This window comes from Carcharodon carcharias, chromosome 31 (genome assembly GCF_017639515.1).
Source record: "Carcharodon carcharias isolate sCarCar2 chromosome 31, sCarCar2.pri, whole genome shotgun sequence".
NCBI classification, from domain to species: domain Eukaryota; kingdom Metazoa; phylum Chordata; class Chondrichthyes; order Lamniformes; family Lamnidae; genus Carcharodon; species Carcharodon carcharias.
In genome coordinates, this window is record NC_054497.1 from 24,549,780 (window position 1) to 24,684,027 (window position 134,248).

At 42.0% G+C, this 134,248-nt stretch overlaps 1 protein-coding gene across 4 annotated transcripts; it reads left to right on the top strand.

Annotated features, from left to right (window-relative positions):
* Nucleotides 1-1,019: 1,019 nt before the first annotated feature.
* Nucleotides 1,020-120,764, top strand: tom1 (target of myb1 membrane trafficking protein). 4 transcript variants are annotated; one of them, XM_041177779.1, is made up of 16 exons: nucleotides 1,020-1,137; nucleotides 32,886-32,970; nucleotides 50,272-50,350; nucleotides 56,027-56,176; nucleotides 59,456-59,590; nucleotides 63,160-63,288; nucleotides 64,423-64,539; nucleotides 65,637-65,770; nucleotides 69,068-69,107; nucleotides 69,868-69,979; nucleotides 73,415-73,544; nucleotides 97,992-98,067; nucleotides 103,463-103,528; nucleotides 108,278-108,337; nucleotides 116,404-116,446; nucleotides 119,393-120,764. In XM_041177779.1, the coding sequence occupies exons 1-16, from the start codon at nucleotides 1,086-1,088 to the stop codon at nucleotides 119,536-119,538; spliced, it is 1,554 nt and encodes a 517-aa protein (XP_041033713.1). In that variant the 5' UTR covers nucleotides 1,020-1,085; the 3' UTR covers nucleotides 119,539-120,764. The 4 variants fall into 4 exon arrangements, with proteins under 4 accessions (XP_041033713.1, XP_041033715.1, XP_041033716.1 ...); XM_041177780.1 differs by lacking the exon at nucleotides 1,020-1,137 and adding an exon at nucleotides 32,687-32,714; XM_041177781.1 differs by lacking the exon at nucleotides 103,463-103,528 and having other exon boundaries at nucleotides 1,021-1,137.
* The last annotated feature ends 13,484 nt before the right edge of the window (nucleotides 120,765-134,248 follow it).

Sequence of the window (134,248 nt, forward strand, 5' to 3'; positions counted from 1 at the left end):
ACTCCAATTACAGCTGCCAACTCTGAACGTATTCCCTGGAGCTTTCATCAAATGGTCCGCCATGTCAAATCGGCCCATATCTCCATCCTCTTCTCCCATCAGACGGACTCTCCAGTTACCCAATTTGATGATGTCTTGCCTGTCAGTTCAACAACCTTTCTTCCCCCATCTTTTTTTATTACTCATAAAGGTGTTCAAAGAAAACAAAATAAAAGGTAATTTGTTGTAATGTTCCCTATACTTTGTCGCTTTCATTGCAGCAGCGTACCTGAAGATTTACCTTCAATTCCTGGACGACCCTTAACTTCAATGTATAAAAATCATGAGAACAACTTTCTTTTTGGTAAAAACAGTAAACCCTGGAAAAACTCAGCAGGTTTGGCAGCATCTGTGAACAGAGAAACAGAGTTAACGTTTTGCATTCAATATGACTTCTTTGGAAGGGCCATGGGACCTGTGTTCCAAAGAGGAGCCACATTAAGCTCTTTATTCAAAAAGGGAGGGAGACAGAAAGCAGGTAACTATAGGCCCGTTAGCTTGACATCTGTCATAGGAAAATGTTAGAAGCTATATTTAAAAATGTTATAGCAGGGCATATGGAAAAACTCAAGGTAATCAGGCAGAGTCAACAGTTTTGTGAGAGGGAAATCATGTTTAACCTATTTATTGGAGTTCTTATCCACACATGCTGTGTGGAGAGAGATTTTTCAGTTTTTATTTCAGAACTCCAACATCCTCAACATTTTGCTTTCTCTTTGGGTCAATGTGCTGTGATTCCTCGGCCAGGGCAGCAGAAGGCGCTGCACTGCTCGCTCTCACCAGTCAGATCATCTCTTGTCGCTTCGGAATGTTGTCGACAACTATGCGCCAGAGAAAGGGGCGGGGTTGGAATGAGGACGATATTACTGGGCTGTTTTAGAATTTATTATTATTTTCCCTGGGCGTTTTTAATGTATTGAATTCCGAGGGCGAGGCAATTATTTCGGAGGCAGTTTGATTTTTGATTTCTGACGGTTTGTACCCATGCTGCCTTGCGGTGGGTGGTAAACATCACGTGACGCGGGTCAGCTGCTGGCTCGCTCGAGATGGAGTTTCTCTACGGGAATCCCTTCAGCACCCAAGTCGGGCAGCGGGTTGGTAAGAAACACAACAAAATGCATTCAGAGAAAACGGCGGCAGTGTTTTCTGTCGGCATAAGATCACACAAAGGTGCCTCCGTCTCCCTTTCAAACGTTTGCGAGGGATTTTCCCCTCAACGGCCGGACTGAACGCAGCTGGTGGTTGACAGCCGCGTCAGCCAATCGGGTGCGGGCCGGTCCTGGGCAGGTAGCCAATGGGGGCGCTGGTGGGCGGTGCCCGGCCTGGTGATTGACAGCTGGCATCTCAGGCTGTGCAACCCTCCTGCAGTTGTGGCTCGGAATTTTTTCTCTTTCAGGGCATATGGGTATTGTTGACAAGGCCAGCATTTGTTGCCCATTCCTAATTGCCCTTGAACTGAGTGGCTTGCTGGGCCATTTCAGAGGGCAGTTAGGAGTCAGCCACAGTGCTGTGGGTCTGGAGTCACATTTAGGCCAGACCAGGTAAGGATGGCAGGTTTCCTTCCCGAAAGGGCATTAGTGAACCAGATAGGTTTTTATGACAATCAGTGATAGTTGTCATGCTCATCATTCACTAATTAAACTTCCAATGTCAGTATTGTACATTTGCCTAGGGGTGCATACTTCAGGCACATTTGAAAATATTCAAATAGTAGTTCCTACCTTAGCATAAAAAAAATTGAAATTAGTTTAGGATGTGGAGCCAAAATAAAAACAAAATACAGCGGAAGCTGGAGATCTGGAATAAGAACAGAAAGTGCTAGAAAAATTGAGCAGGTCTGGCAGAAGGAAACATTCAAGTTCAATATGACTCTTCTTCAGAACTCTAGTCATATTGGACTCGAAAGGTTATCTCTGTTTCTCTTTCTCTTGCTGAGTTTTTCCAGTGCTTTTTGTGGTGGGGAATTGCTCAGGAGTCTGTCAGCGTTTGTGGTGGGAGATGCAGCGTTCCGGGGCGATGGCCTTTTGTGAGTACAGGTACCGGACCTCTTATCTGGGATCCAAAAATCTGGAAGGATGTGAAATTGAGTCGTGCCCTGCAAACTAGAATCCCTATCAGGCATTGCTGATGGTTATGTCTAGGTTGCAACGCACTAATCTCCTGCTCTTTGGGTCCGGGATTAACGGTGGAAGTGGCCCGATCCGCCCTTCATCCCTTTCTTTCCCCATCCTGGCTTGGCCCACCTTGGTGGAGAAATCAGTCCAGCTTTAAATTATCCTATTTCCCCACTCTCTCCCCCTCTCTTCCCCCCCAATCCCCCTCCCTCTCCCCCCAATCCCCCTCCCCTCTTCCCCCGCTGCATCCCCCTCTCCCCCATCCCCCCTCTCTCCCCCCCACCCCCCCTCCCCCTCTCCCCCCTCCCCTCTCCCCCTCTCCCCCCTCCCCTCTCCCCCTCTCCCCCCTCCCCTCTCCCCCTCTCCCCCCCCATTCCCCTCTCCCCCCCATTCCCCTCTCCCCCCCATTCCCCTCTCCCCCCCATTCCCCTCTCCCCCCCATTCCCCTCTCCCCCCCATTCCCCTCTCCCCCCCATTCCCCTCTCCCCCCCCATTCCCCTCTCCCCCCCCATTCCCCTCTCCCCCCCCATTCCCCTCTCCCCCCCCATTCCCCTCTCCCCCCCATTCCCCTCTCCCCCCCATTCCCCTCTCCCCCCCATTCCCCTCTCCCCCCCATTCCCCTCTCCCCCCCATTCCCCTCTCCCCCCATTCCCCTCTCTCCCCCATTCCCTCTCCCCCCCCATTCCCCTCTCCCCCCACATCCCCCTCTCCCCCCACATCCCCCTCTCCCCCCACATCCCCCTCTCCCCCACATCCCCCTCTCCCCCCACATCCCCCTCTCCCCCCACATCCCCCTCTCCCCCCACATCCCCCTCTCCCCCCACATCCCCCTCTCCCCCCACATCCCCCTCTCCCCCCACATCCCCCTCTCCCCCCACATCCCCCTCTCCCCCCCACATCCCCCTCTCCCCCCACATCCCCCTCTCCCCCCACATCCCCCTCTCCCCCCACATCCCCCTCTCCCCCCACATCCCCCTCTCCCCCCACATCCCCCTCTCCCCCCACATCCCCCTCTCCCCCCACATCCCCCTCTCCCCCCACATCCCCCTCTCCCCCCACATCCCCCTCTCCCCCACATCCCCCTCTCCCCCCACATCCCCCTCTCCCCCCACATCCCCCTCTCCCCCCACATCCCCCTCTCCCCCCACATCCCCCTCTCCCCCCACATCCCCCTCTCCCCCCACATCCCCCTCTCCCCCCACATCCCCCTCTCCCCCCACATCCCCCTCTCCCCCCACATCCCCCTCTCCCCCCACATCCCCCTCTCCCCCCACATCCCCCTCTCCCCCCACATCCCCCTCTCCCCCCACATCCCCCTCTCCCCCCACATCCCCCTCTCCCCCCACATCCCCCTCTCCCCCCACATCCCCCTCTCCCCCCACATCCCCCTCTCCCCCCACATCCCCCTCTCCCCCCACATCCCCCTCTCCCCCCACATCCCCCTCTCCCCCCACATCCCCCTCTCCCCCCACATCCCCCTCTCTCCCCCCACATCCCCCTCTCCCCCCACATCCCCCTCTCTCCCCCCGCATCCCCCTCTCTCCCCCCACATCCCCCTCTCCCCCCCACATCCCCCTCTCTCCCCCCCCATCCCCCGCTCTCCTCCCCCCCCATCCCCCTCTCTCCCCCCCCATCCCCCTCTCTCCCCCCCCCCCCCCCCCCCCCCCCATCCCCCTCTCTTCCCCCCCCCATCCCCCTCTCTCCCCCCCCCATCCCCCTCTCTCCCCCCCCCATCCCCCTCTCTCCCCCCCCATCCCCCTCTCTCCCCCCCCCATCCCCCTCTCTCCCCCCCATCCCCCTCCCTCCCCCCCCATCCCCCCCCTCTCCCCCCCCCATCCCCCTCTCTCCCCTCTCCCCCCCATCCCCCCTCTCTCCCCCCCCCCCCATCCCCCTCTCTCCCCCCCCCCCATCCCCCTCTCTCCCCCACCCCCCCCCTCCCCCTCTCTCCCCCCCCCCCCCATCCCCCTCTCTCCCCTCCCCCCCTCTCATCCCCCTCTCTCCCCCCCCCTCCCCCTCACTCCCCCTCCCCCCCCCATCCCCCTCTCCCCCCCCATCCCCCATCCCAGAACCCAAAATCTGAGAAATTCTGGTACACATGCGGTCCTGTGCTTCCCAGATGCAGGGTCCAGTACCTGCATTGGAAAAAGTTAGACATGTAACAAGTTTTCAGTAAGTCCAGAGGTAGGAGATGTGGGGAGGAGGAATCCAAGGAAAGGTCTGTGACAGGGTGCAAGGCTGCCTCTGTACTTAAATTCTGTTACATCTTGAACTTTTCCAATTCTGATGAAAGGTTAGCTCTGTTACTCTATTTACAAGTACTCCTGATCTCTGCAGCATTTCAAGCATTCTGTTTTTATTTCAGATTTCCAGTATCTGTTGAATTTTGTTTTTGCTTTAGCAATGGAAGGGTATGTTTAAGAAGTAGAAAGTTATGCTGCTGGGCTGAGATGAAGTAAGGCAGGAGGGGCCTCATGTGGAGTATAAACACCATATACTAGTTGGACTGAATGGCCTGTTTCTGCACTGTAGGTTCTATGTATGGTATTGTGTTCAGAGGCTTCATGTCAGGTTTTGTTGTGTGCCATCTGAATTAGTTTAGGTGCCAGATGCTAAAAGCTAAATGTTTGGCCGTGAACTGCTTTGGGACACCCTGCGTTCATGATTTATAAATAGTTTGTTTCCTTTCTTGAGCATTCCTAAAGAAGTTCTGAGTCTTTGTTTCTCTACAAGAGATGAGTACTTTGCTGGATGAATTCAGGTTTTTTAATGACTGTAATTGTAGGCTTTCAAGTCAGATGAGGTTTCAGATGTTTCTTGGCACTGGGACAAAATCAATCTTTTATACAAACACCCTGAATTTGGATCTGTGTATTGTTTTTCTTAAAATGCTGAAGGATCGCTTTCAGTGGGTTCCTAAAATGAACTTGACTCTGTATTTTTGCATTTTCTGGAGTTTGCTGCATTATTGGATTTGTATTGTCTTAACTGAATGGCCACAGACTGTTCAATCATCCGGGGTTGTGGGATTTTATCTTCATGTGATGTTCACCTCCAGCTGGGATCATTGCATTATAATCAGGAATCATATAGACTGGACTAATCAAATTGGCAAGGGTAGCCTCGAGGGAGAGTTCATAAAGTGTATTAGAGATTGTTTGTTTCTTGGAGCAATATGTTGTGGAACCAACCAGGGAACAGGCTATTCTGGATTTGGTTTTGTGTAATGAGATGGGATTAATTAATGATCTCATAGTAAAGTATCCTCTAGGGAAGAGTGATCATGGCATGCTAGGATTTCAAGTTCAGTTTGAGAGCCAGAAACTTGAGTCCCACACTAGTGTTCTGGAGTTAAACAAAGGTAATACCTAGGCATGAGGGCAGATTTGGCCCTATTGGATTGGGCAGGAAGTCTACAAGTTAGGACAGTTGATGAACAGTGGCAGATATTTAAGGAGATTTTCAATTCCTCCCAAGTAAAATATATTCCAAAGAGGAGGAAAGATAGTAAAAGGGGGGAAAAGCATCCATAGCTAAGCAAGGAAGTTAAAGATAACATAAAGACAAAAACTAAGGCATACCAAATTGCAAAGGTCTTTGGCAGGCTGGAAGATTGGGAAACTTTTAAAGATCAACAAAGGGTTACCAAAAAAAAATAAAAAGAGCAAAGGTAAATTATGAAAGAAAACTAGCCCAAAATGTAAAAACTGATAGCAAAAGCTTCTCGCTCTCAAACTGAACTTGAAATTCTAGCATGCCATGATCACTCTTCCCTAGAGGATACTTTACTATGAGATCATTAATTAATCCGATCTTCAAGTATATAAAAGGAAAGAGAATATCAAAAATGAATGTTGGTCCCTTGGATGTTGAGACTGGGGAGTTAATAGTGGGGAATGCAGAAATGGCCGAGACACTTAATCAATATTTTGCCTCAGTTTTCACAGTGGAGGACGCTAGTACCATCTCAATTGTTACAGGTAGGTATGATTATAATGCAATGTAATTGCAGAGGGTATAGAGAAGGAGAAACTTAGAACAATCACCATCACTAGAGAAAAAGCTATTGGGATTAAAAGATGACAAGTTCCCAGGACCTGATGGCCTTCTTCCCAGGGTCTTAAAGGAAGTGGCAGCGGAGATAGTGGATGCATTGGCTATAATATTCCAAAATTCCCTGAATTCTGGAAAGGTTCCAGTGGATTGGAAAATGCTAATATAACGCCCTTATTCAAAAAGGGTGGGGGCAGGAAGTAAGTAAGAAACTATAGACCAGTTAGCTTAACTTCTGTTGTTGAGAAATTGTTGGAATCCATTATTAAGGAAGTAGTAATGGGGCATTTGGAAAGTCAAAATGCAATCCATCAGAGTCAGCATGGTTTTATGAAGAGTAAATCGTACTTGACTAATTTGCTAGAGCTCTTTAAAGATGTGACAAGCAAAGTGGATAATGGGGATCCTGTAGATGTATTGTATCTGGACTTCCAGAAGGCCTTTGATAAGGTGCCACACGAAAGATTAATACATAAGATAAGATCACATGGAGTTAGGGGTAATATATTAACTTGGATAGAGGATTGACTAACCAACAAAAAGCAAAGAGTTGGGATAAATGGGTCTTTTTCTGGATGGCAAGCTGTAACTAGTGGGATGCCACAGGGTTCGGTCCTTGGGCCCCAACTATTTACAATCTATATGAATGACTTGGATTCAGGGATAGAAGGTACTATAGCTAAATTTGCAGATGACACCAAAATAGGTGGGAAAGTAAGTTGCAATGAAGAAATAAGAAATTTACGAATGGATATGGACAGGTTAGGTGAATGGGCCAAAATTTGGCAGATGGAGTTTAACGTGGATAAGTGTGAGGTTATCCATTTTGATTGAAGAATAAAAAGGCCACTTATTATTTAAATGGAGAGAAACTTCAGAATGCTTCAGTGCAGAGGGATCTGGGTGTCCTCATGCATGAATCGCTGAAAGTTAGTATGCAGGTACAGCAGGTAATAAGAAAGGCAAATGGAAGTTTGGCATTGATTGCTAAAGGAATAGAGTATAAAAGTAGGGAAGTGTTGCTGCAACTGTAGAAGGCATTGGTGAGGCCGCACCTGGAGTACTGTGCACAGTTTTGGTCCCCTTACTTGAGGAAGGATGTTGTTGCATTGGAGGCGGTTCAGAGGAGGTTCACTAGATTGATTCCAGAGATGTGGGGCTTGTCTTATGAGAAGAGATTGAGCAGTTTAGGCCTGTACTTGCTAAAGTTTAGAATGATGAGAGGAGATTTAATTGAGGTATATATGACTCCAAAGGGGATAGACAAAGTAGATGTGGAGCGGATGTTTCCCCTTGTGGGACATTCTAGAACAAGAGGCCATAGTTTTAGGCTAAGGGGTGGTAGATTTAAATCAGAGATGAGGAGGAATTACTTTTCTCAAAGGGTTGTGAATCTGTGGAATTCACTACCTCAGAGTGCAGTGGATGCCAGGACGCTAAATAAATTTGAGGAGATAGACAGATTTTTAATTAGTAAGGGGTTGAAAGGAGAGGGTGGGAAATTGGAGTTAAGGCCGAAATGAGATCAACCATGATCATATTGAATGGCAGGGCAGGCTCGAGGTGCTGAATTGCCTATTCCTGCTCCTAGTTCTTATATTCTTATGGATGGGAGGCTTGGCAGGTACTCCTTCTCAAGCCCAGAGTTGTGAAACAGATTGTTGGCCCCACTCCCCCATTCCCCCATCTTCCCCCACCCCCCCCATAACCAGCTGAAAATGCTGAGCACAGGCCAGAATCAGAAGTTGGAACTTGGGCAGGAATTGGAATATGGGACTTCTTAGTCAAAATGGCCTTTTCTTTTTGTTACCATTGCTGGGGGAGGTTGTCATTCTTAATGAAAATATATTTGCAATCAGGCCATATATTTATAAAGGCAAAATACTGTATATGCTGGGCTTCTGAAATAAAACGAGAAAATGCTCAGCAGGTTTGGTGGTATCTGTGGAGAGAGAAACGTAATTAATATTACAGGAGGCTGACCTTGCATTCATAATTATCTCCAGTTCAAGGGTTTCTTTTAAGAGCCTAAGAGCAAGTTATTTTAAGTTAAGTAGATTCTGTGTGGGTATGCTGTAACAGACAAGGAGGGCATCTACGAGTAAGAAAGAAAATTATTTGTATATAGCATCTTAACACATTCCTCAAATGTCCTTGGAAATGAGTTTGAAGTGCAGAAACTATGTCTGACAGGTTACTGTCATTAGGCCTGACAACAAGGACATCACAAGCGTACTTGGTTCCCTCAAGGTGTACACTCTCAACAAAAGTTAAGGTTGGAATCTTGCTGGTTTGTTTTGCTCATTATCCCAGGGAAGCTTTGTCCATAAGGCTGCTTCAGTTAACTTGGCACAGCCTGGTGATCGATCCTGGGATTGTGGCTCATTTGCACGGATATACAGTTTTGTGGCATTATAGATATATTTATCTGTGACTCTATTGGGAGTGTTTGAAATAAATTTGTGCAGTGTAAACAGCTACATTGTCATTGCTTCTTAAATTAAATCTTAATGCAGTGTATTTATTGACACCACTGTGGTAATCAATGAGCTCTTGTGGCAGGATTCTCAGCTAACAGTCTTTTATACAACAAAGTTTTTAAATTTAACAAAGCAAACAAAGCCAATTGCCACTACCTATTTGAAAAGAGTCTCTTCCCACTTCAGCAAGCAGAACACATGACCAAAACTGGAGCAGGATGATTTTATCCAACTCAATGCAGTGAGTGGAGTACAGTTATAAAAGACAAACAAGTGAAGAGGGCACTCAGAAGCACACTTACCTCTGCCATGCTGTGTTAACTTTATTATGCGGCTCTTCCCTGCCTGGCTGATGCTCTTTAACTAAAGTTGAAAAATAAATCTTTTTATTAAGAGCTTCCATTTCATTGAGGAGGCTTCAGCCAATCCACATCGAACAACCTGCTCTGAAAACTCTACTCACATTTTGATAGCTGTGACAAATTGCACCACAGCAGCTGAGACAATCCACAACATTCTAAAATAATCAACAACAATCTAAATAAAACAACCCACAACATTCTTTAAAAAATATCAATTTGTCCTATCTCCTAATGTTAATGGATCTTTTGAAAAATCTTAAGATCCAGATCCGCATCTTCACCAAAAACGAATCGGTTCTTCCTTGGGCTATACCTATTTGTGTACCAAGTTCTATTGAAATCTGTGGATTGGCTTTTGAGATTGTTTGTCTAAACAATATGACTAATGAAAGAGACAAAAACATTATTGTCCCAGGCACTTAACAGCAGTGCAAGCTCCAGGTGTGATTGACTGGAGAATTACCCCAGTTACCCCATTCTGACCAAGAGTCGTGACATCACTGTCAATCAGCATGTTAAAGCAAGGTCAGAATTTGCCCAACCACATCAAAATGGGGCCACCAAACATACTTTTTTGTATACTTTCTTTTATAGAGAAGCCTAGATGGGATGCCACCCAGGTTGAAGTGAGTATGAGAAAAGCTGAAGTAAATTGGGAAGTTTTGATGAGATAAAAGGGCGAACTCAATCTTAAGTTATTTTCAACTTCATTTCATAATTCAGTTTTTCTTAAGGAAAGTACCTGTTCTAGAATCATAGAACGAAACGGCTGCTTCTTTGAAAGAACTGTCAGCTTAGTTCCATTCCCCCTGCTGTTTTCCTGTAGCCCAAGAAGTTTTTCCTCCTTGTGACACCCAAGTTACTGGTTCACAACCTCACTGTGTTGGGTTTAAATAATATCCTAGTTCTGTCGAAGGGTCATGAGGACTCGAAACGTCAACTCTTTTCTTCTCCACCGATGCTGCCAGACCTGCTGAGTTTTTCCAGGTAATTCTGTTTTTGTTTTAAATAATATCACTCTGGGTTTTAATCTACAATTTGCCCAATGTACAGCATACAAGTAAAGTGTCCCAATGAACTGTGTCAACAGAAAGTAGCATTTTATGGCTGGCTGTTCAATAAATTCTTCTCTCAATTCATTTTTAAATGAATAATCTTCTGCTAGCCACTATCGTATCAGGTACAGTGTAAGTAGGTTTTTGAAGCCAGTTTGCTACATCCTGCCTAATACAAGGCTACTGAAATTTATAGTGAACAAACACTGACAGTTCCTGCTCAGTTGGTTTTCATTTGTTGAGAATTTGGTTTTGAAGAATGTAAATCGTTGGTAAAACTGAGATTCTGCTTCTCTAAGCTGAAAAACACCCTTGTCTGACCTTGCAGAATTTTGAAAAAATAGCATTACAATATAATGTTGGATCATTGGAAAATAATTATTGTGGGAGCAATATTTTTGGGTAAACTTTATATGCCTCCTCAATTCCCTTCAATAAAAACTTGCAAAAGCAGCCAGGACACTGCTGTGTGGAGGGAGGGAGAGCCCTCTACAGGGTGGCTGTTAGCTGAGCCCCCACTTAGTCTGGGATGGCCTGCAGGCCTGCCAGGAGCACTGGCTCCCGGGTTATAATCTTCCAAAATTCCTTAGATGCTTTAGTGACTGGAAGCCAGTGTCCAGTGGCGTATCACAGGGATCTGTGCTCAGTCCCCTATTATTTGTCATTTATATAAATGACATAGATGACTATGTGGGGGGTAGGATTAGTAAGTTTGCGGATGACACAAAGATTGGCAGGGTGGTTAATAATGAGGTTGAATGTCTTAGGCTAAAGGAAAATATAGATGGGATGGTCAAATGGGCAGATAAGTGGCAGATGGAATTTAACCCTGAAAAGTGTGAGGTGATACACTTTGGAAGGAGTAATTTGACAAGGAAGTATTCAATGAACAGCATGACACTAGGAAGTTCTGAGGAACAAAGGGACCTTGGCGTGTGTGTCCATAGATCTCTGAAGGCGGAGGGGCATGTTAGTGGGGTGTGAAAAAGGCATATGGGACACTTGCCTTTATCAATCGAGGCATAGATTACAAAAGTAGGGAGGCCATAGCTGGAGTACTATGTGCAGTTCTGGTCACCACATTGTAGGAAGGATGTGATTGCACAAGAGGGGGTGCAGAGGAGTTTCACCAGGATGTTGCCTAGGATGAAACATTTAAGTTATGAAGAGAGGTTGGATAGACTTGGGTTGTTTTCATTGGAGCACAGAAGATTGAGGGGCGACCTGATCAAGGTGTACTAGATTATGAAGGGCATGGACAGGGTGGATGGGGAGCAGCTGTTCCCCTTAGTCGAAGGGTCAGTCAAGAGGAGACATAAGTTCAAGGTCAGAGTCAGGAGGTTTAGGGGGGGATGTGAGGAAAAACCTTTTTACCCAGAGGGTGGTGACAGTCTGGAATGCACTGTCTAGGAGGGTGATGGAGGCGGGTTGCCTCACATCCTTTAAAAAGTACCTGGATAAGCACTTGGCATGTCATAACGTTCAAGGCTATGGGCCAAGTGCTGGTAAATGGGTTAGGTAGGTAGATCAGGTGTTTCTCACGTGTCGGTGCAGACTCGATGGGCCGAAGGGCCTCTTCTGCACTGTATGATTCTGTGATTCTGGAAGTGTTCCAGTGGATTGGAAAATAGCTAGAAAGGAGGGAGGAAAAAGCAGGAAACTATAGGCCAGCTAGCCTAACATCTGTCATAAGGAAAGTGCTAAGGAGGTTATAGCACGATACTTAGATAAACACGATTTGATCAGGAGAGTCAACCAATGAATGGGAGTTTTTTGACGAGGTAACATTCAAGTGGATAAAGGGGAACTGGTAGATGTGTATTTGGATTTCCAAAAGGCATTTGATAAAGTACCCATCAAAGGTTATGACACAGATAAAAGCACGTAGTGTAGGGGATAACATATTAGCATGGATATAGGGAATTGGTTGGCTAACAGGAAGTCAAGAGTAGGTCTTTTTCCAGATTGGCAAGCTGTAACTAATGGAGTGCCACTGGGATCAGTGCTGGGTCTTCAGCTATTAATGACTTGGATGAAGGGACTGAATGTATGGTAGCTAAATTTGTTGATGACACCAAGATAGGAAAGTAAGTTGTCAAGAGGAGGTAAAGAGTCTGCAAAGGGATATGGACTGGTTAAGTGAGTGGACAAAAATTTGGCAGATGAAATATAATGAGGATAAATGTGAACGTGTTCACTTTGGCAGGAAGATTAGAAAAGCAGTATACTATTTAAATGGAGAAAGATTGCTGAACTCAGTGGTCCAGATGGAGCTAGGTGTCTCGGTACATAAATCATGTAAAGTTAATATGCAGGTACAGCAAGTGATTAGGAAGGCAAATGGAATGTTGGCATTTATTGCAAGGTGAATGGAATATAAAAGAAAGGAAGTTTTACTGCAGCTGTACAAGGCCTTGGTAAGACCACATCGAGAATACTGTGAGCCTTGGTGTGTTTAGTCTCCTTATTTAAAAAAGATATAATAGCTTTGGAAGCAGTTCAGAGAAGGTTCACTGGACTCATTCCTGGGATGAAGAGGTGTTATTATGAAGAAAGGTTGAGCAGTTTGGGCCTATACCCATTGGAGTTTAGAAGAATGAGAAGTGACCTTATTGAAACATAAGACCTTGAGGGGACCAGATTGTGGGGGAGACTAAAACTAGGAGACATAATTTAAAAATAAGAGGTCTCCCTTTTAAGCTAGATGAGAAATTTACTCTCCCAAAGGGTCAGTGTGTGGAATTCTCTTCCCCGGAATGTAATGGAGGCTGAGTCATTGAATTTATTGAAGACAGAGTTAGATAAATTTTTGTTAGGCAAGGAAGTCGAGGGTTATGGGCGGGGGGCAGACAGGAAAGTGGAGCTGAGACCACGATCAGATCGGCCATAATCTTATTGAATGGTGGAATAGGCTTGAAGGGCCTGATGGCCTACTCCCTGCTTCTATGTTCCCGCTGCTGGGTGCCCACTTCCAGGCAGTTATTCTGCTTCCTGTCATACTGTTGAACTGATGGTCAACTGGAAAATCCAAATTGGCCTCCTTAACAAAACCCTTAACCTAATTGCCTGCATTGCTGTCGTGGACAAAGACGACTTTCCCAGGTTCTGAACCCACGAGGGTCAAAATGGTGCCAGGTGTGGGGCCGGAAAGCTGACACGCTGGCTGGCCTCATTATTTTGGGACCCGTCCTTCTCCATTCCTGATGTTGGTAGAATCTGAAAATTCAGCCTTTAGGGTATACAGCAGTGGGATAAGCTCCCTGTACTCTTCCTCAAAAACACTCCAAAAGGGACATCCTTCTCCCAGAGTATTTCCCTATTGTAATTTCCACACATGTTACTCTTGTGACCTGTATGAATGAAAGTGGCCTTGTAGCATTGTACAATGATAACAACGAGGAACTTAGTCAGACCCATTGCTTTGTACCCTTGTGCCTGCTGGAAATAAAATCTTTCTATTAGTTTACTGGGCTCAAATCCAGATCCCACTGTTGATGATATTGAGATTCTGAATGCTGTCAAGTCTAATCAGGACTTTATTTGCTTGTGGAAAAATGGATAAGCATGGATCTTGACTGTTTTTCCTAATGAAACAGAAACATTGGGACACATTGGCTTTGTGTTTTGTTGACAGCCTAATATTAACATTGCAATTGCCCATTTCCAGATGAGATTAAAGAAAAATTACAAAGGAAAGCGTATATTAATTTCAGCACTATTGAAGGAAAATGGTGAATAAAACTTCAAGGACACATGTACAGGTCATCTACCTGATGGAGGTTATTTCAATATAGAGGTTGCAACCATTGTCAGCTATGAATGCTAACTTTGCACTGAAAGCTTACAAAGCCACTTCCCTTGTTTTTGGAAAATGAGTTGCAGATGTTTGATAATTGTTGATGAGCAAAAGCATAGTTCTCTTTCAGCTTTTTATAATGGTGCACTCAATTGCACAATGCCTGTGAGTGTAAGGAATAGAGGTGGCATTCTTGCTGATTGCTCGCTGGGTGTTTTCAGCATTTTCAGGGTTTTTAAATTTTGGATTCACAGCATCTACAATATTTTGAACTTTGTTTTCTAAACCAAATAACACTGGAAGAAGGAGCTCAGCTGATGTAAAAGGCTTAATCTCTGAACAGTACAGATCAGGTTCATTTCTGGGTGTATGCTGTGTTATCTAATTTTAGTTAGAAGATGGAGCCTTTTTTTAAAACATCATCTTGAAAGCTGGCACCTCTGAAGCTACAGCACTCCTTCAGAGTTGCACTGGAGTATCATCCGAGATTCTGCGCTCAGGTCTCTGAGTTGGGACTTGAGCTCACGACTTTCTGACTCCCAAGTGAAGTGTGCTACCCATTGAGCCATGGATCAAAGAAAAAGTGGTGAACTGTTAAATACTTAAGAAACAATTGCCTCTGGATTTAAAGAGTGTTTGAAGAGTAGAAAGAAATGGGAGTTATTTTGATGTGAAAACTTCTACTAATATGTGAAGCTGGAACAGCGCTAGGTAACCTTTCAGTTGTCAAGACCAAGGTATGAGATTATATCCAAATTAACTTGAAAAGTAAAGCCATATAACCTGGAACAGACAAGTCAACAGTGCTCCACTTTCTAGGTGAATTGGGGTAAATAAATGTATTCAAGTGAGATGGATGACAGGCTCTGGTCATAGAAAAGCTTCCGAAATTAGGTTCCTTCTCAGCAGAGAAGGTTAGAGGAGGCCTGGTGGTGGTGATCAATATGATGAGGACTTTTGATAAGGCAAGTTGGAAAAACCTATTTGCAGTTGTTAATTAGAGGGCATAACTTGATTACAGCTGCATTAGTAACTTGCATTTATATAGCACCTTTAAGATAGTAAAACATCCCAAGGCACTTCACAGGAGCATTATCAAACAAGGTTTGACAGTTAGCCATGTATGGAGATTTGAGAGTGGTGACCAAAAACTTGGTTAGAGAGGTAGGTTTTGAGGTGTGCCTTCAAGGAGGAGAGAAGGGTTTAGTGGAACAGTGAAATTCGGGGAAGTGGAAGGGTTCAGGATTGGAGGAGTGCTGAGAATGAATGCAATTTCGGAAGCTTTTCTATGACCAGAGCCTGTCATCCATCTCACTTGAGTACATTTATTTACCCCAATTCACCAAGGAAGTGGAGCATTGTTGACTTGTCTGTTCCAGGTTATATGGCTTTACTTTTCAAGTTAATTTGGATATAATCTCATACCTTGGAGGAGTGCAAAGGCTTGCAGAGTTGGGGAAGATCAAAGATTGATATCACCAAAAGAACAGAGTCATAGAGTCATTTACAGCTCAGAAGGAGGACATTCGATCCGTCGAGTCCATGCCAGCTTTTTAAAAAGCTTTTAAAAGGGAAGTAAGCATGTTAAGGGTATGTGGAAAGTGCAGGGGAATGAGGTTAAGTGTGTAGCTGTTTCAGAAATCTGGCATGGGGCCTTTTACCATCATGTTTCCATTTCGTATTTGTTTCATCTATCTGTGGAATAGTAAATTTATAAAATATTTAAAATAAAAATAGCATATTTAATATTTTTTCATTGCCTCTTAACATCATGACATATACAGTCTTTTCAAATTCAGTACTCAGTTTGCGGAAAAGACTTGCATAATATTTTGTTTTTTGAGACATATGTTTATGATGTTGATTTCGTGAATTGTTTTATGTCGTTTAACAAGGTTGTTGTTTAGTCAGCCAGTTTGGTTAACCTTGTAACTTTAAATTGTTTAATTTTCTCCTTGGATTTACAACAAATTATAAAAATCTAGTGCCATCAACTATATTCATGTGGTACATTATGGTCTTATTAAAATGCACTTAAAGTGCTTAAGTTTCACTCATGGTTTGACCTACATTAAGGCTATTTGGTCCATTATGTTTGTATTTGCTCTTGGGAAACACTATCCAAATAATCCCATTCCCCATAGCTTTTTTTATCCTTTGTAAGTTTTTATCCAATTCATTTTTGTTTCCACCATTCGTTCGAGCAGGTCAAACTCCACAAAGTTGTCAACTGAAACTCTCAGAATTGATACTCCCTTCTGGTTGCCTATCTAATTATGATGCTTTGCTTACCATTATTGAATGTTATTTTATAATGCTGATGTTCATATACTTATGAAATTTGTACTTCTCTGAAGCTTGCACGCGCAGTCACCTGACAAAGTTGTGTTCATGGGTGATATTTTAACTCACTAAAAACTCGTTCACTTGCAGAGTTAAAATTGGTTCTCATCCAATGGATTTGTTGCCTTTTGTTTAACCAATGCTTTAAATTAAAGCTTGAATTTAACCACTGGAATGTCTTTCTAAAAAGATTGGAAGTTTTAACTTTTGCATTTTTGTGTGTGTAGGATCAGGAGTAGATCATGTGGCCCTTTGAGCCTGCTCCACCATTCAGGGCTTATCTTTTGTTGGAATTTCAGTTTCCTGCTGACTCCCCACATTCTTTGATTCCCCCAAGTCCAAAAATCTATAAAAATACAAGTAATAAGTATTTACCGATGATTGCTTGAGTGTGTTGTGTGAATGATTTATGGTGGAAGTATGTGTGATCATGTGAAGACCCAGATGTTTCTTTTGGCAGTTTCACTCCGTTGTCATGCTTGGCATCCATCTTATTGAAAAGATGGTTGCGAGAATGTGAGGAACGTATGCAGAATGGTCAATCTGGCACACAGACCTAGAATAGATGTTTAATTTGGGCTAGCCAGATGTGCTCATCATCTTTCTTCAATCTTCTGCTCTGTAATTCATGAAGAAAGTTTCTGACATGAATTGGAAGAATATCAGCGATTCCAGCTGAATAGGTTTAAAATTGGATTTGCACAGTGAGCTTATTGCTATCTACTGACTTAATGTAGCTTCTTTGCGAGAAAAAATTGAAATTAATAATACAATTGGAGAACAACATGCATTTACATATTATCCTTAAAATGGAGGTGTTAAGTTGAGCCAAATCAGAAAAGAAATTAATCCTGCGTTGGGAGCGGTGGCTAAATGCTTGGTCAATGAAGTGGGTTTTATGGAGAAGAGTGGTAGAGGGGTTTAGAGAAGGAATTCCTGAGCATGGGGCCCATGCGACTTTTTAAATTTATTCTTTTGTGGGATGTGGGCACTACTGGCTAGGCCAGCACTTATTGCCCACCCCTAATTGCCCTTGAGAAGGTGGTGGTGAGCCATGTTCTTGAACCGCTATGGTCCATGTGATGTAGGTACACCCACAGTACTATTAGGGAGGAAGTTCCAGGATTTTGACCCAACAACAGTGAAGAAACGATGATATAGTTCCAAGTCCAGATGGTGTGTGACATGGAGACGAAATTGCAGGTGGTGGTTTTCCCGAATGCACAGCTTGGAATGGTGGGGCAAATGGCAAGTGCATAGTAGACTAGAGTACAAGGAAGATGAGGTGTCATAGAGCTCTACAGCACAGAAAAAGGCCCCTCGGCCCATCGAGTCTGCACCGGTCAAACAAGTACCTAACTATTCTACTCCCATTTTCCAGCACTAGGCCCGTAGTCTTGTATGCCATGGCATTGCAAGTGCACATCCAAATACTTCTTAAATGTTATGAGGGTATCTGCCTCTACCACCCTTTCAGGCAGTGAGTTCCAGATTCCTACCACCCTCTGGGTGAAAAAATTCTTCCTTTCATCTCCTCTAAACCTCCTGCCCCTTACCTTAAATCTATGCCCCCTGATTATTGATCCCTCCACCAAGGGGAAAAGTTCCTTCCTGTCTACCCTATCTATGTCCCTCATAATTTGATACACCTCAATCATGTCCCCCCCTTCAATCCCCTCTGCCCCAGGGAAAATAACCCCAGTCTATCCAATCTCTCCTCATAACTGAAACTCTCCAGCCCAGGCAACGTCCTGGTAAATCTCTTCTGCACTCTGTCTAGTGCAATCACATTCTTCCTATAATGCGGATTCCAGAACTGCATGCAATACTTTAGCTATGGGCTAATCAGCGTTTTATACAGTTCCAGCATAACCTCTCTGCCCTTATATTCTATGCCTTGGCTACTAAAGGCAAGTATCCCATATGCCTCCTTAACCACCTTATCTACCTGTCCTGCTACCTTAATGGACCGGTGGACATGCACACCAAGGTCCCTCTGATCCTCAGTACTTCCCAGGGTCCTACCAATCATCGTGTATTTCCGTGCCTTGTTTGTCCTGCCCAAGTGCAACACCTCACTATGGATTAAATTCCATTTGCCACTGATCAGCCCATCTGACCAGCCCGTCTATATCCTCCTATAATCTAAGGCTATCCTCCTCACTATTTACCACCCCACCAATTTTTGTGTCATCTGCGAACTTACTGATCAACCCTCTTACATTCAAGTCTAAATCGTTTATATATACCACAAACAGCAAGGGACCCAACACCGATCCATGTGGAACCACACTAGACACAGGCATCCGGTCACAAAAACACCCCTCAGCCATCACCCTCTGCTTCCTGCCACTCAGCCAATTCTGGATCTAATTTGCCAAATTCCCTTGGATCCCATGGGCTCTTAACTCTGTTATCAGACTCCCATGTGGGACCTTATCAAAAGCCTTGCTGTAGTCCAAGTGGACTACATCAAATGCATTGCCCTTATCTACACGCCTGGTCACCTCTTCGAAAAATTCAATCAAATTGGTTACACATGACCTCCCCTTGATAAAACCATGCTGCCTGTCCTTGATTAATCCCTGCCTCTCCAAGTGTAGATTAATTCTGTCCCTCAGAATTGCTTCCAATAGTTTCCCCACCGCTGAGGTTAGACTGATCGGTCTGTAGTTCCCTGGTTTATCACTTCCTCCCTTCTTGAATAATGGTACCACATTGGCTGTCCTCCAGTCCTCTGGCACCTCTCCTGTGGCCAGAGAGGTATTGAAAATTATTGCCAGCGCCCCTGCTATCTCCTCCCTTGCCTCGTTCAACAGTTTGGGATATATTTCATCCAGGCCTGGAGATTTATCTACTTTTAAGCATGCCAGACCATTTGGAACCTCCTCCCTTTCTATGCTAATTTCTTTAATTATATCACAGTCCTTCTGCCAGATTTCCATATCCACATCGTCCCTCTCACTTGTGAACAGCGACACAAAGTATTCATTTAGAACCCTACCTATTTCTTCGGCTCCACACACAAATTACCACTATGGTCCTTAATGGGTCCCACTCTTTCCCTAGTTATCTTTTTACTCTTAATGTACTTGTAAAATAACTTTGGATTTTCCTTTATTTTACCTGCTAATGTTTTTTTCATCCTCCTTTTTGCTCTCCTAATTTCCTTTTTAAGTTTCCCCTCTACACATTCTATACTCCTCTAGGGCTTCTGCTGTTTTGAGACCTTGATATCTGCCATAAGCCTTTCTTTTTCTCTTTATCCAATCCTGTATATCCCTTGATATCCAGGGTTCCCTGGATTTGTTGGTCCCACCCTTTGTCTTTACTGGAATATGTTGGCCCTATACTCTCTCTATTTCCTTCTTGAATGAGTCACACTGCTCTGACTCAGATTTAACTAAAAGTAGCTGCTCCCAGTCCACTCTGGCCAAATCATACCTGATCTTATTAAAATCAGCCTTCCCCTAATTTCGAACTCTGATTTTTGGCCCATCCTTGTCCTTTTCCATAACAACCTTGAATCTAACGGAGTTATGATCACTATCTGCAAAATGCTCCCCCACTGATACCTCTATCAATTGCTGGCTTCATTCCCTAAAATTAAGTCCAGAACTGCCCCCCCCTCTTGTAGGACCTTCTATGTACTGGCTTGAAAAGCTCTCCGGGATGCATTTTAAGAATTCTGCTCCCTCTAAACCTATCACACTGTGACTAACCCAGTTAATGTTGGGGAAGTTGAAATCCCCCACTATTACCACCCTATTATTTTCACACTTCTCTGAAATTTGCCTACATATCTGCTCTTCTATTTCTCTTTTGACTATTTGGGGGCCTATAAGTATACTCCTAGCAATGTAATTGCTCCTTTTTTGTTTTTCAGTTCTACCAATATGACTTCATTTGAGGAGTCTTCTAAGATGTCATCCCTCACTGCTGTAATTGATTCCTTGATCAATATTGCAATAACCCCTCCTCTTTTACCTTTTTCCCTGTCTCGTCTGAAGATCCTATATCCTAGAATATTGAGCTGCCAATCCTGCCCTCTCCCAACCATGTCTCTGTTACAGCAATGACATCATTTTTCCATGTGTTAATTTGAGCCCTCATCTGCCTTATTTGTCAGACTCCTTGCATTAAAATAAATACCATCCAACCTTGCCAAGCTCCCTTGTACCTTAACTGGCCTAAAATTGTTATGCCTTCCAGACTCACTTTCTCTCTCTTCTAATTTTGGCTGTGCATCTCCCCCTGCTGAACCTCCTCTGAGGTTCCCATCCCCCTGCCAAGTTAGTTTAAACCCTCCTCAACAGCACTAACAAACCTCCCCACAAGGGTGTTGCTCCCATTCTGGTTCAGGTGCAACCCATCTGCCTTGTACAGGTCCCACCACCTCCAGAAATGGTCCCAATGTCCCAGGAAACTGAAGCCCCACTCCTGCACCATCTCTCCAGCCACGCATTCATCTGTACTAACCTCCTATTTCTATACTCACTAGTGCCTGGCACTGGAAATAATCCAGAGATTGCTACCTTTTGCAATCCTGTTTTTTAATCTGTTTCCTTGCTCCCTTAATTCTACTTGCAGGACCTCATCCCTCTTTCTACCTATGTCGTTGGTACCAATATGTACCACAATCTCTGTCTGTTTGCCCTCCCCCTTTAAAATGCCCTGCAGCTGTTCAGTGACACCCTTGACCCTGGCACTAGGGAGGCAACATACCATCCTGGACTTCTGTGGTCTATGGCTGCAGAAACGCCTGTCTGTTCCCCTTACTATCAAGTCTCCTACCACAATGGCTCTTCCCCTCTTTTTCCTACCCCCTGTGCAGCTGAGCCACTCACAATGCCATGAGCGTGGCTGCACTTCCCAGAGGAACCGTCACTCTCACCGTTTTCCAACACAGAAAAACGGTTCTCGAGCAAGATGCACCCTGGGGATTTCCTGACTACCTTTCTTCTGCCTGATGGTCATCCATTCCCTATCTGTTTGCACTTCTGTAAGCTGTGGGGTTACCACGTCTAAAGGTGTGCTATCTACGAAACTCTCAGCCTCGTGGATGCACCTCAGTGCCTCCAGCTGCCGCTCAAACTCCGAAACTTGGAGTTCAAGTGGCTGCAGCTGGTGGCACTTCATGCACACGTGGTCGGTCAGAGTGCAAGGAGCATCTAGGACTTCCCACATGTTGCTGGTGGTAAATAACACAGGACTGAGCTGCCCTGCCATGACTATAGTTGAAAAAAAGACCCTTACTTTAAAGGTGCTGGAGAAGGCTACAAAGGTGAAAAGGAATAAGTTCGTGAAGGGACTTGAACATGGGGATGAGAATTTTAAGGGTTTGGGATCAGGATTTATTGCAGGTCAGCAAGGTCAGGGTTGACGGGCATTTGATATTTGTTGTGGTATAAGATGTGAGCAAGAGCTTTCAATAAGCTGAAGTTTGTAGAAGACCAGTTCAGAGAACATTGAAATAGTTGCTCTGGAGCTGACAAAGCATGGATGGATTTTTTAGCGACTGAAGCAGTGGCAGAGATGGGCAATGTTACAGGGGTGGGAGTAGCTAGTCTTTATGACTCAGAGGATGTGGGTTTGGAGGCTTATCTCGGGGTCAAATCAGACAGAGTTTGCAAAGACAAAAACAGAATTACCTGGAAAAACTCAGCAGGTCTGGCAGCATCGGCGGAGAAAAAAAGAGTTGACGTTTCGAGTCCTCATGACCCTTCGACAGAACTTGAGTTCGAGTCCAAGAAAGAGTTGAAATATAAGCTGGTTTAAGGTGTGTTGTGGGGGGGAGAGAGTCTCTCTCCCCCCCCCCACACACACACTTTATAATTATGTGGAAATTCTTTTTTCCTTGCTCTTGTTCTTTGAAACATCAACAGATGAATGCCATGTTTCAATCGGCTGTTTATCAGATATCTGCCCATGCACTGTTACTCGTTCTCTACTTACCAACTATTTGCCAATACATTCCCAACTATCCTCTGGGCTTAGACCTAATGTCGTAGCCTATTATTTGGGACAGTGTCTTCTTCCCTCCTGAAATCCTCATGGCTATTATCTACTGTTTCTCCCCAACTATTAACTTGGCCACTTCAAAGAAATTCATTAAATTGGTCTAGCAGGACCTCCCACTCATAAACCATGCTGCCTCTGATTATCTCATGCTTCTCAAGATGCTCCTTTTTATATTCTACTTCATAATACTTTCAAAAACTTCCCAACAGTGCAACTTTATCTGAACTCATCTATATTTTATTTTTCATCCCCTTTTTCTTGAAAAGCCTTTTTTTCCCGAACAAAAACAGAAATACCTGGAAAAACTCAGCAGGTCTGGCAGCATCGGTGGAGAAGAACAAAGTTGACGTTTTGAGTCCTCATGACCCTTCAACAGAACTAAGTAAAAATAGGAGAGGGGTGAAATATAAGCTGGTTTAAGGTGGGGAGTTGGTGGGAGAAGGGGGGTGGGGGTGGTTGTTGGGACAAGCAAGCAATGATAGAAGCAGATAACCAAAAGATGTCTCAGACAAAAGAACAAAGAGGTGTTGAAGGTGGTGATATTATCTAAAAGAATGTGCTAATTAAGAATGGATAGCAGGACATCCAAGGTACAGATAGCTCTAGTGGGGGGTGGGATGAAATAAGACTATAAGGTCATAAAAGGTATAGATTTAAAAATAATGGAAATAGGTGGGAAAAGAAAAATCTATATAAATTATTGGAAAAAACAAAAGGGAGGGGGAAGAAACGGAAAGGGAGTGGGGATGGAGGAGGGAGTTCAAGATCTAAAGTTGTTGAACTCAATATTCAGTCCGGAAGGCTGTAAAGTGCCTAGTCGGATGATGAGGTGCTGTTCCTCCACCATTTGAGCTTTACTGGAACAATGCAGCAAGCCAAGGACAGACATGTGGGCAAGAGAGCAGGATGGAGTGTTAAAATGGCAAGCGACAGAGAGGTCTGGGTCATTCTTGTGGACAGACCGAAGGTGTTCTGCAAAGCGGTTGCCCAGTCTGCGTTTGGTGTCTCCAATGTAGAGGAAACTGCATTGGGAGCAACGAATGCAGTAGACTAAGTTGGGGAAAATGCAAGTGAAATGCTGCTTCACTTGAAAGGAGTGTTTGGGCCCTTGGATGGTGAGGAGAGAGGAAGTGAAGGGACAGGTGTTGCATATTTTGCGTATGCATGGGGAGGTGCCGTAGGTGGGTGTTGAGGAGTAGGGAGTGATGGAGGAGTGGACCAGGGTGTCCTGGAGGGAACGATCCCTACAGAATGCCGCCGGGGGGTGAAGGGAAGATGTGTTTGGTGGTGGCATCATGCTGGAGTTGGCGGAAATGGCAGAGGATGATCCTTTGAATGCGGAGGCTGCTGGGATGATAAGTGACATATTTCTGGGAGGGAGGAGAAGGCGCGAGGGCGGATGCGCAGGAGATGGGCCGGACACAGTTGAGGGCCCTGTCAGCGACCGTGGGTGGAAAACCTCGGTTAAGGAAGAAGGAGGACATGTCAGAGGAACTGTTTTTGAAGGTAGCATCATCGGAACAGATGCGACGGAGGCGAAGGAACTGAGAGAATGGGATGGAGTCCTTACAGGAAGCGGGGTTTGAGGAGCTGTAGTCGAGGTAGCCGTGGGAGTCGGTAGGCTTGTAATGGATATTGGTGGACAGTCTATCACCAGAAATTGAGACAGAGAGGTTAACCCTTTAGAGTTTGGCCTTGGTCCAGTGAACCACGAGGATTTTGAGGCAATTCCTTCAGGCCTCTAGGATGAAAAGCTGTTGGGGCCTTGAGATTCAAAAACCACTTCAATCTGTCTCCTTGAGATCTACATACTTGTTGGTGCAAATCTCAATAAGCGCATGCTTTCTCATTCCAAATAGCAACAACAAAAAAATCTCTGCCAGTTTGTGAACATGTACTCTGCCATCAACATTGTTTTTACAGTGCAATACAATTGGACTCTATTAATTGGCATGTTTTGTTGAGAATCCTTTTAACTAGAAACTGAGACTCAATACTGTACATTGCAGTGATCCTTCACTGCTTTTGGAAAAGCATGCCTGTTGGCACAGTCATAGTGATAATGTGATCTCACTATGCATCTGCCTTGTTTGTATTGTAATGTTTGAAGGTGCTGTGGTACAGCAGAGATCTGATTCAGTTCAAAAAATGTAATCTCTTGGAAGTGGCAGTAATCCTCATCTGTAAACTAGTGTTTGTGCTTAGCTGCTCCTGATAGTTTCAGACAATCCACTTGAAGTTGGAAAACTAGATGGAGAAATTGTTTTACATTTTTATACTTGTTTCCCCTCTTCCAATTCTGCTGTCTTGTGCATCTCTGATTTTCATCATTCCACCATTGGCATTATGTATTCAGCTTGCTAAGGCCCTAAACTCTGGAATACCCTCCCTAAATTTTTCCGCCTCTCTTTTCTCTTTTAAGATGCTCCTTTAAAACCTACCTCCTGACCAAGTTTTTTAGAGATCTGTCATGATATCTCCTTCTCTGCCTTGTCGAATCACTCCTGTGAAGCGTTTTACTGGGATAAAAGCAAGTTAAGTCACTCGCTGCTTGCTTTGCGTGGCAGAAGGGTTATAATGACCATGCCTCTGCCATATTGAGTGATTGCTGTGACTCATAGATAACCTTCTGTGGCCAGATATTCGGGGATTGGCATCTGTTCCCTGGTTACTATTTGGTGGATTCTGCCCACTCAGCCCCTGCAGGTGGATGAAGTTTGAGCCAAAGTCACCTCTCTGTGGTAGATGCAGTGCATCCAATACCTGAGCTGGTAACATTGCCCACCTACATAACTCACCAGTGGAACATGAGAAGTATAATTGTCACTGGAGGTTTGATTTCTCTGCACTCTGCTTCAGATGAATTTGTAAGTCAATGCCCATCTGGTGATGATGCTCTAGCTGAAGCAACGGGAAGCCATTCAGTGCTCAGTGGATTAAAATCCTGTTACGATTTAGAAAAAACGATTCAGTCTGATTTGTGAAATTTCAACAAGCACAGACCTTCTCATTCCAAACAGTAAACAATAAAATCCCTGGCAGTCTGTGTTTGCAAATTCTGCCTGCAACGTTGTTTTTACAATAAAATGGGAAGTAATAACATCAATGTGATGTGAATAACTGACGTGTGATGTTGAATAGTCTTTTAACTAGAAACTTGTGAACTAGAGTTGTTTGCTACAGTCTTTCTAGCATGTTCTGGTTATAGCTCAAACCCATTAGTACCATTGCCAATGATAACAGGATCCGGGTGCTCTGTCAATCTGTGTTCACAGTCTCGAGATTTAATTAAGTATGAGGTGTCCCTATAGAGAATGAGTTTGCATTCCATGTTGGGCCAGTAGAATCTACCAGTGTGGACTGCGGAGTAGCTTATTTTAGTGGGTTTCAAAGTACCTGATAAACCTGACTAGCAAAACCTTTTGTTGCTGGGTATGGTGATCCAGGGTCTTGCATATAGTGCTGTTCTTCATGTGCATGAGTCTAGGCAGTGTCTGTCATTAAGGGCATCAGCTGCAGGAGCATCACAACCAAGCCTGATCATATCCCTACCCAAGATCCCCACATACACTTACAGCGGAGGATGCTGTGTAGTGATCACCAGTGGAGAACCTGATCATGTTTTCTCTCCACAACCCTTCTCTAGGCCAAAGGTCAGGGCATTTGACCTGTTAGCAGACAACTGGTACCTAACTCTCTTGAGTTGCACAACTATCCCACAGTGACTTATCTTCCCCTAATGATGAGTGGAAATGTGATCTGTGGGGGCAGAAACACTTATGTCATTGGGTTGATGGATGTGATGCACTGCTGTCCTGTATTATTTCATGCCCAAGGCTGTCACTGTCATGGGAGAGTTTGTGTGCTTGGTATCTCGTGATGAGAATTTTGTTCCATTAATACTTCATCAGCATTTTTTGTTTAAAGCTATTTCAAAATGGTGTAGTAAACTGGCCCAATGTGCTTCGTGAGGGCTGTGAAACAAAATTTGACATCGAACTTCATTAAAAAGAAAAGGTATCATTCAGGAGCTGTTCAGGTTGGTTGAGTGCGGTTCCTATTTGATCCTGAGGCAAGTTCTGAACTTACACTTCTCCATCACAAAGACTGCCTGCTTCCATCTCAGTAACATTGCCCATCTCTACCCCTGCCTCACCTGATCAGCTGCTGTAAACCTCATCCACCTCTCCTGTCCAGCCTCCCACCTTGCACCCTACATAAGCTTGAACTCATTTGAAACTCTGCTGCCTGTATTTAACTTGTCTATCTTACACTCTTAAAATCTACCTCCTTTTGGCTAAGCTTTTAGTCACCTGTCCCAATATCTTCCTATGGCTCCATAGCAAATTTTGCTTGACAGTTGTTACTTTAAAGGGCTTTGGAATATTTTAATACGTTAAAGATGCTAAAAAAATGCAAGTTGTTGCTGTGTTGCTATTTCTCAATGCTTTCCTAGCTGCTAGAATCTAAGATTTTGCTATGAAAAGAGAAACCTGGATGCCTGATGGTTTTGACAAATATAATGTTTTACTGAGCCATGCGGACCAGCAAGACCCCAGGTCTGAACACTGGTGAATGATCTAATCTCAATTGGAGCTGAGGTAAGAGGATACAGTTAACTTCATTTTTTCCAACAAAGAAGCAGGTAAATGATTGATTGTCAATCCACAATCTCCTAATTGTAAATCAATGACCTTTGTTGAGTGTGTTAAGGGATTGCCACCCTGTAGCTGAGAATTGGGAATATCTAGAATTATCAGCGTAGCCCAATTGCCTTATTTTTCAATTTCACTGTTATGAAGTCTTCTGTAGTTGCTACTTTACAAAACAAAGTTATTTATTCAAAGCATGGAGAATAAATTAGTTGCCATCGGTCATTTTTTTTCCTGTGAATTTTTTTCTCAGTTCCTCTCCCCCCTGAAGTTGATGGCTTATTATGTAATATGATTACTCAGCACAACAACCCCCCACCCCCCACCCCTCCATGTTTCTACTTAATTTGTGAGGGTCATCATAAGATAAGTCAGAGACAAATAAAGACCACGGTCTAGAGATTCTGATAATTTGTGCAATTTACTCGAAATCAGCCAATCCATGTAAGCTGAAGGAATTTTAAGTGGAAGTTGCACCCAGTGCAGCTAAGAGTCTCCATGATCTTTTACGCTAGTTTGTGTGGGAGCACAGAACTAGCCCGCACCCCCACACTGTAATAACAAGCATGGCAAGTTTCTACTAATTGTGACAATTTTCCACCCTTCGAAGAGACTCTTCAAATTGAGCTTTCCTTGGCTGAAAGTCATTAATAGGCATGTTTAAATATTAAGTTTTTAATTTACTAAGAAAATGGCCATTGTAAACAAGTGCAATGGTTTTCTACAGTTTTTTAAAGTTATTTGCAATTATTTCAAATCAGTTCCTCAAAGTAGTGGAATAGACACTCTTATTAAAAATATTTTTTTAAATTAATTCATTTTTAGCTGTATTAATAAAACTGCACTAAGTTACCACCTAAATATATCAGGGAATGTTTTTAACTGTAATGTGGGGACGAAAAGCCGCCTTTACAGTATCTTGATTGTACTGGTTCATGGGAGATGCTGTGATTGGCAGTAATGCAAATGTGTTTGAGCAGAAACATGGACCGTAACTTCACTTCAGAAACCAATGTAATTTATGCTTGGATAACCAACTGCCCCAAAAATAATGCTATTTTTCTGTGTGAGCTTCATTGCTCTAATGCTCCAACTTTATGCTGTCATAACAGCCAAGTTTTGCCGTTTTCTATTGGTTTTAAATTTTCTTTCCACTAATTTCCGTTCATGTCTAAGTCCTACTTTTGTGATTTACTTTACATCATACATGAATTTCTTATTGAAGTATAATTTATTTGTTTCTACTGTAAGTTGTAAAGCTTAAACTTCTGAACCCCATCCTAATAGTTCACCTAGTCTCTGACCTGGTTCACTTTTCCCGGAGGGGATGATCTGTCACTTGCGAGAACATGTTTGGCAATGTGGAACACGGATACTTGTTCGTGGTGCTGTTGTAGTGATTGGATGTGATTTCTGTATGCTGCACTTAGAATCTGATTATGGCTAAGTGCTTTCTTTTGCCCCCACCCTTGTTTTAGGAGAGGAGTTGCCCTATATCTGGCCAATTTTATACCGTCTGCATGGAACCTTTCATATACCTCTTTTGGCAATTGTTGTTAGAAATGACTGTGTGAGAAGGTGTTGGAACTGTCTAGGCTACCTCTAAGAGGGGAGACTGCTGGGACTAACTCTGCCCTGGCACGGTGTCTGCTGGGTTTGGACTGGCTCTGCAGGAGGGCACGAAATTGACCTTTTGACTTCTGCTGTTTTGCGTTTCGTCACTGAGTTGCAGCTGTGTTTGGGAGAATATGTGAGTTCTAGCATGTGTACTCTTCCAAGTCCTCTGCAAGGATCAATTGGGTAAGTGTTCTGGGCTCTTGGTAGTTCAGTGGTTTTCTGCTAGAACTGTGGATGTTAGCCTGGAGCACCACACATCGCCTGTTCCTGTGGAGGAAGCCTGGAGGAAGCAGGTGTCGAGTGCTGATCGTAAGTCAGCTGTGATAGTGGCTGGTGGTCCTGACTCTCCTGCTTAGGGAGGGCAGTAAAGCCTTCACATATTTAACTAACTTGCTGGAGTTTTTTGAGGAGGTAACAGAAAAGGTTGATAAAGGAATTGCTGTTGATGTGGTATATATGGATTTTCAAAATGCATTTGAAACAGTACCACACAACAGACTTGTGAGCAAATGGAAATGTCAGTTGCAATGGGGATAGTGTTGAATTTCAAAAGGACATAAGACATGTTGGTGGATTGGGCAGACAAGTGGTCGATGAAGTTAAATGCAGACAAATGTGAGGTAATTCATTTTGGCAGGAAAGATATGGTGAGACAGTATAAAATAAAGGGAGAGACTCTAAAGGCAGGGCAGGAACAGAGGGACCTCGGTGTATATGTACATAGGTCATTGAGGATGGAAGGGCATGTTGAGAGAGCAGGTAATAAAGCATATAGTACCTTAGGCTTTATTAACAGAGGCATTAAGTACAAGAGTAAGGAGGTCACATTGAACTTGTATAAGACACTAGTTAGACCTCTTCTGGAGTACTGCGACCAGTTCTGAGTGCCGTTCTTGAGGAAGAATGTGAAGGCATTGGAGAGAGTACAGAAGAGATTCACAAGAATGATTCCCGGAATGAAGAACTGTAACTATGAGAATAGATTGGAGAGGTTGGACTGTTTTCTGTGGAGGAAAGAAGGCTGTGAGAGGAGACTTGATGGAGGTATTCAAGATTCTGAGGGGTATGGACAGGGTAAATAGTGAGAAACTGTTTCCACAAAAGAGAACATTAAGAACTAAAGGGCACAGATTCAAAATAATTGGCAAAAGGAATAAATGCGATGTGAGGAAAAATTTTTTCACCCGGAGGGTGGTTAGAGTCAGGAACAAACTTCCTGAAAGGGTGGTGGAGGCAGGTTCGATCGAGGTATTCAAAAGGGAATTGGAATGCTACCTGAAAAGAGAGAATGTGCAAAGTTATGGGGATAAGGTAGGGGAGTGGGACTAGGTGGAATGCTCTTTCAGAGTATCAGTGCAGGCTGGATGGGCCGAATGGTATCCTTCTGCACTGTAAAGATACTGTGTGATACACAAGTTGTGAATTACCATCTTTGGACCCTGCGGAGGTAGCTGTATGTCGACAATCTTTCTAGATGGTGAACATTTGCAACAGTTTTCTTCGCCTGAACTACGACAGGTAGTTCCTGTTTGTATTTGTTTGGTTTTTTTATTGCTTATGTTAAATTTATATTAATTTATTTGGTGCATGTGTTTCATCTGTGCATTAATGGTGTCTGAAAGGGGTATTTGTTTGTTGCCCTGTTGGTCCATCAAAATCAGCCCAGTCGTTCATATTTTGTTTTTCAATTTAGGAGATGTCTCCCCTCTAACCTTTTATATCTATCCCAGTGTTTGTTTACCATTGTTTTGTAGTGTGGTGACCCAACCCCAGGCACAGTTCTTCAATGATACTTTTTATATTATGGAAGAATGGCATGCTTCCCTTTTTTGGCTGCTACTGAATTGGAAATGCAGTTCCTATACTTGGATACCCAATAAATATTCCAGACTACACAGTGCAGCATAGTGCTAATTGTCAAGTCCCTTCTCTCTGGTTCTTGCAGCACTCATTGAGTAAGCATGTGATGGTTGTTTGTATGGAACAGACGTTATTTGTGCTGTTCGGATAATCAGTGCATACGATGTAAAGTGAAGCATTTGGTGTGTTCTCTTTCTTTTTCCCTCTTTATCACTGTCTCTTGTTCTTTGCCACCCCACCCCACTCAGAACATAAGCACAAAAATCAAGGCTAACGCTCTAGTGCAGTATTGAGTGTCACAACTCACTGGGGATAGTGCACTGCAATATCAAGCCCCATTGCTCCCCGAGCCGCGACAAATGTGAAAAAATTTTATCAACTCACCTAATTGTTTAATTTAGGTTAACAAAATACAAGCACCAAGTTTGTAAACTTAATAAGTAATTAATTGCTAATTGAACAAACTGTTGTTAACCAATGGCAAAAGAAAGAAATATGAACTGCTAATTTCTAACTCTAACCCAAAATCTACCCCATCTCAAATCCCTATACACACATATACAAGACACATAAGACACACAAAAACATGGATTTTAAGGGTGGGATAAAACAGTTCAGTAGCACCAATTTCAGAGTATAGGATTCGGCGGGTTGATTTTGATTAATGCCTTCCAAATTCCATTCAGTTCTTTGTTGATGACATGAGGCGGTCTCCCAGCACTTTGGGTCTGTAGTTCACTGCGAAGCATTTGGTGCGTTCTCTCTTTTTCTCTCTATTGCTGTTTCTCGTTCTTTGATCCCCACCAGCACTTGCCTTTCAATGTCTCTAACAGTGGTTTTCTCCTTTTCCACTTGACAAGGGTTTTCAGAGAGCAGATTATAGAGATATGAGGAGAAAAAGCCAGCTAGCTGCTATTCTGGATTGCTATTACTGGAATCTTACACACGCACATGAGCAAGAGGTCTTTGGTCTTTTTTTCTTTCAGACTAGGAGCTATTCTGCTGCACTGCTCTCACACAAAACCTGGTCAGGAGCCAATTAAAACATTGTTGCCAGGCAATACCCCATTAGACCAGAACACTCTCGGCACCATCCTGCCTTTCATGGCACACTCTGTTCTAGGACAGCAACATTGTATATTCCAGTGGACATATCTGTCACACTGTAACCATTGTAATTTTAATCAACAGAAATAAAAAGACATGTTCCTTACAAGCCTCCACCCTTAAAAAAGATGAAATGCCATTTCAAAATACGTTTCATCATAAGGTATTTGACAAATGGACAACAAAACACGAGACTGACTTCCATTCATCATACGATATAAAGCGAAGCATTTGGTGTGTTCTCTCTCTTTATTTTTCTGTCTACCACTGTCTCTCATTCTTTGACCCCCACCCTCGCTCTTTGCCCCCCATCCCTCCCAAATCAGAACCTGAGCACAAAAATCAAGTGCTCTAGTGCAGTACTGAGGGAGTGCTGCACTGTCGGATGTGCCATCTTTTGGATGAGGCCCTACTTGTTCTCTTGGGTGGAAGTTAAAAGATCTCATGGCACTGGACCTCCTGCCAAATATTAATCCCTCAATCTGCATCACTGAAACAGATTATCTGATCATTAGCACTTTGCTGTTTGTGGGAGCTTGCTATGTACAAATTGGCTGCTACATTTCCTCCACTACAACAGTGGCTACACTTCAAAAAGTTCCTCATTGGCTGTAAAACTATTATGAGACGTCGTGTAGTTGTGATAAGTACTATATAAATGCGATCAGTCTATTTTTCTTAACGAACACTTTTTCAGAAAAGAAATTCCAGTCATTTTCTTATTGTAGTTGTGACTACACATCAAAAGTGCTTAGTTGGCACTTTGTGACTTCCTGAGAATATGGAAGGTGCTATGTAAATGTAAAGTTTTCTTTTATACAGGCAGCAGCCTCAGAGCTGGTGTTTCTCTTAAGCTCGTTGGTTTGTATATAAGATGTCAGATTTTTAGGGGAGAAAAAGGAAATGAGATTGAATAATAGGAAGGAGCAGTAGGAGTGTTATAAATGGCCGCAGAGCCCTGGGATAGGGAAGGGGAAATCAGCTTGGGTTCCTGATACAAATATCTATATGTCTAGTGACCCTTATACATGCGCATCTTGGGTGAAGGCAGAATGGAGCTCAGTTGTAATATCCTGTAATAGTCTGACTATTGAGACTCCCCAGGAATATGGCCTCTTAAATGAGACGTGAACGTAATTGCTTACGTTGGAGTGGGAGCTGATGCATTCAGGAGGTGGAGGAGTCAAACTGGCGAGGGGAAAACAATGAAACTATTAGGTGGGAAAAAGAGCACAGTTTAGTTACAAATATGATAGGGAATGTAAAGAACAAAGATTATAAAACAAAAAAGTCTTAATTTATGAAGTATAAAGATGATTTGTGTGTTTTGCCTCAGTAATGCTTTAAACACTTTAAGATGCTTCCTAATGTGCTGTATGTTTTCACTAGAACAAGCAACAGATGGCTCGTTGCAAGCAGAGGATTGGGGCCTCAACATGGAGATATGTGATATCATCAATGAGACTGAGGAGGGGTGAGTAATATTTTGACTTAGTTACAATACAGCAAGTATCTTTTAAAGTTACAGTGTAACATTGCTTGGAGGATTGTGCTGTTCTCCTATAAGAAGAGGATTAGTTAAATATTCTTTCACAGAGTGGTTAGGATGTGGAATATGCTGCCAGAACCTCTTGCAGCAACAACAATTGCACTTTTAACATTGAACAACATCCCACAGTTAGAGAGAACCCCAGGGTTTAGTACTAGGGCAACTGCTTTCCTTGATTTATCATAATGACCTAGACTTGGGCGTACAGGGCACAACTTCAAAATTTCCAGATGGCACAAAGCTTGAAACTATTGTGAACTGTGAGGAGGGTAGCGATAGACTTCAAGAGGACACAAACAAGCTAGTGGAATGGGCAGACGTATGGCAGATGAAATTTAATGCTGGGAAGTGACAATTTGGATGAAGAGAGGCAATATGAAACAAAGGGTGCAATTTGAAAGGGAATGCAGAAACGGACAAATCTGAGGGCGTATGTGCACAAATCGTTGAAGGTGGCAGGGCAAGTTGTGGTTTAAAAAAGCATATTGGATCCTGGGTTTTATAAATCGAGACATAGAATACAAGAACAAGGGAATTATGATGGACCATTATAAAACACCAGTTGGACTTCAACTGGAGCACCACACTTGAAGACTGTGAAGGTTTTAGAGAGTGTGTAGCAAAGGTTTATGAGAATGATTCGTGGGATCAGAGACTTCAGTTGTGTGGATGGATTGGAGAAGTTAGGACTGTTCTCCTCTTGGAGAAAAGAAGGTTGAGAGGACATTTGATAGAGGTATTCAAAATCAGGTGTCTGGGCAGAAACTGTTTCCACCGATAGAAGGGTCAAGAACCATGCAACATGAAAAGCTTTTTTCTATGCAGCAAGTGGTTAGAATCTGAAATGTACAGTCTGAGAGTGTGGTGGAGGCTGATTCACTTTTCTTTCAAAAGGGATTGGATAGTTATCTGAAGGGAGAGAATTTACAGAGCTACAGGGAAAGGGCAAGGGAGTGGGGCTAGCTGAGTTGCTCTTGCAGAGAACCAACATGGACACCTTCTATGTTGGAACTATTCTATGAGTCCTTCTTCCCTCACATATTTTACTTGCCTTTGAATGCATCTACGCTATTCACCTTAACTATCATGTAATATTTAGCTGCACACCCTGGGTAAAGAAATTTCTCCTGAGTTCTTTATTAGATTTATTAGGGACTATCTTATTTATGGCCTCTAGTCTGTATTTCCCACTAGTGGAAACAACATCTTTCCACCCAGGAAATATCAGGGAATACCAGCACCTGCAAGTTCCCTTCCAAGTTTCACACCATCCTGACTCGGAAATATATCGCCGCTCCTTCACTGTCACTGGATCAAAATCCTGGAACTCCCTAACAGCACTGAGAGTGTCCCTAGACCACATGGACTGCAGTGGTTCAAGAAGGCGGCTCATCACTACCTTAAGGGCAGTTGGGGATGGGCAACAAATGCTGGCCTTGCTAGTGGTGTGCAAATCCCATAAAATAATTTTTTAAAAAGTCACCTCCCCACCTTCTCTGAGAGAAAGGAGCCACAGTCTGGCCAGTGCTTCTTAATGGTTATAACTTCTCCATTCTGATATTGCTCCTGTAAAATTTTTTTATCTAGACCAGAATATTCACATTTTTGTAAGTGTGATCTAACCAAGGTTCTGTATAAGTTGGACATAGCATCTCTGCTTTTGATTTCTGTTCCTCAAAAAAATGAACCCCACTACTTTATTTGCATTTTTGATGGCTTCGTTAACCTGCATTGCTACTTTTAAATGATTTATGCATCAGTTCCCCTACCCAGTTGAACTTATATTTTCCAGGAAGTATGTGGTCTCCTTGTTCCTCCTACCAAAATCCACTACATTGCATTTAACATTTACACAGCCATTCTCATGCTTGTTAAAGCTGTGCATTTTGTCGTCTGTTATTTTTACTGCGTACTTCTGACATCTGAATCCAAATCATTTATGTGAATAGTGACTAGCAGTGGTCCCACCACTAGTCTCTTTGGAACACCACTTCCCACCTTTCGTCTGTCTGAGTAACTACCTTTTAACCCCTATTCTTTGTCTTTAGTTTTGTAGCCAGCTCACCATCTGTTCTGCTTACTTGTCCACTGAATCTACCCTGCAGTATCATATCAAAAACTTTTTGAAAGTCCAAATATATCTTATCCAGTGTATTACTCTTGTCTACTCTTTGTGTTACTTCAAGAATTCAATAAGACTGGTCAAACTTGACATTGCATTTTGAAACCTGGGCTGACTGTTTATTATATTTTGGATTTTTATATGCTTTGCTATTATATCTTTGAGTAAGCCACTTTTTAAACTTAATGCAGTGACAGAAAAGATTAGCTGGTCTGCATTTCCCAGGATTTAAGTGCTTTTAGTACCCGTGGATGCAATCCACTGGATCGGGGTTTTATCCTTTCTAACTGTAACTATTTTATCAGTTATATCCTCCACTTCTATCATAAGTGTCTTGATTTTTTTTTTGTTTGACCTTTTCTAATGACCACCTGGTTGCTCTCCTGCATAAGTATTGAGGCAAATTAATTAATATTTCTGCAATTTTGCTCTTGTTACCTGTGATTTTATTGTGTGTATCTCAGCAATCCTATCCCTATCTTGATTTTCCTTTTGTTTACATGTCTCTAGAATACTTTATTTAATTTTTATAGTTGATAATTTACTTATATAATTAGAAAGGCAAAGAAAAACTATTAAGACTTATTTGTTCTCTTTTGTTGTTTATGTACTTGATGGTGTTTCTCTCTTTTATCTTTATTTATCCATAGTGTTCCATCATTGGCTTGTTTGTTCTTGTTTTTAGTGAAATATATTTCTCTTGCACTCTATTGAGCACCTTTTAAAGCATTTCCCACTGCTGCTCGATATCTATTTGTCAATTTTTTTTATTTACCCTAATTCCATCTCTCCCTCGAAATAAACTTTTTTCAATTAATTATTTGGATCTTAGTCTTACTTATATCTTTCTCATTATTATCCCCATGCTTACTTCTTTTATCTGCTCTGGTTCATTTCCCATTTCTAGATTCAATAGCGATTCCTCCTTTGGATGCTTGTGTATTGAGTAAGAATGAAATCCTGTACATACTGTAAAAATGCTATTCCTTTTTCCCCTTTCACAACCTTTTGCCAGTTTATTTGGAGGTGGTTGTATTCACCCATGATTATTATTCTTTTACTCAATTCATACATTTGCCTGCATATTTCTCCCTTTAACGTCCCTTCCATTAGCTGAATTTCAGAGGTGAGGTGAGAGTGACCGCCCTTGACATCAAGGCTGCATCTGACCGAGTATGGCATCAAAGAGCCCTAGCAAAACTGGAGTCAGTAGGAATCAGGGGGAAAACTCTCCATGATTGGAATCATACCTAGCACAAAGGAAGATGGTTGTGGTTGTTGGAGGTCAGTAATCTCAGCTCCAAGACATCACTGCAGGAATTTCTCAGGGTAGTGTCCTCGGCCCAAACATCTTCAGCTGCTTCATCAATGACCTTTCTTCCATCATAAGGTCAGAAGTGGGGATGTTTGCTGATGATTACACAATGTTCATCATTCACAACTCCTCAGATACTGAAGTAGTCCATGTCCAAATGCAGCAAGACCTGGACGATATCAAGGCTTGGGCTGACAAGTGGCAAGAAACATTCGCGCCACACAACTGCCAGGCAATGACTATCCCCAACAAGAGATAATCTAACCATCACCCCTTGACGTTCAATGGCATTACCATCATTGAATTCCCCTATTATCAACATCCTGGGAGTTACCATTGAGCAGAAACTGAACTGGATGAGCCATATAAATACTGTGGCTACAAGAGCAGGTCAGAGGCTAGGAATCATGCAGTGAGTAACTCACCACCTGACTCCTCAAAGCTACAAGGCACAAGTCAGAAGTGTGATGGAATACTCCCCACTTAACTGGATGAGTGCAGCTCCCACAACTCTCCAGGAGCTTGATGCTGTCCAGGACAAAGCAGCCTGCTTGACTGGCACCCCGTCCACAAACATTCACTCCCTCCACCACAGATGCACAGTAGCAGCAGTGTGTACCATCTACAAGATGCACTGCAGGAACTCACCAAGGCTCCTTAGACCGCATCTTCCAAACCCACGACTGCTACCATCCAGAAGGACAAGGGCAGCAGATAGATGGGAACACCACCACCTGCAAGTTCCCCTCTCTGTCAGGAGAATATATCATCGTTCCTTCACTGTCACTGGGTCAAAACCCTGGAGCTCCCTACCTAACAGCACCTTGGGTGTACTTATACCACAAGGACTGCAGCGGTTCAAGAAGGCAACTCACCACCATCTTCTCAAGTGCAATTAGGGGTTGGCAATAAATGCTGACCCAGCCAACGTAGCCCACAACACATGAATGAATTTTAAAAAAAAAAACCCTGTAGTGTGATTGATCCCCTCTTATAATTTATCGCCATTCAGATGAATTCCATTTCTATCTTAATGTTAGTTGTGGCCCTTTTTTCTACCAGCATTATATTATCGCTAATTAATACAGCTACTCGTATGTCAGCCGTATCTCAGTGGGTCGCACTCTTGCTTCTCAGTCAGAAGGTTCTGGGTTCAAGTCCCAGTCCAGGATTTGAATACAAAAATCAAGGCTGACACTCATGGAGTGCTGAGGGATTGCTGCACCGTCTGATGAGACGTTAAATCAAGGCCTCGTCTCCCCCCCCCAGATGGGCGTAAAAGATCTTGTGATACAATTTTGAAGAGAGCGAGTTGGTATACTGGTCAATATTTATCCTCCATCAACATCACAAATGTAGATTATCTGCTCATTATCACATTACTGTTTGTGGGAGCTTGCTGCCACATTTCCTATATTACGATAGTGACTACATTTCAAAAATAAGTTGTAAAGTGGCTTGAGACATCTGTAGTCATGAAAAACATTGCATATATTCCAGTCTTTTTTACTGTAACATATTTTATTTTACTATAAAATAAAATACCACCCCTTCTTTCCTATCTTTTTTCTAAATACATTGTACCCTGCACTATTTAACTCCTGATCCTGCCCTTTATGTAGCCAATGCCCATTATCCCTACTGCATCTGGTTCCTTGCTACCAATTGTTGCCTCCAGTTCCCCGCTTTTGTTTTGGATCCTATGTACATTACTGTATATGCAATTTAGTTAATTGATTGTTCCTCTTGCTTTATTTTTGTTCTTTTACCCTTCTGTTCTCTAACTTTACCTGTTCCTTGACTATTTGTGTCACCCTTATTCCTTTCCTTGGTCTGACCTTCACTTTCATTTCCTATTTTATTTTCAGGCTTATGTTATTTTTCACCAGATCCCCTTGGCAGGGAGCCCCCCAGTCCATCTTACAAGTTTAAAGTCCAGTCCAAAATCTGATTTTTAAAATTTCTGCTAGGACTCTAGCTCCATTCCACCCTAGTGGTATAGCCTTCTTACATTGTTCCTTCAGCCATGCATTCACCTTTCTGATCTGTTAATCCCTATTCCAGTTAGAATGTGTTTAGGTAATATAAAAGCAAAATACTGCGGATGCTGGAAATCTAGAACAAATACAAAAATACCTGGAAAAACTCAGCAGGTCTGACAGCATCTGTGGAGAGGAATACAGTTGACGTTTGGGATTCAAAGCATCAACTGTATTCCTCTCCGCAGATGCTGTCAGACCTGCTGAGTTTTTCCAGGTATTTGTGTTTAGGTAATAATCCAGAGATAACCAGACCTGAGGTCCTTTTTTTTTAGATTTAGCTCCAGCTTCTGATATTTGTTCAGCAAGAACTCCTCCCTGTTCTTCCCTATGTCATTGGTCCTGATATTGACCACCACAGCAGTTTTATCCCCAAATTCCTCTCCAGTTTTTCTGGGATATCCTTTACCTGGCACCAGGTAATCAACGCACTATCTTGGACCTTCAGTTGCAACTGCGGAGGATGCTATCTGTCGCTCTAATTGTTGAATCCCACATGACTCATACCTTTTCTAGCCTACCTTCTAAACCTGCGACCTCTCACACCAAGAAGAACAAGGGCAACAGATGCATGGGAACATCACCACCTGCCGGTTTCCCTTCAAGCCACACATCATCCTGACCTGGAACTGTATCGTCTGGGTCAAAATCCTGGAATTCCTTTCCTTACAGCACTGTGGATGTACCTATACTACATGGATTGCAGCGGTTCAAGAAGGCAGCTCACCACCATCTTTTCAAGGGCAGTTAGGAATCGACAACATATGCTGGCCTAGCTAGCAATGCCCACATTCCCCATGAACAAATAAATAAGAAAAATCTACTCCTCCCCTTCCATACCCCACTTTTCCCCACCCCAAACTACCAAACTATAATCTGCTCAGTGGTTAATATTTTGGCCATTCTCTCTGCTGCCTTCATCATTATCATCACAGGTAGTAAGTACGCTGTATAGAACAACAGAACCATTAAAAAGCTAAGGCACAGAAAGAAGCCATTGCATCCATTGTGTCTGCGCTGGCCAAAAATAAAAAAACTAGCTGCCCATTCTAATCCCACCTTGCAGCACCGGTCTATAACCTTGTAGGTTACAGCACTTCAGGTGCAGATCCAGGTACCTTTTTAAATGAGTTGAGGGTTTCTGCCTCCACCACCAAACCTGGCAGCGAATTCCAGACACCCACCACCCTCTAGGTGAAGAAGTTTTTGCTCTTGTCCCCTCTAATCCTTCTACCAGTCATCTAAACCTGTGCCTCCTGGTAATTGACCAGTCTACGAGACATCCTTCTCTGCTTCCCCCATCTTGCTAACTGACAGTTCGACGTGCCCCTTTTTTTTTTACAGCTGTGCTTTCTTCTGAGGCGTGATAGTGTTCTGGAGTAAATGTCTAGAAATTTCTCCTCCTCTGTCACTTGTCAGAGTATCTCCAGCTCATGTTCCGGTCCAACAACCCCTTACCCCGCGTGTCTTCCTGGTGTGGTCATCTGGGACAGGCTCACAGTCCACAAACTCCTACATACTGCAGTCCCAAGTTATCATTTATTTGCTAGCTTATAATTTATTTTTAAAATGAATAGAATGACTTAGTCGATTATAGTTAGTATGTGGATTTAGCCTAGTTTCAAATTAATTAGTAATTAGTTACTCTGATTAAATAGTTAAAACAAGAAGTAAATAAATTTGATAAAGTTTAAGATGAACATTTGGCTTAAATTTCTTGGGCCCTACCTCTGCTCCTTTTGCGTTGACTGTGAAGCCACTGTTTCTGATTTTTCCCTGAGTTTGTTTTACAGTACACTCTGTTTAAATGATGGGCTTTGCTTCTGTACTGCAATATTGTATGTATTAATAAAATTGAGGCGAATTATGCATTCATTGGCAAACCAACCATCCATCCATCTCGGTCCCTTTTCTAATTTGTTTTTGACTTTCACTGTGGTCCCATTGGTATATATACATGTTCAGATCAGCTGACTAAGCCCAGAACAAGCATTATATCAGAACTTGCCTGGTCTGTGTGACTCATTAGTGCTTTGTCTGTTTTCAATTAAGCAGTGATTTTTTTTTCCCTCAGCTAGGTGTTTGGCAAGCATGGAAGCCCATCACCTTGGTAAGAGTTTCCAAGCTAAGCTGTTGAAACATCTCCACATTGTATGGGAATGTGCCACAGTTACCCAAGTCCAGGATATTTGGGTTAGAGACCCAGAGTGTATACTGAAGCCGTGCTGGAATTTAGTTAAAAATTTGCATCTTGTCAATGCAGATCGGCAGTAGGCTTCCTACAGCTTGACTATCATAAGTGCTTCAGTTTATGGGGTATTTTGGAGCCAAGTCGGAAGTGAGAGTTGTAGCTTCTAGGGTCCATTAATGTGCTAAGCCAAACAGCAGCAGTGTTTAAGACCTGTCTACTTTAGGTATTTCAGTACTGCTTTGTTCTGGCCTTGAACCTCTTCCTTTTTCCAAGCGGGTCAGTTTGGGCGACCTCAACTCCCTTGGACCTGACCTATCTACTAAACCATTGAGGAAGCTAAGAATGGTGTGTCAGGCTTGATAATTTTATTTTCTCCTTGTTTGTCTTTATTGCAATTCCCTTTGGACCACTGTGTTTGCAGCCATTTTAGTGGAACAAACAAGCTGGTTTATTCTGCAGGAATCTTGTTGCTTTGCATTGCAGCCGCTTCAAGTGAAAGAAAACCAGTTTATTTTGTTGACTGTTTTAACAGATTTCTCATCCATTTTATTTAATTCCCAAGCAGTATTTACTGAGTGTTTTGGTAAGCGTTGAGTAGGAACAGAAAAAGAATCCATCCAGCGACAAAATGTGAATCTTCATTGTCATTGTTGCACAGGAATCCCCTTGCACATAAACAGAGGGCTGATAACCCTCTAGGATTACCCTGGAGTCTCCCAAGAATTAAAGGTGAATCTCTAGGAACTGCTGCAAGCAACCCAGGAGATTTGAAGTGCAGTATTCTGGGGAAGGTTTAAGACAGCACAGCAGGTTTCTGTATCATGATAATGTCCGTCAGAAGATGCTGACAAATAAAAGCTATGGAAGAAGTGCTGACAGTTTTGCATGTAAGCATTTGGTAAAAATCAATTGGGGGGACAAAAAACAACAATTTTAGAATGGTGGTCTTGCTATCAGAAAAAAGTATGGTTGGTGTATCCTCTAAGGTTTAGTCACACCACTTTGAGCCCTGGCACTCCAACAGGGGATCACCCCAATGTCATGATTTAACTAAGAGACAGGTTGTGATTTAAAAGGTGTAGAACCTCTGCTCTCATCTGTAATGTAATCCAAGTTAATAAATGACAACACTGTGAACCAAGAATACTAATAATTTGAAAGAGGAGAAGCAGGACTAGCCAACAGGAGACTCAAAGAGCATTACACATATTCCGGAGGAATTTCAAAACACAAAAAAAAAAATCACAATTGTTTGTCTTTATATAGTGCCTTTCATGGCCTTGGAATGTCCCAAAATGCTTTACCGCCAATGAAATACTTTTGGAATGTCACAAGAAGGAAGTACAGCAGCCTATTTGTATATAGCAAGGCCTCACCAACAACTGTGTGTGATGATTTTTTTTCAGTAATGTTGATCGAGGGATAAATATTGGCCAGGGCACTGGGGAGACCTTCTCTGCTTTTCGAAATATGCCATAGTATCACTTAAGTCGACCTGAAAGGGAGAAAAGAGCTTCTGTTTAATATCATCCAAAGATGGGACCTCTGACAGTGCAGCACCCTGTCACTACTCCACTGGAGTGTCAGCCCAGATTTTGAACTGAAACCTTTGGAATAGAGTTTGAACCCATAGTTTTCTGAGGTGACTGCTACCAGAGTCATGGCTGATAACATTGGAAGTATTAACCAGAAAAATATATTTCAATTTGTTCATGTATGCTACCAACTACCATTATCACAAGCACAGGAGCTACCTGAGCACATTAAATGGATCCAAGCCAGCTGAAGTATGAAACTAGACATGGATCCTTTTGATGATAGTAGGTTTATTTACAGAACACAGCATTACATATCTCTGTCTCCTGTCTCCCAATCAATCCAGTGCCCTAGCAACACTGTTTTGAGTATACCAGTTAAATGAATTAACTAACACCCCCTTCAAGAAACAATAACAAAAATTAGAAACTTATCAAATTAAAATGATGTTACCAGGGCTGATGATACACTCCAGCCCTTGTAGCAGCCACCGGTTGCAGAAATCTCTTTTGAGCAAACTGAAAATAGTTAACCTAATTGATTAATGAACCTCCCCTTCAAGGGGAATCCCTTTTTATATATAACACAAAACAGAATTACCTGGAAAAACTCAGCAGGTCTGGCAGCATCGGCGGAGAAGAAAAGAGTTGACGTTTCGAGTCCTCATGACCCTTCAACATATGTTGAAGATACTTAATCACACCCTCCATCTGTTTATCTTTAACCTTAACAATACAAATAACATAGCATTAACAATGGCCATGCATACCTACAAGTTCTGAGTACTTGCAGCTTTCTGTGATGATCTGGTATAGTTGAAATTCATATGATTTTGGCAGTACATATTAATAAGTAAAATTACAGTTCATTCACTTACTGGTCTTATGCTGGTAAGACCCTCCTCTCACTAGGAGCTGTCTTAATTGCTAATCCTGACTGTGTCAGGGGTGAGAAGGTGTCATGACATGGCAGTTTTTAAAGGCTGAGTTATTTAAAATCCCAGAGGGAAACTTTAAACAACTGTCATAACCTATATTTTCAATTAGTATGTTTTGAGTTGCAGCTCTAACTTCAGGAATAAGACCATCAGTTCTTGAGAAGTTTTTATATCAAACTACATGAGACATTTATTAATTTACAACAAATTAAACATATTCACGTGGCTACAAATTACTACTACTATAACTTTTTACCAAATTCCCAAATTAATCTCTACTAAGGCAGCAATAACCAATAGACTTAATCAGGCACCAGGCAAAATATTTTCACCGTTGAATTCATAATGAGTTTCCTTTCAGTTTGGTTCCTTTGCAGACACTTGTAGGCTTACAGCTGCTTAGATGTTACATGCCTCTGCTCCTCACACACACAGCTGCTTTTTGTTATACCCAGGACTTCTCTTTGAATGTAAATTCTCATTGTATCACAGGCCCTTTGAACTCCTTTCATTGTACCATTTTTTATTAATATAAACGTTGCTTGGTGTCTCCTAGTTAGGTGCAAGATTTCACTCCCACTCTTGAATGCTCTATTCAACAAAATGCAAATGTACCTCTACCTCTGTGTACATCTCAAAACTACTATACATCAAAGCATCCAGACTAGCTAGCTTTAATCCAATTAACACACGCACAAACTAAACCTCTATAAAAAAAATTCCAATAACATTATATACAATATAGCTTCATGACAGAGGGTACAACTGTAAGAAAAAACCGGTAATAGGTTTTAAGTATTTTCCAAAACTATGATGCAGTTCGCTCCATGACCTGTTCGTTATTTTCATATGAAAACATTTCTCCAGGAATAAATTCAATAACTTGCTGGTCCCTGAATTCACATATAATTGAGTAGAAACAAATAATCATGACAAGTTCAATCTCTCCCATACCCTGCATTGAGACTAGAATCCAGGCAGTGTCACCTCAGGAGAGACAGTGGAATGACGAATGTACTGCTTGTTTGAGTAAACATCTTTGTCAGTGAAACAGAACTAAAGCACTGCTGAGGTTAGAAAAATTTTCTCTCTGAAATTCATGTAGCCCTATAAAATGCTGGCACCTAGTTCTCCTCTGAACCTTGACTTCATGATCCATTGAAAGCAGAGATAGAACCCAATACTGACCTTATGGCTACAACCCATTGATCAGAACCAATGCATTCAGCCAGCGAAAGGAAGAGCAGCACAGACCTTGACAGAGAAAGCAAATGACCTCATCACTAAGTGTTTGTGTGTAACTTTGACTGGTGTGTATCTGAGTCTTGCTGCGCTTGGAATATGGAAGCTATTGAATCAAGTGCACATGTGCAGAACCAACTTTGTTAGGGTGCTTTATAGGATGAATTCAGGTTAGCATAGTAACTTGAAAAAGACTTAACAAGTGGAAACAAGGTGAAAATGCTGACCGGTTGGCATGTATTACATGCACTTCCCTGTCATCTTTTCAAAAAGGACTTGTGTGAAGTAACTTTGACAAGGCCAGTTAGCCCTTTACATTTCAGTAACCAGCAGCTTGAGATGTGCTCTAGCCCTTCTTATTTTGATCCCTTAACCCTTTCAATAATGAATTTATTTAAGAAAAATGTAATAACTCCTGGCATTCAATTTTTAAGCTGTAGTGAATATGTAATTTTAAACGTCCATTGCTTGTTTATATTTTAGTAATGTATTATGATAGTGATTTGTAACGGGATTGGCAAATGAAGTGATGTGTATGCGTAACTCAGATTTATGGTGACAGAAATTGGGTGTGAGTATTATTTTTGGAAAATTGAGGCATGTAGATTGGAAACACCCTGAAGTTTTATTGTTTGCGAAATATGTTGAACATATCTGTCACATTCCTCATGTCCTTGGCATTTGTACTCTACTTATCCAATATATTTCATGTGTGAAGTTCTGTTCCCTATCCCATCACAATATTGACCTACAGCTTATCCTAATTATAGTTTTGTTGCTTGCTCTTCTCTCTATCTCCCCCTGCCCCTTGCTTCACTGACTTATGTGCCTGAAAACACTGAATTGAAAATCACCATCTATATGTTTTAAGTTGTCACCCTGGATCCTCAACTTTTGCTAGCCCTTGTTCCTGTTGAACCTTGGTTAGACCACAATTGGAGCACAGTTCTGCTTTCCATATTAGAAAAATGATGTGGAGACACTTGAGGCGATGCAAAAGATCGAGGACCAGAACTCTGAGGTTATAACTATCAGGTAAGACTGAACAGGACTGGTGCTCTTTTTTTCTCTAGGAAAGAGAAGGCTGAGGGTGACCTTATATAGGTCTTGAGGATTATGAAAGAGTTTGATAGAGTTCACAGAGAGAAGACAGTATCACTGGTGAGAGAGACCAAAAATAGAGGTCATAAGTGATGGTTATTAATGAAATCCAATAGGTAATTCAGTAGAAATTTCCTTACCCAGGGGTGTTTAGAATTTGAACTTGTCACCATATGTGGTGAATAGTGTAGATACATTGAAGGGGAAGCTGGATAAGCACCTGATGGAGAAAGGCATGGAAGGAAATGCTGATAGTGTGAGTTGTGGTGCATAAACACTGGCATAGACCTGTGGGCGGAATGGCCTGTTTCTCTTATATAGACTCCTTGTAACTATGTAAGCCTCTCTGTCTCTAAGCCCCTCATTTTGCTTTTCTTTAAAATCTTCTCCAAACTCAACTTTTCAATCATCTCTCTGAATTCTCCCACAAGGGCTGAGTGTCCTCTTTCTTTTCTGTGAATCAACTCGGGATTTTTTTTTCCATGTTACAGGCACTATATCAATGCAAGCTGTATCCTGCCCATCATAAAGTTGTTAAAGGCACTGCATTAATGCATGCTGTATCCAGCCCATCATAAAACTGTTTTGAATTTAACATTTATGCAATCTGAGCTGGGCGTTTTCGATGTTTTGTCTTAAATCCTAAGGAACACTACCTGAACCAGGATTGGGGAAAAAAAAAGTATTTTCTGTATCTAAAAAGAAAAGGATTTAGAAACCACAATGCATCACCTTTAAGGACTTGCAGTTGACACTGTGCCAAGAAGTGAAGCTCCTTTGCTCTATTAGATGTGCAGCATTCAATTAGATATCAAAATTTACATCGGCTGACTGCGGAATTCATTTTATATTTTCTTTGGGGAATAAAAAATGAGGACATGTTTATCTGGCGCCTTAATGCTTTAATGTCTCAGAGCACTGGTGAATTAGTTTGAGGTTTTCTGACTGCAATGTTTTACCCATATCACAGCAACCATTTGGTACACAGCAAAATCCCAGGGACAAAAATAGGAACAAATGTGATTTTTGATTTTAGATGATTGATAGCTATTGTGACAATAATGGATGTTTATAACTTCCATTGGGGTGGAATTGCTTCTGTCTTGTGGCAGAACTAAGCCACCCTGTTCCCTTTGTTGTTGAACAGCATTGTATTCATGTGAGTGCAATTAGTTGTGCATTCTTTCCATACATGGTCCTTCCAGAGATCTAGGTGTGGCTGTTTGTAGAATATGTGGCATTAACTAGATACTGTAGCATAGTGGTTATGTTAGTGTACGAGCAATCCAAGGTCTGAACTAATCGTCCAATGACATGAATTTAAATCTGGTCATGGCACCTAGAGGATTTCAGTTCAGTTAATTAAATAAATACACCTGGCATAAAAAGTTAAAGTTGATAATGGTGATTAAACTACTGGATTGTTGTGAAATCCAGTTGGTTTACTAATGTCTTTTCGGTGGTGGGGGGGGTGGAGGGGGAAAGTCTGCTGTCCTTATCCTGGTCTGAATTATGTGACATATTTCCAGGCCTACATCAATGACTTCTAATTACCTTCTGAAATGGCCAATCAAGCCACACTGTCGTCTCAAGGGTAATTAGTGATGAACAATAAATGCTGGACTTGCCAATGATACCCACATCCCATTAATGAATTAATAAAAGAAAAACAGCCTGCTGTAGAATCTGTAGGATATTACTAGTCTTTGACTTGCATCATTAATATTCTCTGTTGATTGATTTAAGACTAAGTGAACATAATAAACATCAAGCCAGTTAATTGGAAAATATGAGATACATCAATTTCCTCACTCATTAGTGTGTCCCCATTAAATAAAACTTCTGTGTATTACTTTTGAAGTGTTATTGTATTGATTGGGGAAACATTAAATTTCCAATTTAAGCCATGAGTTTTCAATCCCCACTGCAGAATGTTTGCTATTAATTATTAAAATATTTTAATGTTTTATGAATTTAATATCTTGTATAAATATTAAAAGTGCTTTATTTCAAGCACCCTGAAAGTATAGACAGCCCTGAAGGTAAAATCACTCTAAAAGTTTACACCAAGCTCAGAGTATTTTTTAAAAAATACAAAATGCTCTTTTTTTTTGTGAACCATCTGCATTGAATCACAACAGTACTTTTAAAGATAGGATTCCATGCAACTTTAAGGTCACATAAAGTCCTTTCATCATTTTCAGCTCATCCTGAGTGTTTAACTTCCAAAAGTGGTCAAAGACCAGTTGTCTGATTTTAAAAGATGGCACCTTCAACAATGTAGCACTTATTCAGTTAGATTATATAATTTGATTATTGATGATCTAAAATCAAAAATATTTTGAGCCTGAGTGAGAGGGCTTCCAGTGGAGCAAAGAAAATGCATGTGTGTCCATTCAAAAAAGTGCAATCATTTAAAAGTTTAAAGCTCTCTAAATTGTTAATATAATTACCAGTGTGAAATCCCCTGTTGATGCTATGGGTTGGGAGCTGAAATATTGCTGCTGTAGTGCAATGGGCCAAAGAGTGGCCAGATGCTTTTCCACACTTGGGTGTTCTTCATTTTCACTTGGGGTGGGGAGGGGGTGCATGAAATGGAAGTTTGATAGGTTGGAGAGGGATTCCTGAGGATGTTAGTGCAGAATTTGTCCCAACAGTCCTCTTCAAAGCAACAGTAGTTAATTCAAGCACTTGTGGTTCTAGACACAGAGAGAGAGGGGGGAGTACAATACCTTGGCAATATCATCTGAAAATAGTGTCAGGTTTCGTATGTACATTGACCAATATCCACCTCTACCTCACTACTACCTCTCGCAACCCCTCCTCCGTTTCCGATTTGTCATGCTGCTTGTCTGACATCCAGTATTAGATGAATAGAGAGAATCTTCAAATTATATTATGGGAAGACCAAAGCATTGTCTTTGGGCCCCACCGCAAACTCCAATTCTTAGCCACTACCTGAGGCTGAACAAAGCTGTCCACGGCCTTGTCCTACTTGAACCTTAGCCAAGCTTCTGATCACATATTCAGTCCTTTACTAAGATCTCTGTAACATGGCCTGTCTCTGCCCTCCCTCTGCTCATCTGCTGAAATTCTCAGTCTATTCCTTTGCTATCTCTTGACTTGCTTGCACCAATGCTGTCATTGCCGGTCTCCCATTGATACTTTCCATAAACTTGAACTCATTCACACTGGCTGTCTGTACCTTAATTCGCACCATGTTCTGTCCACCCATTATCCCTGCATTTGCTAACCTACAATAGCTCCCGGTCTGGCAACATCACTTTAAAATTCTCATCCTTTCTTTCAAATCCCTCCATGACCTTCTCCTTCCCCATTTCTGCAACCTCTTCAACCCTACAACTCTTGAGATAGTCACACCAGTTCTGGCCCCTGCATCCCCAAGTTCCTTTGCTCCACCATTGGTGGCCATGCCTTTGGGTCCCCTAGCCCTAAGCCCTGGAATTCCCTCTCTAAATTTCTCTACCCCTCTCTCCTTTAAGATGCCCCTTAAAACTTACTACTTTGACCAAGCTTTTGGTCATTGGTCTTTAATATTTCCTTTTGACTAGGCTTGTCGCTTGTCTTAATGATTCCTTGGTGGTTCAGTGTCGTATTTTGTTTACCCTCCTGTGAAGTAACTTAGAATGTATTATTACATTAAAAGTGCTCTGTAGAGGATAGTGAAAGAGATAGGTTTGAGAAGCATCTTGATGGAGGAGAGATGAATGAGGTGAATGATAGTCTGAAAATCACACATCATCCATCAACACTAACACCAACATAATAACATTAACACTAGAAGCCTACCAATGTTATGGTAAATTTAGATAGTGAATTTAGCCTGTATTGTATGTTTGACTTTGAACATTACTTTGTTATACTAGATAATGCCAACTAATGTTGAGAATTGCTGCTTTCTAAGTTTACTGTTGAGCCTTTTATAATGTAGATCTTAATTTGTGATAAATATTACTGTCCTTGTAATCCCCAAGAGTGAACCTTGTAATTGTATTAATTGGATTATTATAAATATAGTCAAATAAAGTGCTCATATATCTATGACTGACATCCACCTGGCAAACGAGAGATAAAAGCAAAATACTGCGGATGCTGGAGACCTGAAATAAAAACAAAGTGCTGGAAGAACTTTAAGTCTGGCAGCATCTGTGGAGAAAGAAATAATGTTAACATTTCAAGTCCGATATGACTTCTTCAGAACAGGCAAAGCAGAGAGATGTGTTTCACTCAGTGTTGCACTGTGAACCTATTGGGACTGACCTAGCTTAGTTAATAATCAGCCTTAAAGATCAGATTGTGTGGAACATAGTGAGTAAAACTAACTTAGACACGAGATCTGAAATTCTGGGCTGGGATAGTAAATCTTGATCTAATGTTCTAATATTGTTGATTTGGGGCAGGAGTGAGGGGAAGGAGGAGATCCTTTGACTTACATTAAATGGCACATTAAAATTTTTGAATATAATATTTCTTGCACTGGATAGGCATTGTTTGAAACTTAGTGTTCATATTCCTACATAACACTGGGTATCAAACTTGAGACCTTCTTGGACTCTTGTGGTTCAGTTAATTTTTGGATAACTTCACTGAATCTTTAAGGATGTTTTTTAGGATTTTTTATAGGATGTTTAACCAACAATTAAAAGCCTGCTGCCAATTCTGTCTTGTAAACTGTTGGGCTTTTTTGCCTAATTTTAAATGGATTTCTGCTTTGTTTCTCAGACCAAAGGATGCAATCAGGGCCTTGAGGAAGAGGCTTTCGGGAAACAAAAACTTTCGGGAGGTGATGCTATGCCTAACGGTTAGTCTTGTGATTTGTCTTTCAGGGCTCTTTTGAAACAAGAATGCTGCAGTGGAACCTACTTTTGCAAGCATGTTATGTGCTGTTGACTTGTGTAATATTGTATCTTTGTAATATTATAAATGGGTCTACAGTAGAATTGCCAACATGCATGATAGTGTTTTGTAATATTGGGATCATTATACATGTGACACACTGCATTCTAATGCTAAGGTGGAACTGTACTTCAGTTGGTCTATTCCCCAAAGTCTAACTGCTATAAACAGTGTCAGTCTGATATCAGTCACAAGTTATATTGTTGCATGGTGAAGGAAGCTTGTACATTGGAAGGCACTGGTAAGTCAATAGATGTTAAGCAACTACTGATAGCAACTGAGCACATAACATGCTTGAGAAAGAAGTTTCCCATTACAATTCTCTCAACACTAAAGAGCCAGAAACACATTATTATTAAATAACTGCCTTTGTCTTTTTAAAATATCTGTTGTAATCTTGAATCATGGCAGATGGGACTTTTATTCATAAAATAAATGCAGGAAAAAAAATATTTATTGATCAAAGCAGTATCTAGCAGTTGATAATTTCAGTGAGGCAGGTTAGATTTAGGTCTATCTTGCACCTGTCTCTCATTTAGTGACTAGAAGCTCATTTATTTTGAATTTGTACAGACTGCAGTGGTACAAGGGAAGATTAGATGTTGAGTTGAAAAAGAAAATATTAGAAAGTACGATCAAAAGTGTGTGGTTGAACAGGTAGGTTTTGAGGAAGGCCTTAAAGGAGCTGAGGAAGGTGGAGCCTGGTAGGATTTAGTGAGGGGATTCCAGAGAGTGAAGCCTAAATGGCAGAAGAGACAGTGGGCAGAAGGAAGAAATATTTGAGGACCAAGTTAAAAAAAGGGAGAGTTTGGTGAGAGGGTTATGGTGCAGGAGCAAGTTAGAGGTGGTAGATAGACCAGGAAAGGATTTGAGCAAATGGATGACGTAAATTTGAGAGAGTTGGGGACTGGGAGCCAATGTAGTATTGGGAGCATAGGCTTGATGGTAAAGCAGGACTAGGTATAAAATAGTATATGGACTGCAGAGTTTAAAACCTTCTCGACCTTAAAACCAAGCCGTAGAGAATCGGAGCATGTCAAAGAGAGTATTGGAGTAGCTGGCTCCAAGCAGAGACATGCTTGAGGATTTCAGTGGTACATGGACTAAAGTTGCAAACAGTCTGGTGGAGCACTAGACTGTGGTCAGGGAAGTAATGATGTTTGTGGCTGGAATTTGAAGATGATAGCTTTGGTCATCTGCATATTTAGCTGGATAAAATTGTGATGGATGGAAGCATGGGGCATTGGGATTAGAATATCGGGATCCAGCAATCCAACCTTCATTCTCCGGCCATTTAAATGTAAAAAGATAAACCGAATCAAACCATCGAGACTTTTACAAAAGGCAGGGGGGCCTAATGAACATTCGAAGATTGCAGCCCAGTGATGACATCAGTGCAACGTAAACTTAACTGTAGATTGAGGAGGCCTGAGTTGGGGGATTCCCAGAGGTAGATGCCTGACAGGAGAAGCTGGCTGCCTAAGACTAGTACAGGACCTGCCCTTTTTAAACATTCCTTGTGGGCCAGGAGGCGCAGGAGTGCTTCCCAGTTCCTAACATGTTCCCGATCACTAAACCTTGCAACCCCAGTACCGATTGCAGCACAGAACTTCTGCCTCCTTCTGGCTTTCAGGGGCCATGCCCTTGTGTCCCCGGCTGCGGTCTTATTCTGCTACATATCACTTCCATCCACCAGCCAGACAGCCAATCTGGCTGACTGTTGGGTAGGAGTCAGCCCAAAATTATTCAAACGCGATCCTGACATTACAGTCCGCAGATTCCATGCCCCCCGGCCTTGCTGCTTTCCACCCACGCTCTCTTTGAATCCTCGTTAATAGTTGGGCCACTGTCTCTGGACAACAGCCTTGGTTATGAATTATTTAGAGTATTGTGCCTGGTTTTGGTTTCCTTACATGATGATTGTCACATAGGTATGATAAAGGCTCTGAGGAGGTCCTTACCTAGTTTAAAAGGCCCTTTGTTACCATGATTGACAGACAGCTGGGCTTTTTTTAACTTTAGAAAGCGTAGGCATGAGGAGATTTGATTGTGGATGTTAAAATAATGAAAGCGTTAGATTCAGTCCAAGTAGACAGGTTATTTGAGCTTGATAAGTTAGCGGGGGATCAGGTCCGATAAAGCATGGAATTAGGTTAGATGTCAGGAAGTATTTCTTTCCACGAATCATCGACCAACGGAACAAGTTGCTTCCTTGTGCAGCAGACATTGAACAGTGAGCTGGATGAATACCTGAATGTGACCAACCTAACTATGTACACAGGGCAATGTGCCTCCCAGTCACCTTGGGCTGTTTGTAAAATCAAAAGTTCAAAAAGTAATTTATTGATTGTAAAGCTCTTCTTTTGAGGGACATTCCGAAGATCTGATGAACAACATATAGGTGAAACGTATATCTTGTTTATGAACATATGAATTAGGAGCAGGAGTAGGCCAGTCGGCCCCTCGAGCCTGCTCCGCCATTCAATAAGATCATGGCTGATCTGAATGTTACCTCTGCTCCACATTCCTACCTACCCCAATAACCTTTAACTCCCTTGTTAATCAAGAATCTATCTAGCTCTACCTTAAAAATATTCAAAGACTCTGCTTCCGCCGCCTTTTGAGGAAGAGAGTTCCAAACACTCACTAACCTCAAGAGAAAAAAATTCTCCTCATCTCTGTCTTAAATGAGCAACCCCTTATTTTTAAAACCGTGACTCCCCCCTTCTAGGTTCTCCCACAAGAGGAAATATTCTCTCCACATCCACCCTGTCAAGACTCCTCAGGGTCTGAAAGGTTTCAATTAAGTCGACTCTTACTTTTCTAAATTCCAGTGGATACAAGCCTAACCTGCCCAGACACAAGACAACCTGCTCAATCCTGGTATTAGCCTGGTAAACCTTATCTGAACTGCTTCTAATGCATTTACATCTTTGTTTAAATAAGGAAACCAGTACTGTATACAATCCTTCAGATGTGGCCTCACCAATGCCCTGTACAACTGAAGCAAAACCTCTAGATAAAGGCAAAACACTGCGGATGCTGGAAATCTGAAACAAAAACAATAAATGCTGGAAAAACTCTGAGGAAGAGTCATATGGACTCGAAACATTAACTCCACAGATGCTGTCAGATGCTTTTTCTCCACAGATGCTGTCAGACCCACTGAGTTTTTCCAGCATTTATTGCTTTTGAAGCATAACCTCCCTACCTAATTAATTCCCCTCGCAATAAATGATAACATTCTATTAGCTTGCCTAACTACCTGCTGTACCTGCATACTAACCTTTTGTGACTCTTGTACTAGGATACCCAAATTCCTCTGAATTTCAAGAGTTCTGCAATCTCTCGCCATTTAGATAGTCTTTTTTATTTTTCCTGCCAAAATGAATGATTTCACATTTTCCCACATTATACTCCATTTGCCAGATCTTTGCCCACTCACTTAACCTATCCATGTCACTTTGTAGCCTCCTAACATCCTCTTCACAGTTTACTCTCCTACCCATCTTTGTGTTGTCAGCAAATTTAGCAACCATTCCTTCATCCAAGACATCAATATAAATTGTAAAAAATTGAGGCCCCAGCACTGATCTCTGTGGTGCACCACTTGTCACATCTTGCCAACCAGAATAAGACCCATTTATATCAACTCTCTGCTTCCTGTTAGCTGGCCAATCTTTCTAACCATGTCAATATATTAGCCCCTACACCATGAGCTTTTATTTTCTGCAATAATCTTTGATGTGGCACTTCATCAAATGCCTTCTGGAAATTGACAGTACATCCACTGATTCTCCTTTATCCACAACACATGTGACTCCTTCAAAGAACTCCAATAAATTGGTTAAAGATGATTTCCCTTTTACAAAACCATGTTGACTCTGCCTGATTGCCTTGATTTTTTTCTAAGTGCCCTGCTATAAAATCTTTAATAATAGCTTCTAACATTTTCCCTATGACAGATGTTAGGCTAACTGGCCTATTGTTTCCTGCTTTCTGCCTCCCTCCCTTTTTGAATAAAGGAGTTATATTTGCTATTTTTCAATCTAATGGAACCTTGCCTGAATCTAGGGAATTTTGGATAATTAAAAACAATGCATCAGCTATCTCACTAGCCTTTTCTTTCAAGACCTTAGGGTGAAGTCCATCTGGACCTAGGGATTTGTCAGCCCGCATCCTCAACTATTTGCTCAAAACCACTTCCCTGGTGATTTTAATTTTCCCGAGTTCCTCCCTTCCATTTCATGATTTACAGCTATTTCCTGGATGTTACTTGTGTCCTCTATAGTGAAGACCGAAGCAAAATACCTGTTTAATTTATCCGCTATCTCCCTACTTTCTATTATCAATTCCCCAGATGCACTTTCTATAGGACCAACACTCACACTGTTAACTCTTTTCTTATTTAAATATCTATAGAAACTCTTACTATCCATCTTTACATTCTAGCTAGCTTTCTCTCATACTCTAATTTTTCCCTCCTTATTAATCTTTTTGTCATTCTTTGCTGTTCTTCATATTCTTTCCAATCTTCTGACCTGCCACCCGTCTTTATGTAATTATCTGCTTTTTCTTTAAGTTTGATGCTGCCTATAACTGTTTTAGTTAACCACAGATGGTGGCCCTCCCCTTGGAATTTTTCTTTCTCATTGGAATATATATATTCTGTGTATTCTGAAATATCTCTTTAAATGTCTGCCACTGAACTTATATAGACATATCCCTTAACCTCATCTGCCAGTTCGCTTTAGCTAGCTCTGCTTTCATGCCCTCATAATTGACCTTATTTAAGTTTAAAATACTCAGCTTGGACGCATTCGTTTCTCCCTCAAAATGAATGAAAAATTCAATCATATTATGATTGCTGCTGCCTAGGGGTTCCTTCACTAGGAGGTTATCAGTTAACCCTATCTCGTTGCTCAACACCATATCTAGTATAGCCTGCTCTCTGGTTGGCTCCAGAACGTGCTGTTCTAAGAAACTATCCCGAAAACATTCCATGAACTCCTCATCTATGCTACCTTTGCCCATCTGATTTTTCTAATCTATATGTAGATTAAAATCTCCCATGATTATTGCTGTACCTTTCTGGCAAGCTCCCGTTATATCTTCTCTTATACTTATCCTACTGTGTAGTTACAATTAGGGGGGGCTGTACAACACTCCCACAAGCGACTCCTTGCCTTTATCATTTCTCATTTCAATCTAAACCGCCCCAACATCCTGGCTTCCTGAACTTAGGTCAACTTTCTCTAATGTGCTAAAACCATAATGAAATAACAGAGCCACCCCTCCACCTTTTCCTAACTTCCTGTCCTTCCTAAAAGTCACATACCCTTCAATATTCAGGTCCCAATCTATGTCATCCTGTAGCCATATCTCTGTAATGGCTGTCAGATCATATTTCTATATTTCTATTTATGCTATCACCTTTCCCTATGTGCATGTTTGCAGCCCAGTCACAATTGCAAACCACAATAGTCAAGTTAAAATTAGAATAGAGGATGCTATTAAAATTCATGCTTAATGGATCAATATATTCTCAGTTTGAATTTGTCTAACATTTTATCTAATAAAGGTTCTAGAGACTTGTGTGAAGAACTGTGGCCATCGATTCCATGTTATGGTGGCCAGTCGGGACTTTGTGGAGGATGTATTAGTAAAAACCATTCTGCCTAAGAACAATCCACCCACTGTAGTGCAGGACAAAGTACTGAGCTTAATTCAGGTAAGTGGCACTGATGGCTCGTACGTGTCTGTGATAACTGAAGAATCAGCAGAGGTCATAAAAACATTAGAATTAGGAATAGGAGTAAGCTATTCAGCCACTCGAGCCTGCTCTGCCATTCGATAAATCATGGCTGGTCTGATTCTGGTCTCAACTCCACTTTCCTGCCTGTTCCCCCATAACCCTTGGCTCTGTAGATCAAAAATCTGTCTTAAATTGGGCTTGAATGTTTTTAATCCCAGAAATCAAACTAGTGAACGTTCTCTGGACTGCCTATAATACAAGTGTATCCCTCTTCAATAAGAGCAAAGCTGTACATGGTACTCTAGGTGTGGAGTCAGCAATGCCCTGTACTGTTGTAGCAAGGTGTTCCTACTTTTATACTCCATTTCCCTTGCGATCAAAGCCAACATTCCACATCTTTATTGAAACATACAAGATTCTGAGGGGGCTTGACAGGGTAGATGCTGAGATGATGTTTCCCCTCTTGGGACAATCTAGAACTACAGGGCACACTTTCAAAATAAGGGTGTTCTCATTTAAGATGGAGATAAGGAGAAGCTTCTTCTCTGAGGGTTATTAATCATTGGAATTTTCTATCCCAGAGCGTAGCAGAGCCTAGGTTTTTGACCGGTAAGGGAGTCGGGTTAAGGGGGTAGGGGGAGGGGGCAGGCAGGTAGGAAAGTCAAGTTGAGGCCACAATCAGATGAGCCATGATCTTATTGTAAGGCAGAGCAGGCTTGAAGGGCCAAAAGACCTATTCCCTCTATTTCTTATGTTCTTAGGCGCTTCACAGCAGCGTTATAAAACAAAATTTGACACAGAGCCAAATAAGACAATTTTGGGATAGGTAACCAAAAGCTTAGTCAAAGAACTACTGGTAAGTTTTAATGAGCATTTTAGAGGACAAGAAAGAGATATTGAGGTGTGAGATTTAGGGAGAGAATGCCAGAGCCATGGCCTCTATTGGTGAAGCAATTCAAATTGGGATATGCAAGAAGCCAGAATTGTATGAATGCAAGGATGTTGGAGAGTTTGAGGGTTGATGGAGGCTACACAGAGTTTAACCTCCATAAACTGAATGCACCCAAGTTCTACTGGCCTATATTGGCTTCATACTCTGAATGCATCAGTTCCTTGGCTTTGTGTTAGCACTTGACCGTGAGTCAGAAGCCCCATTCTGGAAGCAGAGCGCAGAGACTGAGGGAGTGTAGCATTGTCAGAGATGCTGTCCTGTGGATGAGACATTTAAACCGTCTCCCTGTTTTGGTGGATGTAAAGAATCCCATAGCACTCACTTTGTGTACAAATTGGCTGTGTGTTTGCTTGTATATCAACAGTGGCTGTGTGCCAAAAATGATTCATTTGCTGTGAAGCAAAATCCTCATCTACAAATATCTTCTATCTTATATTTCCAGTGCAAATGGAAAATATGGGCAATATATAGCATTTGAATGAAAGAAAGAAATAGATTGCACATTTGCAATGCCTTTCATGACCTCAGAGTATCCCAAAGCATTTCACAGCCAGTGAAACTAGTCTTAATAATGGTGATGATGATGACTATCATTTGTTGTTGTAAAAATCCATCTGGTTCACTAATGTTCTTTAGGGAAGGAAATCTGCCACCCTTACCTGGTCTGGCCTACATGTGACGCCAAACCCACAGCAACGTGGTTGACTCTTAACTGCCCTCTGGAATGGCCTAACAAGCCATTCAGTTCAAGGGCAATTGGGGGCGGGCAACAAATGCTGGCCTTGCCAGTGACACCCATATCCCATGAGAGAATAAAGAAAAAAAAGTACTTTTGTTGAAGTGTAGCCATTGTTGTAATGTAGAAACCATGGCAGCTCCCACAAACAGCAATGTGATATTGTCCAAATAATCTGTTCTTTTAGTGATCTTGGTTGAGAGATAAATATTGGTGAGGACACAGGGAGAGGACTCCCTTACTCTTCAGAAGAGTGCAAAGGGATCTTTTACATCCATCTGAGAAGGTGAAGGGACCTCAGTTTTAACATTTCATTGAAAGAAGTAATCTGAAAGAAGCAGCACTCCTTCAGAATTGCACTGGAGTGTCAGCCTGAGTTTCGATGCTCTGTCTAACCTCTAACTAATAACCTTCTGACCCTGAGCTGAGAGTGCTACCTACTGAGCTGTGGCTGATACCTTAATGTTTTCAGCAGGCTTTATTTGTAATCTGTGTTAAAAATCTAATGAGGCTTTCTGTTTTGCAGCAGTTAACTGTTTAAATACCACAAAAAAACATTCAATAGTGTGAATCTTTCTTGCAAAGTTTAAAATAGTTGGTCAAAAAAACACTCTTAATATGAGGCTGGGATGTATACCACTCAAATCAGATGGATGCTGGTCAACAGTGGTGGACTTTTCAGGGAATTTTGGTACTTAATGTTTGTTACCTCCCTGGTCTCCATTTATGCTGTTCTTCAAAAAGTGATGTGGTAGAGAGGATCATTCCCTGATCTGTATTGTGAACTAACCTTGGCTGAGACAGCAGTTGGGTGTGATGCAACTGTTTTTAGTATCTTGGAGTTCACTTTTCAGTACTTGTGCAGAAAACTGCACATGTAGATTTTGTGCAAGCCTATCTGTAAAACGCTTCAAGATGATTAACAATAGTTGTGAAGCCATTTATCAATAAGAGTCAAAATTAGTTTTTAACTATGCTGAAGTGGTATGGCACAAGCTGAAGCATTTTGCCCAATTTTGTGCACCATGTTTTGGGAAGGATGTAGGTGGGGCCTTGATTGCAGGAGAGATTTATGGTGCCACGGATGAGAGACTTCAGTATATGGAGATCGTTTTCCTCAGAGCAGAAAAGTTTAGTGGGAAGTTTAATAGAGGTGTTCAAAATTGATGTTTTATAGTGTAGATAGGGAAAAACTCTTTCTACTTGCAAGAGGATAAATAACCAGAGGGAACACATTTAAAGTAATTGGCAAAAGATCCAGAGGAGAGATGTTTGTTTTACGCAGAGTTATATGGTCTGGAAATCATTGCCTGAAAGTATGATTGAAGTAGATTCAATAGCAGCTTTCAAAAGATAATAAATTAAATAAAGGCAGGGCTGTGGAACTAAGTGGATCATTCTTTCATCAAGCCAGCACAGATGTGATGTACCAAAAGAGCATCTCCTGTACTATATGATTCTATGAAGAGCCCATGCCATTATGAGAGAGAGGGAGGAACTTGGGGATAGGCATGTATAAAATATGACGTATAAAATAGTAATACTATGGTTTTAATGTTGAATGCAGGCTTGGGCTGATGCTTTCCGGAGTACTCCAGACCTCACTGGGGTAGTGACTGTGTATGAAGAACTGAGGAGGAAGGGGCTTGAGTTCCCTATGACTGACCTTGATGCACTGTCTCCCATTCACACACCTCAGAGAGTAAGTATGAATTGGGGTTTAGTTATTGCACTGCCCCTGATGATAATGTGCTGATTTTAATTCAGCTGCTTAAATGGTTAAACCTTTAAATTTTCAATTTAACTGATTTGACAGTGACTCAGAGGACCTTGATGCTTTAAGTATTTGGCAACATAATTCTAATGCAGCTCCTTGCTGATATAAACTGGCCAGTGATTTAGACATTGGACACTGTCACGTGACTCTGCTTGGAGCCCTTTCAGACCTGTGGAAGCAGTGCAAACTTAATTGGTGAGATTCAAACATGGAGTAACAAAAAATGGTTGGTGATGGATTTGGGAGATTGCAATATGTTCAAGGATTTTGTAGAGGAAAGGAATGTTGGAGATGGGATGTAATTTGCTGAGGACAAGAAGGGTAGAGGGTGTGTGTGTTTTGACGAGAGAGATGACGAAAGTGGCTTTGAAAAGGGGGAGGGCAGTACCCGAGGAGATAATGTTAGCTAATATGGGGGCCAGAGAGGGAAACTAGATGATTAGTAGATCCCTTGAAATAGGGACCAAGAGAGCAGGAGGTGGGTCTCATGGACAAGATGATCTTAGAGTGGTCCTAGGGAAGGGTGGGGAGGAACCTTGGGGGTCGTTTGGCTTAAGAAATGTGGCACAGGCAGCTGAACAGATCTCAGTTTTCATGATGAGAAGTTCTTGAGGCTATTGCACTTGTTAGTGGTGAGGGTCGAGGGAGTGGGGCAGAGAGGGCTTTAAGGATCTTGGGGGAAAAAAATGATCTGGAGGTTTTCTTTGCTTTCCATGAAAACCCTGGAGTAGAAAGTGCTTTTGCCAGAGAAAGGTGAGGTCCAATAGTACTTGATGTCCAGCCAGATCTGACAAATAGTTAAACCAGTTGTGCACCAGATACTTTACCCCATGTACCTTTGGACTTATGACCAAAAAAAGAGGGGCAGACCAGAAGGAAAATCCAAGACAACAGAGATTAGGAAATAATAATATTAGGGCTCACAGCATCAAAGGTGCATGGGAGAGACTGGTTGAGCTGACCAGCTGCAGAAGTATTGTGACATGCAGAGAGCCAAAGGCTAGACAGTTGGGACTTGAAAGTGAAGTTGTTAATGATGTGAGGGAGCACATTTACAGGGATACACGCAGAAGGAATTGGGGTTGGAAGTGGTCAGAGGTGGCCACATGTATGCTTCAGATGATGGAGAGGACATAATGAGATGGTGAGGTTGAGGGGTAGCCATGAATGAGTAAGAGATTTTTTTGGAAGGGACGATTAAGGAAGGAGAGGAGAGCAATGAAATTGAAGGAGATGGTATGAGATGAGATGGGGATTAAAGTTACTCAGGCTGAGACATCACTCGGCGCAGATGCTGAGGAAGGATATCTGAAAAACTTGGGTTAAGGCTCAAGTGGAGAGAACAAAGATTGTACTGGAGTTATGAAACTTCCCTTTTTTTGCCAGGTTGAGTCTACAACTGCCCCTTCTCGAAATGCATCAGCATTAGCAGTCTTATTCTGGATTAGGAATGTTTCAATTTGATGATATCGGTTTAACTATCAGGAATGATTGAACAAGCTTGGATTTTTCTCTAGAAAAGGAAAACATGAAATGTGGCCTGATAGAGATCTTTAAAATTATGGAAGGATTTGATAGCGTGGACATAGAGAAGATCTCCACTTGTTGGAGAGACCAAAACTAAGGGCCATAAATGTAAGATGGTCACTAATAAAGGTACTGTATTGACCAAATTGCACATGTCCAACCTATCTCCTGTACCTCCGGCCTCACCCCTTTCCCTCCCTCCCAGAATCATGATAGGGCCCCTCTTGTCCTCACTTTTCACCCTACCAGCCCCCGCATTCAAAGGGTCATTCTCTGCCATGTCTGCCAACTCCAGCATGATGCCACCACCAAACACATCTTCTCCTCACCAACCCCTGTCATCATTCTGTAGGGACCATTCCCAAGGCCACCCTGGTCCACTCCTCCATCACCTCCAACTCCTCAGCCCCTTCCCACAGCACCTCCCCATGCAATCACAGAAGGTGTAATACCTGTCCCTTTACCTCCTCCCTCCTCACCATCCAAGGCCCCAAACACTCCTTTTCAGGTGAAGTAGCACTTCACCTGCACCTCCTTTAATTTGGTCTACTATTTGCTGCTCCTAATGTGATCTCCTCTATACAGGGGAGACTAAACACAGACTGGTTGACTGCTTTGTGGAACACTTTCGCTCGGTCCACAAGCATGACTCAGACCTTCCTGTCGCTTGTCATTTCAGCACATCATCTTGCCCTTGGCCTGCTGCAATGTTCTAGTGAAGTCCAATGCAAACTGGAGGAACAGACCTCATCTTCCGATTGGGCACTTCACAACCTTCCAGACTTAACATTGAATTCAACAACTTCAGCCCATGAACTCGCTTCTCCGTCTTTACCCCTTTTTAAATCCAATTTTAAAAAAATGTATTTATCTTATTTATTTATTTCTATTTATTCATTTTTAAAATTAAAACAAAATTAGCCCTTTTTTTATCCTTTTTCCCCAACCACCCATCTGTCACTTGTTTCGATGTTGTGCCTTCACAGAGCATTGACACTTGTTCAGCTGTTAACACATTCTGCTATCTTACCTTTATGCCACAAACATTACTTTCTTTAGTCTTGAACGCTACCATTAATACTCCCTTTGTCTTGTGTCCATGACATTTTTGTCAATCTCTCACGAGCCTCCACCTATCCTTGACCTTCTATCTTGTTCCACCCCCTCTTAAACAGTATAAAATCCATCACATTTCTACTTCTCTTTAACTCTGAAGAAGAGTCATACAAACTTGAAACGTTAACTCTGTTTCTATCTCCACATATGCTGCCAGACTTGAGTTTTTCCAGTATATTCTGTTTTTATTTCAGTTTTCCAGCACCTATAGTATTTTGCTTTTACACAGTTTTGAAACCTGGTTTCTGCTGAGTTAATTCAGTATGGAGCAGCAATTGACCTCTGCCTTTGAGCTACAGAGAGGAGAGGATTTTCCAGGATTCTTGCTCCTGATTGCTGTCCAGTGACCACGACAGGAAGATTTCACATGGATGCTAGACGTTGACAATATTTGAGTCAGCTGTGATACATGTTACCCTGCCACTTTGGTGGAATACAGTAGGGAATCCAGACCCTGTGGAAAAATTTCCAGCAACTTCAGATGCTGAGGCTGTTAAGGCTCCGAACACCACCTGGTTCAGGTCAGCCGGCTTAGCACTGAGCAGGGTTCCAAACTAAGCACCTTTCTGGTTTATAATGGCTCAGCTAATTAACTGGATGAACTTGCTGAGTTATTTAAGAACCTCTTAAAACTTTTATGTTATCCTGCTGTGTAAACTGAGAAGGACTTACTTTCCTACAAGTAATCTGCATAATTTGGGAGTTTTAACATCAGACATTTATCCAAAATGGATGTCTATTCATTTTGTCCTGTTGTTAATCCTGGACGTTAACTCTGGAAGCTTGTCATTACCCACTGCACTCATCCTTTTGCTTACAGATGTTCATTTTACTCTTGTTTTATTTTTCAGACTATTCCCGAAGTTGACCCAGCAGTCACACAAAACTCTGCCCCAGCGCAGCCAGCGATGTTCCCGGTCTCTGAGCAGCCTATCCCAGCAGTGTCCACAGAAGGTGCAATCACTCCCTCCCTCGAACAGGTAAAAACCAGTTCAGACCCTACCCCCTCAAATGTGTCACCACAACTGCAGCCATAGTTCACTGTTGACACACAGCAAATTAAGTAGTTGGTTTGAGATTCTTCTGCTTAATGGCCCTTAAGCATTTACTAGAAAACCAGTCATAGAATGTGAAGGCTTTTCAATAGAAACAATCTTTCACCCTTCCCTCCCTAATCCACAATGAGAAAATGTTTCCCCTGCTATTTACTAGGACGTTATCAGAATTGAAAGACCTCAGGTTATGTGGAGAAACTAAAATAACTGGATTGTTCTCCCTCAAGTATTGAAGGTCAAGGGAAGATTTGATAGAAATGTTCAAAATTGCGAAGGATTTTGAGTGAATAAACAAGGAGATATTGTTTCCAGTGGCAGAAGTGACAAGAGGACAAAATCTTTTACACTGAATCGCCTTGTTTTGGAATGAAATGCACTACCTGAAAGAAACTGGAAGCAGACTCAATAGTGACTTGCAAAAGGGAACTAGATAAATACCTGAATGGGGAAGATTTGCAAGGCAATGAGGAAAGAGCAGGGGAGTGGAACCAATTAATAGATCGTTCAGATAAAACCGGTAAAGGCATGATGGGCCAAACAGCCTCATCCTGCGGTATAATCGAGAGGGGCACTGTCCTAGAAGGCTTGTTTTGATGATTGTGCCTGATGATTGTGCCTTCTTCCTCTCATTCTACCAATTAAAACAGAATAGTTGGGTTAAATGATTATTTTAAATGTCTTCAATCCACCGTGTGCCGTTATTTGAGGCTAGTTTTTAAAAATTCATTTGGGGTGTGGGCATCGCTGGCTAGGACAGCATTTATTGCTAGTAATACACATATAAGATATAACTGTGGAAACACAATTCAGTTTCTACTGGTTAGTCATAACTATTGAGAAATGCTAGCTGCCATTGAACAGAATGAATCTTAACACCTGTTGCGTAATGGCTGAAGTGCTCACTTTACTATTAGTCATTTTTAATGAAGACAAACAAACTTATCAAATGGTTTGTCATTCAGTCGCCACCTGCTGGTGGCAGTTAGAATAACATAGCTGCGCCAGTTAAAACCCACTTGATTATCCTTGACTTTTCAAGATTTTAAATGTGTTTTGCAGGTCGCTAAACTGCGGAGTGAACTGGATGTTGTTAATGGTAACGTAAAGGTGATGTCTGAAATGCTGACTGAGATGGTCCCGGGTCAAGAAGAATCCTCTGACCTTGAACTGCTACAGGTGAAACAATGTTTTAACATGGGACGGGGAGAGTAAGCCATTCAACCAGTTGGGCCTATATTGCCATTCATTTATATTATGCTGGATCTGTATCTCAACTTAATTTACCTGCCTTGGCTCCATATTTCTTGAATATGGGATTGAACTGGATTTGGGGAGGAAAACATCATGGCCCATCTGGCCAACCCTGCAGTTCAAAAAAATCAACTATACTTTAACCCCCATCAATTAGCTCTATTGTCAAAAGCTAGCCCCTTTCTTCTCTGTTGCCACTGCCTCCTTTGATGGTCTGTTCCACACAGTGTCAAGGAGTGAAATCTGTACTATTCACTTCCATCTTCTGACCTAGAGTCCTGGCCCTTGAGTCAGTTTACTCATACCTTTTGGCATCTTTAATCTTCGATACCTTAAGCCATTAAACCCTAAACCATCTTTTGAGTATTAGTAATCCACACCTAAGTCTCTGCAACCAGATTAGTCTTCACCTTGCATCAGTTACAACATCATATTCTTAAACCAATATGCTGGTACGCCTAAATCCCAAAGTTCTGATTTTGTGGTAAACAGAATTTGGAACAGTTAACAGTAAATGTGAAAAGCCTGCCCTCATGACAATCATGCACTCTTCAAATGGAAATACCTGGGGCATCCCCTAATGACACAGCAAGTTTATCGACACTGTAGCTGAACAGTAGAGAATACGGAGTTCTTGGATTCCTGTCCCATGTCAACTTGATTGATGTCAGTAATAAGGGGTGACAGTTAGGCTGAATACCCTGAGATTAAGGAGAAAACTGATCTTATTATGCTCTCCGGTGACTGCAGCTATAAGTGCTGATGTGTGGCATTAAGCAAGGACAAGATCAGGCTCAAGAACACCATTGAGCCTGCAGATATTGTGTAGGCTCATGCAGGAAGAATAGCCACTTCAGCAAAGGTGACTGGTACTCTTAATACAAGGAGCCCAGACTTTCAGGAGGAACAGAACTTTCAAAAAAAGAAAGTTGGTTTAATATTTAAAAACCTGCTTTAAGATAATTCACTTTTGCCTGCCATATTTTTAGCAGTTGCATGTAATTACACATTTTACACAACAGGAGTTGAACAGAACATGTCGAGCAATGCAGCAGAGGATCCTGGAGCTTATCTCAAGAGTCACCAATGAGCAGGTGACAGAGGACCTATTGCATGTCAATGACAACCTCAATAATATATTCCTCCGATATGACAGGTAATCAAGTGCACCTTTACAGCTACACTGAAAGATCCTTTTCTTTAAAAAGAATTAGCATTTCTGTAATGCCTTTCACAACCTTGGGATGTCCCAAAGCACTTCATAGCCAATTACAGTTTTTGAAGTGACTGTTATCATGTAGGAAATGTGGCAACCAATTATTGTGCAACAGTGTCCTTTAAATAGGAATGCGATGAATAGTTAATCTGTTTTAGCGCTTGAGTATTGCTGAAAAAAGAAACGTTTTTTGTCAAAACCTTTCGTCTTGCACTCATTAGGACAATTCACAAGAATACCAAATTAAAAGGGGACAACAATTAATACTATGAGAAGAGAGTGCTGATTGGCTGGCAAGTGGACTCTGATTGGTAGAGGTGTTGCCATGGAGAATGCGCCAGTTGATGGTGACCTACAATTAACTGCCAAACATTGTTTGAAATTTAAACCAGGTAGTTTAACTCTCGTCAAAGCATTGCCCTGAGTAATGAACCAGCAAATGGCTGTCACTTATTTTGTTTAGCTGAAACAGGTGCAATGTGTGTACATGTTCTTTCTGTCTGCAAAGAACAGGGCCCAGTTTATTGATAATATGTAGCTTCCAGTACACACACACGTGCCAAATTGCGAGCCCAACTGGCGATCTTAAATTGGTTGTCAATGTAATTCTTAGCACACTGAGGATTATTTAGCAAATGTTGTCCAATCACGGAATCACATCTAATGTTGGACACTGTGTTTTGAGTTTTGCAAGCATGGGCTAGTTGGGTATGGTCTATACCTTGCCCATTGTGAACAGCGGAAGGGATATGCTATTTGACATGATCAGCAGTCTTTGGGATGTATGGCCCACATATCTAGCATCACACTGGCACTAAAATTCATATACCACATTATCCATTTTTGTGATAGGCAGAACATCTTTTTGGCTTGACTGTAGCATCCTGTTAGTGGCGAGTACCACTTGTGTTGCTACTGCATAGTTGCAGCAGGTAACAGCCAGCTTCACCTGCTGCTCAATTTTTTTTGAGACACCTTTCCCTTCCAGGGTAATCTGAGGTAGGCTGGGCACTTTTCAGGGCCAAAAATGATGGTCTTAGGTCCGTTCATGAGATTGCATGATATACAGCACGAAATGATCTGATTAGGGCAGCCATTATCCTGCAGGATGCCTTTAATGTGCCTTATTTTGGCATCAAGCTTGCATGGCGAGCAAATGGCTGGGGCTTATTTACGAGATTTTCAATAAAGCCAATCTTATAGCACGTGGAACTGTAAGCATCCCAATGTGTATATTAACCAGTGAAGGAAGGCTTGCGGTAGACCATGGTAGAGAATCCCCTGGCAGATTTCTCAACTAGAAATCAAGGAAAAGGAGTTCATTTGACTGCTCCATTTCAAAGATGAATTTGAGCGCAGATCTGAGCCCATTGAGACATGTAAGGAAATTATTACATGCAGCTGCAGATTTAAATATGGCAAACATATCATCTACATATTGGAAATATACAAAGGGTAAGAGATTGTGTGGCATTTCATCGAAGACATGTTTCTCATTTCGCACTGTATATCGTGCAAACTCGTGAATGGGCCTAAGGCCGTCACTTGCGGCCCTGAAAAGTACCCAGTCTATCATATTACACTGGTTAGACCATAGCTAAATTGTGTGACCAGGATCGGGGACGTGCTGGGTGGCGGAGGACTGGGCTGGATGCTCCCGCAGGAGTTGGCGCGACACGCGTCTGTGAGTGTCCAGGTCGCAGCTGATGCCATCCAAGACCTGAGAACGGTCGTGCTTGGACCTGATGTTATTTTAGGTCTTGAGGTGGCCCAGGTGCGCAGTGGTCTTCCGTCTGAGCGTTCCCCTGTTCGGACAGAATTCCACATTGGCCCCAAGCCCCGAACCCTCCCTCGGGTGCTGGCGCCCCGCAATATGAGCCGCCTCGGGGACATGCCCTCTGTGCCATTTGGCACGGCAAAGAGGAGCTTTTTGTACGGACTGCTGCTGCACACCTGCCATTTTCTCGCCCTTGTCCGCCACCCGGACACGCCCTGGCGTGCCTTGTTGCCGTCCGGCGGCGGAGGCCCCCGATGGGAGGCCCTCTACGGAGGTGTCCCCCCCCTTTCTATCGGGGACCTGGGTTGGAGGGTGTTGCATGCAGCAGTCCCCTCTAACCGTAGGATGCATAGGTTCACGGACTCCCAAGACACCTGCCCTTTTTGCGGTCTTGTGGAGTCCGTGGACCATGCGTATATAGGGTGTGGTAGGCTGCACTCCCTTTTTAGTTATTTGAAAAACCTTTTATTGATGTTTTGTTTGCACTTCAGCCCCACGCTCCTGATCTATGGACACCCGGTGCGGAAGGGGGTCGGGTAGGAGGAGGACCTCCTCGTGAACCTGCTCCTGGGCCTGGCCAAGTTGGCTATTAACAGGTCCAGGCAGCGGGCGATCGACGGGGGAGTCCCACCCGATTGTTTGTCCCTCTTCCGCGGCTATGTTTGCGGCCGGATGTCCCTGGAGAGGGAGCACGTGGTGTCTGCCGGCACTCTCAAGGCCTTCCGTGCTCAGTGGGCACCGCGGGGACTGGGGTGCTTTATCGACCCCTTTAATCACATTTTGGTTTAAAGTTTGTAAGTTTCCTTTAAACTTTGCTCTTGGTTTTACAACTGACCTGAATTAGGGGCTGTGCCTGATTTATCCCAATTTTGTTAATTTAGTTTAATTGTTTTGACTCAGAAAGAGTTACATCAATGTTGTACAAAGCAGGAGGAGTGTGATGTTTGTGCCTGAAATTTCCAACATGACCTTTCTGGTTTATATGGGAGAAACCCTTAATTCAAGAGCATTGGGCAGAACAATTGGTGACTACTGCTCCATTTGTACAGAATTCGGATAATCATTTTTTATATCTCGCACTTGTCATAACCCACATTTAAGCACATTGCCAAAGTACTATCTCAATTTTTAATCTCCAATATTTCCAGTATGTACATTCTTAAGCTCAAGAGTTTTGAAAGATTTTAGAATGATTGAGAATTAATAGTGCTTGTGGAATTTGTCCCTGATTTGACTGAAAGTTTTAAGGACCGGAAATTCTCAGTATCTTCTCACAAAATGATACAGTGGACCATTTGACTCATCATGCCTGTACTGGTCCTTTGCATGAGCTATCCAATTAATCCTACGGCCTTTGCTTTTTTCCCCATAGCCCTGCAAATTTTTCCCTTCAAGTATTTATTTGGCGGTTTATATCTTGTGCCTATTTCATTGATTCTGTCTTTCTCATTTTTATCCAGGTTTGAGAGGTTCAGAACTGGACAGAATACTGCTAATCGAGTGAGTACAGTTCAACTCTTGAAGTAAAGCCAACTAATCTAGTTTGAGTCACTATAGACATGGCAAGTATCTCAGACTGAAGGTAGATGACATTGTGTGCACGTTATTTGAAGAAGATCTGTATTATGTGTGATGCAAGATTGTACTATGCTGTGCAGTTCTTATGGATCTGGAAAATTGATTTAAGATGATTAACAAAAGAAATCCAGAAGGGGTGAGGTGGTTGAGCAGAGAAATTTTTTAATGTAGCGAGTTACCATGATCTGGAATCCATCACCAGAGAGGGTAACGGAAGTATGTTCAATAATAATTTTCAAAAGGGAAAGAGATAAAAATTTGAAAAGGATAACATTTACAGAACTATGGGAAAAGGAAGAGGATTGGGCATAATTGGATAGATCTTTTAAAGACCCAACACAAGCACAATGAGCTGAATGGTCGTCTCCTGTGCTGTATGATTTCTATGACTTGGCATCCCACTGGCAGCCAATAATGCTCAGCATTTCAATGAATCCAGATGTAAACTGTGCCAACTTGGGAACATCAGATACAGAAAAATCAACCCATGATATCCACAAGCACAGAATTTAATTCCTTTTCAGACTGACTAGGAGCATCTTCCCAACTTGATGACTTCCCAATTGCAGGGTTCCACATATTTAGAATTCATTTGTCGCTACATTTCCTCTTGAGTTAGTTTCACATTAGTATGTTGTAATAAGTTAATTTTCAATCTCTCTTTCTTTCTGTTTCTCTAAAGGTGCCCAGTGGTTCAGAGAATGCAGACAATTTAATAAATCTTACACCAAGCTCTCCAGCTGTTGTCACCCCAGTGACTTCTTCTAATCTCTCATCACAATTGGCAGGGCTCAGTAAGTATTGGTTCCCAATTAACTTAAACCATTAACATTGAGAAGGGGTTAAACAAAACTGCATTTCCCCTCCACTGCATATAGTTTCACAGGCAGCAGTGCCTCTCTAGTACAACATACAGGTGATTGTTCTTTGTTTCTAAGTCTGCACAGTACCTCTGGGAGATATTGCAGCCAAGTCTGGTCCTGTCTTTTTACTGTTCCCTGTAGGAGTTGCCTGCTTGCTAATTTAAATTGAGGCCCTGACTGTTTAGTCTATGGCCTTCCCCAATGCAGAATGCTGAATCCACTCCACCTGAAATTGGCAGCGTTTCAACCTAATTAACATCTCAAATAATTAAGCCAATTATATTACATTCAATAAATTAGACATTGGTTGAAGATTGCATAGTTATAGATAGATCTACAACACAAAAATTGGTCCCTGCCCACTGGAGCTGCATGCTACCCTCCTTCATCTTAACCCTATCAGCGTAACCATTCTATTCCTTTCTCCCCTTGTGTTTAAATAACTTCTTTCCAATGTATCTGTTCCGTGTACTTCAACTGCTCCGTGTGGTAGCAAGTTTCACATCCTAACTGCTCTTTGGATAAAGAAGTTTCGCTTGACTACAGAAAGTCAATTAGATAACTTTAAATGGACAGTTTTTGTTTTAAGGCAAGCAGTCCTACTTGCTTTACTGTACACCAATGGATTTCTGGTAGTTTCAAAGACCACTCGCCATAATATATTCCTTTTTAAAAAAAAAATCGAATAGCACAAATTTATTTGGTTGAGACTGAGGGGCTGAAAGGTTTGAGCTGTCAGGTACACAGGAAGCTGAAGGTAACCAAAGAAAACGGCAAAGTAGAAGCCGCAGACCTGGTATATTTCTCCCTCCCTAGCCCAGAGATATGGATGTAGCACCACAATTGTTAGATTTTTGCTGATTGAGGACAAAAGCAGAATTTGAAGCTTGACTTGCCTAGTTTATGGCTCAGTGCCTCACAATGCAGTGCATTTAAGCACTGCACTGATCACTTGCTAAGGTACAAGAGGGCTGTGAACTGAGTTGGTGACTTCAGAAAAAGTTGGGCGGGAAATGCAACAGTTTCACTTTTTTTGATACATTGCAATATTAATGATATTATAATTCTATTATGAGTAACGTAACTAACATGTTTCCAAAGCTAGGGGCCATTAATATTAGATAGTCACTAATAAATCTAGTATGGAATAGAGGAGAAACATCTTTACCCAAAGAATGAAGAACATACAACTCCGTACAGCAAACCGTAGTTGAGTTGAATAGTATTAATACATTTAAGGAGAAGCTAGATAAACACAAGAGGGAGAAAGGAATAGAAAGATGCATTGATAAAATCATAGAATGGTTACAACACCACAATAATTTGCTGAGGTTCACATGGGCTATGGAACTCATTTGGTGACTGTTCATCTACTGAATGGAGGAGCCATCAGATTCTGAAGGGGCTCGATGGGATAGACAATGAGATAAAAACGGAAAATGCTGGATAAACTCAGTAGGTTTGGCAGTATCTGTGGAGAGAGAAACAGAGTTAATGTTTCTACTCTAATATGACTCTTCGGAACTGGTGGAGAATAGACACTGAGAGGTTGTTTCCCCTGGCTGGGGAATCAAGAACACAGACACATAGTCTCAGAATAGGGAGCTGATCATTTAGGACTGAGATGAGAAAGTCCTTTACTCAGAGTTATGAATCTTTAGAATTCTCTGTCCCAAAAGGTTGTGGATGCTCCATCGTTGAGTGTATTTAAGGCTGAGATAGACAGTTTTTTGGTGTCTCAGGAAAGTAAGGGATTTGGGGAGTGGGCAGGAAAGTTGTTGAAACAGAAGATTAGCTGTAATCATACTGAATGGCAGAGCAGGCTTGAGGGGCCATATGGTCTACTTCTGCTCTGATTTCTTTTATTCTTGTGAAGCCTGTCTGCAATAGCAAATCAGCTAATCCCATACCCCTGCCCTTTCCCTGTAGTCCTGCAGAATATTTCTCTTAAGGTGATTATCCAGTCCCCTTTTGAAAGCCTGGATTGTATCTGCCTCCGTCACACTCTCAGGCAGTGCATTCCAGATCCTAACTAATTGCTGTGTAAAATATTTTTCTTCATGTCATTGGTTCTTTTACCAACCATCTTAAATCTGTGTATTCAGGTTCTTGATCCTTCTGCCAATAATTTCTCTCCATCAGCTCTATCTACAACCCTTGTGACTTTGAACATCTCCGTCAAATCTTCATCTCAACCTTCTCAAAGGAAAACAACTCCAGCTTCTGCAGTCAATCAACGTAACCAAAGTCCCTCATCCCTAGAACCATTCTCATAAATCTTTCCCCCACCGTCTCTAAAGCCTTCACATCCTTCCTGTGATGCCCAGAATACATCTACTCCAGCTAAGCTGAATCAGAGTTTTCTAAAGGTTCACCATAACTTCCTTGCTTTTGTACGCTATTTATAAAGCCCAGCATCCAAGTGCCTTTTATCACTTTTTCAACTTGCCCTGATACCTTCAACGATTTGTGCACATAAACCCCCAGGTGTCTCTGTTTCTGCACCCATTTTAGAATTGTATCCTTTATTTTATATTGTCCCTCCTTGCTCTTCCTACTAAAATATACCACTTCACACTTCTTTCCATGAAATTTTACCTGCCACGTGTCTGCATATTCTACCAGCCTGCTGATGTCTATCTCGATCCTCCTCAAAGCTCACAGTATTTCTCAGCTTTGTGTCATCCACAAATTTTGAGTTTGTGCTCTGCACCCAAATCTAGGTTATTAATATCTATCAAGAAAAGTGGTGGTTCTAGTGCCGACCCGTGCCTCTCGTCTGAAAAATAAACGTTCACCACTACTCTCTCGTGTTACTCACCCATCTTCGTATCCATGCTGCCAATATCTCTCTTATTCCATGGGCATCAACTTTGCTGGCACGTCTATTTTGTGGCACTTCACCAAATGTTTTTTGGAAACTACATACACCATATCAACTCATCATAAAAAACTCATTTGAATTATTTAAACACAATTTGCCTTTGACAATCCATCCTGGCTTCCTGTTGAATTAGTATTTATTAGATAGCTAATAGACACTTAGGTATCTAAGTGACTATTAGTTTTGTCCTAGACTATCGTATCTCCACAGAGGTTAAATTGACTGGCCTGTAGTTGATAGGTGAGATGAGTGGTGATGAGAGGAGGGTTGTATGGAGCACAAATGCTGACATAGATTAGTTGGGCTGAATGGCTGTTTTTTGTGCTGTAAATTCTTTGCAATAAATCATTTTTGTTAAAAAATCTTTCTCTAAATCAGTGTAAAGTTCAATTTAATGCTGAAAACGCAGTCCTGTTTCTCCTGTATTGTGGAGCAATCAGTCTGTTGAAATTACATTACATTGGGGATTTGTGTATATTTAGGTGTTGCAGGAGAAAGTGTGAGTCGAACACTGAAGTCCTTGGAGAACAACAACCATCCAAAAACTGAGGAGGAAGAGTTTGACATGTTTGCCCAGACCAGAAGCAACTCCTTGGCTGATCAGCGCAAGAAGTGAGTAATGGCTCATCTGGTTTGTTGCTCCAATTTGTAATTTCCCACCAGTTACCTGAATTTAGAAGTTGAAACAAAAACAGAAAATACAGTGCCTATGTATTGAAAGAGGAAGAATAAGTAAATATACATGTTGGAGACTAATCCCTACTGAATGAGGACTGAGTTCTGAGGAAAGACCAGACGAATTTGAGTGCTTAGTGTTAAACTCCTGATAGCCAGTTGGTGAAGAATAACGCCAGAGCCAATATTTACTCAGTTTAGGTTTGTTCAGAGTGGAGCATTACAAGTATACACCTCCTAACTGAACCCTCACCATAGACAAGTTGGATGTCAAAAGGATGTTTCTGTTCTGGGTGAGTCCAGAACTAGGGGGTACTGTTTTAAAATTAGGGGTTGCCCTTTTAGGACAGAGATGAGTAGAAATTTTCTGAGGGTTCTGTGACTTTGGAACTCTCTGCCTCAAATGGTGGTGGAGATGGGGTCATTGAATATTTTTAAGGCAGAGGTAGATAGATTCTTGTTAGGCAAAGGAATCAAAGGTTATTGGGGTTAGATGGAATCATGGAAATTGAAACACAAGAAGATTAACTAAGATCTTATTGAATGGCGGAGCAGGCTCGAGGGGCTAAATGGTCTACTCCTGTTCCTGTTTCTTATGTTCTTGTATGTGCTCAAGTAACAACACAGTCAGTGCTCTCCACCTGCATTTGTTAACCATTTTTTTATTCTTTCACTGGATGTGGCCATCGCTGGCTCTGCCCAACATCGGTTGCCCACCATTGATCTCGAGAACTTGGTGGTGAGCTGCCTTCTTGAACCACTGCAGTCCATGTGGTGTGTAGGCACATCCACAGTGCTGTTAGAAAGAGAGTTCCAGGATTTTGATCCAGCAACAGTTAAGGAATGGTGTTATAGTTTCAATTCTGGATGGTGTGTGTGGTTTGGTGGGGAGCTTGCAGTTGATGGTGTTCCCATGCATATGCTGGCCTTTTAAGTGGTAGAGGTCGCAGGTTTGGAAGATGCTGTTGAAGGAGCCTTGGCAAGTTGCTGCAATGCAGCTTGTGAATGGTACACACAGCTACCTCTCTGCGTCAGTGGTGGAAGGAGTGAATATTTAAGGTGGTGGATGGGGTGCCAATCAAGTGGGCTGCTTTGTCCTGAATGGTGTTGAACTCTGTGATAAAAATATAAAAACCTTCCCTTCCTTGACCTCTCTGTCTCAATCTCTGGTGATAGACTGTCCACCAATATCCATTACAAGCCTACCGACTCCCACAGCTACCTCGACTACAGCTCCTCATATCCCGCTTCCTGTAAGGACTCCATCCCATTCTCTCAGTTCCTTCGCCTCCGTCGCATCTGTTCCAATGATGCTACCTTCAAAAACAGTTCCTCTGACATGTCCTCCTCCTTCCTTAACTGAGGTTTTCCACCCACGGTCGTTGACAGGGCCCTCAACCGTGTCCGGCCCATCTCCCGCGCATCCGCCCTCACGCCTTCTCCTCCCTCCCAGAAACATGATAGGGTCTCTCTTGTCCTCACTTATCACCCCACCAGCCTCCGCATTCAAAGGATCATCCTCCGCCATTTCCGCCAACTCCAGCATGATGCCACCACCAAACACATCTTCCCTTCCCCCCCCGGTGACTTTCCACAGGGATTGTTCCCTCCGGGACACCCTGGTCCACTCCTCCATCACCCCCTACTCCTCAACCCCACCTATGGCACCTCCCCACGCCCACGCAAAAGATGTAATACCTGCCCCTTCACTTCCTCTCTCCTCACCGTCCAAGGGCCCAAACACTCCTTTCAAGTGAAGCAGCATTTCACTTGCATTTCCCCCAACTTAGTCTACTGCATTCGTTGCTCCCAATGTGGTCTCCTCTACATTGGAGAGACCAAACGTAAACTGGGCAACCGCTTTGCAGAACACCTGCTGTCTGTCCGCAAGAATGACCCAAACCTCCCTGTTGCTTGCCATTTTAACACTCCACTCTGCTCTCTTGCCCACATGTCTGTCCTTGGCTTGCTGCATTGTTCCAGTGAAGCCCAACACAAACTGGAGGAACAGCACCTCATCTTTCGACTAGGCACTTTACAGCCTTCTGGACTGAATATTGAATTCAACAACTTTAGGTCTTGAACTCCCTCCTCCATCCCCACCCCCTTTCTGTTTCTTCCCCCTTCCTTTTGTTTTTTCCAATAATTTATACAGATTTTTCTTTTCCCACCTATTTCCATTATTTTTAAATATTTTTAAATCTTTTATGCTCCCCCCACCCCCACTAGAGCTATACCTTGAGTGCCCTAACATCCATTCTAAATTAGCACATTCGTTTAGATAATATCACCACCTTCAACACCTCTGTGTTCTTTTGTCTGTGACATTTTTTGATGATCTGCTCCTATCACTGCTTGCTTGTCCCTACAACCACACCCCCCCTCCACTTCTCTTCTTCCCCCCCCCCCCACCACCCCCAACCCAACCTTAAACCAACTTATATTTCACCCCTCTCCTTGGATTCACCTAGTTCTGTTGAAGGGTCATGAGGACTCGAAACGTCAACTCATCTCCGCCGATGCTGCCAGACCTGCTGAGTTTTTCCAGGTAATTCTGTTTTTGTTTTGAACTCTGTGTGTTTGTTGGAGCTGCATTCATCCAGGCAAACAGAGAGTGTTCCATCACACTCCTAACTTGTGCCTTGTAGATGGACTTTGGGGGTTCAGGAGGTGAATTACTTGTCACAGAATTCCCAGCTTCTGATCTGCTGTTGTAGCCATAGTATTTAATATGGTTAGTTCGATTAACATCTGTTCAATGGTAAACCCCAGGATGTAACTGGTGGGGTATTCAACGATGGTAATGCCATTGAATGTCAAGGCGATGGTTAAATTCTTTCTTGTTGGAGATGGTTATTGACAGGCACTTGTGTGTCATGAATGATATACAATTACTCAGTATTGAAAGGAAGCCACTGAGCTGGAATCTCAAATATTAATTATTAAAGTATATAGAAAGTGTTCCAGACTTGCCTTATTTCAAGCTGTAGCACCAACAACAGCTTATGTATATAAAGCTCCTTTAAACATAGTAAAACTTTCCACGGCACTTCATTGGAGGATTATGTTATGACCCAGCAGTTGGTAAAGCTGAGTTATTTAAGTGGCTATTAAAGTGGCAGATGGAATACAACGTGGGGAAGTGTGAGGTCATGCACTTTGGTAGGAAGAAGAGGCATAGACTATTTTCTAAATGGGGAGAGAATTCAGAAATCTGGAGTACAAAGGGACTTGGGAGTCCTAGTCCAGGATTCTCTTAAGGTTAACTTCCAGGTTGAGTCGGTAGTTAGGAAGGCAAATGCAATGTTGGCATTTATTTCGAGAGGACTAGAATATAAAAGCAGGGATGTGCTGCTGAGGCTTTATAAGCCTCTGGTCAGACCACATTTAGAATATTGTGAGCAATTTTGGGCCCCGTATCTCAGGAAGGATATGCTGGCCCTGGAGGTGGTCCAGAGGAGGTTCATGAGAACAAAAATAAAAACAAAAAAACTGCGGATGCTGGAAATCCAAAACAAAAACAGAATTACCTGGAAAAACTCAGCAGGTCCGGCAGCATCGGCGGAGAAGAAAAGAGTTGACGTTTCGAGTCCTCATGACCCTTCGACAGAACTTGAGTTCGAGTCCAGGAAAGAGCTGAAATATAAGCTGGTTTAAGGTGTGTGTGTGGGGGGTGGAGAGATAGAGAGACAGAGAGGTGGAGGGGGGGGGTGTAGTTGTAGGGACAAACAAGCAGTGATAGAAGCAGATCATCAAAAGATGTCAACGACAATAGTACAATAGAACACATAGGTGTTAAAGTTAAAGTTGGTGATATTATCTAAACGAATGTGCTAATTAAGAATGGATGGTAGGGTATAGCTCTAGTAGGGTTTTTTTTATAATGGAAATAGGTGGGAAAAGGAAAATCTTTATAATTTATTTGGAAAAAAAAAATGAAGGGGGAAACAGAAAGGGGGTGGGGCTGGGGGAGGGAGCTCACGACCTAAGGTTGTTGAATTCAATATTCAGTCCGGAAGGCTGTAAAGTCCCTAGTCGGAAGATGAGGTGTTGTTCCTCCAGTTTGCGTTGGGCTTCACTGGAACAATGCAGCAAGCCAAGGACAGACATGTGGGCAAGAGAGCAGGGTGGAGTGTTTAACAACTTTAGGTCGTGAGCTCCCTCCCCCATCCCCACCCCCTTTCTGTTTCCCCCATCCTTTTTTTTTCCCAATAAATTATAAAGATTTTCCTTTTCCCACCTATTTCCATTATAAAAAAAAACCCACTAGAGCTATACCTTGAGTGCCCTACCATCCATTCTTAATTAGCACATTCGTTTAGATAATATCACCAACTTTAACTTTAACACCTATGTGTTCTATTGTACTATTGTCGTTGACATCTTTTGATGATCTGCTTCTATCACTGCTTGTTTGTCCCTACAACCACACCCCCCCCCACTCCACCTCTCTGTCTCTCTATCTCTCCGCCCCCCACACACACACCTTAAACCAGCTTATATTTCAGCTCTTTCCTGGACTCGAACTCAAGTTCTGTCGAAGGGTCATGAGGACTCGAAACGTCAACTCTTTTCTTCTCCGCCGATGCTGCCGGACCTGCTGAGTTTTTCCAGGTAATTCTGTTTTTGTTCATGAGAACAATCCCAGGAATGATAGGCTTAACATGTGAGGAACGTTTGAGGACGCTGGGTCTATACTCGATGGAGTTTAGAAGGATGAGGGGGGATCTGATTGAAACTTACAGAATACTGAAAGGCCTGGATAGAGTGGACGTGGGGAAGATGTTTCCATTGGTAGGAGAGACCAGGACCCGAGGGCACAGCCTCAGAATAAAGGGAAGACGTTTTAGAACAGAAATGAGGAGAAACTTCTTTAGCCAGAGAGTGGTGAATCTATGGATTCATTGCCACAGAAGGCTGTGGAGGCCAGGTCATTGAGTGCATTTAAGACTGAGATAGATAGGTTCTTGATTGGTAAGGGGCTCAAAGGTTATGGGGAGAAGGCGGGAGAATGGGTTTGAGAAACTTATCAGCCATGATTGAATGGCGGAGCAGACTCAATGGGCCGAATGGCCTAATTTCTGCTCCTATGTCTTATGTTCTTATTTAAAAATCCCAGAGGGAAACCTTAAACAACTATCATAACCTATATTTTAAAGTGGTATGCTTGAGATGCAACTCTAAATTCAGGAATCAGACCACCAGTTCTCGAGAGGTTTTTATATTAAACTAAATGAAACATTTTATTAAGTTACAATACATTAAACACATACATGTGGCTACAAATTACTATTATCATAACTTTTAACAAATTCCCAGACTAATCGCCACTAAGGCGACAGCAACCCATAGATTTTTAAGCAGACACCAGGCAAAGCATTTTCACCTTACAAATTCAAAATGAGGTCCTTTCACTTTGGTTCCTTGCAGACACAGTGGTAGGCTTACAGCTGCTTTGATGTTACGTGCCTCTGATCTGCACACACAAAACTTATCTGTTATATCCAGCACACCTCATTGAATGTAAATTCTCATTATATCACCAGCCTTTTTGAACTCCACCTCTTCTAACAGTAAAACCCCTTTCATAGTACCAATTTGCTTGGTCTCAGATAGCTAGGTGCCAGAATTCACTCCCCTTCTTAAATGCCCTATTCAAAAAAATGCTCTCTCTACCTCTCTTACATCTCAAAACTAGTATACATCAAAGCACCCAGACTAGCTGGCTTCAATCCAATTAAGACACATTCATAGACTTAAAAGAAAAATAATTTCCAATAATATTATTAGCTTCATGACAATTATCAGACAAAATTTGGCATCAAGCCTTAAAAGGAGACTTTAAAACAGATGACCACAGCTTGTTTGAGGAGGTAGGTTTTAAGAGCTGTCTTAAAAAGGGAAAGAGAGTTAGGGAAGTGAAAGGTTTAAGGAGTATTGCTGAAAAAAGAGACATGCTGTCCAAGCTTTTCGTCTTGCACTCAATTAGGACAGTGCACAAGAAGTTACCAATAGTAAAGGGGGATCAACAATTTATACTGCATGCGAAAAGAGTGCTGAGTAGTTAACAAGTGGACTCTGGTGAAGGTGTTACCGTGGAGAATGCAGAATGAAACAGTTAACTGTCCAGCTTTGTTCAAATTTGGTAGCATGTTTCTCTCTTTTTCTTCAGCAATACTCGGGTTTAAGAAGGGAGTTTTAGAGCTTAGGGCTGAGGCAGTTGAATGCAGGACCTCCATTGGTGGAAAAACAAAAAACAGAAATGCACAAGAAACCAGAATTAGAGGAGTGTAGAGATGTAGGAGGGTTTTAGGACTGATTAAGATTACAGATGACCACAGCTTGTTTGAGGAGGTAGGTTTTAAGAACTGTCTTAAAAAGGGAGGGGGCAAAGCTATCGAGAAATTTGAAAATAAGGATGCGAATTTCTAAAATTGAGGCATTAAAGTAGAAAAATGTCTCCGAGCACATCAACAAAAAATAGATGCTGCACCTAAAGGAGAAGAGCATAGGAGAGGTGACCAGGAGCTTGGTTGAAGAGAGAGTTTTAAAGATGGCCTTGAAAGGGAAGAGTTGTGGCGAATCAGAGTTGTACATGGTTGAAAACACGGCTGCTAAAGGTGAGGCAAAGGGTGAAAAGTATGCATATGAAGTTGGACCCAGAGGAACAGAGTGCTTGGGAAGGATGGGATTATAAGGTTTGAGGACGTTATGGAGAGGGAGCAATTAAATACAAGAAAGAGAATTTTAGATTTGAATTGTTGGGAGGGGTGGTGGTGCAGTGGGTTATTGAGGGTGTGAGGCAAGTGAGATGGTGTAAGCAGGAACATTTTGGATGAACTGAAGTAGGTTTCCTGCATGCACAACCTTAGTGTAATTGAGTTCAAGTGACAAAGGCTTGTGTGAGGGCTTCAGTGGGAGTTAGGTTGAGGTGTGGGCATGGGTTCAAAATACAGTGTGGCAAATTTCAGAGTCCTTCACCAGAGAGATGTGTGCAATGGATATCCAGTTAGCAAAGTGGAGGTAAAAACCTGGAACAGTATAAGCTTAGTGGATGATGTGATGAGGATTTATGGGGGTTTTCCCCTGAATGAATGGCCCAAATAATAGCCCAACTCATAGAATCATTCAGCCCTCTGGTCATTGTGCCTGTGCCTACTCTTTGAGAGAGCTGCCTGATTTACTCCAACTCCCATGTTCTTTTGCCCATAAACTTGCAGCTGAGGCAGATTTATAAAGATTTAGCATAACTTGCTTGCTTTTGTACACTCTTTTTGTATCTGTTAACATGCTTTTTTAACAGGCTTATCAACTTTTCCTGCCACCTTCAAGGATTTGGGCTTGTGAACCCCCAGATCTTTGTTGTTGCATTCATGTTTAAAAATTTTATCATTTAACTGTGGCTCAATTGGTAGCACCCTTGCTTCTGAGTCAGGTTGTGGGTTCAAGCCGCACTCCAGAGATATAAGCTGTTACAATCCCCAAAGAGACAAATAACATGAAAATAAAGGAATCCCTAAATGACCCCGTTGAAAGGAACTTTTCACTTTTACTGTAATAGTCAAACCCAAAAGCAACATAGAATTACGTATGCATTAATGGATAAATTGTATTTCAATAGAAATGATAAATTGCACTGTAAATAATTGATACAACAAAGATAGGTGTCTCAAAAGTACAACACCATGCCCCCCCACCACCCCACCACGCCCAAATCATATATGGCATTAATCTCAGCCACCTAGTCACACAATCTCTGTCACCCAGGTGGAGATTCAGTTCCTTTACTTATACAGGAGGCAGGTCTGAAGTCCCTTTAGACAGCAGTCTTATCACACCCAATTTCCATGGGCACCCCAAAGGCACACTCTTCCAGGCACACTCCTCCAATCCTGGAATCGGTCTTTTAGGTTATCTTTTCCCATCTGCCCAAGACTTCCTTAGCCATCTCCCACTCACAGCTTCACCATACTGAGCTGTTCACTTCTCCTGACCTGAACCTCTCAAGAGCCCTGCCAGTTTCTTTCTTCCGAACAGAAACCAATTCCTTGACTACCCTGTTTGGGTTCAACACCAGAAGTTCTAACTCTGCTTCTGACCCCAACAGAGGCTCTGTGTCTGTGTGTATGTTCTGCACACAACACTAGCTGAAACCTGGAACCCAATTAGCTGATGTTTGTCATTTTTGGTTGTCAAGCTGTCATCTCTATAGCAGCCTATTTCTTAGAATTGACCTCGCAGCTAAGAAATCCAATTACAAACTCCTTTCCCAGAACCAGCTTAGTTTGACTTTGGATTAAAGGGATATCTCACACATACAAGCTTTTGCAAGGTGCAGAGCTCATCACAAAGCGCATAATTCAAGCTGATTCCAGTATAGTACTGAGAGAATGCTGCATTGATTTGAGCTGCTCTCTTTTGGACGAGAGATTAACCCAAGGCCTTGTGTGCCCTATTGGGTAAAAGATCAAATGGTAACATTTGAAGAAGAGTAATGGAATTCTCCATGGTGTCCTGGTCAATATTTACCTCTCAGCCCACATCCCCATTACCTGACCATCATATCATTTGCTGTTTATGGCAGCTTGCTGTGCACAAATGGCTGCTGTGTTTCTGACATTACAGCGATGACTACACTTCAGAGTTTTTCATTGGCCTAAAGCATTTGGGATGCCCTGAAGTTGAGAGAATGCAGTATAAATGCAAGTCATTTTTCAAACGGCAGAGAGATGTCCACCCAGAATTTATTTTCTATTAGCTTTCTTCCCCCTCACAGACTGCACTGGTACCAGGCACATCTTATGATGTGGTGGCATTAACTAGTAAGCTTACGCAAATTCCATGATGGTTAAGACAATATGCTCGCAAACAATGTTCCATTGATTTACGGTATAATGCTTCAACACTTGGAACCAAGTTAATTTGATCATGAGAACAATATCACTCGAGTTTATAGTTCTTGAGCTCAGAGTCCCCAGGTCAAATTCAAATTCTTGTTTTAAAAAAGAGTAATAAGACCGTTTATCCTACAGCAGCTACAAATTCCTTATTACGATATCATAATGGCAGGCTTTGCATGACCTGATTATGGTCTTGTTCACTTGCAACCTTGTTTCTAAACTGTAGAGTATATTAGGGTGAGTAATTTACAATACTTCTGTATTGCTTGATGTGGCTGAAAACTTTCACTTTCAATCATTTTGCCTGTCATCTTCCTTGATCCCAATATTTTTCCTTTGCAAGTTCACAACCATTCTTTTAAGTCTTAACCTAGCATGGTTTCCCTCTGGGCCTGGAGTGCATGCAGGTGTTATCTGCCTTGGTGAGGCCCGATCTAGTATTTTAATGGAAAAAGCCAATTGATGAAATTCTATACTGTGGAAAATGTTGGGTGGAAATCCAACTATGCAACTCACCCACCTTGTTCATCACCCCCTGTGCAAACTGGTCGTATTCTTTAAAAATTGGTACAGGATCATTGTTGCAGTCCAAGCAGGGCCATTGGCCAGAAATGACAGGAGGGTAACCCATTAGATCATTGCCTTTTGGTCGGAACTGCAGACAAGGGTTTGGATTCCAATGCCAGTGTCACATGGCAGCTGGGTCATTTTACAGCATTACTCTTTAATGAAGGAGTGTGTGTCACAGATGAAAGTTGGGAATGAATAATTTCCCCCTATTTTGAGAGGCAAAATTCCAAATCGGCAAAAAAAAAACACATCTAAATTTGGAAGTGAGCAACCTCACAACATTACAATGTAAACCTCAACCAATCAGAATGATGTTCCGCTGCCAGCATTTATCCCTAACCTCAAAAAAAGGAATCTGAACTTCAAACCTGCTCACAGATCTGTCTTTAAATGTCAGACTTCAAAAAAATAGTTTTACTTTTACATTTTAAACTTGCATAACAATTAGGATGAATGAAATCGATTACCTGGATACTATAGCTTTTACTTTAAAAATTAGGAAGAGGAGGGAAGTTGGGCAAAACATTATCTCGCCCAAAAACTTCCAAGAGTAAGTTACCAGACTTGGCATTTGAGAGAACAGAAGGACAGAATGCACCATGGTTCCCAATCCTGTAGGAATCACTGGATTCTGACACTCTTCCAGCATGCAGTTCTTGTTTCCATGGGAACAATCATTGCCATTTATAGAAAGGTAACTCATGATCAGCCAAATGAGAAGGATACTTTACAGTCAGGTTGTTACATTGCAGCAGCTGGTTATGCCCTATATGGCAGTGCCACAATGCTGATCTTATCTACAGGAAATGGAGTGAGCAACTCCATGCTGGATCCAACCATTGAGGAAATCCATTTGCTGGGCAAGAATGTGACCGTGAAAAAGGAGGATAGTATTTAATCGTCATCAGGAAAGGACCTATTTGTGGATGTTGAGCATGGACTGCATTGTCCAAGTTTACACAATGATGACTGGGCAAGGTGCTCCTGATGCCAGGTGAAGTCATGCAGTAAGGCCATCTGTAAGGAGATGTCGGTGGTTAAAGGTTAAATGTAGACTGCGGGCCTCAGTGAAATAAGGAGCAGGAGAACATTTAATGCCTTTGCTTTCCCTGCTGAAATACTAGAAAGGGTTGTAACCTAAACACAATATTCAATTGACATTCTAAACATTAATCAAATTTCATTTATATTTATTTCTGTTTATTAATACCATGGGCCTACATGCCTACCTTCTGAAGACAGATTTATGATCTACAAGGGTTATGGGGGATAAGCAGGGAAATGGAGTTAAAGCCACAGTTGGATCAGCCATGATCTCACTGAATGGCAGAGCAGGTTCAAGGAGCCGAATGACCTATCCCTTATGTTAAGAAAGGTTCACATACCTAGATGACCAGAGGATTGTGTACAGCATAAATTTTGAGACTAAGTTTTCTGTAAATTGCATGGCCCTGCAAAAGGGCATGATGACATTTTAAAATTTGCCTGTTTACTGTAGGGAACTTACTAAATAGTTAATAGAAGGAAAAAAGTAGGATTTTAGCTCTTAATTCTAGACAAAGTTTGAATTTTGTGTAGAGGGAACAGATCAGTCTCAACTAAATTGAAACAGATTCTCAGAGAATCAGTTGATCACTTGCTTCCTGTTGGAAAACACATCTTCAAAAGACCATTTGGTGTAGTAGATGATGTGTTGCCTTTCTAGTTGTTGAGATGATCCATGTCTGTGTTGGAAATTGACTGTATTTCTACTTTTTGCATTCATTGTTAAACATTAATTTTTCCCATGTCTGGTGCAGATTAGGAAAACAGTGACTGGAGTAGGCCATTCAGTTAGGTCATGGCTCATCTGCGCCTCAACTGTATTTGCCCACCTTAGCTCCATACCCCTTGATACCCTTATGCAATAAAAACCTGTCATCTCAGATTTGAAAGATCCAATTAGTCCTTTGTATCTGTTAATGTTGCAAATGTTATGACAATGATGTAGTTGTGATTAAGAGCAGTTGCTACTAATTGGGGTAAGGTCAGGGCACATATATAAGAACCAGTTTCCATGTGTGGGGGAGAAACTATGTGGAAGAGAAAAACAGCCTGCACTTAAGTTATATTGGGTTTTGTGAATAAGCCTATGTTGAAAACAGACTGGCTACAGCTTATTCCGTTACCTGATGCCTGCTCAGCATGTTATCATGGTAGCAGAAGATTAACATCAATGTGGAGGTTGGAAGCTGAATAAGAGATTTTTATCTCTCTCTTCTGACGAAAGTAATGTGCCCTGCAGCTTCTGGTAAGAAATGACTGAGACTCGATGCAAATTCTCAAACTTTGATTATCGCCATTTTTTCTGGAGTCTGAACAGTATGAGCAATGGAAATATGACGTGTAAATGTGAACTGGGGTTACCTCGTTATCCAAGAGGAAGCAAGGTATGGTCTTGGCTTTGTCACTATTAAGATTAGAAGTAAAGTATTTTCAGAGCTAGATGTGGATGACTTGTATACTGAAGAGGGATTAGTTTTTCTATTACAGGATTTACAAGAAAGATGATCTGTTGGAAACCTATGAAGCGTGGTCCACTTTTGATAAATTTAAGATGGGCAATCAGCCCATGTAAGAGTATATTATGGACTTTAATAGGTTGTATAAGAGATTGTCAAAGTTTGACCTAGAGATCTTGGAGACTGTGCTTGCATTCAAGTTACTGGATTGTGCACAGATTCCACAGAGAGACAGACTTCTGGTACTGATGGGGGTTCAATTTCAGATTCTCTTTTAGACCAAGTGGCTGCTGCCCTAAAGGAACAATTTGGAAAGCAATCATTTCCAGCTGCTATCAGCTCACAAACAGACAGCTCTGCAGTAATGCAAAGAATGGAGGACTTAATGGGTGCTGAATTTCAAGACCATCACCAGAATACTAGATGCAGGCGTCAGTACAAAGATGGAGTTGCTGATAGGTGGTCTGAGGATGGTCGCACCTTTAGCCAATTTGTGGTTTAAGACAGAAAGCAGAACTGGGATGGTGACTGCAGGCATACAAACCCTAGAAATGCACGGGGAATGATTAGCTGACGTTTTTGATTCTAAAAATCAGTGCAGTGAATTGTCCAAAGCACAAAAATCGAGCCTTTGAGGTAACACATGATACAGACAATTCTGATGATACAAACTATTAACAATAGACTGGACTGAAGGAATTGTATTAGTTAATGGAAAGCCTGAGCCTGGTGATGAGTATTTTGGTCATTGATTCGTTCAACTGTGTGGTGTTGGATAGCAGTTGCAGCTCTACAGCGATTGGCTCAATTGCTGGAATCTCTAGGCAAGGAAGATTGACATGAGGTTAAAAAGTATGAAAGCTCAACCTGCTTTAGGTTTTGGAATGACAGGCTAAAGTTCATGCAAAACAGCTGGAAAAGTCTGTTCATTAGCTCTGATGTTGTCTCTAATGAGATACCTTTATTGTTGAGCAAGTCTTCAATGTAAAAAGCGCAGATGAAACTAGGCATGGAAAATGACAGAACACTTGTGGGAAAGCCATGGATTTACGTTTCACTTGATCAGGGTATTACTGCATACCATTGAGGAAACCAGATGTTTCTTGTCGAGAAGTCCAGGCAGTATTGTTGGCTTTAGGGGATAAAAGCCTGGCTGACAGGAAAAGAGTTATTTGAAAAATACATAGACTGTTCGCACATCCTGCCTTGCAGAAATTAAAAGCTCTGCTGAGGGATGCTGGAGTAGTCGATAGGGGATTTGAAATTCTTATTGAGCAAGTTATTTCTTAATGCGACATTTCTGCCAAATACCGGAGGACACCAACGTGTACTGTTGTAAGTCTTCCACTGGCTCAAGAATTTAAAGACGTAGTGGCTATGGACCTAAAGGTATGGGACAAAGGTCGAGGTTACACTTTGTGGATCTGGCAACTAGATTCAGCCTATCTACAGTGATATATTGCAGGGACAAACAAACCACAAGGTCATGGAAAAATGGGTTGGTACTGACTAGGAACACCAACATTTTTGAGGTTAATGTGGAGAAGAATTGGTAAGTTTCAGCGCATGTGCAAGTATTTGAATATTGTAGTCAGGAATACTGTGGCCAAGAGCACATTCAGCAGTGGTTTATGAGAGAGAAATCATGCAGCAATTGACGAGATGCTGCTTAAGATACTGGTCGACCAACTGACTTGCAAGTTGCAAATGGCACAAGCATGGGTGATGCATGCTAAAAATTCTTTGCAAATATGATAGATGATGAAACACCATGTGCATTGCATACTCATACATTTTGCAGAGTAGGGGCCTGAGGGACAAGATATGACAGATCATAGGTTGGATGCCAGTAGAGAAACTGATCATGATGAACCAGAAATGGCTATTTTACGTAGAGGCCAACTGCCCAAAGTGGGTTCCTGGGTGACGTACCATCCAGAAGATTCGAATAACTGGATGCAGCAGTAGCGGGAAGGGAAATCCACTGGAAAATATAAAAATTGGTTGAATGTGCAGGTTGATGGGCAAGGAGTGAGGGCCATGGACTGAGAGCATGGTGTGTGAGAATGGAAAATAAGAAAACATAGCTCGAATTCCAGTATTAGGTCCAGCGATGAGTCCTAGTTGAGGAAACATTTATTTACAGTGGAAATGTGCTTAGATTGGGTATATGGGATCTAACAGCAATAGCCTGCAAAAACTTAAGGTGAATAGAGGTCATAGTCTGACTAGATGTCACAGTGGAATGGAGAATGCAGCATCGTCTCAACAAACTAATAGAAGCAGAAGCCCTCATACCCGAGACATTTTTGTAGCTGCCAACAAATTAGGAGATAAAGCCAAATGTGAGGCTAAACAGAAAGTTTGGCGTATTTTCAGATCAGGGTCAGCCTGCATTAGCCACATAGATGGGCCTGCATAGAAAAGGTCCTACTGGATGGGACTTAAGGCCAAAGCTAGGTTAGTGGCCTGGAGTATTGAAGAATGCTTAGGAGATAGAGTTCAGAATGGACTTGCCCTCTATGGGCAAGGTAATTTTTTAAAAATTGGCCCTTTTTAGCAACATTTTCTTGGGAGTGTAAATCAGTGGACATGAAAGCTGCATTTGTGCAGGAGAATTGCCTGCAGAGGGAAGTGTTTCTCCAGCCTCCTAAGGAGATGACAGATGTAGAAGGAAGACTTTGGAAGTTAAATAAGTGTGTCTGTGGTTTGAACAATGCTTCCACAGTATGATATTTTTCAGTTAAGTCAGTTTTGTTAAAGTTGGGGGCCTTTAAATATATTAGGTTGGAAACAAGGCAACATGGATCTGATGTTACTTTATGACAACAATCTGACTGAGAACATGTTAAGCCTATCACAGTCAACTCTGTCAGGTCCTCACAAAAAGATGCGGATGCTTCCAAAGCTGAGATGGAGCAGCTGCGAAGTCTAGTTAGGCAATTGAATTGGCTGGGCACACAGACAAGGCACAGTGCAAGTTTTGATGTCTTACAATTGAGTACTATAATGAAACATACAAAGGTCGAGGACATTTTTTGGGCAAACAAAATTGAGAAATGTGTACAGAAATTCCCATCTTTGGGTGACCCCAGGAATATAAAATTGATTGTTTCTGGTGATGCCTCTCATGAAAAACCTATGTGATGAGCACAGCTGGTTTTATAATGGGAGAAAGTGAGAAATGTTGCTCCTTGGCTTGGGAAGCCAAGAAAATAAGAATAGTAAAAAGTACCCTGATTGCTGAAACTCTTGCACTTGAGGCAGTTGACATGGCATTCTTTTATCAAAGACGTTAAGGGAAATGCTATATGAAGAAACCATGCCTACTGAATGTTATGAAGACAATCATTCCTTTTTGGGATAGTGTACACTCACAAAAAGTTTGAAAGGGATGAGCTTAAGAATTGATATTGCGAGTTTGAAACACATGTTGGAGAAAAAAGAAATCTCCAACCTCAGTTGGGTAGATACAAGCCATCAATTGTCTGACTGTTTTACCAAAAGGATTGCTTCCCGGTAGTCTTAGAAGAAGGAAGACTCATGATGCAAGCCTTGCGAGTGTAAGATTTATTTCTCTGCAGTATTTTTTGAAATCTTGTCTGTAAATATGTAGTTCTTTTTTTCTTTTACAAAAGAAGGGAATCTTGTTAATGTTGCAAATGCTGTGACAATTGAGTGCACGCTTTAGTTGTGATTAAGAGCAGCTGATACTAATTGGGGAAAGGCTAGGGCACATAGATAAGAACCAGTTTCCAACTGTTTGAGGGAGGAACTATGGAAGGAAAAAGTAGACTGCACTTAAACCCAGTACAGCACATGTTGAAAACAGACTGGCTGCAGCTTCTTCCTTTACCAGATGCCTGCTCTGCATGTTAACAGCATTTACAGCCTTTTGGGGCAAAATATTCCAGCTCCTGCAACCCTTTGTGTGAAAAAATTGCCTCTTGATTTCCCTCCTAAATGGCCTAGCTCTAATTTTAAGATGGTGTCGCCTTGTTCCTGATTTCCCCAAGGGAAAAGTTTCTCAGTATCTACCCTATCAAATCCTGTTTAACATGTTGAGCACCTTGATCAGCACAGATTTACCAGGGCAAGAAGGTTGAATTATGAGGACAGATTGCATAGCCTAAGCTTCCACTCTCTTGAATAGAGGAGGATTAAAGGAACTAATTGGGGTGTTTAAGATGATAAATGAATTGATAGAAACTATTTCCTCTGATGGGTAGAGCCCACATGAGGGGAGAACCTTAAAAATTAGATCTAGGCTACTGGGGGTGATGTCAGAAAGCACTATGCAACACTCCCTCTCTCCAAAAAGCTGTTGAGTTAGGATTATGGCGGATGGCTACAAAAAAGATATTTGGAGTAGGGAAGGTATGGGGTGGATCTTGGGTGGGGTTCCACTATCAGTACAAGGCTGATGGGATGGACTGCACTCCTGGGGTCTCCCCAAATTTTTGGCAAAGTCCCCAGCCCAAGGGAGCCTTTTCCTCTTTCTATGCTTCTCTCAATTTCTACTCTTATATAGAATACTTGAGTGTGACTTGAGAGCAGTTTTCATGCCTGGCCTCTTTAATAGGGATTGATGCTGGGTGGACTCTAAATGGAGGGAGTGCGAGGAAATTATCTTATGTAGTAAAGCCAAATTAATTTGAAGGAAATTGATCTCTTGAAAGGGAACGCTGTGCTATGATCTGGAGTACTCAATAAAAATTTGATCCCTTGCTAAACAGCAAAAGCATGTGAAGCATCATATGTACCCATGCAATTATTTGGAGGTGTCATTTTAAAAAAAAAAGCAAGATCTCTGAATTTAATCCATGTGTACGTACACTGTGTTCTATTTTCAGGCGTTCTATTTTTGTTTTGAGCCTGTCGTGTGAAAATACTTCTCCAGTTGCAAAGTAGTTCTTAGTCCTCAGCTTTTGACGGAGATGTTTTTGAAACACCTGAAGCCCTTTGTACCATTTTTCCTCATCAGTTTGTTACTTGTTGCACTTTTCTTCATCATTGACGCTATTATTCACAGTGGCCCGTTCACCGATCCCCACTTTTTCGAAAAGTTTGACCGCCAAAGACCCAACCCAATCCCTCTTAATTGGACTGGGATATGATGAAATGGATTTGGTTGAGCACTTCATTTAAGAACTTTTAGTTTTGAAACTTGGCTGAAGCTTATAAAACGGCAGCAATGGTTTTGATTGAGATCCTGGAATTGTTCTACTGCACTACTTATTTAGGTGAGTTTACAACAATTGATGCAGAATTTAATTCCAAACTGTAACTTTTCTAGTGCAATTGGGCAGAATGAGTAATTAAAGTTTAAACATTTTAGCATCTTGAGGAAGTCGGTAGCAAATTCTGCATGGATAGATTTTTGTTAACTCCCAATGTACACAAGTGTTATGGCACAGTGGATAGTAAATGCTGAGCTGTTCAAATCCCAGAGGGAAACTTTAAACAGTTGCCACAACTATTTTACAATTTATATTTATTTCGAGATGTGTGCCTTGAATTCAATAGTAATAAGACCACTGAGTCTCGTAGGTTTCTTACAAAACTAAATTAAATCTTTATTAAATTTAAAAAATGATTTTAAGCATGTACATAGGTTTACAAATTACTACAATGATAACTCCTAGCTCACCTAGTTAGTCTAACTCCCAGTTACACCTCCTTTAAGGCAACAGTAAAACACATACATTTTAAAAGACCCAAGCAAAGTAACACGATACCCTGAACAGTCAAATTCCAAGTGAGTTTTTCTCAGCTTCCTTGTAAACAGCAGCTCTAGGCTTAGATGCTGGAGCCTTTTCACACTTGTGTTGGATCTTAAAATGCCTGCCCTTATACACTGCCTTTTCTTCTTTATACATATTTTCCCCTTTGATTGCAAATTTCCATTGTTTCACTATGTCTTTGGACTTTACCTCTAATAATAAAAATCTATCATAGTACTAATTTTACCAGTAATCTTTGGGAAAAATAAACACACTGTTTCTTAACTTCTTCTGGCTAGGTGTAACATTTCATCCCCCTCTTTGAATTCAAACTACTCTGGTTTATTTAAAAATGCAAATGCTTCCTTTACACCTCACATTCTAAAACTTTACCCATGTTTACCTATTTAAAATTTCAAACCCAGCTTATCTTCTGATACATCAAAGCTTCAGATCAGCTGCCTTTAATTCTGTTAAGTCACACAGGCGCATGCACAGACACACACACATCCAACTTTTACTGTACTTCACAAATACCAATAACATTCTGAAAATTATTATAATCTTCCTGACAATATGTTTGCATGTTCTTATTTTTATTGTTTTATGCAGAATTACATAAAAGTTACAGCACAGAATTGGGCCATTTGGCCCAATTGGTCTATGTCGACCATTCAAGTTCCTCACAAGCTTCTTTCCACCCCTCTTCATCTAACACCATCAGCATATGTTTTTATTGATTTCTCCTTCATGGTTATCTAGTTACTCCGTAACTGCATCCGTTGTATTTGCCTCAACCATGTCTGGGCATCTCAATTCTGCTTCTCATGTCCTGGGCAGCCAGAAGTGTAAGAAGTGTTGTCAGCTCCAGCAACTTGAGCTCTGGATTTTGGAACTTGAGCAGCAGCAGGCATCAGTGCTGTGCATCTACAAGGTTGAATTTTATGGGTAGTTTTTGGACATGGTCACCATGCGGTTTAAATGTTTCCAGACAGAGGGGGAATGGGTGACCACCAGACAATCAAGGAGGGACAAGGCAGGTGGTGTAGAAATCCCTGGAATGTATCTTACTCTCCAACCATCTTTTAGGAAAGGTGTGAAGGCACTAGAGAGGGTGCCGAAAAGTTTTACACAAATAGTTTCAGTGACATTGATAGATGAAGAAGCAGGCGTCCTTCTCCTTGGAAGGTTGAGAAGAGATTTGATCAAAGTGCTCAAATCATGAGGAGCCTAGTTAGAGAGAAACTGTTCCCATTGGTAGAAGAGTCAAGAACCAGAGGACAAGGATTTAAAGTGATAGGCAAAAGAACCAAAAGTAACATGAGGAAAGAAATTGGTTAGGGTCTGGATTGCACTGTCCAGAAGTGTGGTGGGGACCGATTCAGTCAGGGCTTTCAAAAAGGAATTGGCTAATTATCTGAAAGAGAAAAAAATTGCAGTGCCAAGGGGAAATGGTGGGGGAGTGTGACTAACTTAGTTGCTCTTTCAGAGCACTGGCACAGACAGAATGGACCAAATGGCCAGCCACCTTCTGTACTGTAACCATTCTATGATTCTATGAATCTACTCATTTAGCTGTGGTGACCAGTCCAAGAGTTTCTTTGTGCTATCACACTTACTGGGACTCTTTTTGAGACTTGTCTGAGTAAAAGTTTTTAAATATTGAAGCAATTGCTCAACAATACTGTTCAATGGATCAAAGGGAGCTGTAATGTATGGACTTGAAGCAGTAATGCATGACATTCCATGTCTGCTACTAAAGTTGCTTTACATGCACACAGTGCCTCTGTTTCTCCTTCTGATTTTTTGTCATGCAGATCCATCATCCATCTCCCCATCTTATTGCAAGGCATTTGAACTGGGTGCTCTGTCTTGGGTATTGAGCCATGAGGTGTGTCATGACAAATTAGGTTTGAACTCTGTTGTCTTGCTGTAAGCCAGGAATGCTTTGATTTATTCTCTATCTAAATGGATCAACCTGATTTATTTAAATGAGGTGAAGATTTTTTTAAGTGGCGAGTTGTGATTTGGAATACATTGCTTGGAAGGAAGGAGAAAGTAAATTCAGTAGTAACTTCCCAAAAGGGAATTGGATTAATACTTGAAAGGAAACAATTTGCGGGCTATGAGGAAAGAGCACGGTGGAACAGAACTAATTGGTTAGCTCCTTCAGCGAGTCAACAGGCATGATGGGCCTACTGCTGTGCTGTAAGATTCCATGATTCAAGGTGTGGTTTGCTTCATTCAGTGGTTTCCTACCACCTCTACCAGATAGCAAGTAAAAAGTCAGCAAGGACTCTTATTTCTAAGCCCTATCAAATGTCTGCTGAAAGGCCTCAGTTGTAATTGCCCCTGTGGTTAAATAGCCAATAGCATTCACTCACACTTGGAGGGTGATTAGTTAACTACTTGGGAATGTCCTCCAGATCAGTTCCAGCACTAGGGCATTCAGAAGAGGAAATGAAATTGGAAAGGAAAAAAATTGGAGGTGTTTTTGTTAATAATGAGCAAAGACAAGGTAAAAGGTAAACATAAGGAAGACTTACCTTGTGTTCATGTGCAGCACCTCAGGAACATGCTGTGTCATTTAATGTTATGATACGACTCTTGTGCCATGATGTGTATCACTTTAAAAGAGCTTGTACTTAAAAGTCTAGGACATGATTTGAAATTACCTCAATGTTGTGTTGAATATGATGTCAAGAGCCTTAAGTCTGGACTTGTTGCACTGTCACCTCTTAAGTTGGAAGATCTTGGGTTTAAGCCACTTCAAGGCTTGAGTATGTCATTTAGACTGACCTGAGGGAGAGTTACACTGTCTTTTAGATGTGGTCTAAAACTGAGGCTCTTTCTTCTGGTTCTCCTGACCAGCATTGATCCTTTTCCCCATTTCATCAAATGAATACTTGATAATTTATATAAATGCTGGGTATGGAATGTTGCTGTGCGAAAATTGGCTGCTGTGTTTGTCTAGTGTCTATGCTGAAACAAAATTGTTTGGTTGTGAAGCAGCATGGGACGTCCTGAGTGTCTGAAAGGCTTTGCATAAATGCAAACTGATCCTTTATTTGGGCAACTTTTTAATACAAATTTGTTTCATTAGGTGTCATTTTGTTCACATACTTTTGAGCTTTTACTGCACAGTGCTGCTAAAACTTTTTGTTGGCAAGAGTTAATAGCTTCTTTTTGCCTTCTGCATTGGAAATTTGAAAGGAGAAACTGGATAGCAGTGTGATACTTGACCATGTGGTCCTCCTTGGGGTATAGTATCACTTTTATTGTCATGTTGCTCCTGAATGTGTACACATTGTACAAATAACATAAAATGGGTGAAATGCTCTGAGTAGCTGATCAGCTGAATGGCCTGTACAGATATTAAACTCCCCACTTGCACTTCAGCAGAGCAACATCTATCCCCTCTAATCTGCTCCATCATATAATGAAATCATAGCTGATCTGCAACTTAACTCTGTATACCACCTTTGCCTCATATGCTTTAGATTTTTTTGTTAACCAAAAGGGTGTCATCAATCTCAGGTTAAAATTAATAAATGATTAATTACTGCCATTTGCAGAAGAAGGTTCCAAACTTTTACCAACCTTTGCACGTAGAAGTGTTTGCTAACAACACTCCTGAAAGGTCGGGGCTCTAAATTTTAGGTTATGCCTCAGTGCTAGATTCCTCATGCAGCGGAAATAGTTTCTATCTATCTTCCCTATCTGTTCTCCTCCATAATATCTGGTCAAATCACCCCTTAACCTTCTAAATTACAGGGATTGTAGACACCTTGTTTGTTAGGACAGATGATCAAAAGCTGTCATCGGAACCTCGCTTAAAGTGAGCTATAAAACATCCATTTTGCATGAAGTGGTAACTTGAAATTAAAACGCTGTTTCAGATTAAAACAAACTACTTTCGAATCTAAAATTTAATATATAGTTTCCTTAGAAAATGTCTGATTTACCATTATTCTACTTGTTCTTTACTGTTGACTTTTACTGTCAATTCTGTCACCAGTGTGTATGATGCCATAATTTGGATTTTGACTTTAAAGTGCTAACCATCAAATTGTTAAGAATCTTTTAAGTAGAAGAATTTATATGAAAGGGAATATTGCTGCAGAAGATACTGTATATTGGCAATCTGTGTGTATTTAAGATCAGAACTTGAACATTGCTGAAAAAAAGACATGCTGCCTAAGCTTTTCGCCTTGCATTCTTCAAGACAGATGCAAAAATACCAAATTTCAAAGGGAAAAACAATCAAATCAACCAATCAGCTCCCTTTTCTTATGTAATATAAATTATGTTTCCCTTTGAAATTTGGTATTCTTGCGTCTGTTCTGATGAGTGCAAGATGAAAAGTTTTGACAGCTTGTCTCTTTTTTCATTGATATATTTAAGATCCATGTTGACATAACAAGTTTGAACCAAGTACAATGCTCTTTTGTGAAAAGAGCCTGTTTTTATTTTGGATTACCAGCATCTGCAATATTTTACTTATTTATTCTGTCTGTATTGCATTTACTGTGTTGGCTATACTGTGTGATGTGTCCAAATGATCAGCATTTTCTTGTATTCTGTAAATGTTTTTCAATTATATTTTAAGTAAACACCGAAAAACGAAATCTCTCTTCAGATGCCCTAAGCTCTTATATAAATTTATCGCATATAATTAGTAATGGAATCACCATTGATATTTAAAATTGCCTTTTCACCTATACCCTGCTGCCTTTGCATCTTGCTTTAGCCTCATTGCTCTATTAGAATGTGGAGGAATAATGTTGTTTTATTCAGGGATGTATTTTCCAGTGGGTGAAAGGGAATAGAGTGCCCTCGTGATTAGCCAAGTGTACTGTTTCTAGGTACTAAAGTTATATAATGCTGCTGCCTTCAGTTGATCAGCTTTCAGTTCAGTTGGTAAGGTGGTGATACTTGAATTTACTGGCGGGGACTAATAATTGTAATTACTGTTTCTTGGGGTTTTTTTAAACTGCACTACCATTTACCTTTGAAGCAACCCAAGTGGTCTGTCTTCTCTTCAGCCCCTTCACCCCACATTTCCCCATTTCATTTTGAAATCATTGTCTTGTTGCTTGGAGTATGGTTCAATAGACATTTGAGTAAGAGTCATTTGTGCAAGCCTTAACCGCAATAACCTATGGAGTATTCCAGTGGAGGAATGGAAAGACGAAGTGTAATGCTGCCCTCTCCAAACATGTTCAGTCACAGCAGAGCAGGAACCAGGTTATTTTGTTACTCCTTAAATGACTGAGGCCACTGGGATAAAATGTGGCTGAGATTGGGCAACAATACAAAACCAAGGATCAAATCAGATCTTTTAGTCTATAAAAGTTCAGCTGTTTACTGGACATTTTTACCTCATTAGAAGAGCCTGGCCAAAAACGTGGCCTCAACTCCACCTACCTCTCTTGGTTCTCTAACTCTTGATGCTCTTTACCTAACAAGGTCCTATTAGCACGGCCTAACCAGACACTTCTGAGGAGTTGAAATTTATACCCTTTTGACTCAGTTGAAGTATTGAAAGGGGGGGGAAAAAATATATGATAAGGATTGAAACAGTTACTATACCATGTGCAAGGAAAACGCAAACATCAACAATAATTTTTATTTGTGTAGCACCTTTTAAAGTAGTAAAACGTACCAAAGCACTACGGAAGAACATTATCAAACAAAATTTAATACTGAGCCAGAGAAGTAGATATTGGAGCAGATGGGGAGCTAGGATTCAAGAAGTGTCTTAAAGGAGGAATGAAAGATGGAAGTTCTGAGAGGATGTTTGAGAGCTTAGGGCTTCAGCGGCTGAAGGCAAACAATGAATGGTGGAGCGATTTAAAATGCGCAACGGGCAACGTACAGACCATACCCAGCCAAAACACAGTGTCTGACATTAGATGTGATTCCGCGATTGCACAACATTTGCTGAATAATCCTCAAATGTGTTAAGGATTACGTTGACAACCAATTTAAGATGGTCAGTCAGACTCACAGTGTAGCGTATTGGAAGCTACATATAATAATGCACAGGACCCTGTTTGCAGACAGGAAGAACATGTACATACATTGCGCCTGTTTCAGCTAAACAAAATAAGTGACAGCCATTCGCTGACTCATTGGTCAAGGCATTGCCCTGAGGAATCAGGGTCAAGCTGTCTGGTTTAAATTTCAAACAATGCTTAGCAGTTAACTGCTAAGTCAGTCATCATTAGTGGTGCATTCTCTATGGCAACTTACCAACCAATCAGCACTCTCTTCACATTCAGTATAAATCGTTGTCTTCCCCTTATATTGGTATCCTTGTGAGTGTCCTGATGAGTGCAAGACAAAAAGTTTAGACATTCCAGCAATACTCAAGTTCTGTACTACCAAATGACTACTTGATTTAAAAATCGGAGGTACAGAAAAGGTCAGAATTGGAGGACTTTAGAGATTTTGTGGGAATGGAGGAGGTTATGTGATGGGGATGGACAAAGCCATGGAGGGATGTGAATGGAAGGATAAGAATTTAGATACAGCTTGCTATTTATGAGCTATTTTTCTTCCCTCCTCTTCTTGGTATAGTGAATCCGGCAGTCAACATTTCAATTTGTTGCATCCTCTAAGACTGGTTATGGAGACTAATTAATCAACAAGCACATTGCTAACAAGAGAATGTTGGTTTTCTTCCAGTGTAAAATATGAAGAACCACAAGCAATTGAAGGACTGGCAGGAGCGTTGGATACTCGACAACAGAACACTGGAGCGGTGAGTGTTGCTTCAAATCTATTTCCTCTACACAGCTCATGAAATATTATAATGAACATAAGTTTCTACTGATTTATTCTCTAATTTGTGGATTTGGTCCAGTTTTGTATTTGCTGAAGCAAAGTGAGTTTCACTTCATCAAAATCATTAAACATTTTTTTTAAAGAAATTCAATACTTTTTGCAAACAAGTGAGACTTATTAGTTGTTTACATGTAGTTCCATTTTATTTTCAAAATACAGATGAAATTTGTGCATTTGAAGTTTTTGAAATGTTTTTACATAAAGTTGTTCCTGGGAGGGGTGGGGTTTGGTGGACCAACACAGTGCCACAGATTGGAGGATTTGGGCCTGGCTTCAGCACCTAGACAGTGTGTTTCACAGTATCTTTACAGTGCAGGAGGAGGCCATTCAGCCCATCAAGTCTGCACTGGCTCTCTGAAAGAGTATTTCACCTAGCCCACTCCCTTGCCTTATCCCTGTAACCTTGAACATTCTATCTTTTCAGGTAGCCATCCAATTCCCTTTTGAATACCTCGATCGAACCTGCCTCCACCACCCTTTCAGGAAGTTTGTTCCTGACTCTAACCACCCTCTGGGTGAAAAAATTTTTCCTCACATCACATTTACTCCTTTTGCCAATTATTTTGAAACTGTGCCCTCTAGTTCTTGATGTTCTCTTGAGTAGGAACAGTTTCTTACTATTTACCCTGTCCTTACCTCTCGGGATCTTGGCTCCCTCTATCAAGCCTCCTCTCAGCCTTCTTTTCTCCAAGGAAAACGGTCCGAACCTCTTCAATCTATCCTCATAGCTACAGTTCTTCATTCTGGGAATCATTCTTGTGAATAATCTCTGCACCATCTCCAATGCCTTCACATTCTTTCTTAAGTATGGCACCTGGAACTGGACACAGTACGCCAGATGAGGCCGAACTAGTGTCTTATACAAATTCACCGTGACCTCCTTACTCTTGTACTCAATGGCCCTATTAGTAAAGCCTAAGATGCTGTATGCTTTAATAACTGCTCTCTCAACATGCCCTGTCATCGTCAATTACCTATGCACTTATACACCAAGGTCCCTCTGTTCCTGTACCTCCTCTAGAGGCTCTCCCTTTACTTTTCTGTCTCACCATATCTTTCCTGCCAAAACGAATCACCTCACACTTCTCCGCATTGAACTCCATCTGCCACTTGTCTACCCAATCCACCAATATGTCTATGTCCTTTTGAAGTTCAAGACTATCTCCATCTCAGTTGACAACTTTTCCAACCTTCGTATCATCTGCAAATTTTGAAATCATGCCCTGCACACCACAGTGTAGGTCATTAATATATATCAGGAAGAGCAAGGGTCCCAACACTGACCCCTGAGGAACTCTATTACAAGCCTTCCTCCAATCTGAAAAGCAACCATTTATCACTATTCTCTGTTTCCTGTCACTCAGCCAATTTCTTATCCAAGTACTTACTTTCCCTTTTATTCCATAACCTAGAATTTTTCTCACAAGTCTGTTGAGTGGCACTGTATCAAATGAACTTTTGAAAATCCATATACACCATATCAACAGCCTCCCTTATCAACTTCCCCTGTTACCTCCTCAAAAAATTCCAAGTTAGTTAAACATGATTTTCCCTTGATGAATCCATGCTGGCTTTCCTTAATTATCCTGCACTTCTCGAAGTGATTATTGATTTTATCCGATACTATAGTTTCCAGAAGTTTCCCTACCACTGAGGTCAAACTGACCGGCCTGTAGTTGCCAGCTTTATTCTTGCAACCCTTTTTGAACAAGGGTGTAACGTTTGCAGTTCCCTAGTCCTCTGACACCTTCCCTGTGCCTAAGGAAGACTGGAGGATTATCACTAGTGCCTCTGCAATTTCCACTCACTTCGCTCAGTACCCTTGGATGCATCTCATCTAGTCCTGGTACCTTGCCTATTTTAAGTAAAGACAGCCTTTCCAATACCTCTTTCCTCTCAATTGTAAGTTCTTCTAGTGTACCAGTTACCTCCTCTCTCACCTTGGCCTGGGTAACAAGCTCTTCCTTTGTAAAGAAAGATGCAAAGTACTCATTTAATATCTCCACCATTTACCCAACCTCCATATGCAAGCCCCCTTTTTTTGTCCCTAATTGGCCCCATTCTTTCTTTTACCACCCTTTTATTATTTACATGCTAATAGAAGACCTTGGGATTCCCTTTTATGTTTGCTACCAGCCTCTTTTCATGCGCTCTCCTTGCTTTTCTTATTAGTTTCTTCACTTCCCCTCTGGTCCTTCAGTTGCAATGGATGAGATCTTGAGCAGAGATAAAGGAGCAGTGTCTATTGACACCACTGTGCTAACCACTGAGTTGGGTGGGACTTGAGGAAGGATTTGCAAGTCTATTTTGCAAACAAACACCTCTATGTTAACAGAGCAGTACATCAAATGGTCTACAGAATCTATTTAAGAAAAATCTTTACTAGCTACAGAAAACAGAACTCATAACCTAAAAGCTACAGCAACGTCTCCTCATTAAAGCATGGTTATTTCACCAGGAAAATGCAGCGAGTGGAGAATAATTTATATAATACAAATTGTGTGTAAAACCAATCCCAATCACTCAGTGTAATTGATGGGGAAATTCCCCATCATCATTTCCATTTTAGCTGGCAATAATGATGTCACTTTATGCAGATCGTGAGGAGTGAAAAGTACAAAATTGATTTACTTAACATTAACTTTATAACACCCTGTAAACCATTGTGAATCACTTTGACATCCTGAGAATGTGGAAGGCACTATATAAATACAAACTTTTCCTGTGCTGCACTGCCTCCATCTCTAATGATACATTTACAGTAAACACTAATTGAAATTATTACAGAATAACTACAGTTCTTGTTCATTACTATTCTCGGAAATTCGTAAGCATCTTAAAAGGTCACTTGGATGGGTCAAGAGAGAGGCCTGTTTAACTTTCCAAAGGTCCCAAGGAATGAGATGAAAGTAATTTTCCCATCCAATTTAAATTTCCATTCACACCTCTGACTCAGCCTAAAGAGAAACTTTTGCCAAGCTCCAAGTTTCTGTAAGATAATTAATTGGAGCTAAGCAACACTTGGTCAGGGCTCATTCAGTTATCCAAATGATGATTTCAAATGAACTCTGAACAGGTGGTGTATGTATTTGTGCCCTACTCATTCAATGTCTGGTGAGGCACTGGGGATATTGGATCTCCCTATATCTCTACAACAGAGGCCGAAGAACAGCACTTGTCAGCACTTACTTAAAGCAATTTTAAAAGATGATTATTTTGTAAGATGTTTAACATTTGTCTCAACACTGAATGAGGAGAGAACCAATGTGGATGAAGCTGAATTAGTGACAACATTGATTATAGGCATTGGTCCAGGTATTTTAATGATTTGGGTCCCTTCAACAGTTCAGTTTGCTGATTCTCGCTCACATCCTGGGGATCAATATCACAAAGAAACCATCACTTACTACTTCAGAGATTTTCAAGTAGTAGAAAACGGCAATAATATTTCACATTTATATCGCGCCTTCAACATAGTGAAATCTCCCAAGACGTTTCACAGGAGTATTGTTGCCCAAAGTTTAACACTGACCCACAGATATTAGGACAGTTGAAGGTAGGTTTAAAGGGGTGTCAAAAAGGAGAAGAGATTTCCAGGGCTGAGGGCTGAGACAGTTGAAAGAACTTGGGGATGCGCAGGAGACCAGAGTAGGAGGAATGCTCAGTTCTCTCAGGGTTGTAGAGGAAGGGACAGTTGCAGCAATAGGGAAGGCCAAAGCTGTGGAAGGATTTGAACGCAAGGATTAATTTTAAAATTAAGGCATTGCTGGACTGGAAGCCAGTGTACGTCAGCAAAGACTGGGGTGATGGATGAAAAGGATTTAGTGTGAGTCAGGATACAGGCAACAAAGCACAAGGACATTCAAGTTGATAGTAAATTCTTTAAGCATTTTTGAATTACTTTCCAATCTTCTCTCCTGAAGGGGCCCATTTCAGTGGAGATTCTAGCCTCTGATACGCTGGCCAAGTGGTCATTGGAGTCTTAATAGTATCATTAAACTGGAGTCTTAATAATATCATTAAACTATCAGCTGTTGAGAAAATTGCAGCTGAGCTTGATGCTGCCCTTAACCTGGCATCCATGTACACAGGCTCTTGGTTGAGGTTATTGTTTAGCAAGAACACTGGTTGCTTTTATTTTCTTCCCTCTACCCTCAATTATCCAGAGACTTCAAGAATTGCAGTGCTCCTATTGCTGCAATCAAATAACTCAACAGATCTGTGTCTTCTGACCTGCATAGCTCAAAGGTGACTTTTAGTTTTATAAAGAGCACGATTCTCCACCCATATTCTTGAGGGCAGTTCAGGATAGGCAACAAATGCTGGCCTTGCCGGCAACGCTTGCATCCCAAAAAAGGCCTTAAATGTGGGAGTCATGATTGGAAAATTTGCAGATGACACAAAAATTGGCTGTGTAGTTGATAGTGAAGAGGATAGCTGTTGTCTCCAGAATAATATCAATGGTTTGGTTGAGTTGGGCGGAAAAGTGGCAAATGGAATTCAATCAGAAAAGTGCATGGTAATGCATTTAGGGAGGGTGAACAAAGCAAGGGAATACTCAATGAATGGAAGGTTATTGAGAGGGGTTGAGGAAATGAGAAACCTTGGAGTGCATGTCCACAGGTCGCTGAAGGTGACAAGATGGGTGGTTAAAAAAAGCATATGTAATGCTTTCCTATATTGGACGAGGTATTGAATGCAAAAGCAGGGGTGTAATGATGGAAATATATAAAATACTGGTTAGGCCACAGCTGGAATTTTGTGTACAGTTCTGGTCACCACATTATAGGAAGGACATAATTGCTGTGGGGTGAGTGCAGAGAATATTTACAAGAGTGTTGCCAGGGCTTGAAAATTGCAGCTATAAGGAAAGATTGGATAGGCTAGGGTTGTTTTCCTTAGAACAGAGGAGGCTGAAGGGTGACCTAATTGAGGTGTACAAAATCATGAGAGGCCAAAATAGGGTAGACAGGAAAGACTTGTTTCTCCTAACTGAGGGGTCAATTATCAGGGGGCATAGATTTAAGGTGATTAGTACAAGGATTAGTGGTTGAGGCTGAAACGTTCAACTCATGAAGTGCTGTAACCTGCAAGGCCAAGTGCTGGAAAGTGGGATTAAAAATGAGTGGCTGGTTTCTTTTTTTTTTCTTTGGGGGGCTGGCCCAGGCATGATGGGCTGAATGGCCTCTTTCTGCACTGTAACTTTTCTATGGTTCTCGAAAAACAGTGTCCTTAAAACACAGGTGAGTTGAGTATAGACTTTTAAAGTTGCTTTAACCTGTTTTTATTGAGTGATAATTTCTCTGAAATAGATGAAGGATACATTGAATGAGCACACGAACAGAAAGATAGACAACTGGATGTTAAACCAAGGACTGGTGAGAGTTCACCATATTCTCTGGCTGGTTCATCTTCTGCCCTTCAGGGCCTTGACCTGTGGGCTGTTTGGTGATGCCACAGACAGTGTTAGGTGACGACCTTTCCTGAGATGACACAGTGGTTGTCTTTGTGTTTTACATCAAATTGAAAGGATTTGGGGGCTAAAAACCTGTTCCCCAAATATTAAGAATGATGAAACTCCTCCCATCCAGTACGTCCCCTGCCCTTCCAACTCTCACTGCAAAGCCTACATTGCTGCTCGATTCCCTTCCTCTCCTCGCATACAAAAAAAAAGGTGCCTTGCTAGGAATTAACCTAAAAAATAATCTGGATTTCTACAACTGACGAATTACGTGTACTTACAGCTCAGAAACAGGTTACTCGGCCCACTTGGTCTATGCTGGTGTTTATATGTCACATATGCCTCCTCTCAACCTACTTCACCCTATCAGCATATCCTTCTGTTTCTTTATCCCTTATATCTTTAGAGATGTGTTTTTCAGCCTGGAAAGGAAGGTCCTAAGAAATAACTCCATAGAGGATTAAAAGGTGGTTAAGGGACTGGGAAAGATAAACAAGAAAATCACCCCCCCCCCACCGCAACCGCCAACTATATCTTGGATGCTGGCCACCTATTCGCTTTCTATCTGTGCAATCTGAGCCATTGAATTTTATCAGGTTGTTGACAGGCAAGGAAGGGGTGTCTTTCCAAAGGTGAATTCCAAACGTCATTGGATAGCTCAGTTGGGATAGGAACCATGAATAACTTTCTTTCTCCTCCTCTTCCCCATTCCTGCATCGCCCCACAATCAAACAAAGCCCAATTAAAGCAATCTGGTTTAGTTTGTTTTTAAAAAATCACTTGGTAGATGTCACTTTATCATTCTTATTTTTTTGAAGAATAAATGTTACTAAATCCTTTTGCCTAATTCTCCCTCCTGTCGGATTGATTTCTTTGTAAAATTCTTCTCGTCTTCAGAGAATGAAAGTATTTTATTGGCAGAATTAGTATTGCTAACTGTATACATCTAGGCTGGTGGAAGTCCCTCAATACTGTCTGTGTCCTGGGGTATTGTAACTCTCAATCCAACCTGTCTGGGTTTTTGGTGTTTGGAGCAAGCTTGTTTCTACTTTGCTTTACTGGGAACAGCTTGGTTTTCCAACAGGCATTTATTTCACTTAAACAATTGATGAAGCAGAGGCGATTGCAGGTCGTCCTCTGTACTTGCTGATTCCAATGCTGGGTCATTTATGTTGTTGGGTGATCTTGTAGAGTTGTTACTTATTAATCATTTGTTAAAAGCTCTATTCAACTTGTGATTATTTTAAATAATTATTGTGAAATGTTTAATTTTCCGTTGCCCTTTCTGAAATGTAATCTTCCTCATTGTCTAAGGTGCTATGCATATGAACAACTTTCAGAATCCGAGATGCATATCAATTCTACCAGTTATTTTCAGATTTCAATGAAAGGAGATCAGAGCCATTGCTAGAAGCAAAGCAGTGTATGTATTGGCTGTGGACTTTTACTTTTTTGGCATCTGATTGCTTCTTCAGGATTCCTGCACTTAAGGATTGTGACCATCCAGTGCTGCCAAAAGATAATGTTATTAAGAATTTGATTCAAATCTTGTAATGTCCAGAATAGCTTAAAATACTACCACTGTGTTCAACCTGAAGCTTTTGAGATGGCATCAGTGGTGGGCAAGACTATTTTTAAATGGGTCCATATTCACTTTCAGTCTCTATTCAAAGCTCTCTGACCACAGGATGACAGTCCCTTCCAGGTCCTTTGTGACTAGAGTTGAGGTCATTCAGCCCAAATCCTGAAGGCCATGGATCCACAGCATAGAATAGCCAGAAATGTTATACTGCTTGGCACTTGGATATTCACCACATCAAGTCTACCATTGCTGCTTCTGAAGTACAGGGTTGGATCAGAATTGAGGGTACATTACTTTTTCAAACTGTCCCATACTTAGCCTGAGGGTTTTGTATTCTTACGTTGACCAGTGCAAAAAAGAAATAATCACTTACAATGATATTTTTAAATGACTGAGTGTTGGCTGTTTTGCGTGCCAGGGCATAAGCACAACTCTGTGACTGATTGTGTTGCCATAATGTGCAGCTGGTTATTTGGTCTAGAACAGGCTTGTTCTACATGCAGCCCATGTAGCCCCTCCATGTGGCTCCTGGAATGATTGTTGAAAAATGGTAAGATGGCTCAGTGTGTTTGAAGATTTCTTCAAGGGTCTGCTCCTCCAATTACAACCTGTTTTTCTCCCACCTTTGCTGCTCAATAGTGAGCATATCAGCATCAAACATGAAACAGGCTGTGATTGGAGGAGCAGCGAACACCAGCAACTGCGAGTATTTGAAGATAAAGACACTTTGAAGCTTCTGTGGCTCCTAGTGCCCTGGCTCAGCTGCGTCTGGTCTCCCATCCCGCCCCTGGGCTGCTGTGAGGGCGGGAGTGTGCAAGAGTGCGGGTGAGGGCGGGAGTGTGCGAGAGTGCGGGTGAGGGCGGGAGTGTGCGAGAGTGCAGGTGAGGGCGGGAGTGTGCGAGAGTGCGGGTGAGGGCGGGAGTGTGCGAGAGTGCGGGTGAGGGCGGGAGTGTGCGAGAGTGCGGGTGAGGGCGGGAGTGTGCGAGAGTGCGGGTGAGGGCGGGAGTGTGCGAGAGTGCGGGTGAGGGCGGGAGTGTGCGAGAGTGCGGGTGAGGGCGGGAGTGTGCGAGAGTGCGGGTGAGGGCGGGAGTGTGCGAGAGTGCGGGTGAGGGCGGGAGTGTGCGAGAGTGCGGGTGAGGGCGGGAGTGTGCGAGAGTGCGGGTGAGGGCGGGAGTGTGCGAGAGTGTGGGTGAGGGCGGGAGTGTGCGAGAGTGCGGGTGAGGGCGGGAGTGTGCGAGAGTGCGGGTGAGGGCGGGAGTGTGCGAGAGTGCGGGTGAGGGCGGGAGTGTGCGAGAGTGCGGGTGAGGGCGGGAGTGTGCGAGAGTGCGGGTGAGGGCGGGAGTGTGCGAGTGAGGGCGGGAGTGGGCGTGAGTGCGGGTGAGGGCGGGAGTGGGCGAGAGTGCGGGTGAGGGCGGGAGTGGGCGAGAGTGCGGGTGAGGGCGGGAGTGGGCGAGAGTGCGGGTGAGGGCGGGAGTGGGCGAGAGTGCGGGTGAGGGCGGGAGTGGGCGAGAGTGCGGGTGAGGGCGGGAGTGGTCGAGAGTGCGGGTGAGGGCGGGAGTGGTCGAGAGTGCGGGTGAGGGCGGGAGTGGTCGAGAGTGCGGGTGAGGGCGGGAGTGGGCGAGAGTGCGGGTGAGGGCGGGAGTGGGCGAGAGTGCGGGGGAGGGCGGGAGGGCGGGAGTGTGCGGGAGAGTGCGGGAGTGAGGGGGGCGGGGGTGAGGGCGTGGGCGGGCGAGGGGGCGGGGGTGCGGGGATGAGGGCGGGAGTGTGGGTGGGAGCGTGTGTGAGGGAGAGGGAGTGCGCGCGTGTGAAGATAGTCGCAGGTGTATATGTGACAGAGTGCGAGCGCATGCACCTGTGCGTGTGTATGTGAGAGCGAGGTGGGTGATAAGGAGGGGAGAGTGTATGGCTGACTCACTCCCAGTCACGGGGTTCTCATTCATCCTTATCTTCTCACACCAGTAGGCACTCTCAAAGTGGGTAATGGTGAGTGAGTGAGCACCCTGAGACTCGGAGTTAGCTGGACACACACTCACCCTTTCAGATTCGAATGGTCACCTTTATTTATTAATCATTTTTTAATTATCAGTTTACTGTTGTGATTGTTTTTTGCTTAGCAAGTTGTTTCTAATCATACGTCAGTTTATTTTTTAAAATTCATGTTTAATGTTGTGCCAAACCTCATCTTTCTGAAATTTGCTCATCACCCGGCCCCCCACCCCCAGTGTGAGAAAAATTGAAATGTGATCCCCAGTGAGAAAAGGTTGGACAAGCCTGGTCTAGAACAACACACTAATGTTCAGACCCAGATTGTCCTGTTGTACAGGCTTGCTATAAAGTCATTAGAGTATAGCTGCAGCAGCTGATTGCTGTCTGCAAGGTTTCTTGGCTTAGCTATCACTCAGACTATCCTTACCTCAGGTGAGTTTCAGTTCTCAGGTGGTGTAAAGTGGCAGCAGCACCGGCGAGATGAGAGAGAACCAAACCAGCAAGTTCTGACCTTGCTCTGTTTGCAACAGAAGAGGTATGTTTCACTTCCACAGAGTTGAACACCCAGTAGTGGAAAGAGAAGGTGGTGTATACACAGGCTGTCCACGTGGATTAGTGCATGGTTAACTAAATCCTTCCTGTATCATTTTGGATGGATGTCTTAACTATTTTAGACAATCCAATCATCAACTTCTCTTACCAGGCTGACCCTATTCCTCATTTTTTTTGATTAAATTATTTATTTTGAATTTATTTTTCCTTTTGGATTATTGTGATCAATCAGTGATGTATATGTTTGTGTGGTGAAATTGACTATAATTTTATCAGTTTATTTTTTGGAAAGCAAGGTATGAAGTTCTTGGAGATCCACCTACTCCAGAAGGAATTCTTTGGAACCTCATTTTAAAAATCAGCAACTTCCAAATTCTTAAATGGGAAGCAGTTATGATTGGCATGCTATATGGAGCAGAAATTAAAATAAAAGAATTTTATACCTTGCTTACATATGAATTTCAATGACCAATTTTATTATTTTTAAATTATTTAGTTTTGATTGTTGTTTAACTTCCTCCTGCCCTTCCCATTTATGTGTAACAGATTCCAGTCACTCAGACCAATCTAATGGATGACATTGAACAGTGGCTGTCCACAGATGTGGTGAGAATTTTGGGTATCTTTTTAATTTGCTTTTTAATAAAGCTTGAATTTGACAGGCGCAGTAATGAACCATTGGTGCTTTGGAGGTATGGCAGAGCTGCTTTATGGATTCCAAGCTTTGTCTGAGAAAGGCATTTCCCATCCTGGCCAGAGACCTAGTTTTGTTCTGCTTTTGTCTATCCATTCACCTCCCTGATGATGTTTGTTGGAACTGTTCTCATGAGTCTTTGCTCAAATAGGGGACACAGAGATCATTCAATGGCTGAATTCTGAAGGTTTGAGCCCAATTACTTGATGAAGATGACTGTGGTGCAGGTATTGAGCCATACAGGCCAGCAAGAACACCAGGACATAAGAAATAGGGCAGGAGTGAGCCATTGGGAAAAGTCACAGTTCAGTTTCTGGTTGGTGTTTAAGTTAGTTGATTGCTTGAGGGGTCGTGATAAGCAATACCACAATTGGCCCAAGTGCCTCAGTTCCCCTCCTGGCCACAGTGGTGTGGTGAATCCTGCTCTTGTGTGTTGAGAACAGGTTCTGCATTGACTTGGAATCACTCCTCCACCTCCCCCAGTTGCCCAAATTACTGTTACTGCTAAACTTGCGCTTGAATACTAGTCACTTGGGCAAGATCCAAAGGTGGCTAGTGCACATGAAATCTCACGAGGGTAAGGGGAGCTTGAGATTCTCTTATTCACATTTGTTTTGACCACTGTTAGAAAGGCCATTAAGCTGCCACAGTTGAGATCGTTCAAAGGTAGGTATTTAACATGCTATTGAGCTTTGCTCTTTCAGCTAACAAAAATTTAAGCATGTTTATCTGCTACTGAAAGGGGAAAAAGTTTTTTTGAGCTCATTGGCCTTAAACAGTTCAGCATTGGTCCATGACCTCCCAACAGTGGTCTCCAATGGAAGATAGTGATTTACAGCTTCTGTATAAAACTGATGTTTGGAAACCCAAAGAAATTATTGGCGAATGACCCAGGAATTAGTTTGGAAAACTAGATTACACTGCATACCTGTGATATTATGATGGAGATACAGTGAAACCTGTATAAATGGTCACTTCCAAAAAATGGACATCCGCAAAACCGAACATTTAAGAGACTCAACTTATTTGCATGGTAAAATATACTTGAGGCACTTGTAAATTACAAGTTACTGCAATACACCAAGTCCTTTAAAACATCAAACATACAGATCACTGAGGCATTGGATTTTGTGAAAGAAGTGTCCTTGTGGAATAGCAAACTCTTTACTCAGTATCCATAGAGAAACCACTGTGTCCTCAGGGACACAGCAATTCCTCTGATGTTGGATAAAGACGTCTCCATTTGACAAAAGCTGTTCATTTCATAAAATCCACTGCCACCTTTTGCTGATGTTTGCATTGAACTCATCAACCTCTCAAATCAAGGAAAACGCATGACTCTCAGTCAAGCAAAATTTTGATTTTTAAAATTCTCATCCTTGTTTTCAATGGCCTTGCACCTCCCTATCTTTGTAACCTCCTCTGGCCCCACGATCCTCCATGATATCTGCACTCATCTAATTTTCCTGAGCAACCCCAATTTTAACAGCTCAACCATTAGTGGTTGTGCCTTCAATTGTCTAAGCGCTAAACTCTGGAATACCCTCTCCACACCTGCCTACCTATATCTGACCGAATTATCTCTGTGTCTTGGGTATCAAATTTTGCTTTATAATTCTCCTGTTAAGTGCCTTGGTTTTACTAAAGGTGCTATGTAAATATAAATTATTACAAACAGCGAGAAAGGCCATTCTGTTTTGCCCCAGTGTCGCATTCATATATACAGTGTCTGATAGCAGTTCTTCTCCCTCAGACATTGCTATTATTGTCTTTCCCTTCCTAAAATATGAACATAATTAACTAGGAGCAGGAGTAGGCCACTCGGCCCCGTGAGCTTGCTCCATCATTTAATAAGATCATGGCTGATCTGATTGTAACCTCATTCCTTCTCATTCCTACCTACCCCAATAACCTTTCACCCCTTTACTTATCAAGAATCTATCTACCTCTGCCTTTAAAATATTCAAAGACTCTGCTTCCACCACCTTTTGAGGAACAGAGTTCCAAAGACTCACGACCCCTTGAGAGAAAAGTTTTCTCCTTATCTCTGTCTTAAATGGGCACCCCCTTATTTTTAAACAGTGGCCCCTATTACTAGATTTTCCCACAAGAGGAAACATCCTCTTCACATCCACTCTGTTCAGCCCTTAAGGATCTTGTATGTTTTAATCAAGTCGCTTCTTATTCTTCTAAACTCCAGTGGATACAAGCCTAGCCTGTCCAACCGTTCCGCAGAAGACAACCTGCTCATTCCAGGTATTATAGTAAACCATCTCTGAACTGCTTCCAGCATATTTACATCCTTCCTTAAATAAGGACACCAATACTGTACACAGCACAAAGATAAAAGCAAAATTCTGCGGATGCTGGAAATCTGAAACAAAAACAAAAATGGCTAGAAAAACTCAGCAGGTCTGATGGCATCTGTGGAGAGGAAGACAGAGTTAACGTTTTAAGTCCCTATGACTCTTCAGAACTAAAGAGAAAAAAATGTACACTGAGTACTGTACTGTACACAGTACTCTAGATGTAGACTCACCAATGCCATGTATAAGTGAAGCATAACCTCCCTACTTTTGTATTCGTTTCCTCTTGCAATAAGCAATAACATTCTATTTGCTTTCCTAATTACTTGCTGCACCTGCATACCAACCTTTTGCAATTCAAGCACTAGAACACCCAAATTCCGATGCATCACAGAGCTCTGCAATCTCTCTCCATTTAGATAATGTGCTTTTTTACTCTTCCTGCCAAAATGGACAATTTCACACTTTCCTACATTATATTCCATTCGCCAGATCTTTGCCTACTCAGTTAACCTATCTTTTTCCCTTTGTAGCCTCCTTATGTCCTCTTTCCTACTTAATTTCCTACCTACCTTTGTATCATCAGCAAATTTAACAACCATACCTTCGGTCCCTTCATCCAAATCACTCATATAAATTGTAAAAGATTGAGGCCCCAGCACTGATCCCTGTGGGATACCACTTGTTACATCTTGCCAACCAGAAAATGACCCAGTTATGCTTCCTGTCTCTTTTCTGTTAGCTAGCCAATCTTCTAGCCATGCCAATATGTTACCCCTTACACCATGAGCTTTTATTTTCTGCAGTAACCTTTGATGTGGCACCTTATCAAATGCCTTCTAGGTACAGTACAGTCCTCTGCCTCTGATGGTGGAATCACTTCTTTGAGGAGTTTTGGCTTTGAAGAGTGAAAGTTGATGCCTGTCTCTCTCTGCTGCTCCATAAAGTGATGGAGAGGCCTATGAGTCCCAGCTATCGGTCAGTTTTCCTACAGGCACTCTGCCAGAGAGTCCAGAAAACTGCTGTTATTCCTACGCACATGTGACCTGTTGTGTTTTCCCTACCAGATGTTCTCAATCCATTCTAAGACTTGTCTTTGAAACTTCAGTATATGGGCACAACCTGTCATCACATTTTCCCTCCTTTTAACACAATATAACCAAAGCAAAAGGCTATTTGGCACTTCTAGCCTGCTTTCCCATTCAGTAAGATCATGGTTGATTTTCTAGCTCAACTTCATCTTCCCACATCATCCATTAATTTTCTTAGTATCTAAAAACCTATAGACTTCTGTCTTGACTATACTCTGACTGAACATCCACAGCTCTTTGGGGTCGAGAATTCTAAAGACACTCAACCATTTAACTGAAGAAGTTTCTCCTGATCTCAGTCCTAAATGGCTGACCCCTTATTCTGAGACTATGATGTCTAATTTGAGAATCTCCAGATAGTTGAAACATCCTCAAGCATCTACCCTATCAAGCCCCTTAAGCATTTTATGTTTCAATTAGATCACCTTTCTTTTAAATTCTAAGGAATATAGGCCTAGTCTATCCTATCCTGCCTCACAGGACAATCCTCTCATCCCAGGAATCAGTCTAGTGAACCTTCATTGTATTCTGTCTAAGGCAGTTATCCTCCCTTATGTAAGCAAACCAAAACTGTACACAGGACTCCAGGTTAGGTCTCATCAGCTGTAAGACTTTACTCATACGCTGATCACTTTGTATAAAAGCTAACACACCATTTGCCTTCCCAGTTGTTCGGTGTACTTGCATGTTAGCTCTGAGATTTGTGTACGAAGACAGCAGGGTCCCTCTAAATGTAAATGTTTCCCCGTGTCTCACCATTGAAAAAATATTCTGCTTTTCTATTTTTTTTTGCCAAAGTTGTTTTTTTTAAATTAAAAAAAAATTTTGCCAGAAGGCATTATAGCTAAATTTGCAGATGACAGACACCAAAATAGGTGGGAAAGTAAGTTGCGATGAAGAAATAAGAAATTTACAAATGGGTATGGACAGATTAGGTGAATGGACCAAAATTTGGCAGCTGGAGTTTAACGTGGATAAGTGTGAGGTTATCCAAATTTTTGCCAAATAACGTCCTTATTCAAAAAGTGGGGGGGAGACAGAAAGTAGGAAATCATAGACCAGTTAGTTTAACATCTGTCGTTGGGAACTTGTTGGAATCCATTATTAAGGAACTAGTAATGGGGCATTTGGAAAGTCAAAATGCAATCCATCAGAGTCAGCCTGGTTTTATGAAGAGTAAATCGTGTTTGACCAATTTACTAGAGTTCTTTGAAGATGTGACAAGCAAGTGGATAATGGGGATTCTGTAGGTCTAGTATATCTGGACTTCCAAGAAGGCCTTTGATAAGATTAATATTAACAAAATATATTATTAAAATATATATTACAAGATAAGATCACACGGAGTTAGGGGTAATATATTAGCTTGGATAGAGAATTGGCTAACCAACAGAAAGCAGAGAGTCGGGATAAATGGCTCTTTTCCTGGATGGCAAACTGTAACTAGTGGGGTACCACAGGGTTCGGTCCTTGGGCCCCAACTATTTACAATCTATATGAAAGACTTGGATTCAGGGATAGAAGGTACTATAGCTAAATTTGCAGAAGACACCAAAATAGGTGGGAAAGTAAGTTGCAATGAAGAAATAAGAAATTTACAAATGGATATGGACAAGCTAGATGAATGGGCCAAAATTTGGCAGATGGAGTTTAACGTGGATAAATGTGAGGTTATCCATTTTGATTGAAGAATAAAAAGGTGACTTATTATTTAAATGGAGAGAAACTTCAGAATGCTTCAGTGAAGAGGGATCTGGGTGTCCTCGTGCATGAATCACTGAAAGCTAGTATGCAGGTACAGCAGGTAATAAGGAAGGCAAATGGAATTTTGGCATTTATTGCTAAAGGAATAGAGTATAAAAATAGAGAAGTGTTGCAACTGTACAAGGCATTGGTGAGACCGCACCTGGAGTACTGGTCCCCTTACTTGAGGAAGGATGTAGTTGCATTGGAGGCGGTTCAGAGGAGGTTCACTAATTTGATTCCAGAGATTCGGGGTTTGTCTTCTAAGGAGAGATTGAGCAATTTAGGCCTATACTCGCTAGAGTTTAGAAGGATGAGAGGAGATCTAATTGAGGTATAGAAAATGCTAAACCCTTGTGGGGCATCCTAGAATGAGAAGCCATTGATTTAGGCTAAGGGGTGGTAGATTTAAATCAGAGATGAGGAAGAATTACTTTTCTCAAAAGGGTCGTGAATCTGTGGAATTTGCTACCTCAGAGTGCAGTGGATGCTGGGACGCTGAATAAATTTGAGGAGGAGATAGATAGATTTTTAATTAGTAATGGGTTGAAAGGTTATGGGAAGAGGGCGGGAAATTAGAGTTCAGGCTGAAATGAGATCAGCCATGGTCGTATTGAATGGTGGGGCAGGCCCGAGGGGCTGAATTGCCTACTCCTCCTAGTTCTTATGTTCTAAGTGGATAGCTTCATACCTCCCCACGTCATATTCCATCAGCTACAGTCCTGTCCACTCTCTTGATCTGTCTGTATTTCTTTGTAGTCTCTGGCGTTCTCACAGCTTGCTTTGCCACCTTAGCCTGCAAATTTGGTTACATTAATTTGGCCCCCTCACCTAAGTTCTTGTTATAGATTGCAAATAGCTAAGGCCCAAGCACTGATCCTAGAAATACCCCACTAGTTACAGCCTGTCAACTTTAAAATGTTCTGTTTGTTCCTACTCTCTGTTTCAATTTGTTAACTAATCCTCAATCCACGCTAATTCTAGGTGGCCTAATTGTGGAATAACCTCTTCTCTAATGCCAGCCCGCTTTAAATTGAACATGTCCCAATGGAACAGTTCCATCTTTTCTGAGTACTCGGCCATTGCCCAAGAGCCAAAATATGTGCCTCAGGTAGCTGTGCATTTAACCTTTTAATTTGATTATCCCTATGCCAATTTTGCACATTGCTCAGGTAGCAATTCAGAGATTATAGCTGTGAGGTTTTGTTTTTCAATTAAGATTCCAGCTCTTCAGACACTCTCAGTAGAACCTCATTCCTAGTTCTGCCTATGTCGTTGCTTCCTATGTGGACCATAGCACTGGATCCTCCCAAGTTCTGTCCTGGAGCTGTTCAAATGCTGGTAATTAGAACTGAGGAATGAAGTTCATTACTGAAGTTGCACTCTGCTCCAGGTGAAAGCAGTTTCAAATAAAATGGGAATTTAGACTGCAACAATCATTGAGCAGACCCAAAAGCTTGAGCAATGGGAGCCTTGGAGGGGAAGCTGAATGCTCAAGTTGAATACTGGAATGGGTGGGGCTGTTGAACACTAGAGTATTAAAGGGGAGGAACTGAACGCTGGAGTGTTGGGGGATTCTTGGCATTGTTGCAGCTGATTGAATAGTTCAGCTGATTCCACAAGATTGAGAACATTTGTACAGCAAATCCTATGACCATGCAAAAGATGGACAGCTGACCATAATTTACAGGTTTTATTGTATATACTGTATTTAAAAAAATTGCAAGGCTCAAAGGAAAAGAGCAGGGGAAGTGGGACTAATTGGATAGCTCTTTCAAAGAGCGAGCACAGGCACAATGGACTGAAAGACCACCTTCTGTGATGTATAATTCTATGATTATGTAAAATTTGGTATTGTGGTTCTATACAGTTGCTTCAATCATCTCAATTATCATGCTAATTTGTTATGCCCATTACAGCAGTTATGGTATAATTATCAGGAATGTAAATTTCCCAGTGATTATATGAGTATTTAAAGTCCTTTCATCAGACTTTCTGCTGTGCTGTAGCATAGTTGCAGCTTGTAGAAGAGAGTTGAGAAGGTATTATCAGCACACAGGTAAGTAATTTCATCTATATGAATTGAGAATTTTGAGGGGGAGAAATCGAATTTAAAACCACTGTGCTTCAATATTGTGGTGTCTAAAGTTTAATTGTGGGAAACTGGAAATGGGAATCTTAAGCCCTTATTGCCTGGGCTGGAATGGGCTAAGCTGAGACCAATATTGCTAACCTGCACTAATGCACCATAGGTGTATAGCTTTTGCTGAATGTGGGTGAATTTGGAGAAGAAAAGAATTGTCTCTGTCCATTTCAGATAAGGACGCTGCTATGAGGTGACACAGGATTTGAATCGATATCATTTTGATGCTTTAACCTCCCTTAACCTTGAAGTACTTTGGTGTTCTTGAAGTCCATGTGGTTGTGGATTTGATTTTTAATGCTGAGCAGTACCCGAATCAAACAGTCAAATGGATTTACTCAATTCTTTGAGCTAGGATCTGAAAAGGCATTTGTTATTTTGGGGGTGGTAGTGTTTCGTTTCCCTCACTCTGTTTCTCTGCATAGTATTGCTGGTGGTAATGGCCATAAATTATTGTGTGGTTTTAACAGCCAAATTAAGATATCTATTTTGTCTGTGACCCATCAATGCAGATGGCTATTTCAACAGCTGCTGTGGATGGAGTGTACATTCTCATTGACCTCACTCGCTTAACCAAGCACTCAGAATTCAATGCAATCTTAATTGACACTCATTCAGGATAGAAGAGAAACACAAGACAGAATTCTATCTTCAGCGCATGTGGGATGACTAACAAATCTTATCTTTAATTTTAGAAGGGTGAATTTGGAGAAGATTCTGAAGGAGTAACAAGTGAAGGTAAATTCTGTTTTCCTTTGCTCTATTTTCCTTTTTGACCTTTTTTAAAAGATCTTTAGGAATATATCTTCATTTTATAATTCATATGTTGAATTCATAATACATGTAACTGTTTTCATTTCTCAATATTGGAAATACCATTGACAGGTTATCTCACCAATTCCAGGGCCCCTCTAATATCGATCTGATTTTTATTCTTTCCTTTTAAAAAGCACAACTTTATTGCTTGAAAACCTGAAGGCATTAGAACAGTGCTTCCCAAAATTTTTTCTGCTGTAATCCCATTTTAATGCCTTGCATTTGGTACGACCCCAGGGTGAAAACTGCAGGGTAGGAAAGAGAGTTGTTGAGCAAGTTGGGGGGTTCGAACAGCATGGAAACAAGGCACAAAACCATCTAAGATACGTTCCATTTTGCAGTCTCTGTTGGTGTCAATGATTGGGCCTAAGAGTTCATTTGATTAGGCCGTGCCCACAGGCAAAAAAATTATGCACATTTAAAGGGTTCTCTCAGCTGATCCCAGGCCAGTCAAATCTCAGCCTGCACTCCATTGCCACCGTTGCTGCCTTGGAGCTCATGACCCCAGTTTCTCATTGTTGCGACCCGAAGTATTAGAAATACATTGTCATGTAAAATGAAAGCTCCCAAGTTTGTCACTGGTCACAGATTATAACAGTGAGCTATTGATCGATGCCCTTAGTTTTCTTCTAATTGGCCAAGTTTTACCCAGAATGGTAATGGCTTGATGCCTACAAGGCACCTGTCCCGTTCATCCACCACCTCTGTGCTCACTGGCCTACATTGGCTCTTGGTCAAGCGATGCCTTTTAAATGCCTCCATGTCATCTACCCTCCCTGTGTCTGTAATCTCCTCCAGCCCAACAGTTACCTGTGCTCCTTTAGTTCTGGATTCATGAGCCTCCCCAATTTTAATCAGTCCCCCATTGTTAGCTGAGCCTTCGTTCTTCTCCCCCTGAACCTGAACCTGCCTAAGTTCTGGAATTCCTTCCCCAAACCCCTCTACCTCCATTTTAAGATGTTTCTTTATGATCAAACTTTTGGTGTTCCCTAATATCTGTGTGGCTTAGCATCAAGTTTTGTTTTAAAGTTGCTTCTGTGAAGTGACTCGCAACATTTTATTACATTAATGGCACGGTATAATTACCAAGTTGTTGTGAAAAGCCCTCTGAAGAACTGCCAATAAAATCCCGCCACATTATTCTCCACAAACTCTGTCACACATTATGTATGATTCCACTTTCCTAAACCATGGTTAGCTTTGAAATAAAAGCTAAATGTCTCTTATTCTTGTTAAAAGTGCTTGAATGCTATTTGTTTAATTTCAATGGTTTAGATGCTGCAGGTAAATCATGCTTCTGACTTGTTTGTAATCTGGAATGCTGGCTGCTTTCCATTTTATTTGCTGTTAACCTGGCGTTTAATGGCATTAAAATATTTAGCTGCTGAAACCCTTAATTCTTGAAGTGTTCTGGTATGAATGTCATTTGGTCTCATTCTCATGGATGTCCAATCCATCCAGCTTTTATTTAATACCATTTGAGGAGATCTCCTATTCTTTATCTATCAGAAATAATCTACCAGGTTTCTGTACAGTGAAAGATATTGAACCCAAAAATCCTTCCATGATTTCATCTGATAAAAGCTTTTTCTTTTTCATCCTTTATTTTCCTTTCAGAAATTTTTATTTTAGTTTTAATTCCTTTTTGATCCTCCTCTTTTCCTGGAAAATTGTAAACCATTCATCCTGACTTTTTCAGCAATGGATTTAACTTTTAATTTGTTTATAGGATGTATATTTAGTTTCTATCTCTGATATATCCATTAAAGGATTTTTACAGGTTTCCCCTTTTCTAATTTTATTCTTTTCATTTTTAATATTGCTGAGACGAAAGCCATGCTGCCAAAGCTTTTCATCTTGCGCTCATTAAGACAAATGCAAGAATGCCAAATTTCAAACGATCACAACAATTTATATTAAATACCAAAATAATTTGTCTACTGTTATGTGATTCTGCGATTGGCAGAACTTACTGAACAATCCTAAGCATGCTATTAGCTGCACTAACGACCAATTGAAGGTAATTAGCAAGCTTGTAACATGGCTCATTTATGCTTGCCAGAAGTGATGTACATTCATATGCAGGGACAGTTCTCTGCAAACAGAGGGATATGTTCAAGCCTTGCTCTTCTTTTGAATTCCCTGGAAACTTGGGGAGCTTGGCCGTTGCTTTTTCCATGGCAACCTCTCAGCCAATCAGAATCGACTTTCCAACCAGGCAGCAACCTTTTCTCCTGTAGCATAAAATGTTGTGATTGTTTGAATTTTGTCATTCTTGCATTTGTCCTGATGAGTGCAAGATGGAATGCGTTGGCAGCATGTCTCTTTTCTGCAATATTCAAATTCTCTTCATTTTGAAGCTCATGATTACTAAATCCAAATTCCTGAAATTTTTGTTTTACTATTGTTATATCATTGTTGAGGCAGAGTTAAGTAGAAATTGCATATTTTTATCCTCCTGAGATGAACATCTTGATTCTCTTGATATCTCCTTTCTATGTATAAACACCGACGGACTGGACAAGATCTTCTGGTCCATCTAGCCTGTCCCACGTAATTGTGATACCTTGTGTATAACAATACATAAGCACTTTACTTCAGCCAGAACCAGGTGATCTGGGAAAGGCAAAAGAAAAATCCAATTTTGGGGAAAACAAGCTGTGAAATTCTTCCCCTTGCCCCCTGCCCAATGACCAAAATTAGCCCAGGAACCCGCTCTCTGGCCTTAAATTCTTTGCAATACTTTTCCTTTGTAAGAGGTGATCTTCACCCCAGCCAGAAACAGACCCGGTTCTTGCTTGATCTAAAATACTAAGCTGCAGAAAAGTTACATTTTTGCACATTAGATAAAGCACATTTTTCTCCTAGAATTTGATAAGTTCCTGGAAGAACGAGCGAAAGCAGCGGAACGGCTGCCGAATCTCCCTTCGCCTCCCACAGAGACCCCTGGTTCTGTTACTGCAACCAAAAAGAAGAAGCAGGAAAAGATGGAGGACGCCCTCTTTACGCTGTGAGACCTCGAATCCGCCCTCCGCCTGCCACCATGTATGAAGGAACACATTGAGGCAGTCCTGAGCTGTGCCTCTCCTAGAAATTTACCCTGTTGCTCCTGAATAGGGGATGGTACGAAAATAGAGTGCACACTCTTGCCCTGCGAAGTCTGTGTTTCAAGATGGACCCTATTTTCAAATATTTCTCTCAAATGACCCTATAACAGGGATAAAGGACAACACGTGACCCTTTGCTGAAGTTGTGGAGATGCCATCCAATTACAGAACGATGTTGTGGGCTGACTGTGCTTAAGTTCAAAATAGGCTTGAAAATAATTTAAACTGCAGATCTGAGAGTACACTACTTTTTAACCTGTATCCTTCTCACAAATCCATGTACATTTTATTGATTTTTTTTCTTATGTATGCTAAACTGAGAAATGGTTTCCAAGCATTAACTTAATCTATTTTAAATACTTTAGCACAAGGATAGTGATGATGATGTGTTATGGTGTTTGTGGGCATGTGTTGGGGAATAAACGATGGCGCCTCCAAGTGATGCATTGGGTCACGTTCCACACTTTTTAGTCTGATTTATGGGATTTCTGAGTCAGTTGGATTCTGTTGTTTTGCTATTGGGGGGGTAGTATGCAGCTGCAATTTCTTTTTACATCTGTATCCTGTTGTCTATGCAATGAGACTTTTCCCCCCCTCCACAAGCTTTTAGAATGGGGCACATCTGTGGCATGAAGCAGAGAATTTAAAGCTGTGGAAATTGTATGGTTGCCAACCCTTCAGGTTTGTCCTGGGGTTTCCAAGAACTGAAGATTAATTTCCAGGCCACTGCTGCGAGCAGCAGGCAAGAGAAAAGTACCGGGGGCTTTAAACAAAATTGTTGGAATAGGCAGTTTCACCAATAGTCAAGATTAACACCATTGGACACCTGGGTTTGATCTCTTTCCAGTTGGGCCATGGGAAGCAGTGTGCCTGGAGGATGGATCAATGGTCAGAGTGTGGAGGTGGCAGAGTGGTTGCAGTGGGAGCTAATGTAATGAAACCTCTAGGAATACACCCACTCGGAGTTGGCAACCCCAAGAAAATGCCCCAATTGCACTTAGTGTTTAATTATATCAATTCCTAGACCAATTTTGGGGGTGTGGGGAGGAGAGGGAAGAGAATGTATGGTTTAGAAAAATAATTTAATGCAAAATCAATAAAATGATTTTTGTGGGTGTTGGCACACCCAGTAATTTCTAGTGTTTTAGTGCCTCTTAGTAAAACTTACTAGCTCTTCTCTGTGGCAGCTGAGGTGTCCAAATATATATCATGGAAATATATTCCTGGCTAAGATTTTGCAACAGTGTTGTGACAGGTTGGGTGTTATTTTAGACATGGTTCAATGCAGTAACTTTTCACTTCTGTATCCCTACATTGGACAAATGCAACCACTCGAAGGTGTCCGTTGTATAATAGGTATTATCCATTTCTGCTCTGTTGTGTTGGCTTCAGATTCTGCTGGCTTGTAAGAGATCCAGCTCTCAAAAAGCACTGAACTATCAGCAGGAAAAGTCATAGTCAATTGAAAAGAAGCATACTTCTTCATAGTAATATTTTGAACATGCCCCATGTTATGAAAAGGATATAGAGGCACTGGATAAATTTGGAAAAAAGAGGTTTACAAGAATGATCCCAGAACTGGAAGGTTGTAATTAAATACGAATTAGGAGCAGGAGTAGGCCCTTCAAGCCTGCTCTACCATACAATAAGATCATGGCTGATCAGATTGTAACCCTAATTCCGTATTCCCACCTACCCTGATAGCCTTTCACTCCATGCTTATCAAGAATCTATACCTCCTCCTTAAAAATGTTCAAAGACTCTGTTTCCACCTCCTTTTGAGGAAGAGCTCTAAAGACTCACGACCCTCAGAGAAAAAAATTCTCCTCACCTCTGTCCTAAACGAGCAACCCCATATTTTTAAACAGTGACCCGTAGTCCTAGGTTCTCCCACAAGAGGAAACATCCTCTCCACATTGACCCTGTCAAGACCCCTCAGGATCTTATATGTTTCAGTCAAGTAATTAGCAGGAAAGATTGAACAGAGAGAGAAAGGAATAGAAGGTAATGCTGGTAGGGGTGTGGTGGAGAAGGGCAGAAGGAGGTTTGTGTGGAGCATAATGACAAGTTTGGTCAATTGGCCTGTTTCTGTTTGCATTGATCAGAATAATCAAGAGTTATTGAATATTATTTGGAAAAGTTATTCATCAAATCAATATTTCTTAGTTAATGCCTTAGAAATTGATTTCCCAATTAGGCATTTTTAATCCTGAAATTTCAAAAAACATTCTAACATTTGCATGGGGAATCTTGAGGCAGTTGAATTTGTGCTAATCAGGGGAAAGGTGTTCCTTTTCAATATACTAAACATACTACTGCTGAAAAGTCTGTGAAATTTGTGCAATCGATGCTCACTTAGGAGGTCATCCAGCAGAACTTAGGATCCCTGCCAGACCTTTCATCAGGAACTGATTTGTCTGGAACAACACCTAGTCAGCTGAAGAGAACCATTGACTAGAGGCTTAAAGACATATCTTGTTGCTGCTTGAACAGAGCAGGAGCTGAGTCACAATTTAAAATAAACAGTGGCCTAAATCTTCCAATTAGCATCTTGAGAACTTCCGAAGGACAATCATCACAGGAAAAAATACACATTTACCCGACAGCATTTTTCAGGCTGCTCCCTGGAGCCTCCATTGTAGAAAACCAGCAGGCCTTGGTGCAGCACAGGAGAGGCCAAGTTGCACCCCTTGTTTGCAGCACTAGCTGCCATATTCTGGTAAGCTTAAATGTCCTAGAACTTCTCATTGTGTTTGTGTTTGTGTGTGTGAGTGAATGTGTAGTTGTGTAAATGAGCAGGGTGCCAGCCGGCAGAGTGGCTGGGCAGTAGGTTAGAGTGATGAGGTTGAGTCCGATCGGAGGGGTGGTTCAGGGAGAGGTGGGGGGGAGGGGTTGTGGGTGTTGGTGGGGTCAGTTGTATAGCTAACCAAAAGTTAGAACTGGTTTTCATCTGACTGACATTTCCTGGGTAACTATCCAGATAAGTAAGTCAGAACCATCCGAAATCTCTGACTCCTAACTTAAGAGTTGGATACTTTCTTGGATCGCTGTGGACGCAGGGTAATTGTCCATCAGAAGTTTAAATTTCTCGGGCATTCATACGTAAGTCAGTGCATCGGAACATCCAAGGGATTCCGACGCTTATCTTGCTGGGGTGGGGAGGTATGTCTGGCCTCCGAATATTTGAAGACCAGAGGATCTGGGCCAATATACCCTCAACATAGAGGCATAACTGATTTGACATACAACTTATCCCCCAATCTTTTTAGAGAATCTTACCCCAATGGGGATGTATTGATTCATCCTTTTTGGGAAAGTTTTTTTTGGTTGATTAACCGAGGATCAGGACTTGTACACATCTGCAGATACAATAGTTGTCTTGAACCTGGGCTGTTTTTGATCATTTGTTCAGCAATTCAACCAAAACAGAAATTGCAAATGTTACATACTTTACATGGCTTGCTGTGGGCAAATTGGCAGCTGTATTTCCTACATTAATCATTTTGTATTTAATTAGCTGTGCGGTGTCCTGAGGTCATGAAAGGACATTATATAAATGCAAATCTGTCTCTAGTGATTTGATTTTGAAAAGCTTACCGTTGGAATTTGACAGTGACTCAATGTGTGTGTCGAGAGTTAAAAAGCAGTCAGTGACCTTATAATTTAGTTTTGGATTTAGTATTTGAAACACTTGAAATAATTAAATGGGTGTGAGTGAAGCATGCTTGAATTATTTGTCTCTGTTGCTCTCCCTGCCCCTTGTCCCATGCCAATCGTGTGATAATTAATTTTCTGATAGGCAGTCACGCTGCTTGGAACATGTTTTCCCTTTCTATCAATCTAAAGTCACAGCAAGGATTTTAATTTTTTTATTTAAACATGCGTTTTGTCCATCACAGGGGCTGCTGAAGAATTCAGAGTAGATTTTGCTTTATTCATAAAGATTTGTAGAGGTATAGTATAATACAATGCTAGTGTAACAGTGCGTAACCAAGTTGATCTTAAATACAGTACATGGCACTCTTAAAGTGCCCCACTCCACTTACAGTTCTGATTGCATCTACACTTGCATTGTTTCAACACAATCTGATACATACAAACCTTTTTTAAATAAAAAATATACATTATTCATAAAGTATCTAAAAGAACATTACAAAACATTTCAAAATGGCCATCACAAAATGCAGTGCTATTCAAATCTTGTACATAGATCATGATGCACTCTGAGGTGCTTCAATACAATTGTGATACATGTAATATTTGCGTACTGTGAGGCATACAGCCCGAGCGATCTATTTCAGTTTCCAGGCCCTCACTGCACTATGGCTGAAAGGTCTTAGACAGCGACTTTTAACCATTGCACCTCTGCGGCAGCTATCCTGATGTTGATCAGTCTGCGCGTCAACAGCGGGTCTGAGCAGAAGACGTCGTCCATGTACAGGGAAGCTTTGACCCGACTGCCTCCACTACCAGGGATCATCACTCCTGTTATGCTCAATCCTTCCTGATGGACTTGGCAAAGAGTTCTATGTAACACATGAATAGGACAGAGGAGAGAGGGCAGCCCTGCCTGACTCCAGATTTGATCGGAAAGCTTTCCAATTCCCACCTATTGATTGAAACTATACTACTGATGTTTGTGTAGAGTTGAAACTATGCTACTGATGTTTGTGTAGAGCAGTTGGATCCAATTGCGGGTTCCCTCCTTTTTGACTTTGAGCAAGACACTTTTTTTGCCAGGACATGCAACCAAGATGAAAAGCCATCTGCACAATACACCCCTTCCCTTTTGGCAGAAACTACGCAATGTAAACATTTGCACAGGATTAACCAGCTTAACTAAGGTTGGAGTGAGGGAATAAATCAGCAGCTGTTATAGGAAGCTATGTACAGCACAGAGGACAGGCAGGCTGGCTTAGGCAAAATAGACTGCAGCTGGCAGGGGGCAGGAGACGGGTTGCACATCCATTTCTAATGTGGGGTGCATCAGCCTGCAGTGTGTTCATACTGGCAGTTCCATAGAATCTAACGGGGAATTGCCTAGCCCACCTGAGTGAGAAATGTGGCAAGGCGCTGCCCTGAAAAATAGGACGTATCCATGCAGCCCCTTAAGTTCGTTCTGCCATCGAATTAGACCTTGGCCGATCTGTCCCCCAACTCTATTTACCTGAATTCCCTATTTTAAAAATTAATCATCCTCCTATTCCACTTTTGAATTCCAATCCTTTTACATAAAAGCCAACAATGCATTGGCCTTTTTGATTCTTTTTTGTATTGGTGCACTAGCTTTTAGTGATTTATGTACATGGAAACCTAAAGCCTTTTTCTCCTCCTCAGTTCCTAGCCTCTTGCCGTTAAGAAAATATTCTGATTTTTTTTCCTTTCTCATGCAAAATGGATGACCTCACACCTCCCCACATTGAACACCATTTACCCATTCACTGTCTTTCTGCTCCCATCCACACAACTTACTGTGCCTCCTAACATGTCATATGTAAATTTGGACATAGAATTCTCTATTTCTTGGGTTGCCAACCTTCCAGGATTTACCTGAAGTCTTCAGGAACTGAAGGACATTCCCGTGAGCAATCTCAAAGGATAAAAACATAGGGGTATCAACTAAGTAATGGGATTTCTTCCCAAAATTGTTTGACTGCTTTTATTTATTGATTGTTGAGATATTGCAGATGTGGAAGAAAAAGGCTGTTTGACTGGCAAATAATTAGCTGTTTCTTGGCGAAGAGTTAATGTGCTTTGAGGGATGCGGTATGATGAACTTGTTAGGTCAGCACTGGTGAGAGCCTTGGTGGTGGGGTGGGCGTGTGCAGAGGTGGGGAATGGGACCGGTTGAAGATAATGTGACGAAATCTTGTAGAATATAACCAGTCCTAATCCATCCTGGCTAACTAATCAGATTACCTTCTGAAAGATGCCAAAATGCATTTGATTAAGTATTATTTATCAGTGCAACTATGGATATAGAAACATAAATTTAATGCATCCATTGTTAAGTTGTGACACTTGTTCTGTGTCTACACAGCCAGGTACAAACAAAGTGCTCATGTGTTAGTTTGTAACGTAGTTTGTCTAAATAGTTATTTATTAATTCCTCCTTTCTCATTCACCTTACAGTTAGAAAATCCTGTTACTTCTCTCGTTCACTGGATTTGCTTGTTGTAAACTCAGCTGTGCTTGGTTATGCAGACTCCTCCATTGTCTGTCAGAGTTGCTATTTAAATGGGCCAGAGTTGAGTTCTTGTTTCCTGTAGTACCCTACATACCCCTCATGTTCCTGCATTAGAATGTTATAGGATTCATGCAGCTGAGACATAAATCTGCTGCAACTAAACTAAGCCTCAACACCAAAGCCAGTGGAACTTAACTAAAGTAACATCTCACCATATGTTGTCTTATATAGCTTCTGAATCCTTTTGCACAACGAGGGACAGGAGATGGTCTAAAGGAATTACCTCAGTGTCAACCATACCAGTGGTTTATGGAAGTAGGGATAATAATGCAAAGGTAAATCAGGGGAGCTGGTGGCATAGTGGTATTGTCACTGGACCAGTGATCCAGAGATCCAGGGTAATGCTCTGGGGACCTGGGTTTGACTCTCACCAGATGGTGGCATTTGAATTCAATAAAAATCTGATATTAAAAGTCTGATGATGCCCATGAAACCCTTGCCGATTGTTGTAAAAACCCATCTGGTTCACTAATGTCTTTTAGGGAAGGAAATCTGCCATCTTTACCTGGTCTGGTCTACATGTGACTCCAGACCTGCAGCAATGTGGTTGACTCTTTTATAAAAAAAAAAAGCCCTCTGAACAAGGGCAATTAGGCATGGACAATAAATGCTGACCTAGCCAGTGATGCCCACATCCCATGAATGAATTAAAAAAAGTTTGCTATCACAAGGTTTGGAGAATTGTAAAATGGATCATTTTTCCTAATGCTGCGTTTGTAAAAGCGAAACCTACTTCATGACCAGCACTGCACTGTCCTCAAATTTCTGACACTATGCTCGTTACTCAACTTCCCATTGTCTGCAAGCAGGATTTGGGCTTGTAAACCTAAGCAATCAATTGTTTCCTTTCATCTCACTGCGAAGTCTAGAAGGAGCCAGGGTTGTCTGTATTCCTAGCACCACTGCCTACTGCACCCGTTTCAAAAGCAGAGCGACTGGAATCTCACTTAATATTCACTGAGGACTTCAACTTCACTTTAAGTGTTTCATGAAGTGGAGAATTCACTGACAATGACACAGACCACAGTGGTGCAATCCCCTGTAGTGGCTGTAGACCATTTTCTGTTGCACCAACACAGTTTTAATTTTTAACATTATCCAGTATTCACAACTTTTTGCATCTCTGTTACTAACCTCATGTGAATTCCTGTGAAGTTCACATGTGTCTGGTGGGTCAGATGCCATTTGTCCTGAACTTGCCTCAGAACCTGGGAAGCCTATTGGAAAAGTAGCAATGAACTTACATGAACCCAATTCTACGCTGTGTAGAAAAGAGCACTTTTTAAACAGCCATTCACTTCCCAACTAGAGGAATGTGGGTTAAAGTTCCCACATGTTTTCTGATGTTTTAATCAATTGTTGAAATAGTTTCAAATGGGGAAGAATGATGTAAATTTAAGACAGAGGGGCAAAACCGATGTCTGTCATTCACACATACGTCATCTCAATTTATCATATAACAGTGTCTGAAGATGGAGAGAAGCCTCTGGACCCTCCCAGTTTCCACCCTGAGAAAAGTGTTCTACAGTCCAGAGAGGGGATGAAAACCCTGTTTATCATTTGAATTTCAATAGCTTTGCATGTGAATTTGTAACCCTTCAGCTATTTACCAAATGGTCCTTGGAAAAGTAAAATACTAACATTGATTTTCCAGAATATATGGAATTAAGTTTTCCCAGAATTTAATTGGGAAGAAGAGAGGAAAATGATTGGTAAAATTTTCTCATTTTAAAGCAAATGGAAACTTTGTTTGAAGGGTTGTTGATAAATTTTGAGAATGAATTAAGCCTACAAATCTAGTAAGATAACTTTAAAATTAACAGTTCACTTAAAGAATTAAAAATGTCCAGAAAGTGACCTCCTTAAACCATATCCATTCTCGGTTTGTATTGGAGTACCATAGAATCATTGAAATTTGCAGTCATTGGGCCCATTGTGTCTGCATCAACTTAAAGAAAATAGAGCTCTACAGCCAAATCTTGTTCCGTAGCCTTGCATCTCAGGTGCATATCCAAGTACTTTTTAAATGCGATAAAAATTTCTGCATCTACCACCCTTTTGAGCTTTGAGTTTCAGATCACCACCATATGGTAGAATGGCAATGTAGAGGTTCAGTCTTGTCCCCTGATTTTCAGTAAAAGGACTAGTATTTATAATTTGCCTTTTGAGTGAACCACATTGACTAACATTATCTTAATATTCCAGCGAGATTATACTGGTCACATAACAGAGTATTCTAGCAATAGTAATATATTTGGATTTCCAAAAGGCGTTTGATAAAGTACTGCATGTTAAGGCTACTTAATGGTGGTGGGGTAGTATATTAGCATGGATAGAGGATTGGCTGACTAATAGAAGACAGAGTTGGGATAAGGGGGGCATTTTCAGGATGGCAGCCTGTAACTAGTGGAGTGCCACAGGGATCAATGCTGGGGTCACAATTATTTACAATATAAGTGACTTAGATGAGGGAAATGAACCCTGGATGTCAAGGGATATAGAGGATTGGATAAGGAAAAAAGAGGCTTATGGCAGATACAGAGGGCTGAAAACAACGGAAGCCCTAGAGGAGTATAGAACATGTAGGGAGTGAAGAGGGGGCATGAAAAAACACTGGCCGACAAGATAAAAGAGTATCCCAAGACATTTTATAAATACATTAAGGGCAGGTAGGTAACCAGGGAAAGAGTAGGGCCAATTAGGGACCAAAGTGGAAATCTGTGCATGGAGCCAGAGGACATAGTTGAGGTTTTAAATGATTATTTTTCATCTGTGTTCACTATGAAGAAGCATGTTTAGGTGTAGAAATCAGGGAGGGGGACTGTGATATACTTGAACAAATTAGCATTGAAAGGGAGGAGTTATTAACAGTTTTAGTAGGCTTAAAAGTGGATAAATCCCCAGACCGAGATGAGATGTTTTCCAGGCTGCTATGTGAGGCAGGGAAGGAGATTGCAGGGGTTCTGACTCTAATTTTCAAATCCTCTCTGGATTTGTAAGGAGAGGTGTCAGAGGACTGGAGGACAGCAAATGTGGTACCATTATTCAAGAAGGTTCGTAGGGATAAACCAGGTAATTACAGGCCAGTGAGTCTAACATCAGTGGTAGGGAAACTATTGGGAAAAGTTCTGAGGGACAGGATTAATCAGGGATAGTTGGCATGGCGTTGTCGGGGGAGATCATATCAAACAAATTTGATTGAATTTCTGGAGGAGATGACTAGTTGTGTAGATGAGGGTATTGCAGTTGGACTTCAGTAAGGCTTTTGACAAGGTCCTGCATGGGAGAATGGTCAAGTAGATAAGAGCCCGTGGGATCCAGGGCAGTGTGACAAATTGGATCCAAAATTGGCTTAGTGGCAGGAGGCAGAGGGTGATGGTTTAAGGTTGTTTTTGCGATTGGAAGCCTGTGACAAGTGGTGTACCACAGGGATCGGTGCTGGGACCCTTGCTGTTTGTAGTGTACATTAATGATTTAGACATGAACATAGGAGGTGTGATCAGTAAGTTCACAGATGACACAAAAATTGGTGGTGTCGTAAATAGTGAGGAGGAAAGCCTTAGGATGATATAGATGGGTTGGTGAGATGGGCAGAGCAGTGGCAAATGGAATTTAATCCTGAGAAGTGCAAGGTGATGCATTTTGGGAGGACTAACACAGCAAGGGAATACACAATGAATGGCAGGACCCTAGGAAGTACAGATGATCAGAGTGACCTCAGTGTATATGTCTATAGATCCTGGAAGGCAGCAGCACAGGTAGGTAAGGTGGTTAAGCAGGGATATGGGATACTTGCCTTTATTAGCCGAGGCATAGAATACAAGAGCAGGGAGGTTATATTGGAGCTTTATAAAATGCTAGTTAGGCCACAGCTGGAGTACTGTGTGCAGTTCTGGTCGCCATGCTATAGGAAGGATGGGATTGCATTGGAGAGGGTGCAGAGGAGATTCACCAGATGTTGGCTGGGCTGGAGCGTTTCAGCTATGACAAGAGACTGGATAGATTAGGGTTGTTTTCCTTAGAGCAGAGAAGGCTGAGGGGGGGACCTGATAGAGGTGTACAAAATTATGAGGGGCATAGATCAGGTAGATAGGAAGGAACTTTTCCCCTTAGCGGTGGTGTCAGTAACCAGGAGGCATAGATTTAAGGTAAGGGGAAGGAGGTTTAATGGGGATTTGAGGAAAAGTTTTTTCACCCAGAGAGTTGTTGGAATCTGGAACACACTGCCTGAGGGGATGGTAGAGGCAGGAACCCTCACAACATTTAAGAAGTATTTAGATGAGCACTTGAAACACCATAGCACACAGGGCTACAGGCCAAGTGTTGGAAAATCTGATTAGAATAGATAGGTGCTTGATGGCTGGCATGGACGCGATGGGCTGAAGGGCCTGTTTCTGTGCTGTATAACTCTGACTCAATGACTAAATGTACTATTGACAAAATTGCGGATGGTACAAAAATAGGAAGGCAAGTGGTGAGGATGACTAGGAGTCTACAGAGGGATATAGAGAGGTTAAGTGAGTGGGCAAAAAGTGGCAGATGGAATATAATATGGGAAAATGTGAGGTTATTCATTTGACAGTAAGAATAGAGGAGCTGAATATTACTTAAATGGAGAAAGGCTGCAGCACGGAGGGTTTGCGAGTCCTTATAGTTAGCTTTTTAGGATTCATGCATAAGTTCAACAGGTAATAGGGAAGGCGAATGGAATGTTGGCCTTTATTTCAAAGGGAATGGAGTATAAAAATAGGGAAGTCTTGCTCAAGGGCAACTAGGGGTGGGTAATAAATGCTGGTCTAGCCAGTGATGCTCACATTATCCTCCAGTCATTTACAAAGCAACAATTGACAGGGTCTCCTCTACATTCGGTCTGTCTGCAAGCATGACCCAGACCTCCCTGTCGCTTGCCATTTCAACACATCATCCTGTTCTCATGCCCACATATCCGTTCTTGGTCTGCTGCAATGTCCCAGTGAAGCTCAGCGCAAACTGGAGGAACAGCACCTCATCTTCCGACTAGGCACTTTACAGCCTTCCGGACTTAATATTGAGTTCAACAATTTCAGGTCATGAACTCTCTCCTCCATCCCCACCCCCTTTCCAATCCCCCTTTTTCCAATAATTTTTAAAAAAATATATTTTTCTTTTCCCACCTATTTTTAAACTTATTTCGATCTATTGTTTTATCTCCATCTTTTAGCCCATTTTGATCTCTACCACCGCCCGCTCCCCCCCTCCCACAAGGGCCATCTGTCACTAGCTTGCCACCCTTCATGTCACTGTCAACACCTCTTTGTCCTTTTGTCAATGACATCTTTTGGTTATCTCCACCCATCACTGGCCTTCTATCCAGCTCTAAAACAGAATTACCTGGAAAAACTCAGCAGGTCTGGCAGCATCGGCGGAAAAGAAAAGAGTTGACGTTTCGAGTCCTCATGACCCTTCGACAGAACTTGAGTTCGAGTCCAAGAAAGAGTTGAAATATAAGCTGGTTTAAAGTGTGTGTGTGGGGGGCGGAGAGATAGAGAGACAGAGAGGTGGTGGGGGGGGGTGGTGTGGTTGTAGGGACAAACAAGCAGTGATAGAAGCAGATCATCAAAAGATGTCAACGACAATAGTACAATAGAACACATAGGTGTTAAAGTTAAAGTTGGTGATATTATCTAAACGAATGTGCTAATTAAGAATGGATGGTAGGGCACTCAAGGTATAGCTCTAGTGGGGGTTTTTTTTAATTTTTTTATAATGGAAATAGGTGGGAAAAGGAAAATCTTTATAATTTATTGGAAAAAAAAGGGAAGGGGGAAACAGAAAGGGGGCGGGGATGGGGGAGGGAGCTCACGACCTAAAGTTGTTGAATTCAATATTCAGTCCGGATGGCTGTAAAGTGCCTAGTCGGAAGATGAGGTGTTGTTCCTCCAGTTTGCGTTGGGCTTCACTGGAACAATGCAGCAAGCCAAGGACAGACATGTGGGCAAGAGAGCAGGGTGGAGTGTTAAAACGGCAAGCGACAGGGAGGTTTGGGTCATTCTTGCGGACAGACCGCAGGTGTTCTGCAAAGCGGTCGCCCAGTTTACGTTTGGTCTCTCCAATGTAGAGGAGACCACATTGGGAGCAACGAATGCAGTAGACTAAGTTGGGGGAAATGCAAGTGAAATGCTGCTTCACTTGAAAGGAGTGTTTGGGTCCTTGGACGGTGAGGAGAGAGGAAGTGAAGGGGCAGGTGTTGCATCTTTTGCGTGGGCATGGGGTGGTGCCATAGGAGGGGGTGGAGGAGTAGGGGGTGATGGAGGAGTGGACCAGGGTGACCCGGAGGGAGCGATCCCTACGGAATGCCGATAAGGGGGGGTGAAGGGAAGATGTGTTTGGTGGTGGCATCATGCTGGAGTTGGCGGAAATGGCAGAGGATGATCCTTTGAATGCGGAGGCTGGTGGGGTGATAAGTGAGGACAAGGGGGACCCTATCATGTTTCTGGGAGGGAGGAGAAGGCGTGAGGGCGGATGCGCGGGAGATGGGCCGGACACGGTTGAGGGCCCTGTCAACGACCGTGGGTGGAAAACCTCGGTTAAGGAAGAAGGAGGACATGTCAGAGGAACTGTTTTTGAATGTAGCATCATCGGAACAGATGCGACGGAGGCGAAGGAACTGAGAGAATGGGATGGAGTCCTTACAGGAAGCGGGGTGTGAGGAGCTGTAGTCGAGATAGCTGTGGGAGTCGGTGGGTTTGTAATGGATATTGGTGGACAGTCTATCACCAGAGATTGAGACAGAGAGGTCAAGGAAGGGAAGGGAAGTGTCAGAGATGGACCACGTGAAAATGACGGAGGGGTGGAGATTGGAAGCAAAATTAATAAATTTTTCCAAGTCCTGACGAGAGCATGAAGCAGCACTGAAGTAATCATCGATGTACCGGAGAAAGAGTTGTGGAAGGGGGCCGGAGTAGGACTGCAACAAGGAATGTTCCACATACCCCATAAAGAGACAGGCATAGCTGGGGCCCATGCGGGTACCCATAGCCACACCTTTTATATGGAGGAAGTGAGAGGAGTTGAAGGAGAAATTGTTCAGCGTGAGAACAAGTTCAGCCAGACGGAGGAGAGTAGTGGTGGATGGGGATTGTTTGGGCCTCTGTTCGAGGAAGAAGCTAAGGGCCCTCAGACCATCCTGGTGGGGGATGGAGGTGTAGAGGGATTGGACGTCCATGGTGAAGAGGAAGCGGTTGGGGCCAGGGAACTGGAAATTGTTGATGTGACGTAAGGTGTCAGAGGAATCACGGATGTAGGTGGGAAGGGACTGGACAAGGGGAGAGAGAAGGGAGTCAAGATAACGAGAAATGAGTTCTGTGGGGCAGGAGCAAGCTGAGACGATCGGTCTACCGGGGCAGTTCTGTTTGTGGATTTTGGGTAGGAGATAGAAGCGGCGCATGGGCCCCAGCTATGCCTGTCTCTTTATGGGGTATGTGGAACATTCCTTGTTGCAGTCCTACTCCGGCCCCCTTCCACAACTCTTTCTCCGGTACATCGATGATTACTTCGGTGCCGCTTCATGCTCTCGTCAGGACTTGGAAAAATTTATTAATTTTGCTTCCAATCTCCACCCCTCCATCATTTTCACGTGGTCCATCTCTGACACTTCCCTTCCCTTCCTTGACCTCTCTGTCTCAATCTCTGGTGATAGACTGTCCACCAATATCCATTACAAACCCACCGACTCCCACAGCTATCTCGACTACAGCTCCTTACACCCCGCTTACTGTAAGGACTCCATCCCATTCTCTCAGTTCCTTCGCCTCCGTCGCATCTGTTCCAATGATGCTACATTCAAAAACAGTTCCTCTGACATGTCCTCCTTCTTCCTTAACCGAGGTTTTCCACCCACGGTCGTTGACAGGGCCCTCAACCGTGTCCGGCCCATCTCCCGCGCATCCGCCCTCACGCCTTCTCCTCCCTCCCAGAAACATGATAGGGTCCCCCTTGTCCTCACTTATCACCCCACCAGCCTCCGCATTCAAAGGATCATCCTCCGCCATTTCCGCCAACTCCAGCATGATGCCACCACCAAACACATCTTCCCTTCACCCCCCTTATCGGCATTCCGTAGGGATCGCTCCCTCCGGGACACCCTGGTCCACTCCTCCATCACCCCCTACTCCTCCACCCCCTCCTATGGCACCACCCCATGCCCACGCAAAAGATGCAACACCTGCCCCTTCACTTCCTCTCTCCTCACCGTCCAAGGACCCAAACACTCCTTTCAAGTGAAGCAGCATTTCACTTGCATTTCCCCCAACTTAGTCTACTGCATTCGTTGCTCCCAATGTGGTCTCCTCTACATTGGAGAGACCAAACGTAAACTGGGCGACCGCTTTG

Excerpts from the sequence above, each read along its gene's own strand:
- tom1 (XM_041177779.1), top strand. The coding sequence starts at position 1,086 with ATGGAGTTTCTCTACGGGAATCCCTTCAGCACCCAAGTCGGGCAGCGG. Across the intron at positions 50,351-56,026 it reads AGGTGATGCTATGCCTAACG|GTTCTAGAGACTTGTGTGAA; the intron begins GTTAGTCTTGTG and ends TATCTAATAAAG. Across the intron at positions 69,980-73,414 it reads ATCACAATTGGCAGGGCTCA|GTGTTGCAGGAGAAAGTGTG; the intron begins GTAAGTATTGGT and ends GTGTATATTTAG.